The 144,179-nt window shown below is 41.5% G+C and overlaps 4 protein-coding genes and 1 long non-coding RNA gene across 20 annotated transcripts; 3 read left to right on the top strand and 2 right to left on the bottom strand.

Annotated features, from left to right (window-relative positions):
• Positions 1-55,826: 55,826 nt before the first annotated feature.
• Positions 55,827-59,122, top strand: LOC122464828. Its single transcript, XR_006289220.1, has 3 exons — positions 55,827-55,890; positions 56,256-56,324; positions 57,533-59,122. It is a non-coding gene; the product is annotated as an uncharacterized LOC122464828 (long non-coding RNA).
• Positions 59,123-61,689: 2,567 nt separating this feature from the next.
• ERMARD (ER membrane associated RNA degradation) lies at positions 61,690-94,043 on the bottom strand. Of its 8 annotated transcripts, XM_043543242.1 has the most exons (19): positions 93,882-93,977; positions 84,451-84,619; positions 83,591-83,756; positions 81,582-81,721; positions 80,882-80,983; positions 79,507-79,596; positions 78,101-78,198; positions 77,128-77,264; positions 75,522-75,636; positions 74,514-74,616; positions 74,064-74,093; positions 72,910-72,978; positions 72,012-72,185; positions 70,939-71,022; positions 69,538-69,617; positions 68,459-68,587; positions 65,738-65,947; positions 64,496-64,609; positions 61,690-63,781 (listed from the first exon to the last, which is right to left on the bottom strand). In XM_043543242.1, exons 2-19 carry the CDS (start codon positions 84,487-84,489, stop codon positions 63,607-63,609), a joined length of 2,055 nt encoding a protein of 684 aa, XP_043399177.1. In that variant the 5' UTR covers positions 84,490-84,619; positions 93,882-93,977; the 3' UTR covers positions 61,690-63,606. The 8 variants fall into 8 exon arrangements, with proteins under 8 accessions (XP_043399177.1, XP_043399178.1, XP_043399180.1 ...); XM_043543243.1 differs by lacking the exon at positions 84,451-84,619 and having other exon boundaries at positions 93,891-94,022; XM_043543245.1 differs by lacking the exon at positions 65,738-65,947 and having other exon boundaries at positions 93,882-94,001.
• An 11-nt stretch (positions 94,044-94,054) lies between these two features.
• DYNLT2 (dynein light chain Tctex-type 2) lies at positions 94,055-106,479 on the top strand. 5 transcript variants are annotated; one of them, XM_007071066.3, is made up of 4 exons: positions 94,090-94,210; positions 104,387-104,605; positions 105,532-105,690; positions 106,280-106,479. In XM_007071066.3, exons 1-4 carry the CDS (start codon positions 94,130-94,132, stop codon positions 106,388-106,390), a joined length of 570 nt encoding a protein of 189 aa, XP_007071128.1. In that variant the 5' UTR covers positions 94,090-94,129; the 3' UTR covers positions 106,391-106,479. The 5 variants fall into 5 exon arrangements, 3 of the variants coding, with proteins under 3 accessions (XP_007071128.1, XP_037751118.1, XP_037751117.1); XR_006289682.1 differs by having other exon boundaries at positions 94,055-94,166; positions 104,387-105,951; XM_037895190.2 differs by having other exon boundaries at positions 105,532-106,479.
• A 3,563-nt stretch (positions 106,480-110,042) lies between these two features.
• On the top strand, positions 110,043-133,715 carry PHF10 (PHD finger protein 10). 3 transcript variants are annotated; one of them, XM_037895179.2, is made up of 12 exons: positions 110,043-110,179; positions 113,694-113,800; positions 114,475-114,605; positions 115,557-115,634; positions 116,664-116,797; positions 116,925-117,074; positions 120,030-120,139; positions 123,604-123,757; positions 126,213-126,368; positions 131,522-131,630; positions 131,931-132,119; positions 133,494-133,715. In XM_037895179.2, exons 1-12 carry the CDS (start codon positions 110,111-110,113, stop codon positions 133,577-133,579), a joined length of 1,473 nt encoding a protein of 490 aa, XP_037751107.1. In that variant the 5' UTR covers positions 110,043-110,110; the 3' UTR covers positions 133,580-133,715. The 3 variants fall into 3 exon arrangements, with proteins under 3 accessions (XP_037751107.1, XP_037751106.1, XP_043399176.1); XM_037895178.2 differs by having other exon boundaries at positions 115,551-115,634; XM_043543241.1 differs by lacking the exon at positions 110,043-110,179 and adding an exon at positions 113,927-113,955 and having other exon boundaries at positions 113,718-113,800; positions 115,551-115,634.
• Positions 133,716-134,691: 976 nt separating this feature from the next.
• Positions 134,692-142,705, bottom strand: C3H6orf120 (chromosome 3 C6orf120 homolog). Of its 3 annotated transcripts, none has more exons than XM_037895181.2 (2): positions 142,589-142,705; positions 134,692-135,747 (listed from the first exon to the last, which is right to left on the bottom strand). In XM_037895181.2, exons 1-2 carry the CDS (start codon positions 142,606-142,608, stop codon positions 135,135-135,137), a joined length of 633 nt encoding a protein of 210 aa, XP_037751109.1. In that variant the 5' UTR covers positions 142,609-142,705; the 3' UTR covers positions 134,692-135,134. The 3 variants fall into 3 exon arrangements, with proteins under 3 accessions (XP_037751109.1, XP_037751110.1, XP_007071132.1); XM_037895182.2 differs by lacking the exon at positions 142,589-142,705 and adding an exon at positions 142,374-142,512; XM_007071070.4 differs by lacking the exon at positions 142,589-142,705 and adding an exon at positions 141,849-142,333.
• Positions 142,706-144,179: the final 1,474 nt, after the last annotated feature.

The following is a 144,179-nucleotide window of genomic DNA, read 5'->3' as shown; positions in this document are numbered from 1 at the left end:
ATATGTATATGAATGCAGTATTTCAAGCATGCCTGCTGTTTACATCAAGTTGCTTAGGAACATTTTTGAAAATATGAAAGCCTTGCCTGAAGTCCATTCAGAGGGAGGCGAGATCCAGATCAGAAGAGGAGTATGGCAGGGCATGATTAGAATCACTGAAATTGCTTGTGGCTGTACTAGAAGTAGTCTTCAAAGAGCTTGACTCATCAGACAAGGATATAAACATTAATGGCTGAACCATCTGTGATTTGCAGATGATAGCATAGAGTGCTAGCAGAAAGAGATTTTTGCCTGAATCACAAGAAGACAGAGGTCATTTCAAATGTACCTGGTGCACAGGCACTCAATAGCCAAATTCAAGACGATAGCATCAAGGAATTGGAAGACTAGGTCTCTCTGAGTTGGATGGATCACAGAGACTGAATGAGATGGTAAAATAGAAAGAAGACTTAGTTCAGGCTGAGTGGCATTCAGCAGCCTCAAACAGTTTTTTACAGGAAGGATTCCCTTTGCCTGAAGGAGAAATTGTACAGCGTGTGCATTCTGCCTGATGTCACCTACAGTGGTGAAACTTGGACAGTGAAAAAGAAAAGCCCTTGAAAACAAACCTAAGAGGAGGGGAGCGGGCGATGTTGAAGATCACATTGAAGGACTGGAAAACAAACGTGGATTTAGCAATAAACAAAGATATAGGATGTCTTTATTTATGAAAAGGAAAGAAAGTGACAATTTGCTGGCCACATTGCGATACAGGCAGACAAAGAATGTTTTAGAATGGTGTCCTGTGGATTGCAAATGAAGCAGAGAGTGGCCAGGAATTTGATGCAAGGATGAGCCTACAAAGTAGGAAGGAGTTGCTTAGAGGGGAATGATGCAGGATCAAAGAAAGTGACTCTTAAAATGGGAGGTTATTGTCTGACAGTGAACTGCAAATGTCTGATTAAAAAGAAAGTGCACATCTATCCTTTGTTCTTTACATGTACATTTTCATACAAAGAATGTAGCACTTTGAACTTGAGGTTTTATAACTGTGAAGTAATTGGCAGGAAGAATATTTTTTGAAGTTAGAGAATCCCAATTTAGCTTATTTGTACATCCTCTATACCTTGGACTACATCATTTTTATGTAGGTCATATGCCAATTTAGGAGATGAAATATAAGCCTTCTGACACCCATCATTAAGTCCAGTTTCTGAATTTTAAGAAGGGATCAATTCTTGAATCAAATTCAGGATAACAGAACACAATTCTTCTTCTTCCAATTTCTAAAGAGTTGCCCTAGTTCCCCTGTATAGCTCTTGCAGACTCAATTTCAGTAGAATCCTCCAAACCGCTCATGCCTGCAATGATGAATCTGAAAGCAGGAGATTTCCTGTAAAGCTCATCCACGCAACTAGCTTTTCTTCCTCTGGAGTTTTCTGCTGCATTGTTCCAGAGGCATGGCCTCTACCAGTGTTTTCAGAGGGCCAGTGTGGCTGGAGAAGGCTAGCAGATGTGCCCCAGAAACATGAAATTAAGCAAGCCATGGGTGTTTCATAACATCTCAGTACATGTGAAGGAATCTCAACTGATTGGTTGCTGAAGAAGTCCCCTCAAAGTTGTGATTAAGAGTAGGGGACAGGGGGCACTGTAACAGTGGCTGCCTGAGCTGGGGCCAGGATTGAGAGGTCTTTAGAAGGGCAAAAATGGACAATGTGCCTGGAGGAGAAAAAACAATGAGGGACTGAGCAGGTGTGGGAAGTCCTATCAGCAATTAAGAGAGTAGGAGGAGTGGTGGTAGCCAACGGAATGCCTGAGATAGCTGAAGAGATGCAGATCTCAGGCAGCCATTACAGAAACTGGACCAGTGCCAACTGTTCATCTGGCAGTAAAACTAAGTCATGGAGGACAATGGGAAATCCTGGAGGAGTATAGCCACTGGTGAGGATGGAAAGGGCCGAAGGAGGTCAGAGAAATGTCACAAGGAGACAATGCTTGGAGTTGGAATAGTGACAGGGACAGAAATGATTACTGGGACTTTGGAACGGCTGTCATGGAGAAAGCAGCAGTAGAAGCAACACTCTTGATACTTGTTGATATCAGAAGGGTGCAGCAACAGACCTGAGCGGTGCATTAATCCGGAGGAGCAGAGTCTAATTGAAACACTCTGAGCTAAGGAACAAGAGGGGATGACCATGGCACTTGAAGATGACAGCAACAAAAGGAAAGGTGGGCAGAGAGAGAGAGATATCAAAGAGCCAGCAGTTTGGCATTGCAGGGTCTCTGCCTGAAGCTCAGAAAGAGGCTGTGTTTTAAAGTGTTGGAGAAAGAGGAGAAGCTAAAGATACTGGAAGTTGGGGTGGAATTCTGTGGTGGAGGATGAACCAAGATATGGAATTAGGAGAAGGCCCTGGAGAAGGCAGTAGAGAGCTGGAGAGGATATCCAGTTTCTATTGCTCCCAAGATAGAGATTTCGCACAAGCACTTGCTTTTGCTTCTTAGGCCCCCTCCTCCCCACTTTCTTGCTTCCTTCTCTTTGGTTGAGAGTATCTTCCACATACCCAGTGAATCATGAAGAGGCTGATGGAGCTGTATTGCCTGGGTTTCCTGGGAGAAGAAAAATGACTCCTTGGTAAAAAGGGCATTGGTGCATAGGTCAAAGGATCATGAAGCTCTGGGGCTTAGACACCCAGACGTATTCTTTGTTACCCCTTCTGTTCACTTATTTGCAAAGGTTATAACAGTTACCAGAAACTCAATGGGGACAACTATAGTCACTGGCTCATCCACCACAAGTCTCACCACTTCAGCTATTTACCGAGGATGACCAAAAAGGGTCACACCTGTGAAAAAACAAAGAGGGGCTCGAATACTGTGTGTGAGGGGCTGCTCCCTGATGTCTCTGGTTCATCCTATCCCTTTCCCTTAACTAACCTTCCCACGTCAGGATAATTGAAACTAGGGGAGGGAGAGGCACAAAAGCAAGCCCTGTATGGATCTAGCTCCAGAGATAGGATGGTGCTCTCCACTGGGAAAAGAGAGGGAACATGGTGGCAAAGAGAAAGTGGAGAAAAAGCAGAAAAGCCTCTAGAATAGCTACTGATAATGTATAAATATAGACAGGCTTGGGGAACATGATGGCAGACGGCCAGGGTGCTTCCAGGGACATATTCTACCAGCAGGGAAGGTCAGGTTTGACATAAGGTCAGGTTTAAGGTAAATATGAACTGGAATTTGGGGACAGTTTTACAACCCAGGCTGCCCTCACCACAACTGACACGGTGGAACTTTGTTTCATGGAACGTCCTTGTTGAAAGGAAGTCAGGGAAGGGCTTATTAAGATAATGGCCCTTTCTATTTTGTTGGGGAAAACAGGGCCCAAATTCCTCTGATGCGAGAATTAAGGAGTGGGGAAGGGATGCTTTATTCCTGATTAACACTTCTTTCCCATACTTACGGCAGGCAAGATGCAAGGTGTCTCTAGGTAAACATACTCTCACTTGGACTGGTCCTTAGGATGTAGTTCATCGCACTCAGGATGAGGTCCCCATCGGACGCTAAGGGATGGACAGTGGGACTTGCCAGGTGAATTTTGTTGTTGGCGACATGTACGAACTCTATGGGGAATGTATGAACCTGCTCCCATTGAACAAAATGGAAGGTTTCCCATTGACTTCAGTGGAAGTAGGGTTTGGCCCTGTACAAAGTGGGAAGACACTGTGTTCTATTCAGTGCAGACGGTGCTGGACATGAAGCCAGCTGACCTAGAGTCTAGTCCCAGCTTGGCCATTGCTCTGCAGTGTGACCTTGGATGAGACATTTCACCTTTCTGGGCCTCTGTTTCTCCTCCAACTCAGGGTCTGTCTCATCTATTTAATTTAAATTCTCCAGGGCAGGGACTGTCTCACTGTGTTTGTACAGCACAACGAAGCCCTGATCTCAACAGAGGCCTCTAGACATTATTGTAAGACAAAGGCTTTTTCAATAGTTGTGCACTTTGGGTAAATTACATTGTTTACCATCACAACCTAAACTGTAAGTTAACACAATTTGTGTAAGACTTACAAAGTTTTTAGCTTGATTGGTTGTACTACGTCAGCCACCATTCCTTCACCCATAAATTTCACCTCTCTAAAATCCTCCTTCTTCATCTGCATGACAGGTTCATTCAAAATTTTTAAAATATAACTTGTATGCAAAAAATGAAAAAGCAAAATTATCGTGTGCATATACCCACATATGAAGCTGCAGTAGTTGGCATAGAGAAATAATGTACCTCTAGTCTCTGTGCAGAAGCAATACCAGTATTTTACAGAGAGAGCTTAGTTTCTACAAGTAACATGTCTCTAGCAATAGTTCTACTCAATATTCCATCTCATTCGCATGGTTCTCCTGGCAGAGCTACACAGAAGGCTGAATTTTTCACTGTCGGAAAGTATATTTCATGCACCTTACAGAGTTTTTTTCAGGAAGGTTTAAACGTCAGGGTTATCTGCTCCAATATGGCAAGAAATGTACATTTTGCTTTGTATTTGTGTTGTCACAAGAAGGTTTATTAACAGGTAGAACATAACCTTACAAATTTTGCATTCATATAAATTGACACAGGATTGTAACAGATGGGGTCTGTTTGGGTTTGTTTTTTTTTAACAGCTCTGAGGAAGATTCTCAGCTAAACTGTATTAGATTATCCATCAGCTCAAGGACTGAAAAGAAAAAAAATCCCATTCATTTACAGCTATAGCCATCCAAGTTAAAGCCTCTCTCGCTTGACAGCAGCAAGTGGCAAACTTAAGGAAGCAATGGGTCATGGGAAAGGTCCCATTAGATCAGTGGGAGCACACACTAAACAAATACAGCCACATGGATGCACACATTTAAATACTGCCCAAGGGAATATGTGGACATATGTTCAGTGTGGCTGAGAGAAGCAGGCTTTAGGCCTCGAGAAAGCTGTGTTTAAAAAAAAAAATTCCATCAATCAGTCCCTGGTCCTGTGAAGTATGAAGATGAAAACTGCAAAGGAAACATGTGCTCAGCTCTCTTCACCAGCTGCCCCATTAAGCAGCACTGCCCTAGAGACACTATGATTTCAATTCCAGGCCGCTTAGGCCAGGAGGAGAAAGAAAGAAAGAAAAAAAAAAAGAGGCTAATATCACTTAGCTTTTCTCTGACCCATTCCCTGCCAATGCTCAGGCAATTTGCTTTACATTAGCCTCACTCTTTTCCAGGGAGCTGGCTGGGTTTATATGATAATGGTGATGCTGTTAACACTGCAAAGCAAAAAAAAGAAACTCAAACATGAGAATCTCATAGCGCCAACCCAGCTGGTGCCAAAGTAGGACTTTGTGATGCCATGTGAGGTGATTGTGTCACTTGGGCACTGCCCCTCGTATGAAAATAAGGTAAAAATCAAAGTAAAATAAATGTCTTTATCTCTCTATGTGCCACTTGCAGCAGTCAACAGCATAGTGTTCTTCCCTGTTCCAGATCACGCAGCCATGCAGGGATGCTGTCCCATTGTGTATAGGTGCAAATCCTGACTTTAGTGCAGTATTGGTGGAATTCTGCTGCACAAAGGTGGGGGGATAGGGATTATGGGGAGGGAGCAGAGGGGCATGGTCTGGAGCCCAGCTCCATGGAGACATGAAATGGGTGGGCTACGGAGGAATGAGATCAGAGGATTCTCTTCTTCACAGTGCCTCCAATCCTACCCTCTCTCCTACCTTCTCTGGGTGGTTCTCCAAAGAGCCACATAGGGTCATGTAATCACCCTGCAGTAGCCTTTGTGGAGCTGCTCTGTGGCCAGGGGGGATTATTTCTCCTTATCTGGCCCAACTACTCCAGATGGGCCCAGGATTTTCTCCTTAATGCTTATTCCACTGAGGTGCACCAGAGCAGCAGCACCATGTCAGGGGTGGAGTCCAAGCTTTGTGAACAACCTGGTAGCCTCAACAAGGCAGAGGGGCACTTTTTAAAGGGCCTTTTTTATTGAGCACATGTTCTGCTGAGGAGAACTGCAGACCTCCAGCTAAAATGTTGACCTACAGCTGCGATTGGATGCATTGTGGAAAACCCCAATTCAGTCAGAAGTTTAGATCCTTTGTTTTCAGACCCCATGTGCCACAGACTAGATGCCACTAGCAAGTGGGAGAGAACGGAGGAAAGGAAGGGCTGGCAGCAGTCTGAATTGCTCTGACCTGTGTCAGATAAGCTTTAAGAAAATACATACGTAGAATATCCATTCCTTTCCATCCCATCCACAATGGCATTTTTCAGAGGCAGCCCAGCACCCTGCTCCCCCCCATCCCAAACCAGCTTTCCTCTCCCTGGTGTAATGTACATTTAGCAGTACCTCCTGCAGCAGGACCATTGATGTAATCTCCCTTCAGTGTCAAAGGCACACTGGCACTTGGCCACATTTTCTGCCCCAAGGTGCAGTACAAGACTGGAAATGCTGGGGGAACATAAGAAAATCCCTGCCCTTTCCAAGGGGACTGAAAATCTCATGGGTCCAGGAAAGAGAGATTTCACATGCTGTATAATAAAAAAACCAAATGGGAAGGATTTTTTGGAAAAAACAAAAACAAAAACCTCTTACTGCACTCAGGGTGCAGCACAGAAGCTCCTGATTCCCATTTACATCTGATTCCACTGTTCAGGAGGGCAGCAGTGGGTCACCAGTTTGGCTTGAGTGCAGAAAGCCATCCTCTGAAGAAGCCTGGAGGGCGAGCTGGAGGATGGAGTGTGGGAGACAGTGGGATACTTGGCTGTCAGTGAAGAGCACAGGCTCTCAGTGGAATAAAAAAAGTAAACTTCTGGGCCATGTGCGGACCCGGAGACACATGCTACCCTCCCCAGAGAGGCGCCCACCACAGGTGCTGTATGACTTAAAGGTTGGAGTCACCCAGGGGATGATGCTTTACCAAGCACTTACAAACGGCTCAGTCTGAGGGATGAGATGTGGTTTAGAACGCTTATTTTCTCCACATCCCTTCACCCATTCTTAGTTAGATGCTTGTATATTTAGAAAAAATAATCAATTGCTAGGACAACTTCATACAGCAACACTCCATTTAAGTACTTTCATTGCTAGACTCCACAGACATGGCCAGAGATGGGCCATGAGCCCCAATCACCCCCACACAGAGCGGGGATAGCTGTGCCCTGTCCAAGGGTGCAGAAGAGGCCCTGCTCCAGGAAGCATTCTCCCTTCCTCAGGCATAATGTCTCCAAGAGATCCACTAGGGCAACACCCCTCCTCTGCACCACCCCCAGCACAACTAGAGCTTGTGAAGCCAGTCCGTTGCATACACTTGTGTGTATTGTCAATCATTTGCCAATCAACCTGAACCTAAAAGTGTACTTATGGTTAGAAAAGTGACTGGGGGAAAATGGACTCTTCATACACTTCTGATCTACCCCCAGGGTGTATTCAAAATCAGATCTGTTTACTTTCATGACTACAAATAAGTTTTTCCTCCTCCTCCTTGCTCTGCAAAGCCAACACAGCAATGGGAAAGTGAAATGGATTCTGTTCTGACTCATGCATCAAATTCTAGTTACAGAATCTTTATTGTTGGCAAGGAGGTATGAAACAGAGAGACCCAAATTTGGTTTTCTGATCCCCGATCGAGTTTGCAGGGGTGGCAGTGGAAAAAAAATCCTTCTGTTTGTAAACTGAATGCAGTGGAGATGGAATCTTTGAGAGACAGACAATGCACACGCATCACCCAATGCCATTTGTAGTGTCACTTTGTTAGGCTAATCCTGGCAGAGCGTCAGCCGGGGGCACGAGCAGAGGTTTTTCCCACAATTGGGTAATATAATTTTGAGCTGATTGATGAGAGTGTATCAGTGCTGGAAATCTGATACAAACATTCTCTTGCATTTGTCGTCTTTAATTCCACTGCCTTTTCTCTGGGATCCAACAACCAAAGTTCAGCCCACTTTTCCCTAGAACACAATGTTTTTGCCTCTGGTGCTGATAAAGTGCAATTGTTTACCTACCCTCTACATTTCCAGATCCTGCAGACCTAGTGACTTAAGAAAGAACGTGTGGTACATTGGCCAGATCCTTTTTGTTCTACCTCTTCTAGCAACTGTGTTCTATTATATTTGTATCAGATCAATCTATTTTATGCCACGTAGGAAGAGAGAAGCCTAATCTGATTTGGATGTTCATTGAAAAACCTCCCAAAAGTTTGAATAAGCATCTTCTGTGTTTTTCCTGCAGGCTCACTCCAGTGCACACAACTCTGCTAATGTCAGATCTGATGCTGTAAAATCTGACAGGTGATTGAAATAGTACTAAGCCTGAACAGGACTGGAGTTTGCTGAGAAAACATGTGCTGTCATTTGTGATCACTAAGTACAAAGGTCAGATTTCTGGCTTTATGAGGCAATGGCTTGTGAGGAATATGGAGAAAGGAGGAAAATTCCAATGGCAAAAACCAGTGAGATAATGGAAAACAAAGAATATTTTTCACATACACATGTTCAGCAATCCCTGCACAACAAAACTGTGATAGCTCCATCCGAAGAAAGGGAGCTGAAAATCGGTTTAAAAGGGACAGGCAATAGAGATGGGTTCAGGTGTGTGTGAATTTGGTGTTCCAGTCATCTCCACCGGCAAGTGGTCACAGAAGACTTCATCACATCACCCCAACAAGTGCCGCATAAAGAGGGAGCATCCGTTTTAAGAGAGAGCCAGGATTTTTGCCAACCAGCAAACTGTTGCTGAAGGACACAAGGTGAGCAATCCCAGTGTTTTGGCATACATTGCCATGCCGTGCACACCTCCTGTTCAAGTCAATGAGAGCTAAATCCCCACGTAACACAGAAAATGTAGGTTTTTGTGTTATTTGACATTCTCCCAGTGAAAGAGGAGGGGATTTTTTCTAACGTGGGAAGGGGAAATTTGTGAGTATTAGCTAGATAAGATGCATTATCTAGATCAGTACTGGACATTATTTACACACATTTATTGTTGAATAGTTTGAAATAAAATATTCTCAAAAAGTTGTAATACTGGTCTCAGGTAATTAGCTCTCTCAATTCAGGCACATAGCACTCCGCCAGCCCCCTATTACCCACTCCCCCCCCCCCCACACACACAAACAAAAAGCTCTGCAAACAAAACAAAGAGAGAGAGGGGGAGAGAAGCCAGCATATGATGTCCCTCTTGATCTACAATACGGATCGGTTCCAATCTAGCAGGTAATTAAATGACGAGGCATCCTTTTTCGTCCACATTTTACATTCACAATCAGGTCTTTGGAGTATTTATGTAATTAAATCATGTGATCCCCAGTAATGAAACTCTTAATTAGCAAAAATATAATTAAACTGGGTTTCTTAAAACCTGAATGTCACAGCACTGTCTAAAGTGGTTTGCTTTTAAACATCCATACCATCGTGTTAAAATTGAAAAAAAAAAAAAAAAAAAAAGGCGGGGGGGCTGAAACTAGTTTTAAAAAGTCCTCTGGTAAATGACTTCTGTCATGCAAAATCAGCAGAGTACATCTTTTTAATTTTTGCAAAACAGAAAAAGCAAGGCCCAGGCAGAGACCTTAGAGTGGCAAGTTTCATTCCAGTGATTATTTTACCTTAAAATAATAAACAGCTGGAAAAAAAAAGGGGGGAGGGGATTTGTTTTAGAGCGAAACTACCTTTTCCTGGGCACTCCTATTAAAGCTTCCTGGCAGGGATCTGGCTATCAGCACAGGGGAGCTGCTTCTGTCTTGGTATCTCCCGCACCCAGATCCTCCCAGTAGCACAGCCTCGCCATCTTCTTCCCCCTCCCTGTGGCAATACACTGCCACTATCTCGCAGGCGTCCTACTAGAAGCCCCAGGCAACTGCTCCTGTCCCAGTGTCCATTCCCCCCTCTCCCTTTAACAATGGTCTTCAGACTCTGCTCTATTTATTTATTTACTGGTAACCTTGTCCACCTGCCATTCATCATGGCTTTCACTGCGCTCCTCTTTTGCATTGTGGTATCTGTCCTCCGCCTTCCCCTCCCCACTGGCTCCATTTCCTCATCCTTGTTACCTTCCCCCCCTCTACAGTTCCTACCAACAATACCTTCACCCCTGCCCATCTCCATCCCGATCTCTCCCCTCCCCTGCACCAGCAGAAATCCAGAGCCCACACCTACACCCTCCCCCAAACTCCTCCTCACCTCTCGGCACATTCACCTCAACTCTGGCCCTCCCTCCAAGTCCATCCTCTCCACCCCCCAGCCCTTTCCCTGCCACCCACTCTGCCCCTCTCATACCCCCATTCCTAACCTCACAGCCATTCCCCACTCTCTTGCAGTCTTTGGACAACCCACTTGATCACTAAAAAGATCGCAGCCATCCATGACCTCTTCATAGCTGACAAAGACCTGAGTCCCTTTGTCTGACACTGCCTATCCAGCTGCCCTCCCCTATGGAGGCCTCTCCTTCTCTCACATTCCCCATCATGGATCAGACAGGGGTGTTAGGCTTCTCCTCTCCTGTTCCTGCTGCTTCCAATCCTCCCTCCTCCCCACTCTTTCTCCTCTTTTGGACATCACAGCAACATGGAGGGGGAGAGGAGATAAATATTGGATGCAGTGGTCCACCCAACTCCTTCCCATCAACCTTCCTCTCTGATTTCAGCTCCTGGATCTTTCTTCCTCTCCTGACAATCTCCCACACCTATCTTTGATGACTTCAGCTTCTATGCTGATGATTCATCTGACCCTTTAGCTGCACATTTACTCACCCGCAGCTCTTCATTTGACTGGCAGCCCTGGTTCAGTTGTCCCACTCACCAAAAGGGCTGTTCACTTGACTTGATCTTCACCAAGGATTGCTCTCTTTCTCTCTCTCTGAACTTTCTGATGCTGAGAATTCCAAAAGCCTCTGAGGAAGAACAGTGTCCTATTGACAAAGCTCTCTAACAAATCTTTTCTGGAATTTTACAATGATCTTGTGTCCTCAACCATGCCTGAAATGGCCCTTTGGTGTTCTCTTCCCCCATTTCAGCTTCATAGATCACCTTGTGCACAGGTGGTTTATGACTTTTGAAGTGGGAATGAAGAAGGATGGAGCCCTAGTAGCAGAGCTCTCTGGCTGAAGCTGATCAACTGTAACAAACATTTTTTTAAACCTTGCATGTCATGGCTTTTCAGGAAGCAAGGAAACATGTCTTTGCCTCCATTATCTACAAAGTCTAGATCACCATATTTTGTTTCAGGTGGTGAACAGCTTGGGAAATCTAAGATGTTTTCATTTGATGGCTGTTTCAAATGCTTCCTCTTTTAAAGTAATTTCTTTATAATTTTGCAGATAAATCTTTCAGCTTTAAGTGGAGCCGTCTGCTTCCTGGACAGCAGGGCAAATTCTTGAGAGGACAAATACTGCTACTTCTGTGCTTTTGTTTCAGCTAGTGTCACTCCCTGAAGTACTGTAACTATTGGAAACCCTTCCTCCACAACCTGTACTCTGGAGCCATATTTGTCCTGGTTTCAAGGAAGAGAGGAGCCCATTGTTGAAGATTATCAATGCATCCTTGAGGACAGGTTGCTGGCTTATATACAGCCATTGCTCAAGAAACCATCATTTGATGGTGACAGTCTATACATCACTGATATTTGATGATTAATTTTGTAAGTCAACCGGTCTACAAGGCAATATCCCTAGAAACTTGCCAGGACAAATGGTTTTGCTCTTTGCTTGTCCAATTAGACAGACATATTAAAAACAATTCTTGACTGAAGTTGGGAGTGAGGCCAGCATTTCATATGTGGCTTCCTCAAGTGTCTCCTTTTCCACAAATGTGAAATCTAGTTTTCTGGGAGTGTGATTTACTCCTTCTCATAACACAAGAACTAGAGGTAACCAAATGAAATTAATAGGCAGCAAGTTTAAAACAAACAGAAGGAAGTATTTCTTCACACAACGCACAGTCAACCTGTAGAACTCTTTTCCAGAGGCTGTTGTGAAGGCCAACACTATACCAGGGTTCAAAAAAGAACTAGATAAGTTCATGGAGGATAGGTCCATTAATGGCTATTAGCCAGGATGGATAGGGATGGTGTTCCTAGCCTCTGTTTACTGGAAACTGGGAATGGGCGACAGGGGATGGATCACTTGATGATTACCTGTTCTGTTGATTCCTTCTGAAGCACCTGGCATTGGCCACTGTCAGAAGACAGGATATTGGGCTAGATGGACCTTTTGTCTGATCCAGTATGGCCAATCTTATGTTCTTATGGCCTGTTCTAAACACCTACAAGAGTCCTTTACACATTGCTTGTCATTATACAGCTAATCACTGTTTGTGTTGCTGAAGAAGCCTTTGTTGGCTCATTGAAGTTGCCGTTCCATCTGATGGCCTCCTCCTATAGCTAATATGACAAATCTGTCATGTCCCGAAGCTCTGCTATTTTCCCCATTTACTTTTCATTTGCTATTCCCGAATGTATGAAATGCCCAAAGATTTTATGGTTAGCAGCCAACATACTTCACACTCTCTTTTCCCCAAGAGGAAGTCAGGCACAGACTGGTTAAGAGAATATGAGCAAAAGATGGTATGTGCACAGACTTTCCATCCTTGAATGCATGTAAAATGTTTGCTCCATCATCTGACATCACAAATCCTGGTGGGTGGAGGCCATTTGGGTTAGCCATTCAGCTATTGGTCTGATCAGTTTGTATGGAGGATTTCCCAGCAGTAGCAATGGCTGCCTGCCTCTGAAAGGTCTTTGGGCCTCTACTAGCAGCAGAAAAGAGTGCAGAGAAATGGGAGAATCTGAAAGACACCTAGTGGGCAATCAGCATCTTGTAGCCTTTGGTTTGAGGACTTAGCAACGGATATGTTGACATGTGTGTGTGCTCGCCACTGTAAATGACTCTAAAGTCTTTGTTCCTTTCTCACACAATTCTCTATGCAGTTCTGGGACTCCTTTAGTGGGTGACTACTGTTGCGATGGCACATGGTTAGCAAAAGGATGACATAATATGCATTAGCTGTGGAAATCCTAACACTTCAGAGGAAGGGGAAAAAAAGGTCTAGAATTATCATGGCAACTATGCCTTTATGTGACTGGTATGCAAAAGGAAACTGAATGCAGAACTGGGGCCAAGCCTGGGCCCTGCTTTGTGTGTGGTTAACTGGGTCTTAGATGAAAAAAGAGATGTTTTGTCCTCATATCTTTTCATGCTTTGTACAATTTTTGTACACCACCCTTTGTAATGGAGATCATTCAAAACCTGCCCTCGGATTTAGAAGGCTTCCAAACCCTGATTGTGGGCTTTGGGACAAAACCAAAAAATAATCCAGGGTGTTTTGGGAACACCAGAACTACCTTTTCTTTGCCCATCTTTAGCTCTTTAAAAAAAAAAGTTTAAATGCTTTACCTGTTTCTGAAAGTGACAGTGAAACCAAAACAAACCCTCTCTGTAATGTCCCCGCACACTTGTGCTTCTCAGATAACAGGAACATTAGCGCATTAGAATTATCATAATAGATCAGACCAAAGGTCCGTCTCGTTCAGCGTTCTTTCTCCAACAATGGCTGCCAGTACCATAAGCTTCAAAGCACAGTGCAAGAAATCTAAAATAGACAGTTATGGAATAATCCAGTTTAAGGGGAGTGTGCTTCCTAATGCCCTGTTTGTGACTGACTTGTGCTGACTGGAGCACGGGTTTCTGACATATTAAAAATGTAATCTAAATTAATTTTGAATGTTCTTCTTATCCATTAAGTGTCTAAACCTTTTTTGAATCCATCAAAGTTCTTGACTTCAGTGATCTTGTGACAATGAGTTCCACAAGTTAATTATGCACTGTGTAAATTGTATCAGTTTCACGTATTTCCAATTTCATTGAATGTCCCTTTGCTTGAGGGCAAATAGGTGTGCCCAATTTCCCTTCTCTATACCATTGACTATTTTATTTACCTCTATATCCCCTCCTTAACTAAACAGTTCCAATTTTTTCACTTTATGGAAATGTATAGATTCATAGATTATAAGCCCATGCATCAAAGACACGTTGCCCATCTCTGGACTTTCCATTTCTGCTATATCTTTTGAGACAGGGTGACCTGAAACTGAACAGCGTACTCCAGGTGAGGTTATGCTATCCTTTTACAAAGGCATTACCGTATGCTCAGGACTGTTTTCTATCCTAATCTTCAATCTCCCCAGTATCCTCTGTGAAGACTGATGCAAAGAAATAATTTAGTTGCTTGCAATGTACTTGTCCTCCTTCGTTGCTCCCATAACGCCCTGCTAATTCAGTGGACCCACCCATTCTTTCACAGACTTCCGGCTTGTAATACACTTCAAGAATTTCTTATTACCTGTATTTATTGTTATGCCACTGGCTATTTGTTCTTCAACTTTCTGTTAAGCCTTTCTAGTTTCCATCAAAGTACACAGATAAAATATATGATCCTTATGACTGGATTTACGTGCTCTAGAGTTCCATTTTCTGAAGATTATTTGTCCAGTCTGAATAATCTCCTAAGCCTTGTCATTTAGCCATACTGGTTTTGTCTTGCCTTCCATCATTCTTTTGCATGTTTGTTTGTGTAGGGTTACACTTGCCGTACAGCATTTTTAAGCAGCCTCCAAGTAGAATCTAAGGATTTTAAATTTTCCACTTTAAGATTAAGGGACTTCTTGCACAATGACCATATAGTATTAAATACCCACTTACCTAAAATATACCACATAAACGAATGACCCTTGGGGATGCTATCCCTCCTGAAATTTGTGGAGCATTCCTTAATTCAACTTTGCTCTTGCCAGGTTATAGCATTGTGTCTCAGTGCAATGGATGCCATTAATTTTGGGGCATCCAATACGTAAACAAACCCATTTTATTACATGGGATCGTCTGCAATGTTATCTGGCAAAGAGGACATCATGAATAGCCTTTTGAAGTCTAAAATGTACAGTACCTGCCTTTAAATCACAAAATACTTGATCCTTATTGACAATTTCCACTTACAAATCTGAGCCCTTTCCATTAATCCTTTCCTCTATTGATTATTTCTTATAGTTCCTCTATCTTTATTTTGTATTTTATATGTGTGTGTAACTGGAGTGGCATCTAAGATTTTCTTCTCTACAGATTCATAGATTCCAAGGCCAGAAGAGACCACTGTGATCATATCATCCGACCTCCTGCATAAACACAAGCCATAGGACTTCTCTGGATTAATTCCTGTTTGAACTAGAGCAGTGGTTCTCAACTAGGGGTACACGTACCCCTGGGGCTACTCAGGGGTCTTCCAGGTGGTACATCAACTCATCTAGATATTTGCCTAGTTTTACAACAAGCTGCATAAAAAGCATTAGTGAAGTCAGTACAAGCTAAGATTTCATACAATTACTTGTTTATACTGCTCTGTATACTATACAATGAAATGTAAATACAATATTTATATTCCAATTGATTTATTTTATAATTATATGGTAAAAATGAGAAAGCAAGCAGTTTTTCAGTGACAGCGTGCTGTGACATTTTTGTATTTTTATGTCTGATTTTGTAAGCAAATAATTTTTAAGTGAGGTGAAACAGAGGTGTGCAAGACAAATCATACTCTTGAAAGGGATGTAGTCTGGAAAGGTTGAGAGCCACTGAACTAGAGCATGTGTTTTAGAAAAACATATAGACTTCATTTTAAAATGACTAATGATGGAGAATCTACCACAGCCCTTACTAAGTTGTTCCAATGGTTAAATATCCCTACTGTTTAAAATGTGTGCCTTATTTCTAGTGTAAATTTGTCAAGTTTCAACTACCAGCCACTGGATTTTTTTATGCTGTTATGTGCTAAACCAAAGAGCCCTCTCATCAAAATTCTGTTCCCCAGGTAGGTACTTACAGACTGATCAAACCACCCCTTAAACTTCTCTTTGTTAAACTAAAGAGATTGAGCTTCTTGAGTCTTTCATTACTAGTGAGGCTATTATTTTTTGGAAAATTTGAATACATTTAACAGCAGGAAAACAAGGATATGTCACAAAAAGAGGGGGATCAAGGGGCCCTGGGGTGGGGGGAGGGTTGGGGACAAGCCTACTCCGCACTTACTCTGCGGTGGCAGCTCTTATCCAGCGGGATTGGACCCAGATTTCCACTCTGGACATTGCAACCTGGCCCAGCTGGTCACAACGCCACTCAGGTTTGGCACATCCACCCCTCTTTAGATGGAGACTGAGGGTTGGAAGGCTAAAATTGATTGGCATTGTGACCTAGCACTCAGGATTGCAGTGCCATTCGTATCTACAGAAGGGCAGACACACTAAATTTGAGAGGCTCTGCCACCATGTAGACCAGGTTGTAATGCTCAGAGGGGAAAGGAGCTGCTGCTGCAGGAGTCATGGGCTTTATTTAAATTCATAATTTTGTGAAGACTGATCTCCACCCCAAAATAGTAGCCTTAATTATAACAGATGTTCGCCAATCATTTAATCAGTCTTATGGCTCTTCGTTGCACCATCTCCAATTTTTCAACATCCTTTTAAAAATGTGGACATTAGAACTCTATGCAGTATTTGTGTCAAAAATGCTGTATACAGAGGTAAAAATCTCTCTCAGCTCCTATTCACTACTCCTATGCTCATACATCCAAGGATCGCATTAACCCTTTTTGCCACAGCATTACACTGGGAGCTCTTGTTGTGCTGTTAGTCCATTGTGACTCCTATATCCTTTTCAGAGTCACTTCTTTTCATGATACAGTCCCCCATTCTGTAGGTATGACCTGCAGTCCTTGTTCCGAGATATGTGACCTTGCATTTGTCTGCATTAAACTTGTCTGAAAGGGCCCAGTTTACCAAGCATTCCAGGTTGCTCTGTACGACTGTTCTGTCCTCATTATTTACCATTCCACTCATCTTTGTGTCATCTGCTAATTTTATCAGTGATTTTATATTTATTACCAGATCTTTGATAAAATTATTGAATAGCATTGGGCCTAGAGTGGATTCCTATGGAACTCCACTGGAAACACTCCACTTCAACGCGGATTCCGCATTGATAACTATTATTTGAGATCTGTTTGTTAGCCAGCTCTTAACCCATTTTGTGTGCTTAGTTGATATTGCATGGTGCTAGTTTTTAAACAGAACATAGTACAGCACAAAGTCAAACACCTTGCAAAATCCAAGGATATTACCTCTGTGCAATTGCCTTTTATTTACCATACTTGTAATTTCATCAAAAATGAAACTGGGTTTGTTTAACAAGCCCCTATCGTCCCTAAAATCAGGTTGACAGGCATTAACTAAATAAAATCCCCTCAAAATATCGATCTTCCTTCTTTATCTGCCCCAAGATTCTCTACCACATAGAACTTTCTTCATTCACAATCCATCTCTGATACATTGGCTGCTTCTACTCATAATAATCATCCTCCAATGACAACTGAATTCAGTCCAGTCCATTTCCTTTGCTCTGACTAGGTTAAACTGCCTGACCTGGAGAGTCCCTTTGTGTTTTCGTCCAGCTTGCCTACCGCTCTCTTGCTTTTCCTGTCTGTCACTTTCCACATCATGTTAAGCATATTCCATTCCATTGTGCTTTTCCAGTGGATGCAAATCATTTGTGGGCAGGGGTATTTCATTAGTGAAATACAGCTATATTAAAAATGCCTGAGTTCAGGCTTGAGGCCACAGGCAGTAGCAGGTGGTCAGGGAAGCTAGGTAATGAGAGAGGTGAACTCACCAGGTGAGTAGGGCCTGTGGGTGAGAGCAGGGGAGAGGTATCAGGCAGCTGCAGTTTCTTTTGTGCAAGGGATTCTCAGGTGCGCAGCCGAAACGAGATAGGAAAGGGAGAAATTTTGTGTGTGGTGGGGAGAATATCAGAACAGCTCCAAAACGCTGATGATAATTCTGTGCACTCATGTAGCCCTCTCTATCTATGGATCTCGAAGCACTTTACAAACAGTCACGAAGTTGCCATCCCAACACACCTGTGACTTCGGGATGTCTTATCACTGTTTTGTAGAGGACACTGAAGCACAAAGAGATGAGCATGTGACTTGCCCTAGGTCACTCAGGGAATCAGGGGACTGTGCAAGGCGGGGGGGCAAGCTGGGGCCTGCACACAAACCCCCAAATCAGTGGGGGCACAGAACTCCTCCAGGACGAGCGTGGGGAAAGGGAGCTCCTCCAGGAGATGACAGATCTGCCAGGTTCGTGAGGGTGGGGGGTGGGTGGAAAGGGGAGAGCCAGCTCCTCCAACTGCGTGGGGGGGGAGGGGGGGGGAGAAGAGCCAGCTCCTCTGGCCATTGGGGGAGGTGCAATTTTTTATTCCTGTGCATGCCCCTGCAGGGAGTCTGCAGCCAAGCCAGGATAGACCCCAGGTCACCTGACTCCCAGTCCTGAACTTTAACAGCCAGACATTCCTCTCTTCCCTTAAAATGGTTTGGGTTTAGTTTGGACACATACACAAAGGACAAGGTTCAAAACATTTCTCTTAGCATCAGTTTGCCCAGCCCTGCTACTAAATCACTGTCTTACTGTTCATAAAGATATGTTTATCTAGCCCCACTTCAAATCACACCCCGGAATCCACACACAGACTAGTCTCTTACCCTTATCTGTTCGAGCATCTTTAGCACTGGGCCGGTGCCTCAGGGACTCCTCCACATGCTGAATTTCAGCCAATATACCCTCACTGATTCTGAAGTACTACACCACCACTATTATGAAAACCCCAGTCTGGGCAGAGTAACTATAGAAACTCCCACAATAATTACAGAGATGGCATGGGGCTGCACAAAAATAGGGAGGAAGCCATATTTATGGTAGCCTGATAATCAATACCCAGGGAGCTAAAGAAAAGGAGGGACACACCACAAGCACATAGCATGAGGGACTAATCTCTTCCTTCTGGCAAGTGCAGTATTGGCTGTAAAACCAATGGCAGCTGTGGTTTAGTCTCTGTACCACAGGGGGAAAAAAAATCATTTGGTTAAATATGCCAGTTACCACATTGCACCTGCTTTTGAGGTATGACCCAAGAGCAGTCTGATCGAGTCAGGAGATACTTTTACCAATGTGAAAACAGGCAATTTATCCTGACTTTGGTTTAAGGCTAGGTTTTTTATGTGTGAAGCAACACATAGCACAAGATAGCTAGATCTGAGTGGGAGAACGAACATAGCTATGGAAAAAGCAAACAATTCAAGCAATTCTGTTGTGCTCCATGCTCAATCATAGATTATCAGGGTTGGAAGGGACCTCAGGAGGTCATCTAGTCCAACCCCCTGCTCAAAGCAGGGCCAGTCCCCAACTTCATGGATCCTCATGCTTCAGGACATAAACTGATAACCAGCTAGGGTCAGGAAGAAATAGACACCCTTATATCCTATTTAGTAGAGTATTGAACAATTAGATGCATTATGGGTAGTTAACAGCTTCTCCTGAAGTAGTAAGCATTGGCCAGTATTTGAAACATACTAAACTACATGCACTGTATATCTTATGGCATGGCAGTTCCTATATCCACAAAATCACCAGCTAACTTCTAATTCAGAATCTTTAATGCTGCTGCTGTCAGTACAAAGCAGAAAGAAAAGAGTTTTATTTGCAGACAGTAGGCAGAGATCATAGTGCTGGTGCTCAGACAAATCTTATTTTGACTTGTAAAAATAAAAAGTAACCCCCAAGACAATAACTTTAAAGAGAGTCACTTTTCTGGCTGTGACCTCTCCCTCATAATGCTGATGACTGATTTTTATAAAATGGTAAATTGGTTATAACTGGGGACCAGAGTGAAATCTCACTCACTGCACACACCTTAAGTAGAATTCTACTTTTTCTTATCTAGTCTACTCTCTATAATAAATTCCTCAATTCTACTTAAGATTTATGCTCCAAAGAAAGATTCCCACAACTTTTGATTTTCAAAAAAGTCTTACATCTTTCAAAAAAGGTCACAATTTAGACAGAGGCCTATGATTTACTTGAGTCATCAGTCTCAATCATTTGCTCTTTACAGTCAGCCAATAGAAGGCCCAAATAAAAATCTCACTTATTACTGCCAAATTTTGACACTGAAACTGAAAATAAAACCCTCCACCTGAAAATGACGGAAATCTGCCACTACTACCAAGCTTAAAAGCCTATCTACAAGGAGAGCCCAGACAGACGCATGACAGAGTGTAGTGGAAAATTTAAAATGGCAGCATTGGGAAGGAGCACAAACAGCAAATACTGTGGCATTTTTAGGTTTAAGAAATGGGGGGGGGGGGGGTTTAGAGGCCACTACCAGCTTCCACAGACTAAATGGAACAGCCATTTAAGCGATGTTGGTTTACACCAGCTGAGAATTATATGGAAACAAGGATGCTAAAGGCAAACTATATCACTCAGGATTGCCAAAATCTAGATGTCCAGTCTTCATTTTAGGTTTGCCATTATATATGCATGAGAGAATCAAAAGGCAATAGCAAACTTTTCCAGGCAAGGACCTTATTTTCCTTCTGACTATGAAAACACCTACCTACCCAGCCCACTGATGGTGCTACAAAGACAAAGAAGTTGCTTCTAAATAAAAGAAATGTTCCTCTTTCATGGGGTAGCTGGCCTTTGTTTCACACTCTGACAGTGTTCACAGTAACAGCTTATTTGTTTGTATTCTAAACTATTATGAGGTCACTCAATTCACCTGCATTTTGTACCTTTGCTTAGCTGTGTGGAACTACTCAACACAGGGTTATAATGCCCCTGAGAAAGTAGGGAAAGTGGCATGTTTCCCCAGAGATACACAGCTGGACAGAGTAGATAATGCTTTAGCTGCTCTGGCATTCTATTATTTTCATATCCCTATATACCTAGGCGTATTCTCTTGTTTTCATTTTCTGAGACTTGCTCTCTTTCTCCTTATGCTTCTCCTACCATAGCCCTCCATTTGCCTTCTCATTCAGCACAAGACATTCTTGCTAATCTGATGTCCTGACAACTATCACACCTAAGTGCCAGCCATTTCCTTGATCACCTTCTCCACTCTTTCTAACCTTTGCTGGTCTATATGCTTTTTCAGCCTGCACGCCTCTCTGGTTATTCAAGTCATAATAAAAAAAAAAAAACCCAGCAAACCATTGCGTTTTTATTTTGGCTACAGCACCTATCTGCCTACTGCAGTATTCTCTCTGCTGCAAATCCCTTCTGAGCCTTCAGTGTTCTGTACTTATGTGCACCTGCCCAATTAGCACCTAATTAAGAAACACACCTGCAATGGCTTTACTTCTACCCACTGCACACTACTCTCTATGGTACATTACATTAATGGCTTCTTTTTCTCCTAATCGACTGTTATGATATAAAACAACAACACTTTTAACTGATAGTGAGCCAAATTCTAATCTCAATTACAGTGTTGTAAATCTGGAGTAGCTCCAATTTACACCTGAACAATTTCTAAGTTTCACTCTGGTGTAATTAAAATCAGAATAATGCCCTTTAGGGCATATTGTCATCTTAGTTAAAACCATGCAAGCTGGCCTTGTATGCCTTACTATTAATGGCATAATTCATGCCCAATGAAAGACGAAGAGCTGCTTTTAGGCAAACCAAGACACACTCTTTTGAAATATTCTTTTTTTACTGAATTTTGTTCCCTGTCATACATCTATTTTAAATGTGTAGGTGATGCACCAGGACAATAGTCACATGTAGCTATCCTCACTGAAAAAATAAACATCTTCTTTTATTATAAACTTGTGTAAAATTTGAGGAGCCTCAAATTAAGGCTGCATTTTGAGCCCACTCTGATTTTTGGTGGTGTGCCTTCTAAGAGGTGATGTCTGAAGAAAAATGGTAACAGTGGAACCCAGAAGCTGCTGTACCTACCAGATCAGACCAAACCTACTATCTATCCTGCCTCCGTCAGTGGCTCATTTTAGATGCTTCTGAGAAGGGCAAACAAAGAATAAAAAACAACTCTTTCTCCCTTTGGGTCAGATCTCAATACCCTTACACCAAGTAGTTCCTTGCTCCATGAATAGTTCCAATGAAATCAACAGGATTACCCCTGGAGTAAGGTGTGCCTCAGTGTAAGTATCAGGATATGGCCTATTGAAGTGAATGACAAACTTCCAGGTCCACAAAGGGACTAAGGCACCTAAATCCCACATTTAGGCACCTAAATCTCAATTCTAGGTACCACTGTGATCCACAAAACCCTGCCTGGCTGCCTCCTAACCCTGTAGGTGCCCAAAGTCACTTGGCACCTAAGTTTTCAGTGTAAGAGTTCCCTGGGTGCCTGCATTTCCACCTCTGGGTGTGTGCACAGCTGCCTCCCACTAGGTGTCTGGATGCCTATCTCTGACCTAACCCCAACTGCAATCCACAAACCAGAGGCAGATGTGAGGGTTAGACATCTCTGACCATGGCGCTACGGCCATGGGGCTCCTGCACTCTCTCCTGCTGAAGCCATTCCACTGTGTGTAAATAATTAAAAGCATCATTAGAGCCAGCGGACTGGCCCTGGGGTCTCTCAGGTGACTAGACTCATTCTCACTATATGGCTAAATGATTATTTAAGTATTTATCCCACTTGAACCAGCAGACAAGTATGAGGGAGCACCATCTTAGAACATCCCATAGTTCAGTGGTTAGCACATTCCTCTGAAAGGTGGGAGACCCCTGTTCAAACCTCTTCTTTCTCTTCAGGCAGAGGCGGGAATTGAACCTGAGTCTCCCACATTTTGGCTGAGTGCTCTACCCACTAAGCTCAGTGTTCTAAATTCCCTACCTCCTCTGGCCATTTTGTGTGGAGTTAAGCAGGCACCTAACTCATTCTCCCAAGCAACACCTCAGTTGCCTGAATACGGGCAAGGGGTTCCTAGTTGTGGATCACTCAGCATTACACCACTTCATTCCCTTTGTGGATCTGGAATTCAGTGGTAACAGGATCAGGCTGAATGTCCCCAGCAAATTGCAACACAGTACCTCTGTGTCTCTCCATAGGCATTTATGCAGCACATATCACTGTATCTAAGCTACCTATAGGAGAAATGCCTTCCACACCCCCGTGGCAATCAGTTTCTGCCCTGAAGCAGGAGATTTGATTACCTTATCTTATCATGTAGAAATACAAATGTCATAAAACTAGCCAGCCCCTTTTGTGTTTTTAAATCCAGGCAAAGTATTTGATTCTATTTCTATGAGGGCCCTGCAGCAATGAATTCCTCAGACTGACCCCACAGGGTGCAGAGAAGCATAACCTTTTTTTGGTTCTAAATTTGCCCAGTATTCATTTCATACAATACAAACACAAAAAGGCTTCCAACGGCATGAACTAGAAACAAGCATTGTCACATTTTCTGATCACTATTTTTCATTCAGCATCATTGTTCATACAGTTCTCCATGTTAGTCCTCAAATTCAGCAGCTCCCCAGACCCTAAGGCACCGGACTGTCAATGAGGGGACCAAGGCTTTGTTACTAATTAGCTGCGTGGCCTTGGAAAAGTCACTAGGACTCCAGTCCTACAAAGACTTACGCATGCACTTAACCTCACAGACATGAATGGACCCATTAAAAGTTTACTACAGTGGGCCTATTCATGTGCTTGAAGTTAAGCGTGTGCATAGACTTTTGTGGGATATGGGCCTAAGCTACCTGCTTACCCCAAGAGGTGGCCTGCCCATGTCGGGATTGGGACACAATGGTGGGGCAGCGTAGGGACACTTGCACCAGGCTGTGTTGTCCCTGTCCTGTGGATAAACAGGGCGCTTCACTGTCTGAAGCTGCCAAGCCAGCAGCTTTCGGTCGCATTACATTTGCACACACATACCCGTGTATAAAAAGAAGGAAAGAGAGAGAGACAGCTTTAAGATTGGTTTCAGAGTAGCAGCCATGTTAGTCTGTATTCGCAAAAAGAAAAGGAGGACTTGTGGCACCTTAGAGACTAACAAATTTATCTGAGCATAAGCTTTTGTGAGCTACAGCTCACTTCATCGGATGCATTTAAGCTTTAAGACTGGCACATGCTTGTCTTATCCTGAAACACTGATTTCTGCTCAGCCCCTGATTAGTATTATTGGTTTGTTGTCACCATTAAAACAATGTGGAACAATTAAAAGGGCATATGTAGGTAGGAAACTGTATTTTAGGACGGAAGGTGAAGAAGCACATCTGTTCTTATTAAAAACTGCACTTTATTTGATAGCACTGCCCCCCAACACTGCAGCTTACAATAAGGGTACCACAATGCTTGGGAGCAGGACTGCAGAATACTCTGATATTTTTAAATCAACATAGGTCTTTAAAATGACTGCAGGCCAAATAAAAATGCTCTTGTTCTTCTCTATCCTAGGCGTTGAGTTCATTTGAATAATCTCTCTCATCAGTCCCTCTAACGGAAGGCAAGAGCAGTTGCTTCAGAAAATGAGAGGAAAACAAACCCTGTCCTAAAAATACCCTGCACTGCTTTTTATTTTAAAAAAATGGAAAAAGGCAGGAGCCGAGACAAAAGACAAGATTTGTCTTCAAATAGCAGCACTTAAATGCTAAGCTCCAACCATGGCAGGTGTTTCCAATCCTTGATGAGCAGGTGCAGTAAACTGGCTATTGGGACTTGCGATGCCCTCCAGCCAGATTAGAGCATTCATTCAGAGAAAGAAAAGGAATGTGCAAAGCCATCAGGGATCTGGCCAAACGCCGGGTGACTCTCAAGAAGGCCATTGCCTGTAAAGAGCCCAAGGCCAAAATAATCAGAGCCTCGTCTTTCGGTCCCTGCTTTGCATCTGTCATACCATCTCTCACAAAGAGTAAGGGCACTCAAGCTGGGCTAAACTATCCACGTTTGGCTTGGGAATCTTTGAATGCAGCACAAATCGAACTCAGAGAGCGTTACAAATACAATGTAAGGGCTCAATCCTGCAAACATTAAAGCCCAAGCAGTAGCTCTTACTGTGTTCTATGGGCCAGATGTTTAAAGGAAGTTAGGCATTTAACTACCTTTCAAAAGCTGTCCCTATGGGAAAGTACTGTAGTAAACACTAGCCTCCATAGTAAGTGGCTCCAGGTCTGGGACTACGCAGTGCCTAGACCTCCTGTGGGTGGTATAAGAGAAGGAATAATAATCACAGCAACTCTTGTGATTTTATCATGTTGGGTGTTTTTCTTAAAGCCTCTAGAGGCATGTGCTTGGGGGTGGGAATTCAGCTTTAAGTAAGTTTCTAACCCTCATGGTTATGGAGAAAAGCTTGATAACATGAGTGCACCCTGAAAACTCAAAAGGCAGAAGGCAAATAAAACAGGTTTATTTATTTGTTTTTAGATTTTTCTTTTTAAATTTAAGCCAATCTCATGATTTTTCAGGGCCTGACTCGTGAGTTTTGAACTCTTGAGGTAGGGAGTACTGTATTCAAGCAATTACAGCACTGGAAATGTTACATTTACAAGGCATAAGGGTAAATGGGGACAAACAAGGGCTTTGACAGAAAGCAAATGTTAGCATCAATTTGAGGCACTTTTCTTGCACAGACCTACCAGAGAGCACAGGCTGCTACACATACACCCAGGCTGGTTCTCTTCTGACTTACAGCGGTTTAGTTCCATTGGCTGCAATGGAGTTACTCCTGATTTACACCGGTGTGAGAATCAGGCCCACAGAGTCAGACACACATACATATGGGCACTCTGGCCTTTCATGTGATTGATGTGTTTGTTGGAAATCATAATCCCACAACTCAGGAGGTATTCTTAGCAATGAGAGAGTGAGAATTAAACTTTTCCTGGAACAACAGGCATTATCTTTCCAACTACATTTATAGAGAGGAGCTAGATTATAAATATCAAATAGGTATTGTATTAGTGAAAATGCAGAAATAGGGGAGTGCAGAAACAAGAGTTTGAAACAGAGCTGGTCTATGTTTTCTGTAAATATCTACATGGGTTGTTGTTGTTGTTGTTTTTTAAACCCATTGATTTGTTTTTCTAATATAGACATATGTAAATAGGGGATCCAGAAAATAGGTTTTGTCGGATTATGTTTTGTTTGCTTGCTTTACATTTTTAAGTGACTGTGAACTGGTGAATAGGAAGTTTGTAATTTTGAAAAAACTTCCAACAAAGACAGATTGTTAAAATGTTTCCCAATTTTTGTATGCAGTGTTGTCACTGTGTCAGTCCCAGGATATTAGAGAGAATAGGTGGGTGAGGTAATATCTTTTGCTGGATAAATTTCTGTTGGTGAGAGACACAAGCTTTTGAGCCACGCAGAGCTCTTCTTCAGGTGCTCCAATGCTTGTAATGGGCAGCTGAGGTCTGATTTCCTGAAAGTGACCATGACGTGTCCAGTGTGATGCTGTCATTACACTCCTGTGCAGCTACACCGTAGCTGCAAGCAACAGCAGACTGGTGGCTTCCAAAGTCCCACTGTCAGACATGTATCTCAAACACACAGACCAGGCTGTTGCACAAAAGAAAGTTTCCAATTTTATACTTATCATAATGCCTAAACAACAAACAAACAAAAACAGGACTTTCAGACCCAGGGTGTACACCTACCATGATTGGTTGACCTGAAGAAGAGTTCTGTGTGGCTCGAAAGCTTGTCTCTCTCACCGACAGCAGTTGATCCAATAAAAGATATTACCTCACTCACCTTGTCTTCCAATTTTTGATCAGCCACACTGGTGAAATACAGCAGATAACAGCCCAGGTACCTAACCTCTTTTTGTTTGTAGACCATATAACAACAGGACAAGCAACCCCACCTTGCCAAGCCAATGTTCCTCACCCTTGTTTTGGAAGGATTGTCTCTAGGAGCTAGTGAGTATTCCAGTATCACTACTCGTTCATTCCTGGCCCCCTTTGTTAAAATGGGCAACAAGGGTATAGATTAATGCCAACTATAACTAGGAGTTTTGTAATTCTGCCAACTCTCCAATAGTAACAATACACAAACTACCAATTTATTCAATATAGTCTTTCTGGAAGGCCATGTATTAAGTTCCATTACCAGTCCACCCAAGCCCTCCAATCCTGCAAAAATAGTGGCATTGTATCCTGCATGTGCGTGCTTCACACACGCTGCATTGTAGTTTGCAATATCACTTTACTTTGCACTATCAGTGGAAGATGATGCTTTCACTGTGATTCATTGACTAGAAGAACACCAATCCATTAAAATTACTAAGTAAAATGAACTATTCTTTTTTTTCTTTTTTCCTGGTAGTTGGGCAATTAGGTGGGAAAGCACCCAGATGCTGCTAACGTGGTCAGATGTGTCCAAATTTCTCTCTGCCATCCAATCTCCCTATACAAAGCTGCCTTAAACCTAACAGATCCATTCAGTGGAGGATTCTCCCTATATACAGTAATCCTTCAGCGGCATAGGGTCCCACTAGTAGCTGCTACACCACTCCTCCCCTGCCGTAGAATTTGTGTCCAGTGAGAAGGGGCCATGGCCAGGTTGTCCCTGCACCCCAGCCATTCCCAGTTCCCAGAACAGCCCCAGGGCCGCTTGGCAGCCAGCAGAGTTTAGAGCAACTTTTAGGCTGCTCTAATCTGCACTGAGAAACAAAGTGGGCGCTGAACTGGTCATGGTCTAAAGCCACCTTTGCCTGACCCTTCTCCCCAACTCACACACACAACTAGATCAATGAGTCTGGCCCTGTATACTGACTTGGTGAAGTGAGAGGGGAGTAAGGAATAGGGATTAACCTAAAATTATCACAGTCATATGGAAAATAGAACCTTTGTCTTTGTATGTATCTCTGGAGTAGATGATGGGAGAGGCAAATGTATTTGGTAAAACACTCCATGAAATGCAGGGTTGACTGAAAATATCTTGTATTTTCAGCTATCTGCTGTACCTTAGGGTAGTTCCATTGCAATGGGTGACAGTAAATACCTTGGCCAGGTTCCCTAGAAATTACATTGACTCATCATACATTCTAGAAGTCACCACATGAAAAATCGGTTCATCAAAGCATGGATCAATACTTTCCATATGCACGGTTAACACCACTTCCCTCACCTCCTTCTCCACTGCTGTCCCCCAACTCCAGCTTTCAGTTCCTTGCACCCCACAAAGAGTTATGCCAAGTAAAATATGCCAGAGGAAGCTTCACTCTCACAGTGCTGTTGTTTGCTGATTGTATACATAATTGTATGAAAGCCAACAAAGAAGTAAATCCACTGGCAAAGAGGCTGCGTCTTCACACTCTCTGCCTGTCCACTCTATTGCTGCTGTTAGAGAAGACACTTCATTAACAGCTTGTAATGAGCATCAATAAACCATGTGCTGGTAAATAATAAATATATGAAGTTATCTGATATGGCAACTACAAGCACAGCGGACATCAGATTGCACAGCTCTGGAATATTATCACTGAATGAGATTTTAGTGGCACCTCATTTCCCCAAGCTTTCCTCCTCTGCAGAGATCCTGTGTTCTATTCTTTTATTCTCATATAGAAACTGCTGTCAAAGGTTAGCCCATGGAATAAATGGCACATTGTACACTAAACACTCTAGCAGGAAATGTGCTATTGTTTGCAATGTTAACTATGCCAGTATATATCAGTCTTCATCTAGGACTCAGTCCTGCAAAGCACCGAACATGCTGGCCCTGATCCAGCAAAAAGTTTAAACATGTGCTTAACTTTAAGCATATCAGTAGCCCCATTTCCTAGTGAGTAAAGTTAAGCACAGGCTGAGTCTTTGCAGGATCAGGGCCAAAGACCCCAGGAATGACCTGCAAATATTAATTCAGCTCCACAACACAGAGGCCTGGAAGTATTATTCTATTCATTTCACAGATGGGGAAACCAAGGCATGGTAAAGTGATGTGAAAGAAGGTGGCGCTGCTGGGAACGCAGACATTCTGAGCCCCACTCATTCTCAGCTAAGGTTGTCTGTGCTTATTAATTCTCATTCATTTATAATTAATTTATAAATCTCAGGTGAGACAATTAAGTCTTAAAAATCAAACCTGAACTCTGACAGTAAAAACCACTGCAGACTCGCCTGATAATGAGTTGGAGTCTCAGTTTTGAGTAGACATGGTTTCAACATGTGAAGTGTGTTTTTCAAGCTGATGAGGGCCCACTAACTAATATTGTAAAGCACTTGTAGAATGTCAGGTGTTCTAGAAGTATAGTACTACACATGATTAATATATTATTATCATTGCCCAAATCCGGAGCCCTCTCTGCCTGGCCTGAATAGCTGGGATGGGTGCTGAGCTAATACGTGCAGGAGAGGGGCAGGCACACTACTGGGTCTGAACAGGAATTCCACTCCCAGGTGGCAGTGTAGCACTGTGGAGTCACTCTGTGGAACCTGCTACAGCCCAATGGCTAGAGTAGCCACTACAGGCCTCCTCTGTGCTCCCTCATGAAGGGTGAGATGGGAGGAGCCATAGAGTAGCAGATACTCATGTCTCACCCTTTCCCAATCCTGCCCATGCCCTGCCTCCTCCCAGCCCCATGTGCTGCTGTGCTGGGGGCCCTCTATGGAGTCAAGCTCCACCTTCCACAGAGGGTACTGGAATGGAGTTCCTGCGCTGGCTGGGTCTGGTCATGTCTAGCCCCCTCTTCCCCAACCAAGTGTGGCCACTTTTCCTTTTGCACAGTAGAACTGCACCAGTTCTTCTGCCAAGAGGCCTGTTGTGGCTATGGAAGTAGGGGCTGAATTTGACCCTAAAAGCCAAAATACCATGAAAGAGGCTCTTTTCACTAGCACTACGAGAACTGGCAAGCCAGCACTGTGTGTCTCCTAAGAAAACCTGGATGTCTGAACTTTCTAAAGTTGGCTCATGAGTGGGAAAGAGTCTTTAAAAATTAATCACAGGCACAGCAACTTGCCCTTGCTCCCTGAGAGAGACGGAGTCGGGGAGCAAAGAAAACTGGTTATCCTTGCTGCTGTCCGACCATACCAACCCCCAAGAATAGTCTGATATTGCACAGAGAGGGGACACTATTTTAGATGTCTTCACATCAGACACCAGTAATTCTACACTGCAATAAGAAGGTGGTTTTGGAGGAAAAATGAACAGCCAACAGTGGGAATATCTCAGTCTTGCAGCAGTAGATAGCAGAACTCTCCTCTTTCTTTAACTCTTTGGTTGGGCAGCAGAGAAATGTTTGCTAGACCTATCCTGAGTTTATCAGGGCGTTACTAATTTTGAGATCATAGAATATCAGGCTTGGAAGGGACCGCAGGAGGTCATCTAGTCCAACCCCCTGCTCAAAGCAGGACCAATCCCCAATTTTTGCCCCAGATCCCTAAATGGCCCCCTCAAGGATTGAACTCACAACCCTGGGTTTAGCAGGCCAATGCTCAAACCACTGAGCTATCCCTCCCCCCAATGTTCCTACCACCACATCTTCAGTTGGGAAACCCTAATAAGTGCCGAGTTATGCATACTGTAGTTCTGCTGAGTCCTCTGTATCCCAATCAGCTCTGGTCATGGAACCATGAATCAGCTAGTTATCCACTCTGGATCTTATCTGGTGTGGAACACAACCCAGCACTCACTAGTCGCAGCGGTTTTCACCACGCAAGCTCTGTAGTATAGTAAAAAGAAAAGGAGTACTTGTGGCACCTTAGAGACTAACCAGTTTATTTGAGCATGAGCTTTCGTGAGCTACAGCTCACTTCATCGGATGCATAGCATATAGTAGCTGCAGCAATAATGAAAGGTGTAAAGCGTTACCTTTTTCTGTGATCTCTCACAACTGTCAAATATGCCACATTTTACTTTCTGAGGGATTCTCTGTGTGTGATTCCAAGCCCTGAGGATCAGCCAATTTCCCTGCCCCTCAAATTTGCATCTAATCCCACTTCATGGTTCACTTAAAGGGCTGGCGCCACATCCTCTAATCCAGCCAAGCTGCACTGGGAACATTGTGGAGGAGGACAGCCGTGACTTTAAGCCACTTTTCCATGCCCTGGATTGTGGGGCTAGTGTGTGCCCAGGCCTGCACACCTAGAGCAGCCTGAGCAGCGGCAGGACCAAGCACCCAAAGTTCCAGCTCCCTTCATCTGACTCAAATGTGGCTGGCCTCTGCAAGCTCAGATTTCCATCCGAACTGCCTGCATAGCCCCTGAATGAGTTTTCTTCAGTCTTCAAATCACTGTGTGTAAAAAGTGATGGAAGAGAAACATAGGCCCTGAAAAAGCCTGACATGCTGCCACTGTGTTTGACAGGCCTGCAGATATTTCCTTTGAGACTTTCAGGAATTATTTACTATAGTAATTATTAGTGAATCAGTTAATATTTTTATGGTACACAAAAGTGAATTTCACGGATGCAGCCACTGTATCCCATTGCTACTAAGGAGCCAGGAAGGAAACTAAACAAGTATGATGTGCAAGCAGTTGTATAAACCACTCACAACACCACAGTGCAGCAGAGCAGGCTCAGAGTGTGCTGCATGAGCTAAAGTCAGCATCGAAGTCAGGAATTTGAGTGAGAGCTCTCATTTCCTCTGCGTCTGTGGGCTAAAGGTGGGCCTTTCGTCTTCCTTAAGAGTAGCTTTTTTGATTACTTGAATTAATCTTACATAGTCAGACACCCCCATTTCTGTTTGATCGCCTCTCCACTTAGCTCACTCACCAAGGACTCTTGAGTTGTGAGTATTGTTATATCAATTTCCAAAGCCTCAACACTTTTTTCAACAATTGCTTATTGCTGAGGACTTGTAACTGATCATTTCCTTGTCTTACATATTCCTCTCTCTCTCTCTCTAGTTCGCTAGCTCCGCAGACACAGGACTTGTCCAACGCCTCCTCCCAGCTCTCCCAGTAACCTTTACAGGAAAAAGCAGCCCATTAAATGTGAGGTGTTAACTGCTCTCCTGACCACATATTCCAAGATGTTTCCTGCTCATGTTTCAGGAGCAGCCTGCAATGCTGCAACCCCCACTGGGGCCATTCTGTCAGTCCAGGCATTTAATTAGCTAATTACAACCTGCTGACATGAATACACAGAATATGGTGTTCAAAGAGCAATTTTTTTTCAATTCATTTATTATTAACCCCCAGTAAACATCTGATATGCTCTTCCCCGAGGGGACTGAGTGGTAATTGGTCCCTTGAATGCTGAGTTCTCTTACTAATGGGCCCGAGCTGGAACCAAGTAGCACCATCTGTCAGTGTTTGCACATACAGCCCCCCGTGCCTTTCACATTTGGGAAAAGACAAAAAAAGGAAGAAAAAAGGTCTCAGACATATTTTGAATGTGGTCAGGCCCAATCTCCTTTGTGCAGCATTCATCACTCACATGTTTGTACCCTGCCCAGGAAGGATCATGCAGAAGTCAGTGGAAAAATCCCTTACAGGATAAGCTGGTTGGGTTGGCTTTTCTTTTTTGATTTCTTCCTTCCACATTCAATCATGCATCTGTATAGTGTTTGAGGTAAGCGTGGAAATGACTCTTTGCTCAAGTGCTCTGACTGAAGAGGCGAGATAACAGCGGTGGGCATGTTATGTTTTCTGAGACAAAAATGCCTTAAAAGCATGAAGGGCGAGACAATGGAAACCAGGTGGAAAGTACTAAGACAGCTGATCCCGAATGAAACTCCTTATCACTAAAGTGACCTGCCTGCACAAGAGCTGCCAAACTAGACTTGATTTATCCACATCTCAAATAATCCTTAGTGCCTGGGAAAGGTTGTTATTTGCAGGGTGGTAGCATTTACAGGACCCAGCTGAGATAAGGGGGCCAGGAACTGCACACACACAGAGAAAGACAGTCCCTGCCCTGAAGAGCTTACAGTCTAAATACACAAGGCAGACAAAGAGTGGAAAGGGAAACATAGGCATAAAAAGTGGAAGTGGCTAGTGAAGGGGTTCTCAAACAGGGGGTCATGACCCCTCAGAGGGTCATGAGGTTATTACATGGAAGTCGCTAGCTGTCAGCCGCCACCCCCAACTCCGCTTCGCTTCCAGCATTTATAATAGTGTTAAACACATATAAAATTTAACTTATAAGGGGGGGGGGCACACTCAGAGGCTTGCTGTGTGAAAGGGGTCACAAATACAGAAGTAGTGCAAGGTCACACAGCAGATCAGTGGCTAAGCTCAGACTAGAACACACCTCTCCTCACATCCATGGCAAGGGTCTCCTCATCAAACACACTGTCTCCTCAGAGAAGCAAAACCAATAGCTCTGGAGACTGTAGTCCAATAACTATCCACAGAACAAGGTTGGCTGGGTAAATACTGCTGGAGAACTTCCAATAAAAATTGTTCCACATTTTTGAAAAGCATTCACTTGAGCAGCATTGACATTACTTTGGTATTTGCTTTCTATGAACATCCTAGCAAATAAGTGTATTGGCAAGAATGTTCCCCTAAACAAGGTGATATTGGAAAATATTTAGAGAAAGAAAACTTGGAAACATCTCTCTTGTAAACAGCCATGTATCTGCTTAACTTTATGCATGTGAGGAGTCGCATTAAATTCAATGGGAATAATTACACTTGTAAAATTAAGTATGTGCATAATCTCACACATGCTTTAGAAGAGTTATCTGAGGAGATCCCTGAGCCACTAAGGTTGATATTTAACAAATCTTGAAATGCTGGGGAAGTTCCAGGGGGCTGGGAAAAGGCTAAAGTTGTGCTGATATTTTAAAAGGATAAAGGGGATGACACGTGAAACTATAGCCTTGTTAGCCGGACATTAGTCCCAGGCAAAATCATGGGAAGACTAAAATGGGACACAATCAGTAAAGAATGAATGAATTGTAGCATAATTAATGCCAGTCAACATGGTTTTATGGAAAACAGGTCTTGCCAAACAAACTTGATACATTTCTGTGCCATATTTGACTTAATACTACCATACATTCTGATTTAAAAAATTAGCACTGTACTAAATCACACATTAGATTAAATTGATTAAAAACTGGCTAAAATGTACATCTCAATACACAATTATAAATAGGGAAGCATCGTCCAGTGGAGATGTTTCTAATGGGGTGAACAGGAATCTGTTCTTTGCCCAAAGCTATTCAATATCTTTATCAATGATTCGGAAGAAAATATAAAACCACTGGTGGTAAAGTTGGCATATGACAAGGTCAGTTCTATGGAGTGACCTGGTTGGGTGCCCGGAGCCTCCCCCCGCCGCGTTCTTGGGAGTCTGGGTGAGGAGGCTATGGAACTTGGGGAGGAGGGAGGGCAGTTAAACAGGGGCTGCAGTGGCAGTCTGTGATCCTGCTGCCGTTCATGAACCTCCACCAGACGCCGGAGCACGTCCGTTTGATCCCGCAGTAGCCCCAGCGTTGCCTCATGTCTCCTCTGATCTTCCTGCCACCGCCTCTCCTCACGTTCATCGGCCACTTTCCTGTACTCTGCTATTGTGTCCCTCCACACATTCTGCTGAGCTCGGTCAGTGCCGGACGACTGCATGAGCTCAGAGAAGGTTTCATTGCATGTGCGTTTTTTTTGCCGCCTTATCTGAGATAGCCTTTGGGACGGAGGAGGGAGGCTTGAAACATTTGCAGCTGCTGGAGGAAAAAAAGGGAGTGAAGTATTTTAAAAGATACATTTTACAGAACAATGGCTATACTCTTTCACGGTGAACAACACTATTCACATTAGATAGCACATGTGATTTTGGTACAAGGTCGCATTTTGCATCTTATATTGAGTGCCTGCGGCTTTGGTGTTAGAGATCACACACGCAGTGCCGGGCAACAGAATTCGGCTTGCAGGCAGTCATGGTAAGCCATAGTCTTTCGGCTTCTGCAAACTTCATAACAGCAGCGCCCTCCTCTCCCATACCAAGCAAAGCACGTTGAGTTGGCCATTTAGTGCTGTGGTTTTCCTGTTAAACGTGCAGCAGCAGAAACCAAACTAACCCTGCCACCCATCCAATTCTTTGGGATGATCGCTTTACCCCTCCCCCCACCGCCTGGCTGGTATCAGGGAAGATCCCTGCTAGACAAACGAGAACAGCTCAGCACCAAGGCCCCCCGCCCTCACCGCATGGCTAACTGCGGGGAGGATTTCTTTTCAGCCACAGGCAAACAGCCCAGTAGGAACGGGCACCTCTGAATGTCCCCTTAATTAAATTCCCCTATTTCAACCAGGTTACCATGAACGATATCACTCTCCTGAGGATAACACAGAGAGAAAAAGAACGGATGTTACTTGAATGCCAGCAAACACCGGGACCATACGCTGCCAGGCTTTGTCATGCAATGATACCAGATTACTTGCTACTAGCATGGCGTGGTAAAGCGTCCTACCATGGAGGACGGAATAAGGCTGCTCTCCCCAGAAACCTTCTGCAAAGGCTTTTAGAGTACCTCCAGGAGAGCTTCATGGAGATGTCCCTGGAGGATTTCCGTTCCATCCTGAGACACGTTAACAGACGTTTCCAGTAGCTGTACTGGCCACGAATGCATCCCAAGTCCTCAGGGCTACTTAATCATTAAAAACGCTTGCTTTTATAACATGTATTATATTTAAAAAGGTACACTCACCAGAGGGCCCTTCTCCGGCTTAATTGGGTTGGGAGGGTTTTTCAGTCAGGGTGATACAAAAATCCTGGATGTCGGGGAGAACTGTGTGCTGTGTGCTCTCCTCAAGCTCATCCTCCTCCTCCTCATCTTCCCCATCCACAAAATCCTCAGGCATGGCGGAGAGTACCCCATCATCAGAGTCCACGGACAGGGGTGGGGTAGTGGTGGCGGCCCCCACTAGAATTGCATGCAGCTCAGCGTAGAAGCGGCATATCTGGGGCTCTGTCCTGGAGCATCCGTTTGATTCTTTGGTTTTCTGGTATGCTTGTCTGAGCTCCTTAAGTTTCACGCAGCACTGTGTTGCGTCCCTGTTGTAGCCTCTGTCCTTCATGGCCTTGGAGATTTTTTGAAATGTTTTGGCATTTCATCTTTTGGAACGTAGTTCTGATAGCACGAATTCCACTCCCCATACAGCGATCAGATCCAGTACCTCCCGTTCGGTCCATGCTGGAGCTCTTTTTCGATTCTGGGACTGCATGGTCACCTCTGCTGATGAGCTCGCCTGGCCAAACAGGAAATGAGATTCAAAAGTTTCTGGGGCTTTTCCTGTACACCTGGCCAGTGCATCTGAGTTCAGAGTGCTGTACAGAGCAGTCACAATGGTGCACTGTGGGATAGCTCCCGGAGGCCAATACCTTCGAATTGCATCCACACTAACCCGAATTTGAAACAGAGATGTCGATTTCAGCGCTAATCCCCTCATTGGGGAGGAGTAGGGAAATCGGTTTTAAGAGCCCTTTATGTCAAAAAAAAATGGCTTCGTTGTGTGGACGGGTGCAGGGTTAATTCGATTTAACACTGCTAAATCCAACATAAACTCGTAGTGTAGACCAGGCCTTAGTAAGCTGGGCACACACACAACATGTGTTTTAATATAGCCAAAGGCAAGGTCATGTATCTAGGAATAATGAATGTAGGTCACACTTATAGGATTGGAGAATATGTTTTGGAAAGAAGTGACTCTGAAAGAGACTTAGGGTAATGGTGGATAATGAACTTGAATATGAGTTCCCAGTGCACTGTGGCTAAGAAACCTGAGCCATGGATTGATAAGCAGATGAATATAGAGTAGAAGTAAGGAGGTGGCATTACCAATCGATAAAGCACTAATGAGGCCATTGCTGGAATACTCTGTTCAGTACTGGTATCTTACATTTTTAAAAGGATGATGACAACCTGGAAAGGGTTCAGAAAACAGCCATGAGAATGATGCAAGGTTTGGAAAACCTCCCTTGCAATGAGAGATTAAGAAAACCTCTGTAGCATGGGGCACGGGTCACTTGCTGGAGGATTCTCTGCTCCTTGAAGTCTTTAAACCATGATTTGAGGAGTTCAATAGCTCAGGCATAGGTGAGAGGTTTTTCGCAGGAGTGGCTGGGTGAGATTCTATGGCCTGCGTTGTGCAGGAGGTCAGACTAGATGATCATAATGGTCCCTTCTGACCTTAGTATCTATGAATCTATGAATCTATAACAAGATCCAATGGCTGGAAGCTGAAACTAGACAAATTCAGAGTAGACAGCAGGCACATGTTTTAACCGTGAGAGTAATAAACCATTGGAACAACTCAGGGAGGTGGTGGATTCTCTGTCACTTGAAAATATCAGACGACTGGATGTCTGTCCAAAAGATAGGCTCTAGCTCAACCAGAAGTTATGGGCTTGGTGCAGGAATCACTTGGTGAAATTCTAATGCGTGTATTACGTAAGAGAACAGACTATATGATCATAATGGTGCCTTCTGGCCTTAAGACTTTATGAATCCAGGAACTTTTGATCTCTTGCGAGAAGCAGAAGTAGGGGCAACGTGTACCTGGCTTGGAGCATTGTGTCAGTGGTGTGAGCTAGAAGAGCCCTATTGCCTTAAGGTGAAGCCAAGATGGGACACATTATATATGGAAAAAGAATGTGAGGCGTGACAGGTATAGGGGATCACAGGTTACATATATCGCAAAGGTTGCTTCAGTTCTCACAAGAATTTGCAAGGCTATTGTAATGAAAATATACATCTGCCTTTTTTCTTAAATTTTTATTTATCATGAACTCAGATTGTAGGAAAAACTAGCTTATCCTGTAAATTTTCACCAATGTCCTTCAGCAAAATATCACCAAATTCCAAAAGAAAGGGAAAGAGACTCTGGCAGTAGCAGTAAATATGTAGAATGAAAAAAACACGTAAAACTCCAGGGGTGAAAAGAACAAGCCATCATCAGTCAGTTTCTTCAAAAGCAGGTCCCTGATTCTAGACAGCTTGGTCTGCTGCCATCTCATGCAGATTGTGGGGAGATGATTCACAATTATCGACAAGTCATCCTATACAGAATGAGTCAAAAGTGGACAAGGTACAGGTAATGACATCTTCCCTGGATTCCCAACAAGAATGAGTGAAATCCAGGGTCATATAATCTCTGAAATCCAGGGTCCATAACCTCGGAGCAGAAATGGACATAATGCAAATTTCACAATGCTCCGACGGATGAGTCGCTGAAAAACTATTAACAAACGGGGGGCCATGAGATTGGGCAGAGATAGTTAGGAATCCACAGGAAGCCAGTGAAGAGAGCTTTATGGTCCCTTCTACTGCAATTTGCCAAACATTTAAGCACATTTAAAAACATGATCATGTAACTTTGTAACTGTATCTTTTAGCTCTTTAAATGTTTGGGGCTACAGTCTATATGAAAGACAAAACAGACTAGCGTTGTATTGTAGTGATACACTGACACTGTGAAAGACTCTCTAAAGGTTAGGGAAAATGTTGGATCTGGAAAAGCCCTGAAAAGGCCAGATTCTTATCTGAAGCTTTTGCAATCTGTCTCTCACTTCCCCACTACTTTGCTGCATTACTCTGAGCACAATCTGCCCTGCCTCCCTGCCATGTCATATTTTCATATTTTGCTCAGTGCTACCTGAGATGACTTGGAATTTCAGAATCAGAGAGACCCAGTGTGCAAAATTAAGATCCAGATCCAAACTACAAGGCTGTTCAGATCAGGAGTATTGATCTGGCCCATTATAAAAACAGAATTAGCCACAGATTTAGATCCAGGTTCCAGATCTGAACTGCAGCAAAGTTCAGGGATGTTCACATTTGTGGGGGTTGAATCAGTCCCATCTCTATCTAGAAGAGGTAGGTTTAACGTTGATAAGCAATTCTGAATATGGCCAGGTACACCAAAGATGTGGGCACCCCTTCTATTGGAAAACTCTTTTTAACTCTTGTGGATTAAGCAGGCAAGTTAGTGAAGGGAATGGTCTTTCCACCCTTGCACTGAATTTGTTTTTTGGTTCTTGTGCATTTTTTCCTGAGAGGGTCACAGTAAAATTCCATCTCTGAATGTTTTGGACAAGCTGGCTACCACCCCTCCCACTTTGGATCCAAATGCAGCTCTCAGCATAGGATGGGTCTTCTTTAATATCTAGCTGCAAAACTTTTCCATTGAATTGTCTCAATACATCAGGGAGCTCAGAAGTTCTATCCTTGCTGGTATTGCAAAAGTTCTTACATTTGTAGTTTAGACTTAGTTCTGCAGATGTTCCACACTTTACTCTAGCATCCCACTGTTTTCGCAAGCATTCCAGAACTACTTGCAAGAGAATCCGCAGTCCACTGCATGATTACTTCCTCTAGGCCAGGTATTTAGGGTGGCAATACTGCAGCACAAGTGATGTTTCTCAATCTGTAAACCAGATCTACAGCATCCAGCTTGTCACCTGAATGGACTGCATCAGTGCAGAGAGAAGGGTGCCAGTTTTTAGAAAGCAGGGTTCTTACAGGTTTAAGGCAATACAGGGCCCTGAATGCACCTCACATGTGAACTCCATGACCCTGCCCTGGTGCTGTGGCCCTGCCCCTTTCTGGGTGGCAGCAGGTTTCAAAATCAAGATGACTAGGACAGTTCACACCCCTTCAAGCCATTGTTTCAGGCTGTCTGCAGACTCAGACAGGCTTCCATAACACTTGGTTCACATTTTTGAGCTTTTCTTTGCATCCATCAAGGACAGAGCCTTTTTTTTCCATGAACGCTGAGATTTTGATTTCAACATGTGACTTTAGGAGCTGACCCCCCTGTCACAGGCCTATAATGCCCATGTCTTAATCGGGCCCCCTGTAGGTTCCTAATACAAGTGAATATTAAACAGTTCAGCAATTCTCTAGTTGTTTTCTGTAAGTCACGGTAAATGGACATGATAATTTATCTGTATCCTATTGCATTTCTGGCTCCCTCTCACCTATAATAGTTAATGGAGAGGCAGGCTGAGCCTTTCTGATGGAAAAACAAGTCTTTTCTTTTTTTGCTGTTGCCTTTTTTACATGGCATTATTCAAACAGGTTGGTACCTGAAAACTGAGCTCACCATGGCAAGGGCAGTTTAAAAAAAATCATGAATTAGTTATTTTCTACCATGGCTGACTGTATCACTTATCAGTCCTTCAATAGGAGAGTTGGCGCTGCTCTCTTACCACGTGCACACTAATGGCTCGCTCCTCTATTATCTCCTTTGATCAGACACAGGTGGATGACAAGCCTTCTCCTTGTCTGTTGAAATAGGTGCCCGTTGTTGTCAGGGTGATTATATCTAATTACATCCTGGTTAATTATCAAACATGATTAATTATAACAGAGCCAGTCTGCTCTGGAGATTGGTGCATTTTCCAGATGTCACACTGCTGTCTGTAGGGTGCAGTTCGCCAGACCTCTTTTCACTGTGGACAAAGTCATCACTGAGAAACACAAGTACACATGATAAACCCTAAACAGTTCAGTATTCTTTATTTCCCCCTTTCTGGTCTTACCGATGATCAGTCTAGAGCACTTTCTGTGTAATTTGCACTGAAAATACAGGTGTCTTACATTTCTTTAAATGGTCCCATTCACTGATGTCAATGAAGTTGCACCTTCTTGTGCTAGGTCTGAATTTAGTCCTCTGTCTCTCTCTCTATTCCCACTTGCTCTCGCACTTTCTATCTTTTTCTCTCACATAGTCTCTGTCCAACTTTCTCTCTCTCTCAGACAATCTCGCCTCCTTAGTCCATTACCTCATGATGTGTACCAGAGTACTGGAGAGAGAAAGATATGTCAAAAGATGTAACAGGAAAAGGGGTCCCCTACATACCTGTGACCATCCCAAAGCAATGTGGAAATCAGCCTGAGCATAGGGGACAATGGGTGGTAGTCCATATACTACTGTAGGCCCCCCTCCTGTTGGATTCAGACTTGACCCCGATGTTACGTGCATTGGTGATTTGCAGGCTTGATTTCTGAAATGCACCATGGCTGGGAATGAAACTGCTTGCCGTAAAAATAAAAGGGTTTGTTAGTGTAGAATGAAGCCACCTGCAACACCAGCTACTGACAGCACATCATCCCAAAGCACCACACTCTTTATTGGCTTCTTGCTAATTCAGGATGTCAGTGCTCATCCATGGGGGTGACCACCTCACCCTGAGTGATCGCGACCTTCCACAATAGCTACGTTCTCCTGGGAAATTGAACTATGGTTTCATACATGACACTTGAGTGCCAGAGGCAGAGCTGACCCAGGATTGGGGGAGTTCACTTCCAGAAGAGATCAGAATGACCATGAATTGCAGCACTCACAGAGCAGAGTGCAAAACCCACTTCTCACTAACCCCACCAACAGCCCCATCTATAAAAATACCACATCAATTAAAAGTGCAGAACGGAGGAGGAGAAACAAACACATGAACACTTCAGACAAACGTAAGGTGCTCACACACTGCAGTGAAGGTCACGGCACAGCCACTGGAGCTGGCTGAACATTTTCAACATTTCCCATTTTTCATTGACGTTTCAGATTTTGATTAAAAAAAATATGATCATGACCATTTTTGCAAAAGTTTCCTCCTGTTTTCCAACCAGCTCTAATAAGACGCTAGATGGATACAGAACACCAAGCCCCAGTAAGGTCTGGGGCAGGGTGAAGAAACTGTCACAAAAATGCACATATGAATATGGACCAAGGAGGCAACCGGTGCAGTGGCATCTGGCCTCTGCTGCTGGCAGGTTTCCTTGGCAGTGTGCTGGGAGTCATAGACAGTGCTTTGAAGTGCCAGACAGCTGTCTGCTGAGCTGAGGCTCTGTAAGTGAGGATCACGGGAGGCCCACATCACCATATTGTAGCACAGCTGTCTTCTGTGTGTACCCATATGACCGCACTAATGACCTTTATGTCACCTTTCTCTATTAGGGTCAATGACATGTGCAAGAGCCAGTATACCATTCTGCTGACTGCTAGTCAGTGACCTACCACTGTCTGTGGACACTGTCCTGCTGGTCAATACTGCTTAGCAGGTCCACCGTTGCCAAAGTGTCCTCACTGAGTATCAAATTTTCATCGTGCTTTTAACAAATCGCCTAAAAACACCCAGTAGAACTACCATGCTCAGCTTTAACTGGCACCTCCCCTGCAGGCTCTTCTCACTCACAGAAGAGGTGGGATGACATGATGCAGATGCTGTTTTCATTACCCACTGGTCCCCTTTTGGACACGATACTTGGCTTGTGCACATCACTCAAACTCTCCTACCCAAACTGGAGCAGCGCCACACTTTTTCCATTGTCATGTGCGCTGCTTGTCTTTCTCCAGGCCCATTCATGACTTGTGTCTCTTTCAGACTATTCGCACCGGGGGCGCCAATTTGTGCCTTGCAAAAAAATACTTCATTTCATATCGCAGTTTACATATAAGACAGAGAGCTTTGTTCTCCACCTTGGGATTTTACCTCATTGTGATCCCTGCTAAAGCTTTACTTTTCCACCGAATAAAGACCGCAAACTCAGGGGCTGCAAAGACCCATTTAAAATGGGTGGGTGGGGTATAGATTTGTGGCCCTACACCTGACCCTCCTCTTCCCCTTTCAGGATCTCCCTTCCCCAGCAGCCTGACCCTCCCCCCCCCACTCTATGAGCCCTACACCTACCCCCTCCAAGTCACTTAAATTTGGCCTGAATGCCCCTCTGTTGTCACAGTGCCACTCAGCTCCACAGCTTAAATTGCTTACTGACTAATTCCAGTATCATTCTGTCTGCCCTTTGCTGGAGCTTCTGCATCTGCGTAATACCCCTGCAAAGAGGGGAAGAGAATAGAACCACAGAATACACAGATCATTAATATCACTCAGCTCTTATCCAATGTTAAAATAATTTCTTTTTACGCTCTCCCAATATATATATATACACACGCATACATAGAAACTGCCAGACTGGATCAGATCTGAGGTCCATCTAGTCCTGTTTCTGACATTGCTCAGCACCAGATACCTCAGAGGAAACTGCAAGAAACCCACAGTAGGCAGATGTGGGATAATCTACCCCCACTAAAGTCTCATCCGAATCTTTAATTTTAGAGATGGTTTTAAAACCTGAAGTGTTGACATTTTTATCACTTCCAAAACTCTTTGTTTTCATTAACCTTTATAACTTTGTCTATCCTTGTTGTCCGTATAAATGTCCAGTCTCTATTTGAATCTTGCTATATTCTTGGCATTAATGAGATCCAGTGGTAGTGAATTCCAAAAAATTATTTCCCTTTATCATTTTTGAATTTGCTACTTTTAATTTCATTGAATCCCCCCTTGTCCTTGTGTTATGAGATAGGGAGAAGCAAAGTTCCCAATCTACCTTCTCTAGACCATTCAGTATTTTGCACATTTTTCTCATGTTTTCTCTTCCTCGTCTCCTCTTTACGGTGAACAATCCAATCTTATCAATCTATCTTCCAATGAGAATTTTTCTATATCCTTGATCCTTCTTCTCACCCTTCTCTGAATCTCCTCTATTTTCTGCAATGACCTCATGCAGATGAGATGCCCAGTACTGCATGCAGTGCAGATGAGTGTACCATTGATTTACATAAGATACTCATAATTTATATTTTTCATGTTATTCTCCATCCTGTTCCTTATTTATCCTAACATCTTGTTTTCTTTCTTTTTTTCTTTTTTTGACTGGAGCTGCACACTGAGCAGAGAGATCCTCAGTTCAGCTGTCCACAGAATTGCCCAGGTCCCAGTCCTGAGTCAATGCAGTTACTTTAGATCCCTGTAAGGTGTCTGAGTAGTTCCATTTTCCCCCCTCCAACATGCAATACTTTGCCTTTAATGAACACTGAACTTCATTTGCCATTGTGTTGACCATTTACCTCGTTTGACTGAATCCCTCTGAAATTTCTTAGTCTTCCCTGGATATCAGTAACTCTGTATTATCTGAAAAATGGGCTTGCTCATGCCATCTTTTTCCAGATCATTAATATTAAACAATACTGGATCTAATGAAGAACCCTGAGGCACTCTGCTGTTAACCTTCTGCAATGATGAAAATTAGCCATTTATTCCTACTCTTTGATTCCTATCTCAAAGCCAGTTTACACATACGTACAGGACAGTTACGTAGCGAGGTGGGATAAAAAATAATGTTGTTGGCCGTCCCCAAAATCCTAAGGCTGGTCCCATGCGTATGGGTATGATCACAGTGAATAGGGGTCCTTTAAGCTTGGCAGGGGAGGAATTGTCTCGTGGGACCACTCCAAAATGGAAAAAGCGGCTCTGGCTTGTAGCTGTTTTCAGTGGAAGCCATGTGCATCCAAGGATAGAATTTTTCTTGAATTTTACTGTATTTAACCCACAAACATCCTCCTCTATTTCTCCATCAGGTTGCGCTTGCCAGAGGTTCCGTGAGCACCAATTGCCCATCCCTATGCATAACTGTGACAGGGTGTATCTGCCCTGCACTGCTACAGCAGGGGTTAACCCTTCTCTCTTAGCCGAGGAGGCCACACACCCCTGGCTCTGCTGGGCATGCTCCAGCTGGAAGCAGGGTATAAAAGCCAGCTGAGCAGCTCAGTCTGGGCTGATCACTGGCGGGGAAGGAGATGTATCACTAGCTCCTGAGAGAGGACTGCCTGCACTCCTAGACGCAGAGGCCAGCCAGTCGGAGACGGACCCCAACACACTGGCTTGGGACGGACCGGAGAGTGGAGAGACCAGAGAATCCCAGAGATGGACAATGTCTGCCCTACAGACACAACCACGGGGCTGGAAAGCCCCCACCCCCAAAGGGTGACGGGTGTATCAGCCCCGCGACAGTAACACCTCATTATTTTAAAGGAAGAATAGTGTGCAATGTGGCATTGCCCAACTGTGTCAGACCCAAAAATGGCAACATAGAGAAAGACAGGAGAGGTGCCAAGCATGAATTAAGTCTGCATTCTGTCAGAACAATACCGCCTAATACAGATGTGTCCTGGGGCAAACAGAGCTCTAGTGATAATTTCACAGAATTAATTTTCCCAAAATGAAAATGGTAACAACACAGAAAAGACGAGGCAAATTACCAACACTAATCAGTCTCCCTCTCTCTCTTCCCCTTCCCCTTGTATGATAATTATGATAATTAACAAGCTAACAAGCTTCTAGTAAAAACAGTTCCAGAATTTCAATGTATAATTAATATTTACATCCATAACAAGTTGCCATTTATAGTACATGTTGATTTTTTAAAAATCAACACTTTATACTCAGGAGAGAAAACCCTTCAGAGAACATGCACAAAAAAGGCAGCCTAAATTCAGAAATTGTGTCCTTATTATTTTATGTGGAGATTTTTTTTATGCCTAGAACTTTAGCATCTGAGCTCCTTACAAAATGTAAAAGACACGCCTGCGCACACACAAAAAACGTTATGCTACACAAAAAAGATATCCCCAGTATGTCTCAATTTCAGAACATGGCTGCATCCAAATGGCCCTCATGGTGTCAGGCATTGCACCATATTGTCAAATGCCTGATCCAATCAAGGCATCTTACGTCATTCCTTGGTGACCAGGCTTGGATGGACAGTCAGATGCAGGTTGCCAAGATAAGGGCCCTTCACTAAATAAAGCTTTGCTGCCCATCCAGAAGTGTTCACTCCTAGGAACCAACATCTGTGGTGTCCCAGCTGTGATGGGGTATAGGGTGAGAGACAGGCTCTTTAATAAAATAGGGCCTGTAGTTCTTATTGGGGCAGATACCACAGTCAGATACCATGGTGTGGCTGGATGGATAGATGGATCATTGGATGGGTAGATAGATAGGATATGGAAAGATGGGTGATAGTATCATCCCACAAGTGGCTAGGTGAAATACCACAAAGGGAATTTAAGCAGGACTAGCACCCAAAGTGCAAATGAAAGCTTTCTTATACTATCAGAGAGATCTATAAGGGACAATCCTGACGATAGATGCTAATTCAGTAGAGCTGAACCCTTTTTCATATCATAGCCCCAATTTCAGTCACTCACAAACGGTTCTCTTCAGAGGCATTCTATTTCCCATAATACCATGGCCTCTGGCACTTCAAGGGAGTTGCTGCAGGAACTGGTGCAATGATTTATGGGGCACTCCTGGTTTCTGAGCAGCACTAGTTGCAAGTGATCAAGCAAATCTGTTTCAGCTGAAGACTAGATATAAACAATGGGAGCAACGTCACCAGTCTACCAGCCCAGAAAATTGCTGGCAACAACCATCTCTTCTATTTGTTATTACTCGTCCTGATATGTGTGTTGGCTGGTTAGCTAGCTTGCAGAGTGAGCATTCCCTATAGTCGCTATATTTTGCTTCATACAAACCACTCAAAAGGAGTAAAGTGAATTGTTCCCAGTAGGTTGGTCGGGCCATGAGAGTATCAAGTCATGACACAATATGGGAGATCCAAATTTAAAATCAGTAATGATTACATGACTCTAGCTCCCTCCGGTGGAGACCATGCCATGTGCTGCAGAGGTGATAAGCTTGGCTGCTGGCTAGTGAGCAGGGTGGAATACAAAGACAAAGAGGAAGAAAAATGAAGGCAGAAGAGAAATTTGTGTTAACTATTTCAGACCTGGATAATATAAGTATAGAAGGCTGAAAGTCTCTCTACAGCAGAGGGAATTAAGGAGATGTTGGTGCCCATACTCTGGAGGTGAAACCCTGGGAACAGCTTAGGAGAAGGTTTAAGTTTTGTTGTTATTTAAATTAATCTTTTAAGGTAAATCACCAGAAGGGGGGAAGTTGGAACTATATCCTGTGTGTGCCCTGTGCTAGGTTAAGAAAGGACTGTACAAGATTGAAAAGGTTTGCCTGTCTCTGTGTACTAGGCCTATGCAGTTGACCACAAAGGAACTTGAATTATTCAGACTATCTTGCAGCCATAGAGACATGCTCCCATTGAAACATGCACCCACTCCAAATCTCCATTTTCACAATACTTCATATAGAAAGTAAATGAGCCATTCAACTGTCATGTTTCTTCCAATCTACCTGACACAGAGACTCCTGCTGATGGCTTTATGGCAGGGCCATTCTGGTGGTGTTTCCCAGGTGACAGACAACCTAGAATTAATACACTAGGACTTAGTTTTAAGATGCAAACCCTGTATCTTTGTTGTATACATCCATCCTGGATGATGTCTACACATGTACTGATTAAACACTCACAAAGTGTCCAGCCCTAGGAGAAGTTGAGTCTTGTATTCCAGCTAAAATGGATTCTTCAGGAGCTGTATCTAGTGTGCTTGTTCTAATGTCCTGATCAGCAGTGCGAGGAGGGGATCTTTCCAAAATGCTACATCTAGGATCATCAACGTGCGTTTATGGGAAATAAATCAGAGCTTGCCAAAGTTTTTACAGGGAGGGTAATTAACGACTGGAACAAGTTTCCAAGGATTTGTGGTGGATTGTCCATCACTGGAAATTTTTAAATCAAGAGTAAAACAATATGCTCTGGTTCAACCACAGCTACTGGGCATGAAGTAGTAATTAATTCAGGAAGCCCTATGGCATGTGTTATACAGGAGGTATACTAGATGATCACAATAGTTCCTTCTGGCCTTATAAAATTACGAATCTCTGGTGATGGTACAGTCTCTGACACCTCTTTCAGATACATAGGATCTAAAAGTGCAACAGAGATTTTTCCAGTTATTCTTAGATATATTCTTCTCTGCTTTGTTATTTTTCTGTTCCTTGAAAGAAACAGAAGTCATGATCAGAACCCAGATGTTTCCCTCCTCAGTTTTCCCCTCTTGTTAGACACATCACCTGAGGCTGTGACCACTATCCTTCTAGTCAAAGTCTGGTTGGAACGCCTTACAAGGCCTGTCAAAGAATTACTATTAAGGGGTGTGCAGTACAATCTCTCACCCCACTCCCAAAGAGTCAGAGCAAATTGCCTCCATAGTATTAGCCTTGTATTGACAAGGAGAGAACACATCTCCCAGTAGCATTGCAATGTGGCTCAGTTTCTTTCCTTAACAACTGCTTTCTGGTAAAGCACTACTCCCTGTTTTATATTTGATTCTGTAAAGCTCAATAATGCAGGGATATCTTGCACTAGAGGCTATGTACACAAAGGCTTAGTGAGGAAGAAGTGTCCTTTGCTTCCAGCGGGACCCACTAACTCATACTTTAACAGGTGATGATTTTAAAGTTAACCTTTTTAATTTCTCTGCTGCCTGATATCAGGTTAATCTCTAGACTTTGTCCCAAAGTTTGCGATGACACCTTTATAAACCTCTCTCTTTTTTTTAGCCAGGTAAAGGGGTGTGGATACTCTAGGAGACTGACAAATTCACAAGGGGCGTATATTGTCTGTTACTGATGCCATTTTAGCAGATGTGTGTACATCATGCTTTCTTTTTGTTTAATATCATGCCATAAAATCGCAGTGTAAGGCAACATTCTGCTCCTGTGAGTGTGAGGCAGGAAGTGTAGTGGAACAGAGCAGCAGTGACTCAGAGGACAGTCCCAAAGACATTTGGCCTGTATGGGGCATAATGGGTCAGAAAGACTGGGAGGAACCATATGAGTCATAGCACATCTTGCTTCAGCTCCCAAAGGGATCAGTGTGAGCTCCCACTAATGCTTCTGCCAAAGTCAGCAAGTGGGTTGAGGGGGGCCAGGAGCCTGGCCACACTCCCAGGGCATCTGACTGTGGTCCCTTGGGGCTGTGGAACACTGCAGAGTGCTGGGCCAGGCCTCCCACCTAACTCTGCAGGGGATTGCTCTAGGTCTGCATTCTGTAGTGTCTGTGCACGAGTTCACTGAGGAAAAGAGGCCCCCTAGCTGTCTCCTGACAAGAGCATTCATGCAGGGCAGCCTAGAATTTTGTCCTCAGTTTGTAGGTGTCAGTGGTTAGTCAATGGAAGATCTGATTATTTTATCCCTACATAAAAACGTGCTTCTGTGCAGAATAACAGAAAATACAACAGCCGCCCTCCCCCACCCCCTCCCCCGTATATTTGTTTTCAATGAATTAAATCTTTGAGGAAATCCTCTTGGTAAAGCCAGTTAATAAGATTAGATAAATGTCTTTGAAAGCAAAATGCTGTTATAAAAATCAGAATAACAGAGTGCCCAGAGCACCAGCTGGCTTTTCTTTCACTCATTCAAATGCAGCTGGAACGCCCCAGCCTGCTAACATTAAACCTGACAGTGATAAGCAATAAGCAGGGAAACAAGAGCAAGATGCTTCTGGAGGAATTTTCCCCTTGGTGAGAAAGGTGGATTCACTCTAATTCTCAAGGCAGCTAAACCAAAACATTTGCCTAAATTCAGACATAATTTAAATATTGATCCAGAGAAATGTGACAGCCCAAAGTAGCTGTGAAATAAGATCTTAAAGTCACAGCCAATGATTTTATTTAATGTTGAAGATGATTTTTCTTTTAAAGGAAGGTAACTGTTGTACTGTACAATTCAGAGACCAGATTAATTAGGTGTAATGATTAAAAATTGTTTAGTTAAGGACACCAGGTGAGGGAAGGATATTGCAGGCTATGATAGCTCTGTGCACACAAACGCATACAGTGCTCGGCAGCTTAACCTGCAGGATGCTGTGTACACAGCAGGCTAAAGAGAGAAACATTAACTAAATCACAAGATTTGGATCATTTATCTTACTGTTGCATGGGGAATAGTTTATCTTTCAAGCAGGCACACCTGTTCTCCTTGTAAAACTTTACTCCTGCCATTCCTGAGAGCATGTTATTGTTTCTTGTTCAAACATTCCACTGAAGGAATGGGATGGAGCGGTATGTCAGTGCCGGACAGGGTAGGGCACCCCCTACCCCCAACTGATTCGATGGGCATCAGTGCAGATTAGAAGTAGACAAGCTCCAGTGCCCATTCAAGTTATCAGCGTACAAGAAGCTGGGCTGAAATCAAACCTACCTTAGAGACCTTTACAAAGGTCATGGAGACATTTTTTTAATTTAAGAGTCTGATTGCTTACATAGAGGGGACCAATATTGTTCACATATTAGAGAGGAAACAATAGAGGGAATGTCCAGGGGCCAAAATCTGTATCCCTGTACTAAATCCTGAGCAAACAGGACTTGTGTCAGAGGCAAGAGGAAATGGAATCCTCCTCTTCAAGGCAAAGAACACCAGTACAGCCACTGCAGAGGCTGTAGTTGCTGCACCGTCGTACAAATCAGAACCCAGATGTGGCCAGTGGATCTCCATTGTCATGGACCAACTGCTCATGTCCCAGTGCACCCACAACCTCTCTGCCTGTCTCACTGCAGAAGGGCTGCTACATTGCAGCATGCAGATCTGGTCCTGCTCCCCAGCCCTAATGCAGTGCAAGCACAGTGGTTCTGTTAGGTGTATGATCTCCTGCAAAATGGGACAGCAGGATCTGGCCCTCAGCAACTAAACTTGGTCTTAGCCCTCCAGTCACCCATGTCTTTTAATCCCCTTTCAACCTGAGCCCACAGAGTGTGCACATGATGTCTAAGCGATAGGGGAAAAGTAGTTCAGATGAAATGCAAACCACTGTTCCTTCCTCCACGGTCTTCTAGCCTTTCCAAATTTGTACAACCTTTTCTGAGGTTCAGAAGTGTTGCCCCATTTACCACAACTCCACACTGCCAAGATCTAGCCAAGAATGAGAGTGAAATTGCTAGTTCAGATTATGAGGAAGCTCTTGTGAGATTCCCAGCCTGGTTCTGTAGACTCAAGAGGTTCCAGTAGGCATCCAGGTCTTTGGGCGTTTATCCAAACTGAAGCCAAACTCTGAATTCCATCACCTGTGTGAAGTCATGATATGATACAGACATGGGGCTAGATTAGCCACTCTGCTAGGAGACATGAAGGGTGTTCCAGGAGTGCTTCATCTCTGTATATAGGTAAATAGTTAGTTAATAGATAAGGTGCCAGTAGATGACACTCAAAAATATGCAGCAATGGTCTTGCATTTTGCAGTACCAGTAAAACTTGTTGTTGTGCACTGCAGATGGCTTCCTCTGTGCATCAGGGCTCGGAGGGCCTAGTGGTTGTGCACTTGACCTCCAACCCCATGTCTCTCTGTCAAAGAGGGATCGTAACACTGCCTGGCTCCTGACCCCAGGCTGGTAAGTAACACCAGCAGGTTCCTCCTCATAGAGAGCCTAAGTCTGCCACCCTGTGCTATTTTCTGCCTATGTGCTCCTTCAGTATGGGGAATGGCTTCTATAGTCCAGACAGTCAATAGCTTTACAAACAAAGTTCTAAATGAGAAGGTTCCCTGCAAGACCGGCTGGATCTCAGAGTGGGTGGTGATTAGAGAAGGCACTGCCTGAGGGCATTACCTACTCTGTGGTTTCCTCTTAGGCTCCACCTTCTGTCTGGCTTCCTAGAGAAGGATTCCTCTCTCCAGCAACCTGTCCACCACCCTTTGCCTGGGCTTCTGAGCTCCTTTTAAACTGCTCCTCCAGTCAGAACATGCTTGGCAGGCCTGTCGGGACAGAACTACCTGGGCCAAGTATTGCCTTTTACCCCCTTTGGGCACAGGGTGGGGTTTGTATACCCCATCACAAGCTCCTTACATCAGCTCTTAACAGGAAGCATCAGAACAGCACAACTCCAAGCCAGACTGGGTGGTAAGCATGCAAAGGAGGAGCACACAAGCTAAGGAGGCACCTCCTCCCTCCCACCAAGTCTGTGAACGCTCTTCCATGCAAATACTAAACAGGGATCCACAGATTTCAGGGGAAAGTAGCTAGTCAGAAGAGGACAGAGTTAGGAGGTAAGGCGACTTTATGGAGTATCATCTCCAAGCAAACCAAGCAGAATTTCCCATGGAGGCTATGCTGCTAATTTCAGTATTAACTCATTCTCTGTGCTTTTGCTCCTTTCGTGGATGAGGATAGCATTTAGCCACCTGAGACAGAGCTAACGGCAGCCCAGCTTCCAAGTCAGCCATGCCGCTAGGAGGAAGTGGGGCTCAGGGAGTGGCATGAAGGGGCAATCCCTCTGAGTGTATGTCCCCCTGCCCCAATATCCACAGGCTGGGGACTGGATTCCTTGCAGATCCTTGGCATGGTCAGAGGACCATGATCTTTGTTCCTACAGGTTCCCTCCAGAAGCAATATCTAGCATTGTCCATGTCTCTCAATTGCCATACTTCCTTATTTTTCCACCTTCCGTTTTCTTTTGCATGGAAGCAGATGAAATAGTCCTCGGTATCTATACGGCAGTATACCACCAAAGTTCCTTAACTGGACTTTAGCACAGTCCATGCAAAAGTTATTTTTCATTAATCAAGGAAATAATATTGCTGAGAGGAGATTTTGCTGTCTTTTTCCAAGAGACAACTTTGTTCCTATGTGGGAAGTAGTCCATCAAATCCTACCGATAAGTGAATATGAATCATAATTATTAATTTTTGTTTTTGTACCGTTAGTTACAACCTTGGAAGCCAAAACCAACTAGAAAGCAATTGCTTTTCCACCTCTGCAGTCCCCCATACATTTTAACTGTGAGGGAAGTGTTATTTACCCCTTCACCCAACACAAGCACAAGAGGTCACACGATTAAATTAATAGGCAGCAGATTTAAAACAAACAACAGAAAGTGCTATTTCAAACAACACACTTTGGAACTTGTTGCCAGGGAATGTTGGAAATGTCAAAAGTATAACTGGGTTCAAAAAAGAATTAGATAAGTTCATGGAGGATAGCTCCATCAATAGCTATTAACCAAGATGGTCAGGGACATAGCCCCGTGCTCTGGTGTCCATAAAACTCCAGCTGCCAGAAGCAGGCACTGGACAACAGGGGATGGATCACTCAATAATTGCCCTGTTCTGTTCATTCCCTTGGAAGCATCCAGCACTGGCCACTGCCAGAAGACAGGATACTGGGCTAGATGGACTATAGGTCTGACCCAGAATGGATGTTCTTATGTTCTTTTAAGTATTGCCTCATTTTCAGCTGTTCCGTTGCTCATTTTCAGTAGTTCATTTTCAATGTACTTAGCCCTTCTCCTGTAATTTAGTGCTAGTGTGTGATGCTGACTAAAGTCCATAAAATGGACAGCTTGAGAAGCTGCAGTATAATCATCCCACTAGTGTGCTTCAGTCTGTTCTGAAGGGACAAGCTGAGGGGCGAAAGGTGATGGAGAGGATACTAGACAGAGAGCTAAAAGACCTCGGCTCTATTCCTGACCATCCCACTGACCTCCTGTGTGACCTTGGGCAAGCTATTTCAGCTCCATGCCTCCATTTCCCCTCCCACCCTGAGTTTGTACAGTGCCTAGCACAATGGGGCTGTGATCTTCCATTCAGTTCAGATTATTATTTATAATCTCACTTGGGGCTTCTTATCACTACTACTATAATGCAAGTAATACATGATAATAATTCAGTCTCAATGCCCATTTAGTTCTTGCCTTCTCTCCTGAGATTGCCAACATCTCTCTTTCTTCAGTATAGTGGCTCAGTTCTAGTGAAGGGTCTGCCATCTTCTCTAGTTTAACAACTTCCATGCTATCTAATATATTGGGGCGGCTCTACAGTTTTTGCCGCCTGAAGCAGTGAAAAAAACTGCCGCCACGGATGGAAAAAGGGACAAGCAGGCGGAACAGAGAAGCTGCCGCTGAATTGCCACGGCGGAAACACTGCCGCCCCTTTCTAACTGCCGCCCCAAGCACCAGCTTGGAACGCTGGTCCCTGGAGCCGGCCCTGCTAATATACCTGGTATATGGAGCATGCCGAAAACAATGCGCTTTGTACACACGCAAACAACAAGACAGACTTAAGGCCCCCCCCAGTCCAAAGCAGGTTAAATTGGCCAGTATTTCTAGTTCAAGTAATGGATTTTAAATAAATAAATAAATGAAAATGTTGGGTGGCAAAGCTTTAAAGCTCACAATGTGATTCTACATGTCAAGCAACCATTGATTAATCTGAATGGGAATTAACACCAAACTGGAAGATAATTATGCAGCAGCTATGTAAATCTTGGCTCCAGAGCGCAGGTGCTGGACCACATCTGCCATTGCATATAGTATATAGGCCATTACTCTTAACCAGAAAACACCCTGTCTACTTTTACAGCATAATACTCAAGAGGACACAGAAATGCTATCAATTTAATAGTCATCAGTTCTATAATTGTTCCATAGTCACCTCCCTGGAGATAGATTTATTATTCATTTTTTGAGAGGAATAGATCTTCCCGACTACAGGGGTAGCACACCCATTAAAATGACACACGGAATAACATACATTAGAGACTGAATGTAATCCCCTGGATCGATGATTCCAAGGACGCGTATTGTCCCTCTCATCCCCCTCTACCCGCCACCCCAGAGGAGAAAAATATTTTGAAAGAAAGTGTAAGCATGGCCTCCTTTTAATGGTCAGTGGGGCTGTGAAGTAGAGGGACTTACTCCCCTGATCCAGGTCCCTAATCATCAAGAAAATCATAAAGCGCAGTAACAGGGTGGACTCACAGGACATTATCAGTTTAGAAAGCCTTGATGTTTTAGGAGGGCAGCCAAATTTATTTTACCTTCCTCTCCTGTCTCTTTTCCCCTCCTCTTCCCTCAACTCTCTCTTTTTTTTGGGGGGGGGTGTGGGTAGGTACTATATAAACCAGAAGGCAGGGCATCCAGCTGCTTCCACAGCAGAACAATGTTTGGGCAGAGTCCATGTTGACACAAGTGCATTATATCCGGAAGGGTCAGCTGCATCTATTTTTTTTTCTTTCTTTGCAAACAGGGTGAGAATAAACTGCATCTCCACATCCCTTCTACTGCTCCAAAATTAATGAACATGCCTAATTGTCATCGCTCATCATCGAACTATCCAACATGTTGTAGGGTATTAGTATTCTTCCCATTAAAACTAATTAGTAACCCCCCTCTCTTAACACTAATTATGCATAAGATGTGCACTGGGGAAAGGTTAGATAATATCTCCCCTTCCTATATTTTGTTCTTTTGAACAAGTAATATTACTTCAGGGAAAGCTGAAACATGAGGATTCAGGCTAACCAACCCTAGCCTCCTACATAAAGACATCAGCAGGAATCAAACATGTGATCTGGAGCATCCCCGGCAGAAGCTGCTAATGGCTTTGTCAGGGGAAACTCCTTCAGCTGTGAGTAAATAGCAAGCTATGAGAGAGAGTTGGGCCAACCATTAGAGGGCAACACAATCACATGCAGTAACCCAATGTATTACTCCAGGACAGAGGTGCGCAAACTACGGCCTGCAGGCCATATCCAGCCCGTGGGACCATCCTACCCGGCCCCTGAGCTCCTGACCGGGGAGTCTAGCCCCTAGCCCCTCCCCCACTATTTCCCCCTCTCCCGCAGCTATGCCACTGAGCAGGCAGCACGGCTGCGCGCTCCTCCAGTGCAGAGGAGCAGCATGTCTAGCTCTGGCCAGGCTGCGCGGCTGCCAGACATGCTGCTCTGAGCAGCATAGTAAGGGATATGGTAAGGGGCAGGGTCCCGGGGGGCAGTCAGGGGACAGGGACCAGTTGGCTGGGGAGGAGGTTTGGGGGGGGCTGGTTGGGAAGGGGAACAGGGGGCAGTTGGATAGGACAGAGGTTCGGGGGGGGCGGGGAATGGGGGGGTTAGGTGCGGGGCCCCAGGGGGTGGTTATGGGTGGGGGTCCCGGGAGGGGACGGTCAGGGGACAAGGGGGGGGTAGGGGGAGGTTCTGAGGGGGGCAGTCGGGGGTAGGAAGTGGGAGGGGGCAGATGGGGGTAGGGGCCAGGCTGTTTGCGGAAGCACAGCCTTCCTTACCTGGTCCTCCATACAGTTTCGCACCCCGATGTGGCCCTCGGGCCAAAAAGTTTGCCCACCCCTGCTCCAGGACCACAAAGAAGGAACTGAAGCAGGAAATTTGTCGTTAACTAAGAGCAAGGCAGGCCCTGTGGCAGCAGAGTGGTGGCTGCCTCAGGTATTGCTGTTTTTACTTCCGCTGTTTTTTTACCCATTGTTATTAAAAATAAAAAAGTAAAACACGTTTTAAGAGCTTAATGTAAGGGATTTTTAATATAATTAAATATATCCGGCACTCTAGCAATGCTTTCTACCCATTTGCAGGGAGAACCTAGGCCCTGGAAACCTCTTCTATCTAAAAGTCAAGTTCCTCTGCAGCAAACTGGTAGGCCTGAGAGCTTCCACCTCCTGGGTGCTCGAATTGTCCAAGCATACACCTTCTTATCTAGAGCAGGGCCATGAGGGAGCTGTCCCTAACACCTGAAGCCTTCTGAGTCTCTGCTGAGGGCTAGGGAACCCCAGCAGTGAGAACAGATAGGGAGAACCTGTGGCACTCCAACTTCTGCAAGTTCGGTCCCTGCAAGAGGAGCCCAAGTCCCCACTGGAAATGCCTAAGGAGATGGAGGGAGTGGAATGGTGGCTAGAGAATTGGTCCACATCTGATGATCCCTCAGGGACGTGGACTGGAGAGCACTACCTACCTGAACCCCTCAAATGTTATCCATTCATTATCTTTTTTTTCTTGTGTAGTTGGGGGTACCCATGGACTTGAGATGCTCCACCTAACCCCCACTGGACAGTGGCCTTGCAGACTTAATGGTTTTGAAGCTCACATTAAAGGACTATGCTCGTGAGAGCAGTTATACCAGTCCAGGTCCCCAAGTCCCATACCATGGCAATGCTCTCCTGTGCTCTGATTTAGGGACATCTTGGCAAACACACTGGCTTGCAGCCCAAGGAAGAGCTGATGGCAGAAAAGTCCAATCTCTTACATATAGGCCATTGCAACAGCCAAAACATTTTGCCTGGCCACGTCTTCTGGCAAAGGGAAAATACCTTCATATTTTCAGCAGAAAGTGTATCCTCTCTGTCTCACCATGTAGGCTACAACTATGGTGGGAGGAGCTGTTCATACAAGGGGGTGCCAACCTTCCTTCTAGTGTAGAGATCCATCTTCTGATGCAGAGATAGGGAGGAGCAGCCATTAATCCTAGTTTTGGGAAAACTTTTTAACAGCATCAAAGTTGTCATAGTAAGAGAGAACAGGAAACCTCTTGAACAGTTCTCAGAGTAGCAGCCGTGTTAGTCTGTATTTGCAAAAAGAAAAGGAGGACTTGTGGCACCTTAGACTTCATCGGCATCCGATGAAGTGAGCTGTAGCTCATGAAAGCTTATGCTCAAATAAATTGGTTAGTCTCTAAGGTGCCACAAGTCCTCCTTTTCTTTTTGAACAGTTCTGGATGTTCTAAAAAGGTCCTTTTTCTTCTACAACATACTGTAGGTGTTTCTGTTGCATTCTACCTTAGAGTACACTTCGGATGGTATTTTCAGAAGTGCCTGAGTGATGTAGGAGCACAAGTCCCTTTGGTCTTTAATGGGACTACTATAAGGACACTTAGGCCTAAATCCACAGAGATACTTAGGCTCCTAACTTCGACTGATTCCTTAATGCTGACTATAGGTTATATTTTATTATTTTTCTGGCATTTGTTACAGATACAAACAGGCTTAGAAAATGTTTATTTTCAGTGATCGTTGATTACATAAAAGCAAACTGCATTTTAAAAAAATACCACCACTAATTTTTCTAAGCCAGTTCTTAGTGTGTTTAATTTTACATAACTAGCCTGATTGCATCTTTGGGTTTCTGGAGCGGCATTGCAGCTCCAAAGACTTGTGCTTCTTCCCTTAGTGCCGGATCATAACAGTTGTCTGTTCTGTATAAAACATGTTTACACAGTACATTTACTTCCTGTAGCTACAAAGAAAAGTTAATGAATAACCATTCCTGCACTTCAATTTTGCAGGGCTGTGGGCAGGATCAGTGCATGGGAAAAGAGTTAATGTTCAGCCTCTCTCTGGCACTTGAAAATGTGTGACTGAAGACTAATCCCTTATATAGAAAAGAAAACATGGGAAACAAACTGGTGTTGGCTGGTTCTCCCATGCTTTGTTGTAGTAAAACTGTGAGATGCATATACATGGGAGTGCAACAGAAGAGGTACTCAGTGAAGAATGCCAGAAGCCATGGATGCCCCGTGATAGGCAACACATTTGTTGCAGTTGTGTACACTCCCTTAGCTTCTTGCCTCCAGAATAAACACATGAGGTCTCATCGTGCCAACTGTTACTACCAGGCATAGTCATCCTGCCCACACTTACTACCAGGTATAGTTCCATTGACTGAAGTCATGGAGATGGGGGAGCTTTTCAGTAGCCTTCAGGCCTGGCAGATTGAAGGTATTTTCATTCTAATCCAGCTGTGTTTGGAAGCCTATATGCCAAAACTAATTCTATTTGATAACTGAACTTCTTCGTTTACCCTTGGGGTTTCAAAAAGAGATGCCCCAACTCGCTGTGGTGCCCCTCCCAAGCATGGACACTGCAAAGGTGGAGCTTTGTTTAGAGTGGAAAAAATCATTTTAAATGGAAGAATTTGATGTTTTGTATGTAACTGTAAAAGCATTGCATAGCAACAAACATGCTAAGTAAACCACTCTTAGTTATGATGTTCTATTTGCTTGAGTTATCTAAAATACGTCTTTCTAAAGCTCTGAGAGAGTGAATTATGTAAACTTGAAAAGGCAGCACACATGGGAACCAGTCCGCTCTAAAGGAAATCTAAATAGAAGGAGGCAGATGCTCAGCTAGTGTAAATTGTAATTGCTCCATTGCAGCCAATGGGAGCTATGACATCTTACCCCAACCAAGGATCTGTGCCAGCATCTGTTCTATGGTTTATAAAAAATGGGCAAATACTATACACAGAATAGGTGCACTAAACCAAGTTAAGACAAGAATATTTCCTGGTAGGGAGAGGAGGTCCCAATACTTCTGAAAAGGGTCTGTATCACAGTGTAAAGAAATTGCTTTGTGCAGCTGCAATCTATGCTACCTACTTTTTAACTGCAACCTCGGTGCTACCCCAGTCATCGGCTTCAAAGGCCACCCAATGAACACTTCTTAACAGGGTGGCATATAGGATAGCACATTTCAGTTCTTACTAACAGGTTGAAAAATCATTACTCATAGCAACAAAGTTGCGATGCAAGAACACAGTTTTCATACCAGACAGATTCTTTGGTGATTGAAAAAAAAAATTAGCATTTTCTTGAACACAGATTTATTTAGCTTTTCAGAATAAAGGATTAGTTTTGCTCCTGATATAATTCTGACTAATGAAGAATAAACTGGAGTCCTTTCTTTTTGCAATGTCACCAACATACCGTGCAGTTTTTTGATCATACCCCAAATTAGCTTGAACTACAAAGCTAATAATTGAGCTAATAGCGCCTACTCTTGGAAATGTATTTGCTTTTCTCTGAAGATCTTAACTTTTGGCAAATTTCATAAACCCTGAATGTGTGGTTGTGAGCCTGATGCAACTATCAAATTACTAAAACACTGTTTGTGATGCACCTTTTTAGACAAGTCTTAAGGGTTATTTAGAAATGTTTTGAAGCAAAGAAAAACAAATTTTAAGCACAAGTGATGATCACAACACATGACATTGCTATCTAGTGGCTATTACTGCTAATGAGGTTTAAAGATAATAGAGTTCCTTTACTACCAGTCACGGGGAGCAGCTGAGAAAGAGAGCTTGGGATGCCATATTATTTCAGTTAACAAATGCTGCCTCCAATTGTTTGCTGTAGTGAACAGCAGATTCCCTTAAAATCCGATCAGAGGATAAATATTGAAGGTAGAGCTGGTGGAATTACATGTTGCTAATAAATTACTGGAGAAATATATCTTTGCATAACAAAATAGCAGCCCCAGTCCAAAAGGATTTACAATCTAAGTTTTTAAGCTTTGTCACTCACTTATCCTTATTCCGGGTATTCAGTCATACGCTATCGTTTCTGTCCCTCATCCCCTCTCCCAAGATTGGAAGATAATAAATGAATAACAAATAGTGAATAATGAACAGCAAGTATTGCAGGGACTGGCTTTTTGTTATATGTTTGTACAGTGCCTAGCACAATGTGATCCTGATCTATGCTTGGGAACCTTTGGTGTTACTGTACTATAATAGTTGCATGAGAATATATTTAACATTTATATGAACAAAGGGTATGAACACTTGACCCACCTGCATGCTTTCTATCACTTTTTTCAGTATTTGACCCTCAAAGTGTTAAACTTCTATTCCTAGGCAAAAACTAAACAGTTTTGTGACTGGCAGTCACATTTATATTGAGACTTGTTTGGTTTTAATATGCAGTATTTTATTATCTGAAACCTCCCCTACTGTGGGGGGAGAGTATCTTGCCCTGTCTTGAAGGCAGTGGTCTGTGATGATCTCATAGGTTTCTCTTCCATTTTTAGGATGGGATTATGGTGCTTTTGAAAATCTCAATCTTATACCCATTTGTTAAACATTTCTGTCTTTCTTTGGTATTTGGAGTGCAAGCTCTTCAGGGCAGGGACTGTCTGTAATTCCGTGTTTGTACAGTGCCTAGCACAACAGGGTCCCACTCTTGCTTGGTCCTTCAGCACTACCATAATAAACAAGATTACTAATATTTTGTATCTGGATCCTTGATGTCATGTGGAAAACATAAGGAACTCATGGCGCATTGATGGCTATTCATTTTTGTCCAGTGGTACTTATTAAATAGGAGTTATGGAAAGACTGCATGAGGAGTATCACTTATGTTAAGACTATGAAATTTTCTGAAAAGATGCTTGGTAAAAAGCACTCTTCCTTAGGTCAAGCTCTGCCTCTCACATTTTGTTCAATGCCAGTATGAATGTAAGGTCAAGGGAATTCCATAGCTGTAAAGACCAGGGCATTAGAACACTGGTTTACAAATAATCACTCTGATACATTTTGTGCAATCCCAGGAATTTGAAAAATAACCCAACTTTGTAGCAAAATACAGAGCTGTATGAAGAGGACAGTAGATATCATGCATATCTAATTCTACCGAATTTTCAAACGCACAACACAGCTTTTTAGTTCTGACTAAAACAAAATCAATCTTTCCACATTTAAGTTTGAGGACATATTTTGTGAGCTACTGTGTTCTGAGCAACTTTGAAAATATGGCAACTTTAGTGGTGTACAGGGAAGCTGTGCTGTTTTGAAAGTCTAGCCCCAGAAGTCATTTAGTTACAGACAACTGAGAGCCAGCCAAAAAAAAAAAAAAAAAATCCAGTACATTAAGATATGCATACACCTTCTGAAGGGCTTTGGGCTGCTGCTGTTTCTTCACCGTACTAAATGGTCAGAGCTGAAGTTCCTTCTATTACCTCAAAGCCCAGCACACAAAGTCCAAAGAAGTGTGGCTAGAGGATGGGCAGCATGGGTAGTCATGGCAAAGAGCTTGTGAGCACGTTGTTCTTCAAAGCCCAAATCGCCTGAAGGACAGGAAACTAGGTTAAGTGTACTTTCAGGAAACTAGATTAAGAAAAAGAAAACACTTTCTATTTGCCCTACAGTTCTCATTCTATGCCTTCTAAAATCCATGAGAAACTATGAGCCACACATGCAGCCATGAGACCCAACAGAGTAAGGAATAAGTGAATGGCTGATTCAAAACTGATTGCATTTTCCAAGGGAGGTCCAATAATGTCTGACTGGTGAAGATAGGAGCAGAGTTCCTACTAGATGCTCCAGAGGGGAGGGCTGTATTTTGCCACATTCAGTACTGCAAAGTGGTATGCATGCATCCTAATGGCCAAAGTTCTCTCAGCCAAGATGTACAATGTGGAGGTACAACCTGTGTGCATCATTGTAGATAGTACGCCAATGAAGATCTATTTGCGACATTTTAAAGTCAGTTGATGAATTCATTTTGCTGCAGCTGTATCTGCCTGACCATAAATGTAAACTAGAAAACCAGAGGAAATGTGCTCAGTGATCACCAAGAAGCAAGTACCAGAAGCTACTGCATATTCTTAAATGAATCCTCATTATAATGTAAAAGATTCCCCCCATCCCGCAAACACACACAGAGTCTGAGATTTAAATCAGTTTAATACATTAATTAAGTGTGGTAAACTACAGGCATTACAGTTACACAAGTATTTTGGGGATTTGCCATGCAAGTGTTAAGAACAGCTTCCAAGTATGACTAAAATCCTTGTTATGAGAGTAATAACTACTGTTTTACATTTAAAATGAAACAAAGGGACTAGGCGTAGTGGCTTGAACCAGTGTAATAGGGAGAAGTTTCCCACTGCCTGACCACAGTGGCCAGTTAGATCAGTGATCACAATTCTAACCTACATCATTCTCTCCAGTTCCAGACCTGTCTTTTTACATCCATGCCACTAGTTTTCATTTCCTTCTTTGGAACATTCCTAATTTCTATATCCTTTTGACTATGTGGTAATGAAAAGTGAATGTTTAAATGCAAAATTATAAATACCACCTGAGAAACATACTGCTATGGGTACTGTTGAGGAAGAGGTCTATTTGTATGTAGCAGGACTTCTAAAACTTGTGTTTCTTCCCTGGACAAACAGAATATATAAAATCACAGGAACTAAAATGATAATTGATCTACAAGTTCTCCAACTGGGATTTTCAATGAAGAATAAATAACTCCTAAAAAATGCCATTCAGATCTTTAATGGTGTTAGCCAGATGCCCTTTGATTGAATTGTGAAAGAAACATTATTCTGTGCATCCAGAAAGTAATGACACACACTAGGGATAGAGAGTTGCCAGCCAGCCAGCGAAGGAGGTCTTCATACTTCTATACAAACTATCTTATGGTTTTAGAATACAAAAGAAAAGGACATCTCTGGAGTGATCTTCAGACTAAACAAGTCAATCTTTTATTGTAATAAGCCTCTTACAGTAAGAATATATAAATACTAAGAAATGGAGACCTGACCAAGAGGCATTTATCTGTTTTACATCCTTTAGGAAAGACACATGGATTAATGTTCATTGGTAGATGGCTTGTTTATTGAATTGATGCAGGCCCCTTTCTTTGGGGGAGAGGGGGAGAAGGGAGATTTATTTTCATAATTTTTGAAAAACAAAGATAAAAATGAGGTATGCAACATAAGGATGTAATATCACTTTTAGGATCAAGATGAACATTTATGTTTTCTGATTTTCAATGTACAAAACCAAATTTCTACCCAAACTATGAATCATTAAAGATTGGCACTAGCAGATAAAGTGAAAAATTAAACTAACCAAAAATGGTACCGTGACAAGTGTAAAAAATACTGTGCTCAATACTTATTGCTGAGAACACAAAAATATGTTAGTGTTTTCACATGTAAACAGTTTCAAATTCTAGACAACAAAAGTTTTTTTTTAAAAAAATCACACCCCAAGGTTTGCCCATTTCTGTGCTAATACCAGCAAACAAGGATTTCAGGAAATGCTGTTAACTCAAAATGTTGCAACCTGGTTTTGTTGGTTTTTTGTTGTTGTTGTTGGGGGATTTGTTTAAGGGCATATGAGAGATAATGGGTTGTATGTGGCCACAGAAATGGCCAAATATTAGCTTCACCACACTGAAAGCTTTTTTTCAGTTCAATATTTTTTCCAATACATTATTTCAGTTGTTTTCCTGGTCATTTTCAGGTACACTATATAAAAAAAAAAAAAAAAAAATCAATCTTCAAAGCACATAGTACACTTAAATAATAGATACATTTCAAATCATTTTGAGGTAAGAGCTCAGAGTCTCATTGTGCACTTTACAAAATGTTCCCTTTTCAGGAAGTACAATTATCCAACTCCAAACAGCAACACTGTTGCTACGTAAATGCCACATTCTGGTTTCACAGGCATTTTGATGGAAGCTGCACTCAAAGGAAGGAGTAGACATATTCTAGGACTTTTGGTCACATTAAGTTTTGAGTCATTAAAAAAATAATAATTTTGAGATGTAACAGAAACCAAGTGTTTTCAAGACAGCTTCACTTGTGTCGCTAGCTGCATTAATGTTAGCTTTCTCTCGCTGAAAGTCCTAATTTTTATCAAAGCTTTGTGCGTAAGCTCCATGGATTCATCCCATTTGTTTTTCTCTGGGCTCGTGTATGACACCAAGTTCTCGGTATACTGCAAGACTGACTTTAGAAACCTACAAGAAATAAAAAAATATGAAAAAGTCATTCTTCAAAAGACTTTCTAAAAGGACGACAGGACAGACCAGACCTTGATGATGCCCAACTTGGGACTGCTACTTTTTCCTGATTTCCAAGTCTCCCAGTTCTCACATGATCATTGCTACATCACTTTTCCTTTACCTGTGGCAAGGATGGGTGCAGAGAGAAAGACAGGGACAAGCAATATTTGCAGAATTGCTGTTGATATTGGTGCACAAAAAATGCAATATTATGGGACTATAGAAATATAACCGTATATAGAGGAGTTCTCTCCTACAATTTCCCTTCTTTGGCAGCCAAACACTTTACAATGCCTGTGATCACCAATAAAGTGTAGAGTGGAAATAATGATGTTGATTACATGCTGAATCAAAAGTTTATTATTAATTTTGGGCTTGAATGTGAGACCATGCTCCTATTTGTGCCAATGGGAAATCTAAGAAAAACTGAAACTGTGAATAGCTGAACCACGTGTTGTAAACAAAGACATTTCAGTTAGCAAGCCCCTCACTAGTCCCCCAAATTCTTAGTGCAATGATAGGGGAAACAGACTGACTACCTGATATACCACATGCTGTTAAACCACAATTTCAATAAGGATACATAATGTAGACCAAAGGTGTTCAAAGGAGGGTGAAAGGATTATGAATTATTCACTTATTTTAATTAAGCAAGTACTATATACTCACTTTATATATTGCTGATAATCACAAGGATTCTTCTCACAAACGGTATGGATGTTGATTAGTTCCAGAATAATCAACATTAAAATCAGACGTAACACAGGAGACAGAAATTTAATGCTAGAAATAAGCAGAAAATTTAATAGAATTTTTTTTTTAAATACAAAACTGTTCTTCAGATTTCCTGTTCCACCCTAAAATGGGTATGGAGAATGAAAGAAAAAAAAAGTCTGAAAGATTCATTAGTGAAAAATGGGGCAAAGATCATAGCTATGAACAATTTACAAGCAAGAAAAAAGGAAGAGCCATATATTTAAGTTTCGGGGTGGGGGGGGGGGGTGGCAGGATAGGGTTATGGTCAGTGCTGAATTTATAATGAAAGAGGTGCCAGGGCTCAAGCAATTAGATGCTGGGGCTCAAGCAAGTTTTACACGTTCATAACGGTTGTGGCAAGCCCAGAGGTGCCAGGGCTATGAACTGCCAAGCCTAGAGGTGCTGGGGGCTCAGCCCTGGCACACATTAAGTACTGGTTATGGTTGAGAGTACATAATAATTTACATTAATACACATTTTTAGTGACACCATTAAATAAGCATATATACAACTCAAGCATTTTAACATTTGTAATCCCAGATAAAATTAAAATTATTTTAAACTTATTAGAATTTTCATTTCTCTGACCCCACTCATATTTTTAAAGCTTAATCATAGACCTCAAGCAACACTGCTGGTTAGGAGTTACATTAATGGAATCCTAGCCATTACTCCTTATCTTACTCGATAAAATGATGAGAGAAGCAGTGATAAGATGGGGACAACCTCTGTAATTCAGTTTTAACAGACTGGAAGTTTCACTTTTTTCCCCTCCTTTCTTTTTTTAGTGTTTAGTTTCATCCAAGAGAACAAGCTAAAAAAACCCCAAATATTTAAATTACCTTTTTATTTAGACCCTAATAATTCCAGGCCAGACAAGAGAAAAATGTTAAAGATATCCAAATAAATTAATTATTCTCCGATTTGAGTTTTACTTCCATTAACATACTAGTGTATAATGGAAATTACGGAAAATTCTTAACTCTAAGTAGACCAATGACACACAAACCTAGTTAGCTTTAACATTTTGTAAACAGAATATGGAAGAGTACACATGCAGAGTAAAAGGAAAGAAGTGTTCAGTTGCTCTGTTAAATCCACTCTTAAAATTAGCCCTTCACCTCCAAAAAAAGGGAAAAAAAACAACCAACCAACCTGTTTAACATGCGTAAATAGTTATGCCTCTGTCGTGAATGCAGTATCTTGTTTATCCACTGCTTGTATCTCATTTCAGTGCTGGTAATAACTTGATCTGACACTTGATGGCACTGTGTGCATATCTTACGGAACACTACCAATATTTCCAGTACAGAACGTGGGCAGTACAGGGTACAAATGTGCGTACTACAGAGTTCAAGCAGTAGCCTGTAAACGAGGAAACATTTCTGTTTCAGTTTTTGTTCGCAGGGTTTAAAAACGGAAAGATTTCACATCCATTCCAGTGTAGCCTGAGCTAAAAAAATTCTAATCCAGATGTTTTGGAAACAGATTTACTCAGTCTCCTCATGACTCACCAAAACAAGAATCTATTTAGCATGAGTGATTTGTAGTCTCTCTCATGTTACTGTAAGTAATATCACATCACTAGAAGTTTGAAATGTTTCTCATTCCAGGCCAGAGCAGTAAAGAAATAATACCACAATACACAAAACTGGCGAAAAATATACAATATACACTAATGAAATAGGAGGTGTCTGTTTTAAACCTCTCACTAATTATAGTTCAGTTCACAATAGACCGGTGTCCAAAACAGAAAATCTACCAAAACAAAACACCATGAGCTAAATAGTAGCAGTACACCAAGAACTAGTCTTAACATTTCACAAAATACAAGTTGTAGTTTTAATCAACACCACACTAGATTAGGCTTCATTAAGAGATATTAAAATGCCAACTTGTGTCATCTTTATGTATGCCAGTCAGTGACTAAGTATGTCACAATTCTTGATGACCACATCACTCCAAATGGTTTGTTTTTAGGGGAGAATTTATTTAAAAAACAAAAAACAAACAAACAAGCAGCAAGATATTTTGCCATGCCAGACAGAACCTTAAACAGTATTAAGAAGCCTCCTACTTTAATGCTTTAAAAGGGATTTTTGTGCTTGTGAAAAGTGACATTAACAGCACTGGAAAACAAGTCTTCTAACTATAAATTATGTAAACTAAAGGCAATAGAAGAGCCATCTTCAACATGCTATCCTGCCCACATGCAATGAGCCTGATGCAAATGAGAAGGGAAAGCAGTTTTGTTTTTAAATATATTCATTCAATCAGTGGGCTCTTTGAGACTTCCAGCAAGGATGCATTTCACATCAGTGGTATTGACGATTGTACTGAATTAGACACTTGTCCTCTACAAACACTTAAGTGGGGCTTTTAAAAATGTGAATTGAAATAAGTTTCACAATTGAAACTGAAGTAATGTGAGCTATATTTAGACCTCCAGAAATCTCAGAAATAAAAATATACAGCAAATCTCAGCTTCTACTTCAAAAGACTCAAGAAATGTAAGTTTGGCTGGTAGAGAAGTTTGTAGAGGTAGATGAACACTTTTAAGTGTCATGCACACCTGTAACACCAACCACAATGCTAAGACTAAAATCTCTAGTGCAGAGTGAAGGAGTACTTGGGGCACCTTAGAGACTAACAAATTTATTTGAGCATAAGCTTTCTTGAGCTACAGCTCACTTCATTGGATGCATGCAGTGGAAAATACAGTGGGGAGATTTTATATACACAGAGAACATGAAACAATGGGTGTTACCATACACACTGTGATGAGAGTGATCAGGTAAGGAGAGCTATTACCAGCAGGAAAGAACCCAAAAAACAAACAAAAAACCCCCCACCTTTTTAGTGATAATCAAGATGGGCCATTTCCAGCAGTTGACAAGAACGTGTGAGGAACAGTAGGAGGTGGAAAATAAACATGGGGAAATAGTTTTACTTTGTGTAATGACACATCCACTCCCAGTCTTTATTCAAGCCTAATGTAATGGTGTCCAGTTTGCAAATTAATTCCAATTCAGCAGTCTCTCCTTGGAGTCTGTTTTTGAAGTTTTTTTGTTGAAGAATTGCAACGTTTAGGTCTGTAATCGAGTGACTAGAGAGATTGAAGTATTCTCCAACTGGTTTTTAAACGTTATAGTTCTTGACGTCTGATTTGTGTCCATTTATTCTTTTACGTAGAGACTGCCCGGTTTGGCCAATGTACATGGCAGGGGGGCATTGCTGGTACATGATGGCATATATCACATTGGTAGATGTGCAGGTGAACGAGCATCTGATAGTGTGGCTGATGTGATTAGGGCCTATGATGGTGTTCCCTGAATAGATATGCGGACACAGTTGGCAACGGGCTTTGTTGCAAGGATAGGTTCCTGGGTTAGTGTTTTTGTTGTGTGGTGTGTGGTTGCTGGTGAGTATTTGCTTCAGGTAGGGGGGCTGTCTGTAAGCAAGGACTGGCCTGTCTTATAACACTGCAAAGTGTTATACAGCACGATAAAGCAGATGGAAGGTAATTTAGTCAAGTTATTGTCATAAAGTTCTTGTGCATCTGTAACTATTTTGCTTCCCCACTTCTGAAATACAAGCATGGTTGTTTCTTCAAGTTGCACTGCAAAGCAAAAAGATTACAAATGCATTCTCTCCCCTTCATTCTGGGAACAGTTCTCTGCTGAATCCTAAAGACTTTTAGACTGACTACAGTACTGTACAAATACATGTGATGGTTCCTTCAACGATGCTGCTCTACAAGATAAGGGAAGGAACAACTTGTGCAGTGAACTCTCATTACTGTCCCACATTCCTTTTATTTCCAGAAGTAAATTGTATTAAGGCGTGGATTCAAGGGTGGGAGAACATTAAACTTACTTCTCAGTTATAAGATTATTCATTAGATCATCTAAAATGTAGCAATTCTGGGGCAAATGGTGTTGCAACTGAGAGAGGATTTCTGTAGTCATAGAAATACAAGGACTAATTTCTGCACTTCTTTCCAACCTTAAAAACAAAGACAAAAATTACTTTTGGAATCTTTCACAAAAATAAAGAAAGTTTACATCAGTTTACATCTTAACATAATTAATTGAAGCAAAAACTATTTTGTCACAGCAATTTATCCACATGCTCACTACTACCCTGTAATCCTTTGGCTCCTTTCCTTCCGTTTTACAAGCAAATTCTTGTGTTCTCCATCTCGAAAGCAATGTCCTCTCAGTCTCTTCAGCCTCCCTATGCATCATCATCCCATCTCCTTACTTTCTTTTCCAGAATCCTGCAGCATACTAAATACTTCCATTATGTACAGACTTCCGATCTTTCATCTCCTCAGGTTCCCTGACTTCTGTCCCCTCCATATCTCCAAAACTGCCTCATAAAAATCAATAATGGCCACCTCCTTGTCAAGTTCAGAAGAATTTCTCATTCTTATTAACCTCTCTCTCTGTTTTTATAAGGTCTTCCATCACTGTGGTATCCAAGCTTCTACCACGAGAAGTGATTTTTTTTTTTGTCTTCACAGCTGATTGCCTCTCCTTATTCATCCCTACTCCTCTTCAGTCCTCTGGGCTCCCTCTCTACTTTGCTAGCAGCTCCATCAATATCTCTTAGGGGAGGAGGAGCCACCAATCTGTTGGCATCCTTCAGGCTTCTGTTGCCTTCTCTACTTGCACTATAGTCCTAGCAATATGATCATTTGCATCATTTCAGCTCTCACTATGCCAATGACATCAAAGTCTTGTTCTCCACTCCTACACGACCTTGCAACTGTTTGAGAGACACCTCCTTAAGCATTCCACAATCATCTCAAACTCTGTTCTTTCAAAACAAAACTGCTCTCCATTCCTCATCTTGTTCCACCACCTTCCTCTCTATCAACAACTTCACTAACTTTATTATTTCCTTATAAGTATGGTTTCAAGGTACACTTTTTTTAAACGGATCACGCATACCCTGGAATTTCTTGTATTTGCTCTTCAGGCACTATAGGAAGCTCAGGCCATGAACTAATGCTCTTCATACACTCCAGCACCTAGGAAGTCAAATACACCTTAATAAAGCCAAACTTCAATACAAGATATAGCCCATATGAGATATCTTGCAACAGCAACACATTTTACTATTTTAATTTTTTTAAATCTCTATTACTGTATCTTGTAAGTCATTCGTTCAGCAGTTACAATTAAGGCATGTATGTTCAAGACATAGGGGGTGGAAAGTCCTAAAATAAATGAAAAGTTCATGCCACAATATAAGCTTAAATTGCAGCCATTTTTTACTTTCCCCATCATTTAATATGAAAGAATTAATCAGTACTATCACTGTAATGTACTTCATATCCTCACTAACTTAAAAAGTTTGTACGAAGGTACTGTCGAATACAGACCCAACTCAATAAAGAGCGAGAGACTATCAAGCAATTCAGTGGTTCTCCAACTGCGATCTGCAGATTACTCTCTGGGCACTGTACTCAGGGGGGCACCACTGCATGCCTCTGGGCCTGGGGTGCCCCTCCTCCCACTGACCTGCTCCACTGCTGCTCGCGCCTCCTTCCCCCCATGTAGCCGCCTCTGGCCAAGCTGCTCCAGACCAATTAAAACTGCGATTAATCACGACTTTTTTTTTAATCTTGTGATTAATTACGATTATTTTTTTAACCATTTGACACCCCTAATATATAGCGACATCTCCTACTAGTTTTAGTCTAATCCAAGACCTCTATGGTTTCCAAAAGCTTTTTTGACCAACTAAAAAAAAAGTCTCTCTAGGCCTTCATACTTTTGTCAGATGCCTCTTTAATGTATATTCAATTATTAACAAATCTGCAGATAACCCTCAAATTAGTGGGGCAGCAAACACAAAAGGATGGAACCAAACTGAAAAGTTACCTGAAGAGTCTGAGCAGATCCCCCAATACACCAACAAGAGAAGTGCCCTAACAAGCAATCTCAATAAATGGGGAGCTTTAGAAATCATGGAAATGTAGAACTGGAAGGGACCTTAAAAGGTCACATAGTCCAGCCCCCAGCAATGAGGCAGGGCCAAGGACACCTAGACCATCCCTGACAGGTATTTGTCTAACCTGTTCTTAAAAGCTTTCAATGACAGGGATTCTACAACCTCTCTTGGGAAGCCTATTCCAGTACTTAACTATCCTTATAGTTGGAAAGTTTTTCCCTAATATCTAACTCGAGTCTCAATTAAGAAAAGAAAATAAACTGCATGGGTACATAAAGTTTAACTTCCCTCAAAAGCCTAACAGTTATTCAGGACTATCAAAGCAAAAAGACAACAGTTAAAAAAAAAATTTATAGATGTATGGAATGTTTACCCTCCCTGTCATATCCACATACCTGTTTCTTAAGTCGGGCAACTGGATGAAACCGAGAACGGTAGCAACTCGCACAGCTGATCAGTGCTTTAATTGCTGTGTGCTCCTAGTTTACAAAAATAAATGATAAAACATGTACTAATTTTAAAAACCCAGATCCTGATCCTGTAAAGACTTATGCACACACTTAACTTTAGACATGAGACAGTCTCACTGACTTCAAAATGGACTAGTTATATATGTTCAATTAAATGTATCAAAGTGAAGGATCAAGACATTAATTAGTATATTAGGTGTTTAATATTTTTTTTGCTTGGTTTTCTTCATCAATAAAATTTTGTGTAAAAAAGCTCCCATCTCCACTGAAACAGGACATGTCGTACCTTGAAGATCTAGTAAAATCAGCTATAGCTAATAAATGGAGGTTTGGCTCAGTAGAGCTCGCATTAATATATTGCAGTTAGGGAAAGTAATTTTAACTATCAATAGGAAATTGGGAGGAACATGCTTATTGACCATTAACACTGAAATACATGTGTTTGTAGATATGCAACTGGACATGACTCAATACCGTACATGGCGAAAACCACATTTCCATTATTGTACCAAGTTCACATTCATATTCTGTCAGATTTTATCTCCATAACTTATTCAGCCACACTTCAGTGTGGGCACTTTTAGGTACTTCAAAGGAAGATATTGATAAACTGGCGGTAATTCAGAGTTGAGCTACCAGGGAGATAAACAGCAAGGTGGAGAGGACAAAATGATAATCTTAAATTAAATATATACAGTTTAGGTTAAAAATTAAGCAGTTAAAGTACAGTTGGAAGAAACAACATATTAACAAGGAGGGGTGAAAAGAACAAACCAGGTTAAATTCAGGAAGGGCAATATTGGGGACAGTTTTTCTATGCTTCATTTCAGTATTACAGAGCAATGCTAGGAAAATATTTAAAGCTTAGTGTGGCACCCACAAAAAGGTGCTGAGGGTTAAAAACAATTATGAAAGTTGTAGCCCATAAATGGTTTTAAAATCATATTTGGCATCCAAATGATTATACATTGTTCTGATTGCACCATACCAGCTCTTACCTTAAGAGCTGCAAGCTCCTCCTCTTCTGAAAATCTGCATAAAAGTGTAACTGAAAATGCAAGTATCTGATTCGCTATTTCTCTTGGAAACTCATTTAAGTTGATCTCTCCATGGCTTAAATGATCTCTTACACGTGGACCCTCTTGATGGTTCAAGAAATCCCAAAGGAATTCCTGTGGAATCATGTGTGGACAAAACTAAGTAAATAGCACAATTCTACAGAAACCCTAATAAGCATACAATTCTTGGGGCACAAAAGGCACTTAGGCCCATATGAAATGGAGCACTTAGAGGGGCAAGAGGAACACCTCTTAAACTCCACTTCTTTAAAAAAAGGCAACTCCCATCTTGGGAAAGGTCTGACGAGAGGTGAAAAAACAAAACAAAAAAAACCAACACAACACCAGCCCACAATCAACAAAAATAGCCGAAAATGATTAAATTTAAGCAAAGGCTCCTGAGTCTATACTTTATAGCTCTGGCAGATAGAGTGGAATTGAGGGTCAGAAACAATGAAGTAGTCTGGATGGCAATATGATAAACAGTGGTTAAAAGGAATAAAGTCAAGATGTTCATAATAAATAGCCACCTTTCCATAAAAAAAAAAAATTAATTCCTGCTGGCAGTGAGTTTCTTGATGCCAGGTAATAAAGCCAACTCCCTACAAAAACAGATGCTCTCAAGTTAGGTTTCCTCTTCAACATTCTGTGCTGTTTTAGTTAATCTTATATTTATATGCCAAGTATTATTTTGCCTCTTTCATACTGAAGCAGGATCAGGGGCATTGGACTGTAAGCTCCTGGGGACGTGATCTTCTTATGTCTAAGGAATCTATTACACTTTTAGCACTATCAACTATAAATGTATTGCTAAATAAAAAGCACTTAATACACTTACCATTGAAGACTCTCCAAGAATTAGAGGAAGCTGATTGATTTCTTTGTCATTCAGCTGTTTTGTTAGCATCTAGAAAAAAAATCATTTGAAATTGAAGACAACGTAATGTTGAACAAACCCAAAGTTATAAAGCTAAATGAAAAATACTGATTATAATAGTAAGCATCCGTAACATTAAACTACCACCAAATCTCCATCACCTAAGTTAACTGTTTTATTTAGCAGTGATGGACAATATGGGAAAACAAAATACGTTGGCTTTTGGAGAGTCAAATAGGAAAGAAATGGCTGTTTGCCTCTGTGTACATTTGCATTTTTTTTGAACAGGTGATCCTATGCTGATAAAAGAGCATATTTTGTTTTTATTAGTGACATAAAATAAAGCTGTTTACAAGAAATTAAGTTATCACCTACTCATCAAATAAGTAACAGGGACATACAAAATACTGCACTCTCCAGCTTTGGATTCTGTATTCCATTCTGTTGCAGCTTGTGGGACCAAACTACTTTCCTGATTTTATGTATTGAAAAACCACTGTGCTTTGGAAACAGATCAATTAGTTAATAAGAGGACTGAAAGAATTCTAGTTTATTTTAGATAAAAACAATAATGGAGTCACAGTGTAGATCAATACCAAACATTTCATGTTAGTCATGATCTCTCATTAAGGATTATAATTTATTGTTTGTATCAAGCCCCAAGGACTGGTGACATAATATCCCTTCTTTGTACATCACTGCTTCAGTCACACTTAGAATACTGGGTACATTTTGGAGCACTTTAATGGAAAATAAATATTGATAAGATGGGGAAAATTCAGAGTTGGGATACCAAGAAGATAAAGGACCAGGAGGAAAATACATAGAAGTGTAGACTGAGGAGCTGCCAGCAGTTTATAGATGTCGTAGTGAGTCTTATTTTTCTGTCTCTGCCACCTCAGGTCTGTGAAATCTTTTCTCAACTTCAAAAAGTTCATGGAATTATCTTTATTTTCAAAAGACTTCAGCATGGCCCATTTTTATGATGATAGGCATTAGTATCTTTAAATTTATTTATTTCCATCTTTCTCTGGGCTTGAATTCTATAATGAACACTTTACTGTAAAGAAATAACACGTATTCAAATATTCCAAAAGATTTTACAGATAACTTACCTCATCAAAGGTGGTATAAAGAGAAGATGACTACAATAGAAAAAAATACCATATTAATAATTCCATTTTCAGAAAAAGCGGTGACACTAACTGCACTTACATATTGAATTTTTATTTAATTACCATGACAAACCAGAGTTGCTATAAATTGGAATCATCCCTTTAAGGTAAGAAAAGAGGTAAAAACAGCATAAACAGTTTTCCACTCTAAGTTATTACATTCAAGTGGCAATGCTATACTGTTGTACTTTTCAAACCTCTGTAAACAAAGGAAGAGAGCTATCATGTGACACTCTAAAAGGCGTACCAGAGGTCTGTAAAAAGATCAAACTATATTGTCCACTTAAAAGCTACTTGTTTAAGTATAATATTAAACTATTTTAGGACATGTTTGAAGCTTGTTATTAATAATATATTAATAAAAGGTACCACGGTCATAAAAAACCCTACCTCAGCAGTTAACAGTCTATTTGGACACTTATTAACTGTGGTGAAGAGTAATCTAAGTCCAGTTTCCAGCTGAGGGAGTAACAGTATAACACAGTCAGCATACCTGCAAAATTAGAGGAATGCATGTAAGATTTTAGTTTTTTCTTTAAACACACACTGATCTTTGTGGAAGCTATGGCTGTCCATAAGCACTTATTAAAATTTGTATTACAGTGGTACACTGGGCACCCAATCAAGATCAGGGTCAATTGTGCTGGGTGCAATAAATGACAAACCCTGCCCAGAAAATAGCTTATAATCTAAATAAAGACATGATGTGACAGGTTGGTGTAGCATATAATGGGAAGGGAAGACAGAACTAACACTGCATATGATTACACAGATCCGCAAACGTGCAAAGTTTGCATATTTCAATTTTTTTTTCAATTAATTTATTATAATGCTCTGTTTCTTGGTCTCAAATTTTCTGTGATTGTCATGTAAACTCTTACGCTGACTTCAAAGTCTAGTTGAGAATTCTAGCTGTCACTTGTCTATTGAAGAGGTCTGCTATTCTCTCATACAAGGGTTTCACATAAAAAAGTGTAATATTTAATTTTGACTCCATGCTGCATTCTAATGAAAACAGAGTTTAATGCAAATACACCGGACCCTCGCTAGAATGCGGGATTTGGGATCCATGTGTGGCACCGCGTTAAAATGAATTGCAATTAAAGTAATTAAATTTGGGATCCATGGCCGCGACCGCGTTATATGCGAATTCGCGCTATATAGACGCGCGTTCCAGTGAGGGTCCGGTGTACAAGCAAACCTGAATGCCAGCTCCATGAATTGTACACTTGCATGAGGCTAGTCTAACACATTTAGATGCCATTAATGCTTCTGGTTCATCAAGCCTTGCAAGCTAACAGATTATTCCATAAATAATGGATGCCTGTGGTAAAAAAATCATTTTGAAATTAGTAAGGAAAAAAAATGAAGGAAAATGTAATAGCGCAGTTCTGTTACCTGTGTTGCCTGAAAGCTGTTAGTGCAGCAATCCAAAATGGTAACATTGTTTTTAATACAAAACTGGATATCTTTGCTATTTCCTCAGTTAAGGAAAGTGCTTCATGATTAATATCTACAAATCAGCAAAAACATTTGTTTAAATTAACAATATATACTGAAATGTAGAGAGTTAGACTTATTGAAGAGGAATTATTCAAAGCACTTCATTCGAAAATACAAATTATTTCTGCTTAATCTGTAGAGAGATCTAACAGCTATTCAATTACTTGGTTAAGCCTTTTAATATTAACTAAATAAAGCTGTACAGTTAAAAACACTTTTAAGCTCAAAAATTGAGAAGAGTGATAATAAGATGCATTACCAGTGAGCTGTTGTACATGACAGACTAAAATAACGCATGAATTTTAAAAACTGGTTGCTGCCTACTGGCAAGGCTAGCATTCCACAGCAAGATTGACCTGAGTTCTGTGGCACTATGGTGGAAGTTCTGCATCACCTTCAGATAAATTTAGAAAGTGTAGGTTTTATTATTCATTTAATTTAATTAAGAGTCAGTATAGTAACCCCTGTGATAGTTTAATATTAATTCAATTTTGTGCTGTCCCTACATTTTCATTTTTCTGTGTCCCTCAGATTGTCATTTTTAAGGTTTCATAGTTGACAACTCAACACAATAAATGCCTCTCAAAGCCATTGTGTCAGGTAACCTGGACTCTCAGACATTACTGCATTGCCTTGCATTAGGTTCACATTATGAAGCTTTTCTCTGTAACCATAAGGACTAGAAATAACTTCTTTTCTAAAAGAAAGCTTAGATTCTGAAGCACAATGATATGGCAAAGGACAAATTCAGAAGCAGCTGTATAATTTCGTAATACTGGAGAGCTGAATGTTGGGCTGGATTTTGCCTTCAGAGGCCTGGTCTTGGTTCCACCAGCAGAATGAGAGTCCATCTGGAAGTGGGTCAATGTAGCACAAAAGTGTCCATAACCCCCATTAAGCTGAAGGTCTTGGAGCATACTGGTGCCACCCACAGAGTGGGAGGCGTTGCCCAAGGAGGGACATAGCTAGGGAATCTAAGAAATTCCTCTCAGTCAGCCTCTACTAGCGGCGTATCCAGAGAATCCTGGCCAAAAAAAAAAAAAAAAAAAAGATGCTACTGCTGCCATATCCTGGGGCTTCTGCCAGAGAAGAGCACTACACCTTGCCCTCCCTCAGGACTGAATCTCCAGTTGGGTGCAGAATGAAGCCCTTCACAAGCCCACGTGGCTGAATGAAACACTGACTCTGCAAAGAGTTAGAATGCTTATAAAAAAGCTTAGACTTCATGGGCTTAAATGCCCAATTTAGATTTTAGATATTCTTTTTCCATTTGTTTACATTCTAGCTATTTACATGTATTTATTTACACTCTATTAAGTGTATTAAAAATATTTATGCAATTTACTTTCTTCATTTAACAGCAGTACACACAAATGTCTTAATTAAGGGCTCAGTCCTAGAACTGTGGAACAGCCATTTTTTCCAATGGTAATTTTGCGTTTACAAAGAATTCAGGAGCCAATCTTAAAATGTCACAGCTTGTTAACAATTAGATACTTGCCTGGAAAAATGTCCAACTCCGTTAAGTTAGTGAAGGCTATATAAGGTCGATGTACTAAAATGGTTTCAGTTTGCAATAGGTATATCTTTAGCAACTGGCCCAATCCTGCAGTTAAAATAAGCAGCATAGAGCAATATCTAGGGGAAATACCACAACATCACAATATGTTAGAAGGGAAATTGTACATATATTCCAGAAAAACTGATGTTTGTGGCACGGGGACATTCTAAAGAAATCTCCATGCACAAAATCTTGAGATTATTGTCTTTTTAAAACAACAAATCCAATCCTCCCTCTCTCCCCGTCACCTGACTGCAAACACCTAACATCTGATTCGGTGAAGGAAAACATAAGGAATTATAAAAACCCACTTTCGAGCTGTGTCTGTTAGCTTTTCTATCTACCCCATTCCTGTACCTTTTGCACTTGCTTATTCCCACTGCTGCTCAAATCACCTTCTCTAACACACAAGGCATCAGGTTTCTGAAAAACAGCACTGACTCACTCACTTCCCTATCAGCACAATTAAATACATTAAACTCAAAGTTTAACACCAAAGCAAAAACAGCCCTTGAATGAATTCCCCACTCACCCAAACACAAAATGAAACTTGACTAACCAACTGAGACATATCTGGAGCAGAGCTGGGAAAATCATTGGCCATGGCAGTGCTAGTACAAAGCAGCAGTTTTAAAAAATGAAATTGTGAAGTGCTGCCATGAGTTTACCCCGTGCTCTGCCCTGCCTCCGTTCAACCACAAATACAGATTCTGTTCACTCGTTTCATTTAGGGTTGAAATAGTCAGTTGGAAGCGGATTGGTAAAAAAAAGGAAGTGTACCAGTTTTTCATTTCAAGAGAGAGAGCTATTGGTTATGCTGAATGCTCCTCTACAGCTTGCAGCCTGACAGACCAAAAAAAAAAAAAAAAAAAAAAAAAGAGAGACATTTGGAAACACTTCACCGGTAACTTACTTTGCAGGAATTTCTTGAGGGGAAGCAAATCCATGCCACAAAATGTTACGGAGATTTAGACCATATGGAGACCCAATGAATACTCTTAGCACATTCATCTAATTGGGACAGAGGATAATTACTACGTAAGGAAATATATATTTCAACTTTTGTATGCCTTTCTCCTCCTAGAAAATGTGAGAGACTATTTTAGCTGATATTAATATCTTCAAGGAGCGTCCTTAAGCTTAGCCCCATCAAGATGATCGATCATGGTTTACAACAAAAGCCACAAAAATAATTCACTTGCGATGCATGGCACACTCTAAAAGAAGGGTTTTTTCCCTATTTTGTTTGTACGTTACTCAGTTTTTTTATGTAAAAAAAAAAAAAAAAAAATAGGCGCAGCCCGTCTATCACTAGTTACAAAGTATGCTGGATCAGGAAGAACAAACAAATGGGACCAAATTTTGCTCGATATTCTAGTGTATAAATCCCCAATAATTTAATATAAATCAATACATTTATACTAATGTAACAGAGCAGAACTTGACCCAAGAGTTGGAACTTCTTTAGTCAGGTTGGATCTTCCAGATTCACGTCCACAAGAGAAAAAAAAAAAGTCTCAAACTCTGCTGATTGTTTATTTGTGAAACTTGGATTGCATGTACTATCAAAACCCAAAGGTCATCCTTATGAAATATATGTTATATATTGGTTTAAACTACTGTATAAATACACAAACACACTAAACCTCTGAAGCAATATCAAATAACTCATGTCTGTATTCCCACTATCTCTTTTTAGAAGTGTAAATTCTTTGAGCAGAAACTGTAACTTTTCTCTTGTTCACATAAAAAGCCTAGCATGATGTAAGCACTACCAGAAAAATACCATACCCTTTTTTTGGCCAGCTGCTCTGCATCACTATGAAAATTACGACTTCTGGGAACTTTAGAAGGCATTTCACAACAACATAGTGGCAAATTCTTTTAAAACTAAGCTGTTCTGATGTGACATCTTCTGGCTTGTATTGGACTATTATAGTTTGTAACATTGCATTCTAGAAGCCATAGACCTAAAATGTTTAAATTTCTGTAATGTCTGATGTTAATTTTCACATATGTAGATTTTTGGTTGGAGACTATACAGAATATAAGAGCATTAATATATGTACATCACCATAAAAACATATTTCCACTTAAGATTAAAATTTTAGCTAACATTCTTGCACTATTCCCTCTCCCAGTCGACTACTTGTTGTAATTAAGTAACATTTGGAAAGGGATATCAACTATGTACATACTACAATATTTACAAACGCTTGTTCAACTTAAGTTGTAGTTTGCTTGGAACCTAGTCATCTTATAAAAAGGACAATGCACCTCACATGCAGTACGAACTGACTTCAAAAACCATATACTCACCACAGATTGTCCAAAGACTGTAGCAAGCTCCTGAGATGCAAGCAAATCTCTTAAAAGGAATGGACAGTCCTTACCAATTAGTAAGAAAACCTAAAAAATCAAAGCAGGATATTGTGAAATAAAGATGGATATATCCCAATATATATTTAAATATTTCAAGTATACAACTATTTCATTTCTACATCCACACTCAGTTCAACTAATAAAACATTTTAAAAAACCCTCTACTTTGAAGTTTCATGAGATGATAAAAAGGACAAACTGGAATAAGAAACTCTATCATGAATCAAATCATCTAAATCATAGAATCTTACATAAGTCGTTTCTCTGATTCCAGGGCCACTTTAATTCCAGTAGTAGAAAGAAGATAGACAAACACTAACTAGAAATTGGTAAATTATTTCTACAAAGAGGCAAGAATTTGGTGAGGAAGAGGCATGGCAAGAAGCTTAGTGGAGAGAATGTAGAGTACAAAAAAGGGGTGGGTGCGGAGGCACCTCAACAGTGGGTTTAAGCACACAATCCAATAGCATTTACTGGAAAAGGCTAAGTAAGGCTCATGAATTAGGACATTCTTGAGGACCTGCTATGAGAGTCAAATGTAGTTACGGAGTTCCGTGAAGAGCCACCAACCATCTACAGATCAGATCATATGCCTAATTTTTCATTTCTCCAATACTGGAAGCCAAAGCTGGATTTTTGATGTAGTAAAGAAATTGAAGAATTCTTCAGAGACCATCTTTTCTCTAGACATTATTCCAGGAACACAGGCTGGGAGTTGTGAACTTTTACTAGTGAGAAATTAAATTTTAGGATACAAGGGCAAAAGCCGTGCAACACAAAGGCAAACCATTCCTTGTTCTTAAAGACCACTTTGGCCAAAATATAGAACAAAATTGCTTTAAACTAGTGGGCACCATAAAGGAATTTGCATGAAAAGCAAAGCCAAAGCAGTAAAATTACTTCTATTTCATGCAGAAATTGCCTCTGCAAGCAGCCCAACACTCTACAGTATGCTATAAAATAAGAAATCTGGAGACAAGCTTCCAGTTAGTGAACAGATTTTATTTTCAGGCTTCCAAGGATCATACAGAGAAACAGGTTGGGGGACTTTTAAGTCACAACAAAATATTTTACTGTTCTAATATCCTTAACTAATTAGTCAGTCTCCTTTAACCTTGTAAATAGGTCAAGAACGGAAATTACCAGCTGGCACCCAGATTTCAAGGCAGTATATGAGGCTTATATCTTACAGGCTGCCCTATCTATTAACAGATACAACAGAATCCTAGTTTCAACTATAGTAAGATCTGCAAGCACATTTCTTAGCTTCTTAAACCAAAACTTCAGCACAGCCTTAACTGTTTGCACTTACATCACCCAAGGCTCGCTCCAGACAGGATGTTAGTTTCATTAAGCTAAGTGCAATTGCTGTAGCTTCCATGCTCTCCAGTGCAGCAAACACTTCAAGAAGTAGCTGTGAGGTCAGAAGAGAGGGGAAAAGTTATGTTTCACACTATCAGTGAACTTACATAAAAACTGAAGAAAGCTGTCAAACATATACAAACAAATAGGGGTAGCTGAAATGAAGTCTCCCAAGTTTTTCTCAAAGATTTCCCCCACCACTCATATACAAATATATAAAGACTTCTCTGTCCATGAGACCAGATTGCAGAAAAAGTTGGCAAGATCACCATCTAGAGAATCATTTTAACTCTCTGTTCATGCAGTACCCAGACTTTGATTTCTGGCACAGAAAAACAATTCAACAAAAGAAGGACCCTTACAGAGAAGCAAACATATTAGGCTTCACAGAAAAGCAAAGACAGTCCTACTCATCCGTTGGCACGGGCCAAAAATATTTAGTAGATTTTCTGATTGTGATAACATGGATAAATTGTAGCACATTTCAGCATAGTTCTCACCCTATTACTTCATAGGATGCCAATTAGTTTCAAATTCTGAAAGCTTCAGAGGGTATTTTGCTTTGCTGTTTACTTTTGTGTAATCTGGTCCCAAACTCTTCAGACAGCTGCATAATTTAAAATATTTACTGCCAATATTAGTTTTCGTACCTCTGTACAGTTTGTCCACTGGAACCACAATGAGTATTGAACTTCAAACTGTTCCATGGTCAGGGATTGTAGATGCAAATGAACAGATTCACATAAAGGTCCTAACAGCTGCACACTTTTTATGTAATCCACATTTTGATCTTAAAATTAAAAATAAAAGGGTGGTCACAGCAGCGAAGTTCAAAAGGTCCACTGTCTCAAATCCTATGGAGAACTAAACTTGTTCTCGTCAGGCTGTTTTAAAAATCAAAAGTCCCTCTCACCCTACACAGATTATTCTGCCAAGTCAATAGGACACTTGTAGTAGATGGAAAATGAAGGAAAGGTTACAACGGAAAACAAAACAAGAATAACTACCTATCCTAAATAAGGAAAGGTAAAAACTTTTTTTAAATTTAAGGTATGCAAGCTAAAGGGATTTTTTTAAAGCCCTGTTCCAATGGAAAATGGAAAAACTCATTCATATGAGAAAAAAATACTTCCAGATACTTGTCTGACCTAATAACTTGAAATACAGGTAGTTGCTTCTCTTTCCTACATACTCTAAAGAGATTTCCTGTTTGACAGTTATCATGAATGTCATATTCTAATATTTTGCCTCTACGTTTTACAGATAAAAACAATTTTAAACTGTGTGTTTCCAAACATGGGCTCAGACAATTTCTTAGGTATCTAAACATCGTGTGCTTACAAAATGCAGGAGTAGAAAGGGAGGCTGAGCTTGCAGAACCTAGTTTTAAGTGATTTCATAAAGGTCACAGAGATGGGAATAGAACCCAAAACTCCCAGCCCCATGCCAGGACCATCATTTTTGGAAGGCCAGTACATTCACCCATAAGTATAAAGTGGCAAAGTGGCCCGGAAGAGAGAAGAGATAAGCAATATATCAAGTTGCTCAACAAAGTATTTGTTACAAAAATAAATGGTGCACAAGTTAAAGATGCATTGCAGAGGGCCGAGTAGAATAATGTTTTATAATGCACTTGCCTATTATCTCTACCAACTCCAGTACAGAGACAAGTAATAATATCTTGCATAAATGACATGAGAAAATGAATCATAAAACCACCATATGAGTTGGTATAATTGACAGGCTCTCAAACAAAGGTGGGAATGATAGCTGTGCTGGGATCAGGACAGAAATGACAAAGCTGTAAAGGCTGCTTGCTACAGGTCCTGCTGACATAATGGACCAGATTCCTAGCTCATGTAAGTAGGTGAAACTCCACTGACTTCAATTGAAAAGTGTCTGAGGATATGGCCCAGTACATGTACTTTTTTTGTTTAGTGTTATATCACCTCTTCTCTTTAGGATGAAGTTAGCATGCCATGGGGGAAAAAATAACATCCCCTGTAAGCTGTACTCACATATGTAACTACTACATATGACTGAGGCAGACAACGTAACTTCTCTCATTTCCACATCCCTGGAAGCAAGTGACAGCATTTGTGCTACAGCAGATTTATCAAATGAAAATTCAGCAGGTTCACCTTGTTGCTCATTTTCCATTGTGGCTAAAGTATTAGAAAATGCTTTAGAAAGAAATACTACCTCTATATAACTGGTGTGCTAGGAATCAGCAAGGGGGGTGGGGCGGGAGCAACAGTCCAAGGGCAAGTATCAGAGTCTTTCAGATTTCTTGCAAGAGGGGTACAAAGAAAAACAACATCTGGCTGGGAGGGGAAATCCACAAGAGGTGATTTTTAAACCTATTCTCTCTGTACCAATTAATTTTTCATCCAGCGACCAGGATTTTAAAAAAATCAGATAGTATTTAAAGTATATATTCTATGTTTTGGTTTTTACCATTTCAATGGGGTTTTTTGTTTACCCCCTCCCGCAATAAAGATTTAAAGCTCTTTTTAAAAGTGAATTCTGTAACACAACCTGTGATGCAGCTGTTGCTGTACTGTAATACAATGTCCTAACCATGCTAGGTCTACTTCAAAACTGCATTTTGTTTTTGCTTTCAGACACAACACACAATAGATCTAAAGCAAACACTGACCTGATTCAAGGTAATGCACAAGCTCTGTGATTGTTCTCCAACATACTTCACCATTTTCAGACACAATACTATTAACAGAATGGCTGTCTATCTCAAATCCAAGTTTGCAAACCATATAATGCACTGCAGGGGAAAGACAGCTGGTGACTGGGTCAGCTAGTGACATCTGGAACACAAAACAAAGGGTACTTCCGATTATCAGGAAAAAGAGTATAAAACAAGTCACTACTTAGTGATTGCATCCGATGAAGTGAGCTGTAGCTCATGAAAGCTTATGCTCAAATAAATTTGTTAGTCTCTAAGGTGCCACAAGTACTCCTTTTCTTTTTCCGGATACAGACTAACACGGCTGCTACTCTGATACTTAGTGATACTGTAATCTAAAGTATGTGTTTACAATTGTGTTTAACATGATGATCCAACTAAAGTCCATTCAATACTATAATCAGGGGCATCATTTCAGAAAAAAATGGGGGAGGGAGAGACAGCAAGGTTGTGTCAGCATAGGAAAGTTATATGTGATTACATTATGCCCTGGGAGGGGCCAACAAGTGGCGCATACAGATGTATGAAAAATCTGGGGGAGAGCAAACCCTAAGTTCTGGGACAACAACTGCCCCCCCTCCCTCAATAGCAAAGGATGCTATAATACAAGTTCCCACCACATATGTGAGAGCAACCTAAATGAGCAGAACAACACAGGATGGTGAGGGTGTAGAAGGAGAAAGAAGAAATAGTGTATTTGCATCATCTTCTCACACTTCAAAATAGAATTCCTGAATGGGATCTCTCTTCTGTAAGGTGTGAAGAAAGGAGAATAAAGAAAAGAACAACCATCCATTTCAACATCTCCTGCTTACCTCCTGGATTTCTGTGGGAATTAATACTGCTTGAAGCATTGTTTACAAAGGGTGAAACCATAGGCCCTGAAGTTCCTTTGAGAAAATAAAAAAGTGTCTTGCAGAATTTACATGCTCCACAGTGAGCAAAGGGAATAACAAATTCTATGCATAAATAGCTTCCAAACCACTATAAACAGAAAAGTGAAATTATTCCAAAGCAGAAGTATAAATCCAATTACCGGTAAGTTTAAAATTAACAATGAAAGTGCTGAAACTTTTTTTTGAAGAGTGCACTGAACTATGAAAAATGAGCAGTATGATGGGAAATGAAGTAGTAAATATCCAAATGTCTACCCACAAGTAACCCACATGCATTTAGGTTTTACCTGAAGACAGATGGATTCACTTGTGACATTTATTTAGATACATCTTGTGCCTATCTTAAGTTCTAAACACCACAAGCTTAAAAAAAAAAACAACGGATGTTTTTAATCCAAATTCAAATCCAAGCACACAATCTCTCTCTTAGTAGGCTCATCACAAGAAAGAAAGAAAAAAAAAAACCCCAAGACTGCCATTACTAAATACCTTCTTACCATCCCCCACATATCAACCGACAGTTTCCCTACTTGCTACAAAAATAGGAGTATTTTAATTAGGCTTTCAGAAGGCCTTTGACAAGGTCTCTCACAAGATGCTACTAAAGAAACGAGTCATGGACTCAGAAAAATAGTATTGTCATGGATGAAAAATGACCAAGACAAAAAACCAAGCAGACAAATGGCCAATTTTCATCACACCAGTAGTTTACCAAGTTTCCATATTAGGTCTAGTGTTGGTTAATATATGCATTAAATTATGTGGGAAAGGGGGAATAAGGAGTGAGAAAGCAAAGTCTGCAGATAACACAGAGTTAAAGTCCAGAGACGACTGAGGAACTTCAGAGGGACTTCACCATACTGGGTAAACGGGCAACGTGATGATAGATGAATTTCAATGTACATTGGAAGGAAATATTTGAACTAACAGACCTTACAGGATTCTGTAATATGTTAGTCTAATCCTGGTTACTGGGCTCAATGCAAGGATAAGTGGATTGGGTTTAGTGCCCTGTGATGTGCAGGTCAGACTAGATTATTAATACAATCTGGTGGTCCATTCTGGGCTTAAACTCAATGACTCTATAATCAGAGGCATAGAAAAACTCTCCTATGAAGACACTGAAAAGATTAAGATAATTTCCTTTAGCAAGGAAATGAACAAAAGTGGGTCTGATAAAAATATATAATTAGTAGTGGTGAGAAACTACTAACTAGGAGCTACGTGAGAAAGACCCCACTACCAAAAGGAAACATTCCTGAAAGTGAAAGGTGGCAAATTCAAAACTGATAATTAGATTGTGGAACTCATTGTCACGGGATATTGACTCTTACTAAATGTTTGGCCTTAAGAAAGATTGATAATAAGAATACCGAGTTATAACAGTTATTGCAAACAGTTCTAGAAGGGATTAAAATCTCATAGTTCATGTTTTAAACTGCTCTCTTGCTATTAGGATGAGACTTTCCTGGGGACCGATTGTGATGGGTTGGGTCACAGAAACCCGCTTAGGAACTGCCACCTGATGTACTGAGACTACCTCTAAGCCAATATGCTGAGACTACCTCTAAACTCATTTTCCCTGCCAGCTTGGGACTTCAGTACCCTGCCTTGTTGTGCCAGACACGCTACCCTGCTACAAACACACCCAGGGCTGAGCCACGTCCCCCACAAGCTGCGGGCTTAACTGAAAACATCTTAAGAAGTGTTCCTCTCTCCAGCACTCAGATACCCAAATCTCAATGGGGTCCAAACTCTAAGTAAATCCATTTTACCCTGTATAAAGCTTATACAGGGTAAACTCATAAATTGTTCACCCTCTATAACACTGATAGAGAGATATGCAGAGCTGTTTGCCTCCCCAGGTATTAATACATACTCTGGGTTAATTAATAAGTAAAAAGTGATTTTATTAAATACAAAAAGTAGCTTTAAGTGGTTCCAAGCAATAGACAGAACAAAGTGAATTACCAAGCAAAATAAAATAAAACACGCAAGTCTAAGCCTAATACAGTAAGAAAGTGATTATAGATGAAATCTCACCCTCAGAGATGTTCTTTTACAGACTAGCCTCCTTCTAGTCTGGGTCCAGCAATCACTCACACCCCTGTAGTTACTGTCCTTTGTTCCAGTTTCTTTCAGGTATCCTTTGGGGATGGAGAGGCTAACTCTTGAGCCAGCTGAAGACAAAATGGAGGGATATCCAGGGGTTTATATAGTTTCTCTCTTGTGCGTGAAACCCCGCCTCTCCCCCTGTGTAGAATCACAGCTCAACATGGAGTTCTGGAATCACATGGGCAAGTCACATGACCATGCATGACTTAGTTGTCTACAGGCCAAACCGAAAGCTCAGATGTGGACTGGTGTCTATCAAGGTCTATTGTTAACCAAGTACTTGCATTTACTTGAATAACCCCTTCACACTATGTTGACCAAATCTGCCTTAGGTGCTCTCTACTGCAAACACTTAAAATACAAGCACAGAGCCAAAGCTCATAACTTCAGACATAAAAATGATACATGCATATGAATAGGATGAATACATGCAGAAGAACATAACTTTTGAAAAGATATGTTACATGACTTATCTAGCATAAAACATATAAAACATATTCCAGTTATGTCATATTTACACTCACAAGCATATTTCCATAAAGCATTATGGGGTGCAACATCACACCGATTATTCCACATCTGCTTATTGGGGGTACTGGCTTTTTTTTTTTTTTTTCCTCTTCGGCATCTGCTGCTGGCCACTCTCAGAGACAGGATACTGGCCTAGATGGACCATTAGTCTAATCCAACATGGCAATTCCTATAATTCTAACTAAATCAGAGGGAAATGTGGCAAACATTTGATTTTATTTGGGAATAGGGGTGACAGACTTTAAAATATTTATTAATTATAAAAATTAAACATACAAAAATATTACCACACGCTGTTTTACATATATTGTTTGAGAATTTAATTACAATTAGTAAATCAATAGGAAACACACACACAGGTGATAGAAGTTTCTATGCTGTATACTAACTTCATTATATTTTTCTCCTAGAGAGCCAGGCAATAAAAGTTACCAGGCTGAACCATTTTCTGCACGTATTTTCAACAGTAAAGAGTCCACTTTAGTCTTGTATAGAGGGTTCTTTCATGTCTGGAGAATAGTTTTGGATAGATGGCTCCTCAAAGTCCAGACTTTTAGTACTTGAAACTAGTATGGGAATTTCACGTATTATGGCCAGAAGGGAAGTATCGAATAAAAATTCCTACCTCATAAGCAAAGAGTAAGGAATTGACGCAAGTTTATTTGTGGCTCCAGGCTTTGCTCTAGATGTTTAGGAAGTTATTTTCTCTCCGCTCCTCTGTAGACAAAGTTTAGGGCAAAGGCAGCAAGTAGCCTGTAAACACCTCCCACCTTGTTGAAAGTACTTTTGTTCACTCTCATGTGTGCGCTTGCCAAGAAAAACTTCTGCTCTTTTCTTCTTTCTTCAGCCCTCTGTCCCAGCATATACCCAATATATTCATCCCAGAGTTAACCCTTGCTCTTACCTAAGTTTTAACCCAATGCCGTTACGGTTCATACACAAGAACTTTTTACCTGAGTTTGGAGGTGCTTTCTTCCCCAGCTAGCTAGCACAGCTGGGTTAGAGTTCAAGTTCTACTTTAACTCTGTCTGAAACCCACACACTTTTACAGTGAAGACAAGCAAAATCACACTAGTGCTGCTAATTCTCCAATGCTTTCCCACAGTTTCCCCAAAGGATAGACAAGTTGTCCCACAACTGACTGGGAAAGAATTCTAGAGCACCTTGTTACAAAGAACGATAGCATATGCTGCTGACACACACACAGGCAAGTCCAGAAACAGCGAGGACACAGTAATTTGGGCATAGCTGTGCAATAGTGATGTTCACGCACAGGTTAGGGTAAATTGGGGGCTTGGCTACACTTGCAAGTTACAGAGCATTAAAGGAGCCCTGGGCCCACTTGCTCACCACCCGGCCACACTGGCAAGGCACATAGAGCGCACTGACTCCGCGGCTGGTCCGCTCCTGGTACTCCACCTTGGCGAGTGGAATAATGTTTTGTGCGCCCACGCTGGAGCGCCGCAGCACCAGTGTGGATGCCCTGGTCTGTTACTGTGCTCTGATTGGCCTCCAGAAGTGTCCCACAATGCCTGTTCTAGCCACTCTGGTCATCACTTTGAACTCTACTGCCCCGCCCTCAGGTGACCATCAGACCCACCCTTTAAATTCTCTGGGAATTTTGAAAATGCCCTTCCTGTTTGCTCAGCCAGGCGTGGAGTTCTCTCAGTGAATCTTTCCAGGTTACCATGCCTCCACGAGCCAGGCGATCCCCAGTATGGAGCAATGGCGAGGTGCTGGACCTCATCAGTGTTTGGGGGGAGGAAGCTCTCCAGTCCCAGCTGCGCTCAGCTGCGCCCAGCCATAGGAATTATGATACCTTCGGGCAGATATCAAGGGACATGATGGAAAGGGGCCATGACCGGACACACTGCAGTGCAGGATTAAAGTGAAGGAGCTGCAGAATGCCTACTGCAAAGCCTGCGAGGCAAACAGCCGCTCCAGTGCTGCCCCCACGACCTGCCGTTTCTACAAAGAGCTGGACGTGATATTTGGGGCCGACCCCACCTCCACTCTGAGTATCACAATGGACACTTCAGAGCCCAGTTCAACAAGGTGGGAGGAGGAGGAGCAGCAGCAGCAAAGCGGGAGTGAGGGTGCTGAGGCAGAGGAAGATACCCCGGAATCCCTCGATGCATGCAGCCAGGAGCTGTTCTCAAGCCAGGAGGAGGTAGCCAGTCGTGGCAGCTGGTGCTTGGGGAAGGACAAACACCAGAGGAGGTTCCCGGTAAGCGGCTTTTATTTTGGAAAGAAAGTTATTTGGTGTGGGCTCTTGGGGTGAGGAGGGTTAGGGCGGCATGCATGCCTAGATGCAGAATAGGGCATTGATGTGCTCTCTCAGATCGTGATAATCGACATCAGTGATCTCTTCAAAGGTCTCATCCAGAACTTGGGCAATGCATTTGCACAGGTTTCTCGGGAGAGCCACTGTGGTCTGTGTCTCAGTAAGGCTAACTTGCCCCTCACGGCACAGTGCCGCGGACAGGGGGACCATTGCTGCACACAGGCAAGCTGCATATGGGCCAGGGCGGAATCCTCATTGCAGTAGAAGACCCTCCCTTGCTTCCCAGGTCACCTTCAGCAGCGACATATCTTCCAGGATGAACTCCTGTGGAAAATGTGGGGACAGTGTTCAGTATAGGGGCCCCCTGCCGCTGTTGGCTCTCCCCAAGGCACAGAAACCCAGAGGACAGTACAGCCGTGAAACGATCAGTCACGCCTGACCCTGTGCTTACTCACTATTTTGGGGCTCCTGTGGGTGATGTGCGTTCGCTTTGGGATGGGCTATTGTGTATACTGTGCTTGCCTTAAGTACGGGGGAATCATTGCTCTGTCTGGTGTGAACCATGCTGCCTCTGTTAAGTGTTGCATTTTGCCTTTACAGATGCAACCTTGAGATCTCAGCTGTCCGTGTTATCACCGGCCGAAAGACTCCAAAGAATCAGAAAAAGGCCACATAGAAGCGAGGAAGACATGTTGCATGAAGTAATGCAGCATTCAAGTAATGAAAATCAAAAAGTGCAGGAGTGGTGGGACAGTGAAAGGAGGATCCGCCAGCAGAATGAGGAGCGCTGGCACAAAAGCGCGGTGCTCCACCAACAAAGCACGGATCGTCTGATAAGCATAATGGAGTGCCAAGCGGACTTGATCCAGGCGCTCATAGCCATGCAGGTGGAACACTACCGTGCCCGACCCCCCCTGCAGCCCTTGTCCCAAAACTCTTTCCCTTGTGCCCCCATGTCACCTCCAACCCACTTTCCCCAACATCCGGGTTCTTACCACCACTGGCTGCCTCCAACACCTGTAGCTTCATCTACCAGCACTGAAAACTACGGGCTTGGCTACACTTACATTTTATAGTGCTCTAACTTGCTGGTTCAGGGGTGTGAAAAATCACCCCCCTGAGCGCAGCAAATCCGAGCGCTTTAAAGCGCTAGTGAAAACAGGCTCCGAGCACCACAGCTCCCAATGCACGGAGCTAATCCCCTGGTGGAGGTGGATTACCAGGAGCGCTGGGAGAGCTCTCTCCCAGTGCTCACGCGCGACCACACTCGCGCCTCAAAGCGCTGCTGCAGGAGAGCTCCCGCAACAGCACTTTGAAGTTTCCAGTGTAGCCATGCCCAAAGACCCTTACCCTCTGCACTCAACCACCATGCAGTATAGCCATCCTGAAGCGCAGCACTCATTGCACAGCACTGCAGACAGGAAGGCCGAGTATGATAACAGGACACACGCAAATCTGTGATTGTACCATTCCCCACCCCCTTGCCCTTTCTGTTTCCCAAGCAGTTGTGTTTCTTTTCAATAAATGGATTTTTTGGCTTTGAAAACATTCTTTATTATTGCATAAAGTAAAAGATACCTTAGCTCAGGAAAGAAACAGGCAAGTCAGCGTAGCAAACACAGATTCCTACTACCATTGGAACCACTGCACTTCACTCGCGTGCAGGGCACCACACATTACTGGTGGCTTTCAGCCTCAAATTGCTCCCTCAAGACATCCCTAATCCTTGCAGCCCTGCACTGGGCCCCTCTAATAGCCCTGCTCTCTCTGGCTGTTCAAATTCAGCCTCGAGGTGTTGAGCCTCCGACCTCTATGCCTGAGTGAATCGTTCACCCTTCCCTTCACAAATGTTATGGAGGGTACAGCATGCATAACTGCAGGGATGCTGTCATCGACCAGGACCATATAGAGAGCGCCAGCGACCCTTTAAATGGCCCAAAGCACACTCCACAGTCATTCTTCACTGGCTCAGCCTGTTGTTGAACCACTCCTTGCTGCTGTCAAGGCTCCCTGTGTAGGGTTTCATGAGCCACGGCATTAAAGGGTAAACGAGGTCTCCGAGGATCACAATGGGCATTTCAACTTCCCCTACGGTGATCTTCTGGTCTGGGGAAAAAATCCCGCCTTGCAGCTTCCTGAACAGGCCAGTGTTCCGAAAGATGTGTGCATCATGCACCTTTCCGGGCCAGCCTGCATTAATGTCAATGAAACACCCACGGTGATCCACAAGTGCCGGGAGAACCATAGAGCAATACCCCTTCCGATTAACGTACTTGGAGGCTAAGTGGGCTGGTGCCAGAATTGGAATGTGCTCGCCATCTATCACCCTCTGCAGTTAGGGAAACCCATTTGTGCAAAGCCATCCACAATGTCATGTACGTTACCCAGAGTGACGATTCTTCTGAGCAGGATGCAATTAATGGCCCTGCAAACTTGCATCAACACGATTCCAACGGTCGACTTCCCCACTCCAAACTGGTTAGCGACCAATGAGTAGCTGTCTGTAGTTGCCAGCTTCCAGATTGCAATAGCTACCCGCTTCTCCACCATCAGGGCAGTTCTCAATCTCATGTCCTTGCGCTGCAGGGTGGGGGTGAGCTCCTCACACAGTCCCATGAAAGTGGCTTTTCTCATCCAAAAGTTCTGCAGCCACTGCTCGTCATCCCAGACTTGTATGACAATGTGATACCCACTACTCCGTGCTTGTTTCCCGAGCCCAAAAGCGGCATTCCACGGTGCTGAGCATGTCCGTGAATGCCACAGGCAAACTCGTGTCATATGCGTTACTCAAGTCGATATCATCGTCGGAACCCTCACTGTTACTTTGGATCATAAGGAATAACTCGACTGCCAAACGTGACGTGCTGGCGAGACTCGTCAGCATACCCCTCAGCAGTTCGGGCTCCATTCCCGCAAACCGAAAGGGAAGACAGAGCACACAGTACAAAAAACGTTGAAAGATGGCTCCAAATGTGGACGGAAACACAGGGATTGCTGGGATGTGAACCGATGCATCATGGGGCGTTGGGACAGGACCCAGAATGCCCTGCACCTCCCGCCCCCTTCCCACAAGCCACAGTGCCAGAATGGGAAGAGGTGCTCTGTGGGATAGCTGCCCATAATGCACCACTCCCAATGCCGCTGCAAGTGCCGCAAATGTGGCCATGCCAGTGTGCTTGTGCCTGTCAGTGTGGACAGGCTGCAGCGCTTTCCTTACTGCGCTCTCCGAAGGCGGGTTTAACTCAAAGTGCTCTACATCTGCAAGTATAGCCATGCCCTGGGCGCAAATCACTCTGCAGTGAAGATATACCGGTAAAGCAGTAGGGAGTGGTCGCTTTATCCCAGTCATGCCAACTTTACTGGGCCTTCCACCAGTGCCACTGAATGTCCAGCTGAATCTAAGGAAGGACAGCCAAACAGACAACAGACCCTCCAAAGATGTGTTGTTCTAAGAGTGGCTCATTCCTTAAAGTAAGTGAGGAAGAAATAAAAGGACCACTTCCTTGGAGAAGGACAGAATCCTTCATTATAAGGATCTAACTGACCGCACCAAAATTCCCAGAAGCACTCTGTAAACATATAGTAAATTGAGAAGCAACCTACCCAGTGGCAGTATGTTTTTTTTCTGAAACATTAACTTTCTGTACTACTAGATGACACATGGTTAAAAAGTGTATTGGACAGCATTTTACATTGTGCATTTTTTCTGCGCACCTTTTATTCAAGTTTTTTTAAAAATGAAAGATGCTCCCTATGCTCACTTTAATGTAGTATTTAATAATATAAATCAAAGTCCACTTTCCTTGAAGTGACATATGCGCCTCACTCAGTCAGGAGCTGCTATGTCTCAAACTAGCCCCGTTTAAGAATCACGGAGATATCCCAGTGCGACAGATCCTAGGGGTTAGACTGTCAGTGTCTCAAGGAGTCTAATGTCTGTTTCACTGACACCCACAGAGCGCTGAAAAAACGCGTTAACCACCAGCTAAGAAACGCACCCCCGAGGGGATCCTCGTCCCAGGGAGCGAGGTGGCGGCGCGGCGCAGCACCCTTGTGGTCCGTGCCACACAGAGCTCCCTCCCCATAGATGCGGTTAACCGGGCAGCGGGGCTGAGCGCAGCGGCGGTTTCATGGAAGCAGGAGCCGTTACCCCGGCCGGGGCTCCCGCCTGCATCCAATCCCAGGCAGAGCTCCAGGCCCAGCCCCCTCGGGGGGCAGCGAGGCTGACAGTGGCTGACTCTGGCCGGGGCCACCCAAGAGATCGGGGGCAGGGGCGTGAAGCACGTTACCCGCCCCGCCGGGAAAGGGCTCGTCGCTGTGTTTCAGCTTCCCTCCCCCGCTCGGGACATCCAGGGCGGAGGCACCGCCCGCCCCAGCTCGCGCGGGACCAACGCTCCAAGCAGGCACCGCGCGCAGTTACCTCGCTTACTTCCGCCTTCCTCCCCTGCCGTCGCACGCAACCGGTGACGCTTTGCCGTCCGCAGCCAATGACGACATCACGGCACGTGCGGGAAAGCCTCACCGTGGTGCTGCCGAGTGAGGGAGGGGTGCGCAGCGCGAAGCTGGGACGCCGTAGTTGTAGCTGCCGTTGAGTGGCGGTTGGGGGAAGGCACCGAGCCCGGTCTCCTTCGTCGCAGGGGCGGGACGCGACACGTCAGGGCGGAAGCCATGGACAAACACGCGAGGGCGTCGAGACTTCTCTCGGGTGGGAAGGGGGAGCGGCGTTTAAGCATGTTCGAGAAAGACAGCGTGAGCAGTGCGCAGGCGCGGAGTGGGGAGCTGGGCCATGTTGGGTTGGGAGGGGACTCATGCACGCGCTTGGACAGGAGCGGCGGGTCGGGCACCTGTGGAGCAGGTCCCCGCGCTCTGAGTGAATATCAGTTGCGCATAGCCTCTTGGGGGGGAGGGGCGAGAGACGAGGGAGTCAATGGGCGTCTCCTGCCTCTGAGTGCAGAGGGGGCGGGAAGCTGAGGTTTCAGCACGAGCCCATTGGGGTGGCTTCTCCATTTAGAGCGCACCAGCCTGTCTGCCCAGCTTGCTTCCGGCTCTGCAAAATGTCATCGGTGCCTCCATGCGGCAGGGAGCAGGCCTGGGCTGGGGCAGGGGTCACTACACCCTGAGGTCCAGACCCCCTGTTTCCTGCTGGCTGGTGTGCAGGCTGGTCCACTGCACCTTCTGTTCTTAATTTAGATGCTCCTCCGAGACTCATTACTACTCATGGTTTGTGCTTGGCTCCTGGTCGCAATGGTTCAGCTCCATAAGATGTCTGCTCTGCTTGATCCGTGTTCATCAAAACCTAGTCTTTTATAAGACCCTTCACACTAATCCCTCTCCTGCTATATCGCGGCTATCTGGGACTTGACACATACTCTTGCATCAGGTTGTACCTCACTCAGGAGAGGCCCTAGTCATTTTCCAAACCAGGGAAGAAAACACTGCCTTCGTCCTTCCCCCCACAGCAGCAGAGCAAAAGGGGAAGGAAGCAGCACAGCAGCTTGGTACCACTTGAAGTTGGCATCTAGGGTGGCTGCCCCCCCACAAAATCACAAGATTGGCTTTCGGAAATGATGACATAAAAATATTATATTGTCTGGTTTTGTGGTCTGTCTTTTGATTTTTTTAAACTCTCTCTACGCATCCCCAGAGTGTGTGTGTAACTGTTAGTGTTGCGCACTGTCCCAAATATATGGGGTGATTTTGGCCCATGCTGCAGGAACTCTCACTCCCATGTCCGTCTGTCTCCTGCCCAGAAATTAATACTGTCACTCAGTCCTCCCATCAGTTCTGTACCACCCCCCGGCCTCATCTCTGCTCTTCCTAGGGTAATTCACACCCTCTCCCAGGCTTCGGGAGTGCAACAGGATTCCACTTCTCATGCTGGGATGGGGCCAGCTCCGGGATGGTCCTTACCCTTCTGCCCCTTCCTAGGCCAGGTGTTATAGTGGAGAGTGGGAAGAGGTGTAGAGGCACCATTCTGTCTATTTCTCACAGGTGAAGGGAGCAGAATTGTGATGAACTGCTGGGTTCTTTTCTCCTTCCTGTGAGAATAGCAAGCCATAGGCAAGAAACTCTCTGGGCTTCCGGCAGAACTGAACTTCATGAGGGAGCTGGATGATCTAGTATCATTACAAGACAGGCTCCAGAACCCTCTGAAATCCTGTTACTCAAGAAAAAAAAAATCATAAAAGTTAACAATGCTGCAAGCTTCTCTCTTAAGCACCTCAGTACCAACTTCATTCAGTACTTACCCTTGAAGCATGAATCTTCCATAGATCTTCACGTTTACTTCACAATGGTACAGTGTCACTGGCTTGTCTTGGAACAAAAGTTCTCTGTGCTCAGGGATCTGATTCCTGAGGTGATTCTATTTTCCCAGCCAATGAGGTCAGAATAGCTCCATACACAACACTGGACTGATTCTAAATTGGGCCATGTACTTTTGAGAGATGCTCTGAAAAGGACCACACTTAAAATATAATGCAATCAGAGAAAATGATTGCTGTAACATTTACTAACACTATTTACAATGCCAAAAGTACAACAAATATGAAGTAAAATGGTATTAGTAATTGCATTACTAAAAACTACTAGTAGACTTATTTATGACCATTGAAAGGTTTTTGGTTCAGAGAATGATAAAGATAAGACTTAGTAAAACTGGTCCATGATCAGAGATCTTTAAAAAACCTAGGTTTGCCTCCTCATTCAATGGCCCTTTCAGCATAAGGAGAATTTATAACAATTTCAGTTCAATTGGTATTAGCATTGTTGGGAGCCTTGGTCTAGACAGGCTGCTGGCTGCCACTGATATTTTTAACATTGCCTCGTGTAACCTACTCAGAGGATATCTAATTAACATGTCATTGAAGACCTCTCTGACCTGTCTACACTAGGACTTTCAATATTGCTAATTTTGGAACTGGTGTGAGCAATAGTGGGAGATTTTTAGAAAATGTCCTCACTGTAGACAGCACTGATTTGTGTAAGTGACTTCTCAGAGAAGAATCTGCATGGCTTTCTTTGTTTTTGAGCTTATCATCCTAGATGTCTCCTATCCTTTCCTCTCTCCAATGACTGAAATAAAAGTTTTTGTGAGCCCCTGACTGGACATCTTTATAGATCTTTTGAAAGTACTTAATCTCTTCAGCATATCTGTATGTCCTCCATATTCTTAGAAATTTTCATTCACCTTTTAGCATCGCAGCCTAGCAGCTGGGACACTTTCTGCTCAGGTGCTTGTTCCATTCTGCTGCCTGATTAAGCAGCTGATGACTCTTCCTGCCCTAAACTATCCCTGCAACCTGAAATTGAAGCTAGCGACTGAGGAAACTGCAAAATTGATCTCAAAATAGTCTTTTTCGAACATGTTAAAAATTGAGTTTTACTATAAAAATGTGTTTTCAGAATAGCAACCCAATTTGATAAAACTCTTCTTCAAAATATGTTGCACACATGTATTTCACTCAGGTGTATGCATGCCCAGCACACAACAGCTGGAGAGTTTTCTGCAGTAGTACTGTCTGGAATGCATATGCCCCTGCACATCTTAGTGGTCCCTCCTGAGGCTATATAAGGGCAGCAGCACCCTGCCCCCCTCAGGTTCTTCTCACCGCCTGTGGCCTGATTTGGAGCTTCCCACATAGTTTACCTTGCTGTTTTTTTCATTTGCATAGTTAGCTAGTTTAGCTTTCCCTTTCCCTTTAATAGTTGGCCATTAGTACCAATTAGTTGTTGGTTTATTGTTTCAGTTTCAGTGCTAGGCACTGTTGCTACCGTTGTGCTCTCTGGGCTTTAAGCACTGCCCATCTTCTGAAGTGCTTACACAGTGCCGCCCCCCCCCCCCCCCTTTATGGCATACACCAGCCTTCTTAGCCTCTATAGCTATGTGCATGGATAAATACAAAGACTTGAGCGTTTTTATTCTCATTCTGCATTTCACTCTGTAGTAATGATGGCTGCCAATGAGAAATCATGACCAGGGAGACTTAAGTCAACTCCCAAAGAGAAAGAACCCAGGAGACTTGATTTACTTTGGAGAAAAATTTACTCCACCTCCTCCTCTCTTCAAATGTTCATAGCAAATCAGCGGGTGGTTTTAGCTAAATATGACTTTGTAAGCTGAGATGCAATGTCTAAGTTTATTGAAAAATTATCTGAAAATTTTAGGGAGGAATTTAAGGCTTTCCTGCCAGAAGGTTACACTGTGACCAGGGCATCTCTCCAGGCTGTGCTTGGTGCAGCTTTTTCTAGAGTGATGGCCTCTGCAATAACAATGAGGAGAGCGTTCTGGGAATAGCTAGTTTGTTGAATATCCATATCGAAGACTTTCCTTTTGATGGTTGTCCCTTTTTTTGGACAAAACAGATGAGACCTTACATTCATTTGAGGACTCACAAGCTGCCCTTAGCTCATTAGCAATATATATTCTAGCCCCTAGGAGACATCAGTACAGGGCTCAACAGCAGGAACAGAAACTATTATAGACAGCATTTTTACCATAAGACACAGACTTTTCAAAGACAAAGCACAATTCTCAACTAAGGAGATTATCTAACTCAAGCATTGCATAGACAATCATTCTCAATAAGTATGGGGAAACAGTCCATTTGACTTCCTCTTTGAGAACAGCAATGCAGTTGTTGTTGATCTCCCCCCATCCCCTTAGTCCCCTATTTGGGGACACATTATTCCATTTCCTCAGTGCTTGAGAATCCATAACTATGGACAAGTGGGTCCTAAGCATTGAGGGACCTGGGATATTCCATCCAGTTTCTTTCTTTTCTCCATCCTCACTCCTCTGCACACACCGCGTCTTTTTTCAGGGACTCTTCTCGCTAATCAGTGCTTCTTCAGAAAGTTCATGCTTTGGTCTGTTTGGAAGCTATAGAAGAAGTTCCCCTTCAGTGTTGGGGATAGGATTTTTCTTCACGATTCTTGCCCATTCCCAAGTCGAAGGGCGATCTGAGACCCATTCTAGATCGTCAGAATCTCAATAAGTCCATAAAAATACATAAGATTTCACATGGTCTCTCTAGCATTGATTATTCCTTCCTTAGGTCATAATGGCTGGTTTGCTGCCCTCGATTTATAGGACAATGTAAGAGAGTTTATTCAGTGGTAGGCACCCCGTCGTGACTAGGTGTGGAGTAGCAGCTCTTCACTAGACTAATACCCCTATCGATGGTCTCTCTGGCACCGTGGTCGTTTTCTGCCTCGTCGCTTGTCCAGTGACTCAGCCCTCTGACTAGTTCACAGACTTTAGTTTGGGTCACAGTTGTCCCAAACTAAAATGTCTTAACACAAAAATAGAACCTTCTGCCTTCTCCGGGGCTATTTCTCAGCCTCTGTCCTGTTTGAGCAGAGTCTCCCCCAGGCCTCCCTGCATGGAGAGCTTTTCCAGTCTCTCTCCCTGCCTGAAGACCTTTTACCCTGTTGATTCAGGGCCCTGCTGGAGCCTTTCTTGATCACTGCAGTCTCTACTGATATAGTAGCAATTTTCTGAGCTTTCCCCCTTACATTGCAACTTACAGCTCTGAGCATCCTGCCTCTATAGGAATCTTCCTGCAGCTCTGTTCCCCATCTGGACTTTATCGCTACTTAAGCCTGGCTCCTTTTACTGTAAGAATCACCTGATTCCTCTCAAGTGGGGCCCATTCTGTAATCAGGTTGGCTTAGCCCCAGGCTAAGCCACCCTGTTACAGGTACCTACTTCCATGTGTCGGTTTTTCCAAGTCACAGGAAGTTTCTAAGATTTCTGATAAAAGACTTCCTTTTTGCTTGTCATCGGCCCATAAGTATTCACCAGATGTGTGAGGGTAGTGCTGGAGTCTATACACCTGACCTAATATGCCAGGCGGTGCCTGTGCAGCCACCAGGGGCTGCCGAAGTCAGTCTATTGGCTGATCAGCTATCCCTTAGACATGTTTCTGTGTATCTGTTTTGGGCCTGACATCTTTGGAATGATGGATGGATCAGAACAATGTGTGCAGGGGCATTCCATTCTTTTGTCCCTTTGCATCCAAAACATATATCACCAATGCATCACTGATAGGGTGGGGTGCTCTCCTGGAGGATTTACTAACCCAAGCTTTATGGACGGAACAAGAGGTGACCCTTCACATCAATGTGCTCGAACTTCAGGCAATTCACAAGGCCTGTCGCACTTTTCTCCCTCACATTAAGGGACTGTCAGTTCAGATTCTGACTGACAGTACAGCTATGATGTACTGCCTGAACAGACAGGCAGGAGCAAGATCCAGTCAACTTTGTCAAGAAGCTGTGAAATAATGGGACTTATGCATCAAGGATGATATTACTCTTATTGCCTCCCACTTACTAGGCTCCCAGGACCTCTTGGCTGATCATCTCAGGAGGAGATTTCCCAAAACCATGAGTGGTCTCTGAAGAACAGTGCGCTCAGAAACATCTTTCATGCCTGGCGTATCCAATCAGTCAGACTATTTGCAACAAAAGACAACAGGAAATGCCATGAGTTTTAGTGTCAAGTGGGTCACAGCCCAGGCTTTTTGACCCCTGCTTTTCTCCTTCAGTGGGGGCCAAGCCTCCTGTACATATTTCTCCCCATTCCTCTCATCACACAGGTGATTTTTTCAAATTAAAACAAGACCATACCAAAATAATTCTTATAGCTCCAGCACGGTTGTGACAGTGCTGGGTTCTCAGACCTTCACGGCCTCTATTTGACCTCCATGGACCCTGCCTTCATTTCCAGATCTACTTTCCCAACAACAGTCAGTTATTATACCCAGAACTGGATAGCCTGCATCTCACAGCATGGATATTGAGGGGCTATATTAGGCAGATAAAGATTGTTCATTGGCAGTTCAGGAAATATTGCATAACAGCAGATTGGTTTCTGCTGTATCTGTTTATTTAGCCAAGTGGAAGCGGTTTTCAATCTGGTCTATTCCCCATGCTGTACCTGCAACAGAAGCTAGGATACAGGATATTTTATAATACCTGTTACATCTGAAATCCTCAAGTCTTCTCTGGTTTCCCAGAGGGTCCATTAGGAGCGATCTCAGCAAGTCATCCATCAGCCCAGGACAGATCAGATTTTTCTAACCCAATAGTTTCCAGATTTTCAAAGAGGATTGTTCGGCTTTTCTCCCAGTGAAGAATATGTAGTTGCCTTGAGATCTCCACATTGTGCTAGCTGTTCTAATGGGTCCTTATAAGGTTCCTTGGGTCTCAGGGCCAGGGTGCCCCCCTCAGCAGCAGTGGTGAATCTGTGCTCATGCCAAGTGGGTCGATCAGGCATTCTGCTCCACAGCCGAGCAACTGGACTTCATTTCAACAGCTATTCTCCAATCCCACACCCCTTGAATATAACTCCTTGACTTTACCATTCCAAGACCACTAGTTATAATTTAAGATATACTCAAATAAATGCATATATCCACATTTACATTTTTGGAGATACATGTGTATTGGGTTTTGGTGGCTTAAAGTGCTGCTGGAAAAAAGTTCAGATTAGTAAATGGAAGGACATTGTTTACAGCTGAGCCCATTGAACTTTGGTTTCATGGCACCCACTGGATGAACGTAATGTCCAGTTCTCTTTTTTAGGCAACGGAATCTCCTGTCAGTTACACAGATAACTACTATAACTAATACTATTTCGGTTCATGTTTTGTTTTTTTTTACAAAACTAATAGAATATGACAACACAGAGATTAGGAAGTCTAAAATTATTGCCCTATAAATTGTATGCAGTGTTGTAGCCGTGTCACTCCCAGGATATTAGAGAGACAAGGTGGGTGAGCTGTCATCTTTTATTGGACCTCTGTTGGTGGAAGCTCAAAAGCTTGTTTCCCTGCAGTATGAATTAATGTTTAGGGATGGATTGCTCCCTTCCACAATAAAATCCCTGAAGGGAATAAAGGGAGAAGAAAACTTGAGTTTCCCCTTGTGGAAAATTTTCCATTTTGTTTAATCAGCAACTTCTCACTCACTGAATAAGATGCAGGGTCTGCTACTAAACTTTTTGAGTCTTGTGGGTCCACACCGATGTTAAAAAATCAGTGGGAGGTCAGGGTCATCAGCATGAAGACCTTGTGCCTCAGTGTGAACTTTGTCTCCCTGGGCACTCCACCTTCTTCTCCTTGGCTGTGGCTGCCTCATGTTCCTCTTAAAACAAGCTCCACACTTTGGATAGGGCTTTGTGGGAAAGGTAATGTAGTTCCAGGCTATACAAATTTTGGGGGGAACTCCCCTTAAACATCTGTAAAGCTACCTCATTGTCCTCCATAAAATCCCTCCTTAAAACTCTCCTTTGTCATGATCCCTACAAAAATGGTTAGCTGGGGTGTTGAGACCACTGCCTATCCTGCCCACTGTTACTGTGTTATTGATTCCTTATGCTCCCTGTTTGTGTGTATTCTCTTGTCTTTTTTTATATTTTGATTGTAAGTTCTTTAGGATGGGGACTGTCTTTTTGTTCTCTGTTTGTACAGCTCCTAGCTCAATAGGGGCCCTGGTCTGTGACAGAAGGGTCCTAGGTGCTACTGCAATACAAATACTACTCATAATTACATTTCCTAAGGAATTTACAAGGGGTTAGTCTGGGGATGATGTGTCCCCCTCTGGACCGCATCCATCATGGGGCAGCCCACTCCCTGTTCCCTACCACCTCCTCAGAACAGATCCCAAACCCATGTCTTTATGTCTGTATCTCCATAGGATTGGGGGTTGGTACCATAGTGGCAGCAGACCCACCTTCTGGGTAGGAGAGGTGAGACCTGCACAAGGAGGATCCACTCTAATCATGGCTGGGGAAATGTCACTTTCCTACCCAACAAATCTGCTTTATCACTGGGTATATAGGATCATATGCATTCATTATAGTGACAAAAGTATGTTTATGCTACTTTTGACTCCTGGTAGAACTGCAAAGTCAACAGACCTCTGGGAGACTGATTTTGATTCCGTTTTGTCTCTGCATCGTTAGTACGATTACTTAAGTTTCAACTGCAATGCCAAATTCTGCTCTCAGTTACTATTGAAGATAATGACATTATAATAGCGTGACTGAGGGCAGAATTTGGCTGTGCAGAATCTTTATGAATCATAAAGATGAACAAACAAAAATGATCACTGCTTCACTTTCAGATCCTGTAATGGGTTCCCTGGGGTGCAACCTGGAACTTGGGTATCTCTGAGCCCTCTGGCACCAGCCTGGGCTCCCTGTCACACTGTGATGCTGTGACAAGCTGCAAACCTCACCAGGTGCTGCACTTACACAGCCATCCACAAGCAGGGATGCACCCAGCTAAGTAACATGAATGCTTCTCGTAGCCACTCATGAACTAACAATAGAGAGGCTCTGGCCAATTCCCCCAGCTCCCCAGCCTAGGACCTCAGGGCTGTCTTGTCCTGCACTGGTCAGAAGCCTGACCAGTGTAAGTTTATTACCCATTCGCCCCTCGCTCAATGTGGAGAGAACATGCTTTCCACATTGTACACTGTGCAGATTTTTCAAGCATTTCAACCAAAACACACTGTTTAAGGTAAAATATAAAACAAAATCTATCTTTCTGTAGTTAATAAATCTCAGTGATTATAAGTTATAAGCGTACAGATCAAAGTTGGTTACCTAAGAAATAAAAGTAAAATCGCAATCTGAGTTCTATAAACTAGACAGGATTTGAATCAAGCAGTGTCTCACCCTATTGGTATAGTTCCTTAATACACAAGCTGGGATTGTCCTTTCCATCCTGGGACCACCTCCCTAGTTCAGTCTTTGTCCTCCAGATGTGTTTCCAGATGTTGAGTTGTGGGAAGGAGTGAAGCCAAGTGATGATGTCACTTCCCCTCTTGTATAATTTCTTCCAGTTTACTGGAAAGATCCTTTGTTATGACAAGTCAAACAGTCTCCATTGCCTATGTGCTCTCTCTGAGAGGTCTCCATTGTATACAGTTCCTAGGGTAGTCCTTGTGATTGTGGATTCCCCTTAATGGGCCATCATCAATGTCTGGCTGCTCTGTTGTACTTGAAAGGCTGGTTATGGGTGTGCCCAACCTTGCAACATATTTCAGTAACACATATAACAAAACTTCGTAACTTCCCATACAATGGTACCACTTACAATCTAACAGGATATTCATGTTCAACAGATCACTTTTACAATGATACCTCACAAGGTATACTTTGTACAAAACATAATTATATGACAGTGGTGAATATGGGGGTTCCAGGGTGCTGCTTCAGGCACAGAACGCCACAGATCCAAAACTGACTTTTTAGTTCTTGCAAATAGAAAAAAAAAAACATTTCTGCTTAAAATTGAGCTAATTTTATCTGGAAGTCATTGAGACACAACAAATATGCATCTCTGCAGTGCAGTTTGTATAGTAGTTTTTCAGAATATAACCACACAAAAGATCGATCAATAAACAAATCAGTAATAACATTTATTATACTGGTATTGTATACAACATCAGTACCAGTACTGAAAATTTTCTACTGGTAACACAGGTGTTTGGATAAATGGCTGGGATTATGCTTTCCAACACTTTTGAAAGATAGTGAAAAGGATTTATTGGCAGATTGATTGAGGGTTTCTTCTCCCCTGAGTGCTCTGAGTGCCCAATTCTGCCTGCACTGAAGTCAGCTTCAAAATTTGCATAGACTTCAGGGGGAGCAGAATCAGAGCTTAGGTGAGAGGGTATAAACTTTGGCCCTTTTCCCAGAAAGAACATGAGATAACTAGCACACTCCTCAATTATCCATAACGGAGGTGAACAATTAACAGTCTAGTTTTTTTTCAGATATCTGCTAAGATGATCTCAAATAAAATTCAAGTCTTTCCCTCTAGCGATACCATTTTGAAGTGTCAGAAGACTTTCAACAATCAAATACCAAAGAATGATACTAAGCTTTATTTTTTCTTTTGTTTTAAAAAGCATGCACAGATCTTAAAAGACAGAATGAGAAATTCAAGCCATGAAGTTCACGGTATGGAACCAGTGGATGGGGAATCGTTTGCAGAGTTTGGGAAAAGTGAAATATTTACATTGAAGACTAGCATGGCAAAAATAAAATATGCCAATACGTACAAAATGGAGCCATATAGGAAATTCCAGGCTCATTTAGTAAGAAACAAAGCTCAACTTATACTAACGGTAGAGTAATACTTTTTGTTTAAATTGTCTGTATGTAAGATACTTAATTTTAGTGTAAATGTTAGGCCCCAGTCCCTCAAAGACAGCCATGGGGTTACTACAAAGTTACTATAAAGTTAAGCATATCCCTAAGTCTGTCCACATGCTCATCACAGGCTCTAAATTGTAAGATATTGAATGTCTTTTGCAGAGTGCTTGTTGCAGAGTGTTGTCATGTCTTTTGCAGAGTGCTTGCTGAGCACCAGCAGTGAAGGTGGAAGTTGAGGGTTTTCAGCTCTTTATGGGATTGGATCTCTTTTCTGTTGATAGATTAAAATGGGTCAGAGAACTATCCAAAATAAAATAAATAGGAAATTATGGATTTTTTTAATTTTATTCCCTTAATTGGTTCGGGTGACATTTCATGACATGAGAGCAAAGTATTCCTGGTGGAGTCCCTCTGGTGTTATTAACAACAGTCTGATTGCCGTATATGAAATCAGGTTAAATGGAGTGAGGGACTCTGTTCTGGAGAATCTACTGATACAGTCTATAGTTGCCAAAGAGCAGGGAAATTGTACTATTTACCATGAAAACTAAGAACTAATCCCATTGGCTCTGCAATGCAGGAGACGTGGTGGATATGCAGACTAGATGCTCCCTAGGCTATTTTCCATGAAACTGAGTCAAAAGGAAAAAAGTACACTTCTGTTCATTTCAAAGAAAGCTAAGATTTGTTAAAAATGTTTTAAAGAGAAATATTTCAATATTTTGACAGATAAAGTGTTTCACAGTAAAAATGATTAACTTTTTATTTGGGGACGTCATCTATTGCGTACAAACATTCCAGTAGTTTACTTCCTTTTTCTTTGTAGCTAAAAGTAAGATTTGTTTATACAAAAGCTTGTTAGGATGGAGATTACAATTTTTTAAAACTCTTTTGATAGCAGAGACTTCAAAAAACCAAGTATAATGGTGCGACTAGTGTCTTCTTGTGTAATTCAATCTCAGAAGAAATATTAAGAGCTGTCAAGGACATGGGCTTTGATCGCTATAAATATGTAGTAACAGTCCTAATCGTGCAAAAGACTGGTCAGGCAATAAAAGTGAGTAGACAGATTAATTTACTCATAATATTTTCACAAACTGAGTTAGATGTGTGGGGCCCTATTGTGCCTCTTGGGCATACTACCACATTCAGGGTGGTCCAGATCTGCATTGCTTTAGGGTGAGCTACCCCTTGGAGCTCTGAGGTGCAGAGGAAGCTCGGCTGCTCTGTCTTACTTAAAGGACGGCAGCATGTATACCTCACCATGGCTGACTAACACTGCTGGTCAGTGTGAAGAGGACACAAGAGGTTTGCCTGAGTAAGTATTACAGATTTAGCCCTAGTGTATGTTTCAGTAGATATTTTAAAAGTGATAAGGAAAATCACTGGACAACATTTTTTGGCTACCAGATTTTCAGAGCTCTTAAAGTATATTTTCTCTAAAAGAAAATAAAATGCATTTAATAAATGATAATAAAACATTCAAACTCCCTTTAATTTGCAGTTTTATATACATTCTTATTATTTTTAATAAATTAATATAAACTAGCTGCACCTATATAATGCTACATGTTCATTGTAAAGTTCTAATCTGAAAAAATTCCTTAAAACAATTTATTAGTACTTTGTTCTTTTCTACCCCATAGATGTCCAGCAGATGGGTCTGGGATGTTGCAAGGGACAACTGGGTTTCAGCTAAATGTGAAACAGAATCCTTTGTTTCATTGGCTTTGATAATGGCTTGTTATTATGAGTAGTTCTCTAAAAGCAACCTCTGTTAACGGTCATCACAATACTCTGTATAATTGTTCAAAAATCTTCATAAAGTTACAGTTATTTTAGAACACTTCCTTTGTTAAGTTAAAAACAGTTGATACATTGAAATTCACATACATTTAAACAAATTTTACCAATTCTTTTCTATAATTTTTTTAAAAATGTATATGGGTGAGTGCATACTGTATACATCTGCTGTGTTTATGAATTTATGACAGGTACAAAGAACACATTTTGCAAGGTGCTGAATGGGACCTCGCACATTCTAAAGAATGGGTTCCAACAAATTACACGTGACAATTCCATTCATAAAAGGGAAATATTCTGCTCTTTGAGGTGACTCTGAAACAGAAAAGTAACATTGGATTTACTCTAAGTTGTCATATTCATCAAATTCCACAGCAAGAATCTCTTCAGAGATCTAGTAGTGAGGAAAGCCATTGTAATGTGGCTTATTTTTAACATCTTTTCTTAGATTAAATACATTTTCCCCACTGTAGCCAGCTGTTTTTTCTTATGCCTGTTAAACTCTCGTTTTTGTACTTTGAAGTTTGGAACATTCCATTTAAGGTCCCAATCCTGCTCCTGTTGAAGTCAGTAGGAGTGTTGTCATTGACTTCACTGATACCAGGATGGACCCCAAATTACAAATCTTCAGCTGTTTTATAATCCTTAGTCTGGAGGCTGATATATTGTATTTATTGGATTCAATGACTTTTTTCATTTCATCGGACTGGTTTGTAATGACAACAAAGCCAGAAGAGCTGTAAAATCCATTCAGTGACAACCTAAAATCTTCGGAGATGGATATGTAATTGACAGTTAATGACAACAATACATATATATATATTGAAAAGAATGGCTAAGACAAAATTTGCAAAGTACTTATACAGAATGTTAGAACTGCTAACATTATTAACCTAACAGTGACTCAAATCTGCTATTATTTCATTGATATTGTTCAAACATAATGATTCAAAAGAAAATAAATAGTATTTGTTTTCAAAATAATATAGATCATGTTTAATTTTCTGTTACATTACCAAGCCATCAGGCATTTCAAGGTTGTAGTTAATGCCTTTGACTACAAAGCAAGGGTAGCTTTAGTATCAGGGTTCATGAGTTCAATTGTACCCGTAGAAATCGCCCTTAGTGCTGGCTCTTGTCCCATGAGGCTGTGACCATGTACCAGGTCACAATGCCCAGAGCAGGGAGCCATGCCCAGCCCTGTGGGACAGGAGCTGCTGCTACTGGACAAGTGTAGTGCTGTCTCACTCTTCAAGCCCCCTGCCTCCTCTCACCCAGGACTTCCCCTCCCCATTAGTGTTGTGGTGTTGGGCAGAGGGTGCTGATGTGGGTGGTCAGTATCCCCTCTTCAGTTTAGTATAGTGCATGCATTGAATCAGGAGGCTACGTTCACCCCTGCCACAAAGCAAATACTTCTTACATAGACAAGGCATCAGAATGGAAATTTCACCTGGACATGGTAACAACTGGCTTCTTCAAGCTTAATAAACTTGGGCTCCAATCCAGTAAACACTTAAGCAATGGGTCAAGTATGAGGGGGTAGCTGTGTTAGTGTAAATGTAAATATATATATATAAGCTTCTTATTCTGTAAATGCTAACACACACAATAACTTTGCACATGTGAGTGGTCCCAGAGAACTCAGTGGGACTAAAAGAAAAGGAGTACTTGTGGCACCTTAGAGACTAACCAATTTATTTGAGCATATGCGTTCGTGAGCTACAGTTCACTTCATTGGATCCGATGAAGTGAGCTGTTAGCTCACGAAAGCTTATGCTCAAATAAATTGGTTAGTCTCTAAGGTGCCACAAGTACTCCTTTTTGCGAATACAGACTAACACGACTGCTACTCTGAAACCTGTCAATGGGACTACCATGAGTAAAGAAATATGCACACATGCTTAAGACCTTGCAGAATCAGGGCCTTTTCTATAAGTAGGCTTTGCATAATTCAATTTTTAGTTTTGTATAGTTTTGATGGATAATACCGGTTTATTTTTAAGCTTTTTTTCTATTTGCATTTTCACAGTTGCACCAAATTATGAATATTAAACATTTTTTATTTTTATTGATTTAAATTTTCACAGTTGCAGGAAATTATGAGGTGTCAGAAAATAATTAATGACATGTTAAGATTCAAAAAGTTCAAACTTTATAACTGTAAAAACACGAATTGTCAACATAACGTCAAAATATATAAAGTAAATATCATTAAATCAAACTTAAGTTCTTAAGCACCATTTTTATTACTTTGCCTGTGTAAATTTCCATTATTGATGGAATTATTTTTTATCAGTTTGTGTGTGTATAGTGAAATCAACATTTACCGATAAAAAAATTTCAACACTCTCTATAAGGGTTTATCCATATTTTGTTCTGCATTTGAAGGACTTCAATGGTAATGTAAGTCAGAGGTTAACATGGAGGAGGTAATCCACCCTTTAATGACTGGACTGATGTGAAGCTAGAAGCCAAACTTTGTACAGTGTATGGTGGGGTAATGTGTTCAATATTTTCTCTATACTAAACGCTGTAGAACAAAATAACTTCAAAGATTTCTTTTTTCATAGACGTGTTTTTTATGGAGAAGAAATTGTGCAGTATGTAAATATGTAAAATGTCACTGGCTGACACTTTAATATTCTAAGGCTGTCACCTACTGTAACACTATGTAATACTGGTCCACCCAGTGTTGGTGCACAATTCAATTTCTTGATAGTACATTTCAGTTATTCTTAAAATTAAAAAGTTTCTATAAGCTTTGAGGACATGATTTTTTTCTATATGGCATGAATAAATCTAGATTTATAGATCCTAGCATGCAAATTTATCGTCGTATAGGACAGGGCTAAATCATGCATGCAAATTGTGTATCAAAGTTGTGAAATGGGCTACAAATGCAATAAAAATACGGTATTCAAATGTTTAACAAATTGGGGGGGAGGCATCATTTGGGTTAGGGCCAGCCCTAAGTGGAGTCCCTTCTGCCACTTCTTGGGCTGACAGCAGGAGCCCCTCCTAGTGGGGCTGACAGTGGGAGTCCCAAGCCGTTGGGGCTGAAAGCAGGAGCTCTGCCTTGGTCGGAGCTGACAGCGGGAGCCCCCTTGCCTGGGGCTGACAGCAATTTCTAAGTACAATTAGGCTTCACTGGGTGACCTTGTAGTAGAACTCTCACATATCAGAAGAGGGAAAACACGGGCCTGAAAAAAAAATCCGGACATTTGCGAGTTCTATCAGGAGAGCCCGAGTGAGGCTTAATTTTACTTGGAAATCGTGTCTCTGGCAGTACGTTCACGAGAGTTGACTTGTCTCATGCCTGAGACTGGAAAAACCAGCAGGGCTCTGTCTAAGCCGGGGCGCTCCCCGGGGCAGCTGAATCTGTGGTGGGATAACTAGAAAAGTGAGGAGAGGGGAAGGCAGGTGGTGGTGGGAAACCCCGGGGGCGCGGGGCAGAGGCGAAGCAGGCTGGAGAACAGTGGGGGCGGAGACGCGGTGAGAAGGAGGCTCAGGCACAGGCCCACGGGCGCCCCGGGAGGCCCTGGCTGCGGGCGAGGGGCGCGTGCTCCGGGTCTGGCCGGCAGGTGGCGCTATGGGATTGGGCGAGACGGGCATGACGCGGGGGACGCTGCGGCTCCTCGCCCCGCCCAGCGGAGGGAGCGGGCGGCGGCGCGGCCATGGCGGCGGTTCTGTCCCCGCGGGTCTGTGACAGCGACCCGGCCACGCCCGGGACCCAGTCCCTGAAGGTGAGAGAGGCCGGGCTGGGAACCTCCCCGCCCGCCCCCCAGCCGCGGCTCGGCGGGACTTTCGCAGGGAGCCCCAGGGGGAGCGGCGGCCGCGGGGAAGCGGGGGCAGAGGGGGGCGACCCAGGGGAGAGGGAGACCCGCAGCGTGTGTGGGCGGTGTTGGGGGGGAGTCAGCCCTGCTCACCGCCACCCCCCCCGGGGGTTACGGGGGGAGGTGACCCGGCGGGGCGGGCAGACAGCCCCTGAGGGAGAGGAGGCTGCAGCTCTGCCACCTCCGCACCCAACCTGTGCCCTTGGTTCCTCTCCACGCCCCCAGACCCGGCCCGTCCCACAGGCCGGGCCCCAGAGTCCCCTGCACCGGAGGGAGCCCCCTGCTCCGGGCGCGGAGCTGAGCAGGTGCTGGGATACGGGGCCCTGGGCGCCTCTTCAAGTGAACGGGCGACAGCTCCTCAGCCCCCTCGCCGAAGGGGCCATGCACGGGTGGGGGGCTAGAGCTCCTGGGTCTCATCCAGGGTTGGGTTCCAGGCCCGAAAGTTGCCCAGGTCCAGGGTTTGGCACTGTCCTTGTACAGTCCTGCCGCAGGCCGAAAACGGCACCCGAGGGTCAGGGATCAGTGATGGCTAATATCTTTGCAAAGGATCTGGGCTTTCCAGTGTTTCCAACATTTGTTTCCTGCTTCTCCCCTTCCCTCAAATTCAGGGGTGACTTTAGCAAATGTTGTCTGAAAGTATCTTGGAAAACTCAAGTTTGCAGATGGTCTAAAGGATTGATAATCTTAATACATAGCACCTTTAATCAATACACAGGAGGCTAAGTACCATTATCTCATTTATATAGATGGGGAAACAAAGGTACATAGAAGATAAGTACCTTCTTATGGTCACACAGGAGGTGCATGGCGGAGCTGAGAATAGATTCATAAATTTTAAGTCCAGAAAGGACCATTTTGATTATCTGGTATCATTTGATTTCCTGTGTAACCTAGGTCATAGGATTTCTGTGAATGAATTCCCTTTTCAAGTTTAATAGCTGTGGTTGAACTAGGCCATCTCCTTTGAAAAAAAATCTTGTGTTATGAGCTGGATGAAAATTTGTTTTGGATTGAGTTAAAACCCCATTGAGATTGATAAGTGTAAATTCACCCTTCAGTTAACCTAACTGTAAGCATATACTCCAAATAAGAGAAGGGGTGTGTGAATGCACCCTGGAGCTTTTGCTGAGTATTGCTTATGGGGAGGAGTGTGGGTGTGCAGGCAGGGAGCAGCAGAACAGATAGGAAAAAAACTGGAAAAGAAAGAGAGAGCCTGAAAGAGCAGCTGAAAGCATGGTGGCTGACCTGAAGAAACTGAAGACAGGTTTTTGGGTAGAAGTGCAGGATGAAAAGAGTACGCTTGGTGCAGTGAGCAAAAGAAGCTGTTTCCTGCTTTTTGATTTCTTCTTCATTCAGAGAGACAAGATTTTTGTACGTTCTTTATAAATAAATACCTATCACTAATTTCTACTTCCATTTGGAACACCTCCAGGCCCCCAAACTTTGACTAGCTGCTTAGGTTGAAAAGGGGCAACATTTGATATACAAGTTTCTGGTGATGGCTGATTTCGTGCACTTAATTTTAGAGCTGAGGCTACATGGCTGATACTCAGTGGTTCCTACTGACATTTACAGGCTGAATAACAAAACAGGATTTCGATCAATGAATATTATTTTTTCCATAGAAATAGTTTTTGTAATAAAACCATAAGATGTGAAATTCTCCACCAGTTTCTTTTTCTACTTCCCTATGTTTCTTTGCATGAAAACCACCGCTTTTAAAAGGACTCCATCAGCTTGACATGGTCAATTTAAAATAGATCTAGTAATTACTCCTGCTTCAAAGTCTTCTTACCAATTTTTTTTCATAATTTAAAAGTTTTTTCTCTTCTTTTTTGCTATGTGAAGACCCACACAAACAGGGAAAAAGACTAGACCTAAAGAGCTGTCAAATATACAAAGTAAAAGAAGAGCAGAGAGGGGGAGAGACATGTTTTTTCTAATCTTTTGATTGTATTGATCTTACAAGTGTTACGTAGCTAAAGTAGGGAAAACTACTTTATAAATCGCTGTTGTCTCTTAAATCCATGTTTAAAGTGTTATATTTGAGATTAACATATCAATATAAGTGGAAAGACATTCACTAAACAAGCCTAATGTACCTATCATTAATTAATAAACAAATACTAAGTGTAACTGTGTGGGCTTGACTGTTTTTGACAGGTTAGTTCTTCCATCAGCAATATTTCACAAATGTTATTAAACAAGGTAAAGCCATTGAAGGCTTTTGTTTTCTTCCAATGATTTGTAATGTGATGTAGAGTTGGAGCTACTAAGATGGCATATGGCTGATATTCAGTGGTTCCTACATCTGTTTACAAGCTGAATAACAAACTATACAGGATTTCAATCAATTAATATAATAATCTTCATCTTTTAGATATAGTTTACTTATTCAGTGTATATCCCAACAATAAGACCAGTGGTTTCATTGGTCCCTCGCTTTGGTAACATCTTAAAATTGTATATATTTTCATTCCCTCTCCCCCCCCATTTTGGGGCATGACCCTTGGGTATGAGCAAATCTCATCACAACCACATATTCTCAATATCATCCTTTCTCTTGCCATAGGTCTCTTTAAATCTGACTGGGGAAAGGCATCACTGATAGAGTAACTTCACTTTTGTAACAGCTCATTTTGAAGATGGGACTTCTGCCCTCCAGATATATTTCAACTCCATTGCATCAGTTTTTCTCTCTACATCTTACTTATTTCTTCATGAAAAGCAGCTCTTTTGTAGTTCTATGTTCAAAGCTTTATGTAAACTAGACACAGCTCCTTTTATACTCACATCTGAGAGAATATATTTTTCTATTACTTTAAATCTGTTTATGTAAATTCTCTTTGCCATTGATGATACATTCCATGATTTGTAACTATCAGTCATAACAAAGGGTAATGTGTTGTTGCACTGCTCTTGGAGTAGCCCTGGAGGGAGACAATAACTTTGAGAGTCTCAGTCGTGCTCCAAGTTTATTCACTGCTCCAGGGATTGAGTAAACTGTGCCAGATCTTTAGCAGATGATGTGCAGACAGTTACACCGGAAGGCATGTTGGTGCTGGTGGGCACAGTCAAAGATCTGCTCACTTCCCACCCCTTCCTACCCACCTGTATGACAATGGGGGAAACATAGTGGCTCTGTGGAACCTGGTTGTCCTTCTGTGCTGCTAAGCATGATGAGTAGCCAGCACAAGGGAGTAAGGAACTGTGCAAGCCAGCCCATGATTTGGCTCATAGAACCCTTTTGAAATAGCACAGTACTTTTAGGGAACAAGTTCATTCTAGTCACAGCCACCTTTCACAATCCCAGAATAGTTTATTACATCTTTGTGAGTCTTTAAATTGTCATATCCTAATACATTAAGTACATGCAGTACTTCTTGGCTACATTTTTAATGCTTGCTCTCCCTGTTTATTTCAGGATGACACAGAAGAAAATTCAAATGATGGCAGCCAGCCATCAAAAAGACGACGTATGGGCTCAGGGGACAGTTCTCGAAGTTGTGAAACTTCTAGTCAAGATCTTGGGTAATATCACTTTACTGAGGTTTTATAGTTTTTAAACACTATTTTGTTGTGTTTTTCCATAAGTTTTAACATTAGCTTTTTTTTCTCTGTTTATATGTTGCTCATGCATTCCTCTGACCTCTGCAGTGCTGAGGCACGGTGAATTAAAGTGGCATGTGAGCAACTTCCTTGCTTCAACATTACTTTTAATATAGTGTAATGGCATGTTTATTTAATGCAAATTATGCAAAAGTGCACTTTGGTTATCCTAAGGACTGACCTTACTTGTACATTTGACTTTTTTTTGCATTTTATAATTTTAGGTAATATTTAAAAAGCTGTATCTTTCAGTATGAATGCCTGTTTTCTTATTCTTACCTTGTCAAGGGTTACACAGTCCTTGATTTCATGTCCAGTGATTCATTGATAAATACTAGTTTTGTGAAACACTAGTGAAATGAAACACACTGAATGTGTGTAATTTTGAGATGGGATAGGAGGAGGATATAGTCTAAGGGGCTGAACCAACTTTCTATAGGCGTGTTGTGTTGACTTAAATGGGAATTAGATCAAGTTCTAGAAGCATGGCATTGTTAATGATTACTTTGAGTATTTTAACTTTTTTTACACAATGTGTATATTTTTTTTAGTAAAATATACTATTATTATTTCAAGCCGATTGTTTTTGTATTTAGCTTTAGCTACTTTCCTGCTGAAAATTTGATAGAATACAAATGGCCACCTGATGAAACGGGAGAATACTATATGCTTCAGGAGCAAGTCAGTGAATACTTGGGTGTGACCTCATTTAAACGAAAATATCCAGGTATCCAGGTTGAAAAAGCTTATGTAAAAAATATGTTGATTCAAATGTGTACAAACTGGCACCTCTCATCTTTTGGAATATAACATAGATCTTTCATTTAAGAGGACACAGTCAAGATAAAATCAAGCGTACCCATTTTCTATCTCTGTTACTAATAATTTACATTAGCTGAAAATCTGGGCCGAGATTTCAAAAGTGACTAGTGATTTTTGGGTGCCTATCTTGAAATTATGTAAAGGGGCCTGCTTTTCAGAGGATGGGGTGCTTAAGTGACTTTTGTTAATCTTGGCCCTAATTTATTTTTGAGCATTTATTATTATTGGGAACTTTCTGAATTTTGCTCAACTTGGATAGTGAACTAGATTGGTCAGTTTCAGTTTCCAGTTCTTGCACAATAATGCATTACATTATTTCCATGCGGAGGGAAAATATCAGAATACTCAGGGGGATCTGTGCTTCACTTTTTTGTGAGAATTTATGACAGTCTGTCTTCTCCATCATTAACTACTATAATCCTTACATTAGAATTTGTAAAAACTTTTCAAAAACATACTTTCTGCCTTTACTACTTGTCAGTGTCATTTTAATGCAATTTATTGGGGAAAATCTAATTTTTTAAACTATTTATAAAAGAAACAGTAACATCTTTTTCTATAGTAGTGTAATACTTCTGTATGGAATAATTTTGTGTGTGTTAAACTAATATCCCCTTAAATTACATTTTATTAACGTAATTATTTTCAGCTTTTTACTATTATCCTTGGATTGTACTACTGCTAAACTAAATATTAACTAAAATAGACATTTTATTATACAGACTTCCTTTTTCATCGCGTGGAAAAGAAGTTGCAAACTAGTTTTTGGCCTAGTTGGAACTTCTTTTATGATGGATTTGGAAATGTATAACACTACACGGTTTTACTGCTGTTTTGTCTTTTCTTGGAGATTTAGAGAGACGAGATCTGTCTCACAAGGAAAAACTCTACCTCAGAGAACTAAATGTCATCACAGAGACTCAGTGTACTCTAGGTAAGAAAACAAAATGAATTTTCAGCTTTCTGATGTAGTTGGATTAGGCTAGAATATTTGATTCCTGCCTTAAAATGATAGAATCAAGTAATTCTTGACTAGACATTTTCATTGGTTTTGATTACAATAAGGTTATTTATTTTACCTTTAAAATGTAATATAAAGTTAAGAATGTGTAACATTTTGAGCTTAAGGTCTTCAACAGACTACTAGACTCTTTACATTATTTTTATCAGTTCTAATTACTTCATTTGCTAATGAGGATATTTTATTAACGTAGGCCCTGCTTTTCCAAGCTGATCAAGAGGACCTTTGTGTCCGCATGAAGACCCATTGGCTTAGATGGGGCTTTGTGCAGCTGTAAAGATCTGCCTATGTTAATCAGCTTGCAGTCTGAGGTCATGTGAATTAAAGTATTTGAGTAAATTCATATCTGAATGAAAACCTTAATATTTTCTTCTTTCACTTATAAGAAACATTAACTTGGATTGACATACTGGTTGATTAATGTCTATCACAATTCCGTTCTCTTTGATATCGCAAATCTATGTAACTCTGCGCTCTCATTTGGTACACGAAGTTGACTATTTTATATAATGACTTTCATTGCTTCCCTGTATTCTGTATCTTGATTTGTCACTGGTTTATATGACATATGACAGAAACTTGAACAGAATATCAGCTGCACAATATTTTGGGCTGCTGACTTTTCCTAATCTTTTTTTTTTTTTTTTTTTAAAAAGCAAAACATGAGGCTTTAGACATACAGCTTCCATTAAATTAAATGAGAATCACATAGCTAATCTCCCCAAAATGTTTTGAAAATTAAGGGGTGGAGGGGTGGTTTGTTTTAGAATTTTTTTAAGAGTGTTATTGCAGCATAATTTCTATGTTCAGTGAAAGCTATTGTGTATGTTAGATTGTCTGCTTCAATAGCAAATTTTACAGTAGACTATGGGTCAAAATGGTAAATGACTTACAATTTGTTTTGCAATGTAGCATTATTAGTGTTTTTTTAATCTAATCTAGGTCTAACAGCCTTGCGCAGTGATGAAGTAATTGATTTGATGATTAAAGAATATCCTGCCAAACATGCTGAGTATTCTGTAATACTGCAAGAAAAAGAACGCCAGCGAATAACAGATCATTATAAAGAGTACTCTGTAAGTCATCCCTCTGACTTTAATAAACCAGATCTATAACATACTGGGCATGGGGATTAAATTGCTTTTTGCAATATCTGATTTTTCAAATTTGTTTTGTAAATTAATGCAATTATTTTTATTTCAGCAAATGCAACAGCAGAACACACAAAAAGTAGAAGCTAGTAAAGTTCCAGAATATATTAAGAAAGCTGCCAAGAAAGCTGCAGAGTTTAACAGCAATTTAAACCGCGAACGAATGGAAGAAAGAAGAGCCTATTTTGATTTACAGACACATGTAAGTTGACTTAAATTTATTGCTTGATGGTGATAGGTAAGCTCCTTGTTTATTATAGTAAAGATGTCAGTCTTTTTTGGAGCTTTTTCTGAAAACATACTATTGTAACAATTTTTATCATAATATTGGATTAGAATTTATTTGGGTTAGAAATAAATAGATTTGAATATATACATTTTAAAAAGTTATTTTACCAAATAGAATAGAGCTTTCCACTTTCGTTTTTTTAATATACTTTACGTTAACTAATTGATTTCTCAAGATGGAAAGACTTTCACGTGAGGAAGCACTATTAGCACTACCTAGTTTAGAAATGAGACACATAAGTTTTGTGGTAGAAGTATATAAAATAGCATGAAGGAAGTCAGGTCATTTGGATGCTTTTATTACCATTTCTCATAATACAAGAATAAGGGGACACCTAATGAAATTAAAAGGCAACAAACTAAAAACTGATAATTACTGATTGTCAAAAAGTTAGTTTGTGATAGTAAATTCTATGAATTATTCTTGAGGCAAAAATTTTAGTAGTATTCTAGAAAGGTTTAGACATTTATGAATAAAAATATTTTCCATAGTTCAGCTGAAAGTATAAAAATATGTATCAGTCTTGCTTCATAATGTAAGCCAACCACTACTTGCCAGAGAGCAGTTAAGCAGAAGCTTTCCCCATAGATAAATTATTGCATAATAGTCTATTTGAAGGTTTTAGACTTTTCTGATATTGGCCCCTGTCAGTGACAGGATAGTGGACCATTGATCTGATCTTTTATGGCTGTTTCTATGAGCTTCTATTTTGTATATGCCCATCATACCTGATGCTTTTGTACACAAAAGCCTGATTTCAAAGTTAGAGTTCCTTGTTCTCACTACTCTCTACTATTATGCCACTATGGTAAAATTTCATTTTAAAGATGCTCAATATGAAAACTAACTTACGTTTTACTTACTTTATTTAGCAGCCTGTATGGTAATTTAAATGTAATAGAAAAATAAAAAATATACCCTTTTATCTTATTATAGAGTCATAGTGCCATAAAGGAGATTAGGTGTCCATTGTGTTAAATATAGGGCTGTCAAGTGATTAAAAAAATTAATTGCATTGTTAAACAATAGAATACCATTTATTTAAATATTTTTGGATGTTTTCTACATGTTCAAATATAGTGATTTCAATTACAATACAGAATACAAAGTGTATAGTGCTCATTTTATATTTATTTTTATTAGAAATATTTGCACTGTAAAAAACAAAAGAAATAGTATTTTTCAATTCACCTCATACAAGTACTGTAGTGCAATCTCTTTATTATGAAAATTGAACTTACAAATGTAGAATTGTGTACAAAAAATAACTGCATTCAAAAATAAAACCATCTAAAACTTTAGAGCCTACAAATCCACTCAGTCCTACTTCAGCCAATCTCTCAGACAACTAAATTTGGTTACAATTTACAGGAGCTAATGCTGTCCGCTTCTTGTTTACAGTGTCACCTGAAAGTGAGAACCGGCATTCGCATGGCACTGTTGTAGCCAGCGTTGCAATATATTTACATGCCAGATGCGCTAAAGATTCATATGTCCCTTCATGCTTCAACCACCATTCCATAGGACATGCGTCCATGCTGATGATGGGTTCTGCTCAATAAATGATCCAAAACAGAGCGGACCGATGCGTGTTCATTTTCATCATCTGAGTCAGATGCTACCAGCAGAAGGCTGATTTTCTTTTTTGGTGGTTTTTTCTATAGTTTCCGCATCTGAGTGTTGCTCTTTTAAGACTTCTCAAAGCATGCTCCACACCTCGTCCCTCTCAGATTTTGGAAGGCACTACTGATTCTTAAACCTTGGGTCAAGTGCTGTAGCTATTTTTAGAAATCTCACATTAGTATCTTCTTTGCGTTTTGTCAAATCTGCAGTGAAAGCATTCTTAAAACGAACATGTGCTGGGTCATCATCCAAGACTGCTATAACATGAAATATATGGCAGAATGTGTGTAAAACAGAGCCAAAGACATACAGTTCTGCCCCAAGGAGTTCAGTCATAAATTTAATGAACACATTATTTTTTAACTATCATCATCAGCATGGAAGCATATCCTCTGGAATGGTGGCCGAAAGTATGAAGGGGCATATGAATGGTTAGCATATCTGGCACGTAAATACCTTGCAACAGTGGCTACAAAAGTGCCATGCGAACACCTGTTCTCACTTTCAGGTGACATTGTAAATAAGAAGCAGGCAGCAGCATCTCCTGTAAATGTAAACAAACTTGTTCGTCTTAGCGATTGGCTGAACAAGAAGTAGGACTGAGTGGACTTGTAGGCTCTAAATTTTTACATTGCTTTGGTTTTGAGAGCAGTTATGTAACAAAAAAAAAATCTGCATTTGTAAATTATACTTTCAGGATAAAGAGATTGCACTACAGTGCTTGTATGAAGTTAATTGAAAAACACTATTTCTTTTGTTTATCATTTTTACTGTGCAAATATTTGTAATAAAATAATATAAAGTGAGCACTGTACACTTTGTATTCTGTGTTGTAATAGAAATCAATATATTTTAAAATGTAGAAAAACATCCAAAAATATGTAATAGATTTAAATAGTTATTCTATTATTTAACAGTGCTATTAATCATGATTAATTTTTTGAATCGCGATTAATTTTTTTGAGTTAATAGTATGAGTTAACTGCAGTTGACAACCCTAGTTAAATAGACATTTATTTAGATTTTTAGAGAAGATTATTTTGACAGTAAAACTATTAAATATGCTGTATATAATATACACCCTTAAGTGCTGGAATGCATCTGGGGAAAATCAGGTGACTGTTCCAGCATAATAAAGGTTGAGTTCAAAAATGTGGAAAAGACAAATGAATTAAAAAAAGAAAAGGAAAGAAAGGTTGCTTGTGTGGAAAATTAGATACATTTGTTTTGTATTAAACAATACAGATTATCCAGGTGCCTCAAGGAAAATACAAAATCTTACCTACAGAGAGAACAAAGGTTAGTCCTTATCCGGTGGCTCTCATACCAGGCCAGTTCCAGGAGTACTACAAAAGGTACTTAAAAAGATATCCTAGCTGCTGTTTATATTACATCTACTTGCTGTGTATCCCAAGAAACTAGCTGGGAAGAGTAGTAGTGATGATAGTTACAAAATAATTTTGAGTGAATTTTGGGTCCGTGAGATATGTGAGTCTGGCCGATCAAAAGGCTGAAGTGCATGCTCCACTGAACAAGTTTGGCACTGGCAGCTGCAGTGCAAGCTTCTCCACGCTGCTCTGTCAGCATGCCTCAGCCTTGTTCCAGAGCAGTGGTGGGCAGGATAATCCGCTGGCAGGCCGTGAGACAGTTTGTTTACATTGACCATCTGCAGGCACGGCCGCCTGCAGCTCCCAATGGCCAATGGGAGCTGCGGAAAGCAGGGACATGCTCCTGCCACTTCCCGCAGCTCCCAGTGGCCAGGAGTGGCCAACCGCGGCCACTGGGATCTGCGGGCAGCTGTGCCTGCAGACGGTCAATGTAAACAAACTGTCTCGCAGCCTGCCAGCGGATTACCCTGACAGGCTGCAGGTTGCCCACCGCAGTTCTAGAGGGACGAATTTGACATGCAACAGGGAATAGTTCACTCTCTGTGTCCATCTAGTACTTGGGCTCTACAGAGACTTTCAAGAGTATTTGCGGTACGTAAATTTTTTATTGCAGGCTCATGGTCAAATGCTTTCTATCCAGCAATTTTGCATGAATGCAGAGAAACAGTTTTAGCGCATGGTTTTTCTAAGACTGATCACTGCTAACAGTTATTTTTGATTGATTTTTGCATGGCCTAAGAATTTAGGTGAAATTGGATGTGAGAGAGGGGAGGGAAAGTTTTGGTAAACGGACCCCTCTCTCTCCCAAAATGCATATGCTTCACTGTGTGTATGGCTTTTAAAACCTCTGCCCTGTGGCACATACCCTTAATATGATGTATTGCCCAAGATTAGCATGGAAATGTTTTCTCCAGAAAATTCCATGTTATATGTAAGTGTTAACTCAATGTGCATCACCTCCAGAGTGTAGCAAATGTAGATGCAGCTTGATTTGGTTATTAGAACAGATAACTGGGAGCCAAGATTTTATTCCTGACTGCCACTGGATTGCAGTGTGAGCATAGGCAAGTCACTTATTCGCAGTAGACCTCCATTTCACTATTGGTAAAACAGGAATAGTGATCACCTTGGTAAAGTGCTTTGAGATCCTCCGATCAAAGTTGCTATATAAGTGCAAAATTATTTCCAAAAGGGTGTGATTTTACTAAAAAAGGTTGTCCACACCTAATGCAACTGTACTTTCTATTAATCTTTCCTAATGCTGACTGAAAATAAAGATAGTTTAAGTGGAATAACTAATGCACAGCAGTCTTCTCAGGTATTTAGTTGCTAGGCATGTGGAGGTTGTATACCAGCACATACGTTATATGTTCCCAATGAAAAAACATGTAAAATATTAGAAATTGAGGCGATATCTGAAGGATTATAACTTCATTAAAATGTTTGATATTCTGTGACGTATTAATCCTTTGTTCACAGATTTCATGTGCGTTTAAAAAAAAATGCCCATTTTGCTGAAACAAGCACACTCATTTCTAAAGGAAGTACATTTCATAATTAACATATGAAATGAGCACTAAATATAATTGGCATATTTTTGAAATTTCAAATCTGAGAATTGACACAATCCACATAATTCTATGGCCCCTACTGCTTTCTTTTGGAACCTAATTAATAATCATGAAACTTGTTTTATATTTATACATTTGTCCATATGGTCTTGTGTGTAATATAAAATAAATAGCCTCTTGGAGATGTAAACATGATTTACTGGAGGGTTCACTGTATGCATTGTTTGATCTTCGGTGAATATGTGGGTGTGAATATGTTGGGCATAATCCATGGAACAATCTCTTAGATTAACTGTCATAATCATCATCTTCCAACACAAATATAAATATAGTTAATGTATTAGTCCCCGTTAAGATGCTGTTCTGTATTAATTTTGGTTAAAAATAGGACTGTCAAATGATTAAAAAGATTAATCATGAGATTTAAAAAAATTAGTTGTGATTAATGGCAGTTTTAATCACACTGTTAAACAATAATAGAATACCATTTATTTAAATATTTTGGATGTTTTCTGCATTTTCAAATATATTGATTTTAATTACAACACCGAACACACAGTGTGCAGTGCTCGCTTTATATTATTTTTTATTACAAATATTTGCGCTGCAAAAAGATAAACAAAAGAAATAGTATTTTTCAGTTCACCTCATTCAAGAACAGTAATGCAATCTCTTTATCGTGAAGGTGTAACCTACAAACATAGACTTACTATTTTTTAATTAAATAACTGCACTCAAAACAATGTAAAACTTTAGAGCCTACAAGTCACTTAGTTGTACTTGTTCAGTCAATTGCTAAGACAAACAACTTTGTTTACATTTACGGGAGATAATGCTGCCCACTTTTTATTTACAATGTCACCTGAAAGTGAGAACAAATGTTCTCATGGCACTGTTTTAGCCAGGTATGCTAAACATTTGTACATGCTTCGACCGCCATTCCAGAGTACATGCTTCCATGCTGACGACACTTGTTAAAATAACTGTGATTAATCGTGCCTAATTTTTTAAATCTAGCTAATTTGTTTTGTATTAATTGCTTGAGTTAACTGTGATTAATTGACAGCCCTAGTTAAAAATGATTAAACCTATCCTGAGTTTGCCAGCTAGAACAAGGCACCTTGAACCAACAAATATGTTAAATCTATTTCTGGGTATTTAGCAGATCGTTGGTTCTACTTCTTTTACTGTACTCATCTAGGCCCTGATGCTGCGTTAGAATCTGCTAGCTATAATCTCTTTAGCTGTGCAGATACCTGTTGACTTCAATGGAACTCTACAATGGCAAAGGGGGTCTTGAATCACAGGTTCCAGTGTAGGATTGAAGTCTTAGCTCTTTTTTATGCAGCTCCATGTGATGTTGAATAATTTCCTGTACTCTGTCTCTGTGTGAATGTCTCAAACAGTTGGGAGACCTATTTAGTTGATTGCTCAGACACTAGGATTTTGAGCTTGATCAAAAGCTCATTAAAATCAATGGAAAGACTTCATTGTTTTCAGTGGGCTTTGGATCAGGCTTTCGTCCATAAGGTGTGAGGGAACATGCACCTTTTACTGGACTGAGTAGCTGAAGTGTTTTTTAAAATGTAACTAAATATTGTTTAACATGGAGTAACATTTATGACGAAGGAGAGGAGATGCATTTGTGACCCAGATTTTCAGAATTGTGTTCATAATTATTGTGCACACAATTGTGGTAATTTTATATGCAATTAAAAATGGGCTTTGAGCTTATCCAGCCTTTTGTTTTTATTTTTCACTGGCAATTAAGTGTTTTTATATTTTGTTTATGGGTGTGTGTGTGTGTGTGTGTGTGTGTAAGTAAGTATATAGTAGTAAACAATTATTTCTTGACTTTAGATACTCCCCAGATGAACTTCGTTATTTGCCATTAAACACAGCCCTTTATGAACCACCTTTGGATCCAGAACTGCCTGCACTGGACAGTGATGGAGATTCGGATGATGCAGAAGAGGGTCGAGGTGATGACAAACGGAAAATCAAAGGCAGTTCGGTGAGATAAATTGAAAAGTGATCTTTAACAAAAAAAGAGATGATCTTTCTTCCCCTTCCCTTTGGTCAGTTTCAGTAGTTGCTTCACTGGGATTTTTAACATCTATGTCCAGTAGAGTTCAGGTTAAAGGAGAATTGTGAGGCAAAAGCAAAAAAAGTTTTGAGTTTTTACCATTTTAATGCTTCTTTTTGACTTCTTTTAAAACTGTTTTCCTGTTTCTGTTCTATGCTGAAAATACCAGGTCCAGGCCCCCCCTTCTCCTTTGCTGCAGAATCTTAGGAGAAGCGGAATAATCCGATTATATAGATCTGTGACCCAAACTGTAGTTTTCAACCCCATTCTTTCGTCTGAGTTAAAGGGAGAGGATGCTAACAGTTGTGGGGAGGGAGAGTTGCAGTTCAGATCATAGATTTGTGTGATATCACTACTCCAGTCCTCTAAAAGTCCTTTATTAAAGAGAAGTGCGAGCCTGCTATTTCTAATGTAAACTAGAAGCAGGAAAGTGCCTTTAAAACAGAAAAACAGCTTGAGGCTCTCATTCTACATCGTAAAAATAGTAAAAGGAAGAGGCTTTTTTTTCTTTGCAGTGCAGCTTTAACAATAATTTTCCCTCCTTTCTTTTATCTAAATTAACCACATCATACTTATTCGTTTAATCCAGACATTATACCATCATTTATTGGAAGTTAAAGGAAAGCTACATTCATTTTGAATATCACAGTGTTCTTAATGTTCAAAGCAGTTTCAGCTTGTGAAGTGCAATAGAGATATCTTTAAGTTGTTGGGGGCAACCAGCTTCCAGAAGCACGATATTTGTAACACTACACTAAGGAGAGCCTAGTATAAAATAATGGCCTAACAACTAGAAAATTTTTAAATATTGAGTAGCTAAAATATTGAACTTAGCCATGTAAATGTTAATTTTGTTTTAAGTATTTGCAATTAAAGCTTTTATAACTAAAGAAAAAACAGGATGAAACAGCTGCCTTGGTAGCCTGAACAAGGAGAGGTAGCTGTTAATGTGCTTTTCCCCTTTGAACCTGTGGAGTCGGTTCTTAAGAATTTTACAAATATTAAAATTCATCACAAAATGTATCTGTATTGCTGCTCCTTATTCTGTTTTTTTTTTAAAAAAAAAGCATCAGTCTTTCCTTAATACTGCAGGCTATGTCTACTCAGTTCCTTTTTCTGGGCTTGGTGCCTCTCCACCAGTAGGGGAATATGAGAAGGAACTGGGGCTGAGCAGACACTTCCTCTCCCTATGCACAGTACTTCAGAAGGCCATCCAGCAGATGGCAGTGCAGAAGCCAGGGAGGTCATGCCTGCTTTTGGAAGAAGCAGACAAAATCAGAGACCAGGCATCTGGTTTTACGGTGGTTCTACCAGCTCTTCAGCTCCCATGTGGCTAAATTATTAATGGGAGATAGACTGTGACCAGCAGAAGTCTCTCCCCCTCTCCCCCCCCCCCCAGTTTCCCCCACAGAGAGAGGCAGAGTATTGGCAGGTGGGGTGAAACTTCTATCTTTGGGAACAGCTAGTTGTGCTGAATACCTCTGAGGGAAAGATTTGCTGGTTCTTGTCTTGCCTCTTCTCCATTTTCCCACTTCCAAAACAGCAGAATGGTTTCCATTTCCCAACAGCTACAGCTGCCTCATGTTACCTACCCTCCTGCATGCTGAAGGAATTCTAAGGTATTTCCTTTTCAGTGTTAATGAAGTGGGTACTTATTGCTGTTTTTGCAGGGACCTCTTGAAGGCCATTAATGCCCCTCTCCATTCTTCTCCCCCTCCGCCCCCACAAACAGACAAACAAAAACCTGTGCTGCTTTTTTTTTCTTTTTTTAAATGACATCCAATACTCATTGACTCTGACCCTCAGGGTTCCTGCCCCCATAAATCTCCTTGAACACCTGCTGCATAACTTCTGTTTTGTAGCTGTGGATGTCTTTCGTTTTTGACATTCCTGTGCTGTGATCCAAAGGTGATAATCTGGTTGTTCCTGGTGAAAATATTAAATGAGGGTCGCAGAAAAACTTTCACTTACTACATTTCAGGCAGTTTGGTAGCATATTTTAAACATGTGGTGAGCAGTTTATCTGCTTTTCTGGCCTGTATCTGTGAAAGACTTGATAGATGTTGAACATCCAGTATATTGGTAAATAGATAATTTCGTTTTGACAAGTCTTAAATTAAAATAATTTAGAACAAAGGATAAATGCTGCTCCACCCTTGGTTTTGCATCAGGATCCTCTGGAAAATACTGGAACCCTTCTGCTGTGATGCCAGCCTCTTTGTGTGAGACGTATAGGCATAAAAGGTTACAATAAAAAAGGCCATACCATATTTAAATGTCACCTTTGCTCCTGTAGAAAGGAAGCTACTAAGCCTTGTTGGCACTGGAGCTTAGAAAAGACTAGTTTCTCTATCAAAAAAAAGTTATGGTGTTTTTGTTATAGGACAACTCGTCTGGCAATGTATCTGAAGGTGAATGCGCCAATGACAACCAGGAGGATTCTTTTCAGGGAAGACAAAAACCAAGAGACAAAAGTGCTACTCCAAGAAAAGATGGTTCCAAACGTTCTGTACTGTCCAAATCAGTTCCTGGGTACAAGGTAGAAGAAAAAAGCCCCTGACTCCGCTTCTTTACTGATCAGCCTCTCTCCCTGGAATATTTAACTTTGTTTTTCAAAAATATGGAAGTTCTGCTTGCTGTACTTCACTAGCTGCTCTCCTATTGTGCTCTCAACTGTTTGCTTCTTTCGTTCCTTTTTTGGCTTTATTTCACTAGGGGCTTTTCTGTTACCTTGGCTATGGAGTGGCTTCTATTTCTGTGTCATAACTGATTTCTGGGCAATTAAAGCACAAAAAATTATAGCTGTTATAAAGATAATTTTATATTTTCCTGACTGCTTTAATATAGCAGTCAGAATTACCTGTCAGTGTAAAACTGGCATTGAGTATTCGCTGTTTTTGTCTTAGTAGTAGTTAGTATGGCAGCAGACCATGACACCAGTGCTGTAAAGCGCAGCGATATGGCTGAATATATTGTCATAACATGCACTTAAATAGGGCCTTTCATCCTGAAGGATCCCAAAGTATTAACTATTTTATAGGTTTTACTTCATTCACCAATAAGTGCAGCCACCTTTGGGGTGGAATGCAAAACTGACTACAGTTTAAGCAACACTACCCAACCACTTAGGACAGATATGGAAAATAACAATTTATCTAATTCATGTTACAAGAGGAATTTCTGTAGGCAGAATGTTCTTACATTAAAATTTGGCTACGACAATAAGGTACTTTAACATCCATAAACCAGTGATTACCGAACCCAGGATAGAATAATCAATACTAATAATGAAACACTTTCCCATTAGTCAAAAGAGGATTAAATATATTTCAAGAGAAATTGGAGTTCATCTGCATGATTTAAATTTTAGTCTATGGAACTTTGTACAGGAAAGGGGTCTTGATTGTACACCTTCAAAAATACATGTGGTCCAATCCTGCTCCCACTGAATTAAGTAAGAGTTTGCCATTGACTTCAGTGGGAGCAGGATCAGGCCCATTGTATGGAAAGATGGTACAGTAAGGAAGGGTTTAAAGCATAGCGATCGGGAATGTTTGCCAAAAGATGCTGTTTTTATTTTTAAAAAAGCAATTTTTTCTGTGATGTCAAGATCATATATTCTGGGAAATCTTCCAGCAGCAAAGGTAATTGTGAGGTGTTAATGGTTTGAATTTTATAATTCAGGAATGTTTGCTAACAATCTAAATTTACTATTGGTTGATAAAGAAGCTATACATCAAACTTAGAAGTTAGTCTTCAACAAGAATTGGACAACTTCAGTTGACTGGAAAAGGTTTCTGTAGATTCTATAACTGTACAGTGCATATTTTTTTGCAGTTTTTTATAACAAAGAACTATCAAGCTTCAGTCATCTCTCCTCTTTTGAGGAGCTGCTTAAGATAGATGCAAATTATGGATATTAGAACTGTTGTAGTATACATGTAACTTTGCAAATTGCTTATTGCAGATCCAAACTCATGCTAATATTTTCAAGACTATGAAATCCAAAGATGAAGCTTGAAAAAGTGTTAGCTTTGTTTAACTTTATATTAGAGATTGTATGTGACTGGTCTGACAGAAAAAGGAGCTTCACTTAGGTATGAAGACCACAAAGTATGGTGTCTGGTTAGTCTGCTCTGTCTAGTGGCCTTTTTGAATACAGAGAGAGAACTAATTAAACAGAACCATTTCTAAGGTTCTGTACCCCTAAATGTAGAGCTGTACAGGTAATGGAGTTTCAAAGTGGACCCAAATGGCTATTACCCATTAGTTTAAAACTACCAATTATGTTAGTAACAAAGCAATTAGTGCAAGCTAATTTGATAACTCACAGTGCCAAAATATTTTTATGGCACGTCTTCACAACTTCAGTGTACCTACCATTATTCAAAGGTGATGCATCAGGCTGGTGATACTTCAGAGGTGGCACAGCTGTGCATTTTTTTAAATGGGAATTTTAAAACATTTTTAATATGGCCCATTAAATAAAATACCTTAAAACTGATTAGATGTGAACATTCTTGTTAGAGGTGGTCTATAAAAAGATTTAGAGATATTGATACACCAGAACATGCCTAAATATAAAGGCACTTTAAACTGAAGGCTATAAACTGATCTTAAATGTCCCTTTAAATTCTGGGTTTTTTTGGTAATATTTTTCTTCTGTATTATTCAGTTTGTCCACATTTTATAGGATAGTAATCTTTAGGTTACATTTAATTAAAATTGAAGGATAATTGCTGAAACATCAACATATATAAGTGTATAGCTATAGTCAATACAGTATAAATGATACAATGGAATTCTCATATTTACTTCTCTTTTTAAGCAGGAAAACTGGTGGTTTTTGTATGAAGCCATTTTTATTAAGTGTCAGCCTTTTAATTGATATGGTTATCATGTTTTACCTTTTGTTACATCACAAAGTAGTGTGTCTTGGATGTTGCTGCAATTGATGCAGGACTGGCTACTACAGTTGCACACACTGTTCTCAGAGTTCAGGAGGTTTTTGCACATAATAAATTTGCCATGTATTGAGATACTAGGTCCCCAAAACCTTTTGCTTTGGGTTCACTATATATGAAAACTGAATGCTTTGCCCACAGATAGTAGGACAGGACCTCAGAGAAAACTCATGTTTGTCTGAGTGGTTGCAATGCTTGATTTGAAACTCTGAGTGGCATCACAGCAGCATGGAAGTTAGTTACAAAGGAGTCCCTCTGCCTCGCCCTTCATCAAACTAAGATGAAGGTGATTTGGAAAGCAAAATGTAAAATGGTCAAATGGGATATTATGATTTCCCATACAGGATGGACAGATATTTTCATAGTGTTCCCTAAGAGCCATTTCATTTCTTTAGAATGGTAGAACTTGAATTGCTTTGACATGTGAATACGTTGCGTTTTGTTGTGGGTTTGTTTTTGTTTTTTTCTGTCTTTCTTTTTTCTTTTTTTTTAAAACAGGGTGCTTCCTTTGGGGCTCTCTACTTTTTTAATATGCTGTGATTGTTTCACTGTTTCTAGTGAACACAAATTAGTGGAGTGGAAGTAGAGGGAAGTATTAACAATAAATACACATAAGTCAGTGTCTAATTATATGTATCAAAGTATTAACTACACATACACTAACACAGGTACAGTAACCGAAAGTTAGTTCACTTTAGTTTCAGTGGAGTGAGAGGGAGTTTGCTGCTGTATATTATGGCAGTATAGTATGAATAATTCATAGCTGATATAGAATTTGGATTAGAGAAGTGCACTTGCTATTTTAGAGGGGTTTGTTTTACTTAGCTATAGGTAAAAGAACACAACAAAAACCTTACTCTTAGAATGTAGCAGTAAACAACAAGAGGGTAAATAAACACAGCAAGACCGAGGTTAAGCATGTGCCACTATCCTTTTGTTGGGAGGAGCAGGGTATAAAAGGTATATATATATGTAGGAGACATAGAATAGTTACCAGTAAGAATTTTTTATGTATGCTTTCACTTCCATGATATTTATTTTGTAGAGACATTTGTGAATGTTAGACTTCTTTTACAGTTTTACTATATTTATGTATAAAACAGGTTTGACTATGCTTTTTTAAAATAAATAAGCAAAAAAAGTCTTTATGAATGCCTCTGTCATCTTTTGAAAAGGAAGTTATATATAAACATTGGGTGGGTTTTGTTTTATTTAAAACTCCTCAGGCCAGACAAGTTAAGCAGACTATAGCCATAAAAGGGGGTTTAGTAACTTCAAACATTTTCAAACAGGGCAATGAATTCTGACAGATTAAGAATTGCTGAAGACATTAATTATCTTGCTAAATGTTAGAAAAGAGCTGGCTGGTAAATAACATTTTGTTTTAAAAGGGGCAGTACTGAATACTTTTTTCTTTTTAATAGTTTTATGTTCACTGCCATTTTTATTAAAACCATCTTAGGTTGAAAATACTCTGCCACTTTTATCATTTCTTTCATTTGGCAAGTTTTTTTTTTTTTTTTTAAAAGGAGCAAGTCCCATTATGATTATTTATCGGCAATCACATAGTTCCTTAGGGAGTAGGCTTTTAATTCAAAATTCCTCCATTGACTAGATGGCTGCTTCTGTACAACAGAACTAAAATATCACTGAGACAGATGCTGGCTTTTTAAAAATCTCTGGCAATAGTGGATTTAACATCAGTAAGTGTTGTATTTGAATCCAAACCTTCATTGAGATGCAGTAGGTTAAAGTCTGATATTAAAGCTGTTTGAGTGGCCCTTTGATAAACAATTTGATACCTTAATTATATTTTTTCTTTTCCTCAAAATAAAGCTACTGCCAGGTTATCTTTTGGGTTTGGTTACAAAATTACTGCACAAATACTGGGAACCGCACAGCCAATTTAAGCACCTGGGATTTCTTTGCTTTAAATAGATGTTATGAACACTCAGTTCCTTTCTTTCTGAGTTCACCTTCTCCTAGCAGTGTTGTAAATGTAGAATTGTAGTGTTTTCTATAGCAACAGCGATCATGACTTTGGATATGGAAGAAGGGAACAATAAAACTGATTAAAGCAACACAACTAACTTGTCTATTAGACATTTTGGAAGCTTAAAGCAACACAACTAACTTGTCTATTAGACATTTTGGAAGCTTAAACAATACAAATAAGTGTAGTAAATTGTATTTTATTTTGTGGTATTCATTTTAAGCTTCCGTTCAGATGGGTTAAGTAATTTTGCATTTCTTAAAGGATATTTATGTTCTCTCATGTACATGGAAGTTTGTGAATTTGGAGATTCATATAAACATATTCTCCTATTCCTTCTATATTTGAACAAATTTGATTTAGCTTTAAAGTTATAGTGTATATTATTTGTATTCACTATTAAGGGAAGTGCTAGCTGACAAGCTTGCAGGAGGAACTACCATACACTTTTGTTCTGGTTTCATTTTTTGTAAAATGATTCACATATAGCTCACTGTGCACATGTTCTAAATATCAAATTTATATGCATCTTTCCTAAGATTTTAAAATAACCAGTGTTTGTCAATATCACGTTATGTCAGTATCACCTTATGCCTTAAGTGTCACTTCGATCACGATACAGAAAGTTCATTAGTAATTTACAAAAGTTAAAATGGAGATACATTAACAAATTTCCTGTTAAATCCATTATAAATTCTTCTGGGATGAATTTATAGCCCTCTTCTACCCTTCCAGCCAAAGGTCACTCCAAATGCTATATGTGGAATTTGTCTGAAGGGTAAGGAGTCCAACAAGAAAGGAAAGACTGAAGCACTTATACACTGCTCCCAATGTGACAACAGTGGTAAGTATCTATATGCACTTTAACTGGATTGCTCGGCGTTTTAATTGCAAAATCTTACTACTTGCAGTGGAAATATTTTATATAATACTAAATTTGCATACAAACATTTCAGTCTTCCTAGAAACTGACTTTTTCCTCTTTAAAATTTCCTTAATTGTACTTAAGTATGTACCACAACACATTCACTGCACTGAGTCTCCTAGGTGAGCTAAACTTGATTTTTGTAAAATAGCTATTCAGTTATACTAATTATTTTAATCGTTTCTAAAGATACTAGTAATAATATTGGTTTTAATCTAGGCCACCCTTCTTGTCTTGATATGACCATGGAGCTTGTTGCTATAATTAAGACCTACCCTTGGCAGTGTATGGAGTGTAAAACATGCATTATATGTGGGCAGCCTCACCATGAAGAAGAAATGATGTTCTGTGATGTGTGTGACCGTGGTTATCACACCTTTTGTGTGGGGCTTGGTGCTATCCCTTCAGGTAATGAAACAGAATTTAGTCTTTAAGGGCTGGGGTTTTCTTCTGTGTTACAAGATTATACTTCCAAAGGGGTATATGAATTAGTTGACTGTAAACATTAAGTAGCATCTACAGTGTAAGATGGCATTCACTGAATTATCCAAAACAGCAGCAATATGAGTTTTTCTAGAAATTTTCTGTATATTTTAGTAATGTACAGAGTATAGGATTGGCAGCTTCACCGTTTTACAACACTATGACTGTTCCTGTCAAAACTCAAGTAGAGCTATTGCTCAGAAGCCCACTTTTTCAGGATTCCCACAAGATATTGAATAGCTGCCTACATCCATAAAAGGACGTATAAACTTTGCATTTCTCCAAATTGATAGAGTATAGTTTTTGCATTGTTTTAGAAGCTTTAACAACAGTACAAATGCTTATTAAAGTAGAAGAAAAAAGTGTAAATACATCTGTAAATACCTTTGACCCTTTTTTTTTTTTTTTACATCACAGCTTGCATCTTCAACTAAATAAACACAACAACATGCTTAAACTTGAAACTAAAACAAAGCTGGTGCCTTGCACTGCGTGCAGTCATTTATACCTACTTTACGTTAATATAAAAGATACTGATTTGGTAGCATTTTTCATTCATTTTGCTCCCTTGGAAAGGTGTAAGGCAGTGTAGAATCAGAATGAAAGAACTAGACTATTGACCGGAGTAGTCAGTTTGTGTAATACTAAATCCATCTTGCAAAATATAGCTACTGTATTGACTTTAAGTTCTGCAGTGCTAGCACTGCTGTAACACCAATACTTCAAGTCCTGAAAATGTTGTGAGCTGCAGTCGAGTTGACAGTTGTTCCATTGCTGCTGAACTCTCTTCCATTCAAGTTCTGTGATTTACACTAGGCTATACTCTAACTGAGCCACATTAAAGGTAGACCATAAGTATAAACAGTTGATATTCCTCTGAAGTAGTCAGTCAGTCAGTCAACAAATTAAAATGCTTTGATCTTATGCACTCAGTTTTGCTTGAGTCAGAAGTGAAGTATGGGTAGTGTTTATTCTTATCTCAAAACCATCCTACAATAGCATTGGAGCCTCTTAATTGTTGTGAAGCCCAGTCTCATGATCACAGGCTGGTTTCAGATATAGTGAGTATTTGGGAATGAGTAGACCACCACCTGTTTCTACCCAGTATTATTACTTTTATGTACTTACATTATCTTCAAATTTAAAGGAAGAAATATTAACTTCTGGACATTGGGTTATACTTTGCATGTTACCAGCACTGGTAGTGCAAAAATAAAAGTATTTACTCATTTTGTAAACTAATCATGGATTCTACAGGAGGAATAAAAATATTAACTAATGTCAACTTTTCTTTCTTAGGTCGCTGGATTTGTGACTGTTGTCAAAAGGACCCCCCCACACCTAGAAGAGGAGGACGAAGGGGGAAAAACAGCAAAGAGGGCTAAAGGAATAATGTTTACCTTCCAATATGATTAACTGCACAAATTGAAGTGATAAATTTGGTGCTATTTAACCAACCACTCTGTATATGGAACAAAACCACTTAAGCATCTTTTACCAAATAAAATTTTTATAATTTTGGCTGAGTTTTCCTATGATGGCAGTAACTGAGCATGTATTCTGTCACAGCAGTTTAGATTGACAACTCAAATTTCCATTCAAGAGGGAAAACTTTCTGAAAGTCCTCTCAGCGAGGCAGTTTATAGCAACACACTTGTATATGCCAATGTTGCATAGCAATAACTTCTACATGGACAGAAAGCTACACAAAAGTTTAGGTATTTGCATAGAACTCAGTTTTATTCCCCATGATTCAATCAAAGCATTCAATTACTATAATCAGCGTTGCTTTAATTTAAAAAAAGCCATGACTTTGAAGCTTGTAGGAGTAATACATAAAAATTTCAATGCATTGCCAGAAAATCCAGTCTCCTTTATTAAGTCCTTATAACTGGAAAATAACTTGCCCCCCAAAAGCTAAATGCATCTAATTTTCATAAAGATGCACCAAAAACCATATAGAGAATAGATGATACTATGGAAGTGGCACTAAAACTGTGGTTACACTTAAGAAAAGGGGTACATAATGGAGAGAAACCTTTTCCTGATTATGATGATGCAGGCTGAGTTGCTTTTAATGAGCAGTGCAATATTGCTTATATATATATATATTTACAGATACAAAAATAGCTGAATAACTGATTCATTATAATTCTTTCCCTGACTAAAAAGATCAGCCTCTACCTTTAGAGAAAATAAAGAAGATGGCAAACTTGATTCAAGTCATGATTTTAAAAAGCGATTAAGTGATTTGGGTGCTTCAGTTTAAATGCCCAATTTGATACCTTAGAGAGCAGATTGAAAAAAAGCACTGAGCACCTACCCTTTGAAAAGTCAGGCTCCTTTAAATTGGATATAACTAGGCACGTAAAATCACTGTTCACCTTAACGCTTGACTTTGATATTTCCTGGTCTTTGGTACACTGCTTTCAAGTTCCAATGATTGTCAGCATTTTAAAGTGCTACGTGCTAAAGATCTGTTCACACTGCAAAGAGATTAGAAAATTAGTTCTTTATTTTAAATTGGATGGGGTTGTTAAAACTGCACCTTTCAGATTTTACAACTTTTCTTTGTATAAAATTGTCACATTACTAGAAAATACAGTGAATTATCAAGATCCATTTTCTTATGCACCTGTTCAAAGTGATACATTTTAATAAGATTCCCTTTATTGTACATTCACTTTAACCCTGATTTATAAAGAAAACTATACAAATACTGTGCTTTCTGCTCATTTTACTTCTGGAAGGTGGGAAGGGGGCTTCAATACAAAATTAACTATGGCTTTGCTTTTCCCCTCCTCAGCATAGAAAAGGTAACCTGAATACCTCTTCAGGTAACTTTACAAAAAAGAGTACCAATATTCACAGCAAGCCATTCATGTTCAAAGTCATAGGCTACAAGTGCACTCTAGTCCAGTGTATGTCCAGTTGATTATTTTAAAAAAGAATTTCAAGTATTAATTTCAAAATTCCAATGAGTATAGTCCAAAAAATAGACTCCTCATCCTGAGATTGATCTTCTGCTGAATGAGTGCGCTTCTGGCTTGTCTCCATCTCTTCTGGGTTGTAGGAAGCCTCCGCAAATGGATAATCTACAATTGTTCTATCATAATATACTTTCATTTCAAACTCACTCTCCAAGTGAGAGGGATGACCATAGATTCCTATTCCCACTGGGCGGCGGAAGTGGGCTGGTACATAAACAACATCTTGACCACAAGTTACAGACTGTAACTCATACTCATCAAAACTGGGGTGAAGGGTCATATCAGATACATACAAATCGGCATCGCCTTTTAAACTCTGCATCTGAAGTACTATCTTCCCTTCATGATTTAGTCTCAAGTAGCTATAGTTTCCAGCTCCAATCTGACCTTGGACTACATGAAGAAGAATCCATTCGTCAGGTACATCCTCTTCCTCAAAGCTATGACCCATAAGCAATGCTTGAGCTGCTAGAAGGATCACCAACATTTTCTTCCAATGTGCTGCCATAACTCTTTTGTCTGACATTAAAGGAACTCTTCCAACATCATGTGTTGTAAATACCCTGTTAATACAGAAGAAATAACTCACGTTTCAATGGTCCACTCTTGGAAAAGATCTCTTAAATTCCTGTCTTTAAAATATCCAATTCCATTTCAAAACATTAGTCCTTATAAAATTAACTTAAGTGAAGTGTATTCTTTGATATCTCATATAGGACCAAAAATGTAAATGTGCTAATGTGAGGTTTAATATACTTTAATTGGTTAACTAGATAAAGCATAAACATAGTTTTAAGTAGCAATTGCTCAGCAAATGCATTAGCTTGCTGATGTGAACTGGGCAAATGTTACCTTATTTCAAATTAATAAACTTAACATGTAGGTGGGTGGAATTAGACCTTTTGTCAAAAATGATAAGGTAGTGATTTTACGGTTTGGAAAAAGTATTCAATTAAGGCCTTTGAGTTTGAAGAATCATAGAATATCAGGGTTGGTAGGGACCTCAGGAGGTCATCTAGTCCAATATCTTACTCAAAGCAGGACCAATCCCCAACTAAGTTATCCCAGCCAGGGCTTTGTCAAGCCTGACCTTCAAATCCTCTAAGGAAGGAGATTTCACCACCTCCCGAGGTAACCCATTCCAGTGCTTCACCACCCTCCGAGTGAAAATGTTTTTCTTAATATCCAACCTAAACCTCCCCCACTGCAACTTGAGACCATTACTCCTTGTTCTGTCATCTGCTACCACTGAGAACAGCCTAGATCCATCCTCTTTGGAACCCCCTTTCAGATAGCTGAAAGCAGCTATCAAATCCACCCCCATTCTTCTCTTCTGCAGACTAAATAAGCCCAGTTCCCTCAGCCTCTCATAAGTCATGTGCTCTAGCCCCCTAATCATTTTTGTTGCCTCCACTAGACTCTCTCCAATTTTTTCACATTCTTCTTGTAGTGTAGGGCCCAACACTGGACACAGTACTCCAGATGAAGCCTCATCAATGCCAAATAGAGGGGAACGATCACATCTCTCGATCTGCTGGCTACAACTAATCGGGAGAAATATCTTGGAGTCATCGTGGATAGTTCTCTGAAGACATCCACGCAGCATGCAGCAGCAGTCAAAAAAGCAAACGGGATGTTAAGAACCATTAAAAAAGGGATAGAGAATAAGATGGAGAATATCTTATTGCCTTTATATAAATCCATGGTACGCCCACATATTGAATAGTGCATACAGATGTGGTCCCCTCAACTCAAAAAAGATATACTGGCACTAGAAAAGGTCCAGAAAAGGGCAACTAAAAGGATTAGGGGGTTGGAACGGGTCCCATATGAGGAGAGATTAAAGAGGCTAGGACTTTTCAGCTTGGAAAAGAGGAGACTAAAGGGGGGATATGATCGAGGTACATAAAATCATGACTGGTGTGGAGAAAGTGAATAAGGAAAAGTTATTTACTTGTTCCCATAATATAAGAACGAGGGGCCACCAAATGAAATTAATGAGTAGCAGGTTTAAAACAAATAAAAGGAAGTTCTTCTTCACATAGCACAGAGTCAACCTGTGGAACTGCTTGCCTGAGGAGGTTGTGAAGGCTAGGACTATAACAGGGTTTAAAAGAGAACTGGATAAATTCATGAAGGTAAAGTCCATTAATGGCTATTAGCCAGGATGGGTAAGGAATGGTGTCCCTAGCCTCTGTTTGTCAGAGAGTGGAGAGGGATGGCAGGAGAGAGATCATTAGATCATTACCTGTTAGGTTCACTCCCTTTAGGGCACCTGGCATTGGCCACTGTCAGTAGACCAGATACTGGGCTGGATGGACCTTTGATCTGACCCAGTATGGTCATTCTTATGTTCTTATCCTCCAGATCATTAATGAAAATATTGAACAAAACCGGCCCCAGGATGGACCCTTGGGGCACTCTGCTTGATACTGGCTGCCAACTAGACATGGAGCCATTGATCACTACCCGTTGAGCCCGATGATCTAGCCAGCTTTCTATCCACCTTATAGTCCATTCATCCAGCCCATACTTCTTTAACTTGCTGGCAAGAAAACTGTGGGAGACCGTATCAAAAGCTTTGCTAAAGTCAAGGAATAACACGTCCACTGCTTTCCCCTCATCCAAAGAGCCAGTTATCTCATCATAGAAGGCAATTAGGTTAGTCAGGCATGACTTGCCCTTGGTAAATCCATACTGACTGTTCCTGATCACTTTCCTCTCCTCAAAGTGCTTCAAAATTGATTCCTTGAGGACCTGCTCCATGATTCTTCCAGGGACTGAGGTGAGGCTGACTGGCCTGTAGTTCCCCAGATCCTCCTTCTTCCCCTTTTTAAAGATGGGCACTACATTAGCCTTTTTGCAGTCACCCGGGACCTCCCCCGATCACCATGAGTTTTCAAAGATAATGGCCAATGGCTCTGCAATCACATCCGCCAACTCCTTTAGCACCCTTGGATGTAGTGCATCTGGCCCCATGGACTTGTGACTCGTCCAGCTTTTCTAAATAGTCCTGAACCACTTCTTTCTCCACAGAGGGCTGATCACCTCCTCCCCATGCTGTGCTGCCCAGTGCAGCAGTCTGGGAGCTAACCTTGTTCGTGAAGACAGAGACAAAAAAAAAGCATTGAGTACATTAGCTTTTTCCACATCCTCTGTCACTAGGTTGCCTCCCCCATTCAGTAAGGGGCCCACACTTTCCCTGACCACCTTCTTGTTGCTAACATACCTGTAGAAATCCTTCTTGTCACTCTTAACATCCCTTGCTAGTTGCAACTCCAATTGTGATTTGGCCTTCCTGATTTTACTCCTGCATGCCTGAGCAATATTTTTATACTTCTCCCTGGTAATTTGTCCAAGCTTCCACTTCTTGTAAGCTTCTTTTTTGTGTTTAAGATCAGCAAGGATTTCACAGTTAAGCCAAACTGCTCACCTGCCATATTTACTATTCTTTCTACACATCGGGATGGTTTGTTCCTGCAACCTCACTAAGGCTTCTTTAAAATTCAGCCAGCTCTCCCAGACTCCTTTCCCCCTCATGTTATTCTTCCAGGGGATCCTACCCATCAGTTCCCTGAGGGAGTCAAAGTCTGCTTTTCTGAAGTCCAGGGTCCGTATTCTGCTGCTCTCCTTTCTTCCTTTTGTCAGGATCCTGAACTCGACCATCTCATGATCACTGCCTCCCAGGTTCCCATCCACTTTTGCTTCCCCTACTAATTCTTCCCTGTTTGTGAGGAGCAAGTCAAGAACAGCTCTGCCCCAAGTTGCTTCCTCCAGCATCTGCACCAGGAAATTGTCCCCTACACTTTCCAAAAACTTCCTGGATTGTCTCTACACTTCTGTATTGCTCTCCCAGCAGATATCGGGTGATTGAAGTCCCCCAGGAGAACCAGGGCCTGTGATCTAGTAACTTCTGTTAGTTGCCTGAAGAAAGCCTCGTCCACCTCATCCCCCTGGTCTGGTGGTCTATAGCAGACTCCCACCACCACATCAACCTTGCTGGTCACACTTCTAAACTTAATCCTGAGACTCCCAGGTTTTTCTGCAGTTTCATACTGGAGCCCTGAGCAGTCATACTGCTCTTATATACAATGCAACTCCCCCACTTCATGAGCAGTTTATATACATCCATGTCAGTACTCCTGTCATGTGAGTTATCCCACCAAGTCTCTGTTATTCCAATCACATCATAATTCCTTGACTGCCAGGACTTCCAGTTCTTCCTGCTCGTTTCCCAGGCTTCTTGCATTTGTGTACAGGCACTTAAGATAACTCGCTGATCGTCCTGCTTTCTCAGTATGAGGCAGGAGTCCTCCCCTCTTGCACTCTCCTGCTTGTGCTTCCTCCCGGTATCCCACTTCCCCACTTACCTCAGGGCTTTGGTCTCCTTCCCCCGGTGAACCTAGTTTAAAGCCCTCCTCACTAGGTTAGCCAGCCTGCTTAACATAGTTTGTATTAGAATAATTTTTGGCATGTGTCATTTAGTTTTTCATCTAGCTTTAGTAGGATACTGAGGTACAGATCTGGATTTGTGTACAGAAGTATATTCGGGGACCCCTGTATATTGAGAAATATGACTGATTATATATTTAAGTAAACAAGTTAGTGGCTCTATCAAAACATATAAACACAGTTTGAGAAAACATGAAGTTATCCAAAGAAGTGTAAAAACTGTTAATATAACAGCTCGTTTGTGTACGTAAGTGAAATTCAAAAGTATGTTTCTCGAAACAAATCCTGTCATATTGAATGTGAAAAGGCCATGTACAAAATGTGTGCAAGGAGGCAACATTTCAGTTCCAAATACCATGCCTGGTTTCAGAATATAAAGTTGACCATATCAAATCTTTTTGCATTTAAAATTAAATTAAGTATTCTAAATCTACTAAGAATGTCATGTTTCAGCCCAAAATAAGTTTGTCACCACTCTTGATTTAGAATTTTTATCGCCTCCATAAAAAGAAAACTGTACAACAGTTATAATTGAATATTAATGTAAGCAGTTATTTGCATTATAGTAGCACCCAAAATGGAGTAGGTGCTTTCCACTCATAAATGACAGAGTCCCTGCCTTCAAGAGATTTCAATCAAAGTTCTTATACAAATTTCACCTAGCTTTCTATAATTAAACATAATTAAACAGTCAGGCTGGAAGGGCTTATCGAGTGGGATCCCGCAGGGATCAGTTCTGGGTCTGATTCTATTCAATATCTTAATCAGTGATTTAGATAATGGCAGAGAGACTACACTTACAAAGTTTGCGAATGACACCAACCTGGGAGGGATTGTAAGTGCTTTGGAGGATAGGATTAAAATTCAAAATGATCTGGACAAAGTGGAGAAATGGTCTGAAGTAAATAGGATGAAATTCAATAAGGACAAATGCAAAGTACTCCACTTAGGAAGGAACAGTCAGCTGCATGCATACAAAATGGGAAATGACTGCCTAGGAAGGAGTACCGCGGAAAGGGATCTGGAGGTCATAGTGGATCACAAGCTAAATATGAGTCAACAGTGTAACACTGTTGCAAAAATAAATATATTCTGGGATGCATTAGCAGAAATGTTGTAAGCAAGAAACAAGAAGTAATTCTGCTCTATGTCACGCTGATTAGGCCTCAACTGGAGTATTGTGTCCAGTTCTGGGGGCCACATTTTAGGAAAAATGTGGACAAATTGGAGAAAGTCCAGAGAAGAGCAACAAAAATGTTTAAAGGTCTAGAAAACAGGACCTATGAGGGAAGATTGAAAAAAAAATGTTTATTCTGGAGAAGAAAACACAGAGGGGACATGATAACAGTTTAAGTACATAAAAGGTTGTTACAAGGAGAAAGGAGAAAAAATGTTCTTCTTAGGCTCAGAAGCTAGGACAAAAGGCAATGGACTTAAAATGCAGCAAGGGCAGTTCGGATTGGACATTAGGAAAAACTTCCTGTCAGAGTGGTTAAGCACCGGAATAAATTGCCTAGGGAGATTGTGGAATCTCCATCACTGTCTAACCTGCTCTTAAAAATCTCCAAACACCTATCAGGGATGGTCTAGAAATAATACATAGTCCTGCCATGAGTGCAGAGGACTGGCACAGATGACTTCTTGAGGTCCCTTCTGGTCCCGTGATTCTATGATTTATATAGCCTTATAACTTGCGGAATGTTCTTCCCTAAAGACTTTTACAATCTAAGGCCACAATTTTGCAAAGGTACATGAGAGAAAAGAGCAAAAGGTGGCACTTGAGTGATGAGGCAGACAGTGGATTTGTGAAAAGTGATAAAGGACGGAATGTTTTAGGCAGACACTTCATGCATTGAGTACCATATCCATTTTAATTTGAGCAAGTAGCGGGACGTCCATGAGAAGATGAAACAGGAACAGATGGAGAAGTGAATGAGAGTATTAAGAGACCCTGGGAACAAGTGAGGCTGCGCTGAGGGGATCGCTGATGGGAGGATGAAAGAAAAGATTGCAGAGGGGAGGAAGCCAAAGACGCCTCCCCCAGGGAACATACATTGGGCTAGGAGGAATGGGACCTACCCTGACTAACCCCGCAGAAGTAGGCAGCAGCCTAGGAAAGGCCAGAGGAAGCCAGGGTCACAGGGCGATATAAAAGCTTGACCTGGCGAGTGATCCCTGAAGCAATGAAACAGTGACGATGCCAAGGACATACCAGCTCTGCTCCGAAAACAAACGCTTTCAGAGCGGGAGAACCTGCTCTCCGCTTAGCCCACAGGCGCTCCCGGGGATGACGGAAGAGAGGAACAAAACATAGGACTGCCCCTGGCTTGCTCCTCGCTTGCATGACCTCGTCCTGCAGCTCTCGGCACACGCTGACCAGGGCCACGTTTCTCCCCAGACCCGAGCACCCCGGCAGGGCACTTGTCTCCCACACCTCACACGCGCGGAGCGCGCTCGCTGCTGTGCCCGTCGCCCCCGAGCCTTCCCGGGAACCCGCCCGATGCCGCCAGGCTTCAGCGACCCCGCGGCGCAGCCTCTAAGCTAGGGCTGGGATCGCGGCGGAGCCTACGGGCCCCGCCCGTTCCCGGAGCAGCGGCGATGGCCGGTGGGTCAGTCCCCCGCCTGGACACCAGGCCCCGGGGGCCGCCTCGGACAGGCGCCAGGCCCGGCCCCGCTCGCTGCCTTGGCCCGGCTGGTGACAGCGGCGCTCACAGGCGCGGCCCCTCCCCCGGCTTACAGGTCACCAGCCTCCCGAGGAAACAGCTTGAGCCCCGCGGTGGGAGGGACGGCGGCTCCCCCCGCTCACCCCCAGGCCGAGCAGCTCCACCCGCTCCGCCGCCGCCCACGGCGCCGTGCTCCGCGGCTGAGACTGAGCCAGGCCGCGGGCCTCCAGCTCTCGCGAGTCTGTGTCCAAGGGAGGGCGGTCGCGGGGGGAGGCGGCGTTCTGTTTACCCGCCTCCAGGCGTCCCCATGACAACCAGGTGCCGTGAGATCGCGGCCGCTGTTCCGGGCAGCTGGCGCCCTCCCCGCTGCAGACGGTGCTCCGCTGGTTGTGGCCCGGAAGGACAGGTGGCCCCCCGGGGAGAAGGGGCAGCCCCGCCGCGCCGCATCGCCCCCGCCCGACCGGCGCCGGGATGGTGCTCCCCGTCCAGCCCCTGTGGCCGAGCTGGCCTGGCACAGCAAGACCTTCCGCACCTGGAGTTCCCCGCAGCCTTGTGCTGCGTCCGGGCCCCTCCCGCTCTGAGCCGGCCCCTGGGGGTCCCCTCGCCCCTCTCAGAGCCAAACCCCGGGTCAGTCCTATCCCCAGGGGCACGAGGGCATGTCACTGATGTCAGTGGAATTATTATTGATTTCCTCCAGTGTAATTGAGAGATGAATCAGGCCTCAAATTATTTGTTTTCAACATATATAAATATTAGGTGTAATTTTATCATCCTTAGCATTAGCTAGTCCTTGAGGATGAACTGTCTACATCAGGTTTCAGAGTAACAGCGTGTTAGTCTGTATTCGCAAAAAGAAAAGGAGGACTTGTGGCACCTTAGAGACTAACCACTTTATTTGAGCATAAGCTTTCCTGAGCTACAGCATACATCCCATGAAGTGAGCTGTAGCTCACGAAAGCTTATGCTCAAATAAATTGGTTAGTCTCTAAGGTGCCACAAGTACTCCTTTTCTTTTTGCTGTCTACATCAGTATGCAGGCACAAAACCATGCGTTCCTGGCAGATCACAACTCACATACTGTTCCTGTTTGATAGTATAACATTAATTGTGTAAACATGGTCACATTTTTAGGTTTGATACAAGTGGTTTAGTTAAAAATATTTGTCCTTTGTTATTTCAATTTTAATGTAGATAATCAAATTGAGAAAATTGAATTAGATATGTAAGAACATAATGTCTAGAATACTTAGCGACTTCTTATTAGATACTAAGTGGTCTGCTAAAAGAATTACCAGTTTTATTAAAGAATTTGCGTTTCTCAATTCATTTGACACAAAGAGAGAGTCATCTTGTTTAGATTATTTTCATAGTTTTTCGGTAAGGCATCAGACATTTAAAATGGACTAAAGTCAGTTAAGTGAATAAATGTTACATAAATAAAGACTTTAAATATATTTTTTGCTCTATATCCAAATAAAGGTGAAAAAATCTGTTAGTCATCTTCCTAGACACTAAAGATCACAGAGTTGATGTAGCAAAGCATAAATATGTTTAAAATATATGCTGTAACTAAGTAAGGATATGAAGCCTCTCACCTGTAGGTCACCTGTTTACAACCAATTCTTTTTTCCATCTGATGACTTTTTGGTCACCTATGAGATGTGAGTCAATCTCAGTTCAGTTCAGAGTGACTGCTGCCCGCATCATAAAAAGAGAGATCATTACACAATTGGGACAATTTAGCGCCCTTGATAGCAGTCCCAGCAGAAATGGACCCGGAGACTAAACTGTGCTTGTAATCCCTACAGTCAGTCCTTCCAGTTCAGGATGGAGCGATATCGATGGAGCAGCATAGGGAAGCTTGCCCTGCCAATGTCAGC

This window comes from Chelonia mydas, chromosome 3, assembly GCF_015237465.2.
Source record: "Chelonia mydas isolate rCheMyd1 chromosome 3, rCheMyd1.pri.v2, whole genome shotgun sequence".
NCBI classification, from domain to species: Eukaryota; Metazoa; Chordata; order Testudines; family Cheloniidae; genus Chelonia; species Chelonia mydas.
Note: the sequence above shows the minus strand (reverse complement) of the source record. Positions and strands in the feature narration are given on the sequence as shown.

Coding starts and splice junctions, on each gene's coding strand:
- DYNLT2 (XM_037895189.2), top strand. CDS start 104,264: ATGATCTCAAATAAAATTCAAGTCTTTCCCTCTAGCGATACCATTTTG. Junction 104,606..105,531: donor AAGCTCAACTTATACTAACG/GTAGAGTAATAC, acceptor CTCTTTTGATAG/CAGAGACTTCAAAAAACCAA. Junction 105,691..106,279: donor AGACTGGTCAGGCAATAAAA/GTGAGTAGACAG, acceptor TCTACCCCATAG/ATGTCCAGCAGATGGGTCTG.
- PHF10 (XM_037895178.2), top strand. CDS start 110,111: ATGGCGGCGGTTCTGTCCCCGCGGGTCTGTGACAGCGACCCGGCCACG. Junction 113,801..114,474: donor ACTTCTAGTCAAGATCTTGG/GTAATATCACTT, acceptor TTTTGTATTTAG/CTTTAGCTACTTTCCTGCTG. Junction 114,606..115,550: donor ATTTAAACGAAAATATCCAG/GTATCCAGGTTG, acceptor CTTTTCTTGGAG/ATTTAGAGAGACGAGATCTG.
- C3H6orf120 (XM_037895181.2), bottom strand. CDS start 142,608: ATGGGGACGCCTGGAGGCGG. Junction 135,748..142,588: donor ATGGGGACGCCTGGAGGCGG/GTAAACAGAACG, acceptor CTGTATTAACAG/GGTATTTACAACACATGATG.
- ERMARD (XM_043543242.1), bottom strand. CDS start 84,489: ATGCTTCAAGCAGTATTAATTCCCACAGAAATCCAGGAG. Junction 80,984..81,581: donor AGTGGACAAACTGTACAGAG/GTACGAAAACTA, acceptor CTGACCTCACAG/CTACTTCTTGAAGTGTTTGC. Junction 71,023..72,011: donor AGGAGCTTGCAGCTCTTAAG/GTAAGAGCTGGT, acceptor TTTGTAAACTAG/GAGCACACAGCAATTAAAGC.